A 144,179-nucleotide genomic window follows, 5' to 3' on the forward strand; every position below is an offset into this window, starting at 1 on the left:
GGCATGCAGGCTTCAGTAGCTGTGGCATGCGGACTCAGTAGTTGTGGTGCACTGGCTTAGCTGCTCTGCGGCATGTGGGATCTTCCCGGACCAGGGCTTGAATCCACGTCCCCTGCATCGGCAGGCATACTCTTAACCACTGTGCCACCAGGGAAGTCCCCAAAACTTCGGTTCTTTTAACAATATTGTTAAGAAAATGAAAAGACAAGCCACAGGCTGAGAAAAAATATTTGCAAAACACGTATCTGACAGAGGATGCAACCATTGTATCCAGAATATATTTTAAAAAAATTTTTTGTGGTACAAAACACATAACATGAAATCTACCTTCTTAACAAAATTTTAAATGTACATTATGCTACTGTTAACTCTATGCACATTGTTGTACACTAAATCTCTAGAATTTTTTCATTTTGCATGACTGAAACTCTGTACTCATTAAACGGCAATTCTCCGTTTCCTTCTCCATCCAGCCCCTGACAACCACCATTGTACTCTCTGCTTCTGTGAGTTCAACTACTTTAAATACCTTGTGTAAGTGGAATCATACAGTATTTGTCATTCCGTGACTGTCTTATTTGACTTAGCAGAATGTACTCAAGTTTCATCCATGTTATAGCCCATGACAGGATTTCCTTCTTTTAAAGCTAAATACTATTCCATTGTATATCTATTCTATGTTTTCTTTGTCCATTCATCCATTGATAGGCATCAGAAACTCAGCAATATGAAAACGAATAACCTTCCACCAAATGGGCAAAACATCTGAACAGACATCTCACCAAATAAGATAGGAAATAAGCACATAAAAAGATACTCAACATCATTAGTCATACGGAAAATGCAAATTAAAACCATAATGAACTGCTACTACGTACTTATTAGAATGGCTTCAAAAAACAAACTGTGATTGCAAGTGCTGGTGAGGATACAGAGCAAGTGGGACTCTGACTCACTGCTGAAGGGGATACTGAAGGGAATGGTGCAGTCACTTTAGAAAATAGTTTGGCAACTTCATATAAAATAAACATACGCTTGTCATACAATCCAACAATCCCACAATCTCTCGTATTTACCCAAAAGAAATGAATATTTTATGTTCGCACAAGAACATTCCCAAATGTGTGTCACTTTATTCACGATCATGAAAAACTGAAAACTGCTTATCTCCGTCAACTTGTGAATACATAAAAACTGTGGTTATCCTTACAGTGAAATGCTACTCAGCAATGAACAGGAACAAACTATTGGTACAGGCAACGACATGGATGAACCAGAAACGCATTATGCTAAGTGAAAGGAACAATTATTCTAGTTATAATTATATATGATTCTCATGATACGACATCCTGGAAATGTAAAAGCTACAGTGACAGAAAACAGCAGTGGTTGCGAAAAGCTGAGGTTCGGGGCAGGGCTTGAACACAGGAAACTCTTTGGTGGGAAGGAGCTCTTCTATACCTTCATGGTGGTCATGGTTATACAGCTGTATGTGACTGACAAATTGTACATAGGACTGTGTATAGAACTATTCCCTATAAAGGGTGAATTATGTAAATTATTTCTCAAAAAACCTGACTGAAAAATTAATTGATCTCTGTTATGAATAAAAAAGGCTGGAACATAAAGAAAATAAGTCACCCAGCATCACTGTTAGTGTCTTGGACTAATTCCTTCTACATTTCTTTTTTGTGCACCATCACCCTTTACCCTTTGCCTGCTCTATATCAGCTCTGTTCTAGGCATTGTGCAAGTGTTATTTCATTTATCCTTAAACATGGTTATTATTTACAGAAACCAAGTGTGATGGTCAGTTCTGTGTGTCAACCTCATGTTGCTGTGAAGGTATTTTATAGATGTGTTTAAAGTCCATAATCAGTTGACTTTCAGTAAGGAAGATTAACCCAGATAACCTGGATGGCTGGATTCAATCAGTTGAAAGACCATAGCAGCAGAACTGAGACTTCCCAGGAGAAGCGACTTCACCTGTGCATGGTAGCGTCTGCTCACGTCCAAGCATTCCAGCACGCCCTTCCTGGTGGTCTGCCCTGCAGGTTTTGGAGTTGCCACAATTGCCTAAACCATTTCCTTGCTATCTATGTCTCCTACTGGCTCTGCTTCTCTGGTTGATATGCCTGAAAGATACACCAAAGCTCAGAGGCGTCGTGGATAGGCATCAGCTTACTCAGCTAGTTAGTAGCTCAGTGGGTCCTGTCCTTTCCCACTGTGTTACTCCACTCAGAGGCGAGACCCTCAGGGACAGAAGAAAGAAACATTTTGACTTGCCTCTCAGTTTAAAAAGAAAGGAATGGCATCCTGACCTTTCCCTCCCTCCCTCCCTCCTCCCCTATTTCTTCTGCAGAATCCCAGTCAGTGAATTCTCTCTCTGCAGCCCCTTATTTATTTTAAGCTTCTCCCTTCCTCTCTCCTTCCTCCCTACTCAGTTTCCGGCTTCCCCTGCACTAGGTTGACAAGAGCCCCTTCCCCGGTGAAAGAGCCACAGGCTTTCCTGCAGCAGGGCCTTCCAGAGAGGAGCTGGAGTCCTCCCAGCCAGCATCCACTCTCCTCCACCTGTCTCTGGCAGGCGACAGTGGCTATGGAAGAGGCTCCTTCTCTTGGCCCGTTCGTTCGGGAGAGAACAGAGTGGATGCGCCAGCAGTGACAGGGCTGAAAGTTCTAGCATCTGCAGGGAAGGGTGCGAGTTGGCTCAGGCTCTCTCAGGTGTGAGGAGTGTGGGGAGTCTTAAGCCTGGGGTTGCAATCACTCAGGAAGGGAGGCCGAGGTGGGTGCTGAGGACTCATTTATTTCATGGCTATGTCTAAACCTGTGTTGGGCAGTGAGGTGACCATTGCAAGGACAGAGCTGTGGTGACCCCAGCTCTTTTCTAATCTCAAGGTCCTGGATGGTGGGGCACTGGGACTTGCGATCTAGTTGGTGAGACACCCACTCTCTACACCTACACACACATATACTTATCAGCAATCAAAACGCATGGACGGGCTTCCCTGGTGGCGCAGTGGTTGGGAGTCCACCTGCCGACGCAGGGGACACGGGTTCGTGCCCCGGTCTGGGAAGATCCCACATGCCGCGGAGCAGCTGGGCCCGTGAGCCATGGCCACTGAGCCTGCGTGTCCAGAGCCTGTGTTCCGCAACGGGAGAGGCCACTACAGTGAGAGGCCCGCGTACCGCAAAAAAACAAACAAACAAATAAAACACAAGGACTAGGATTCCTTGTTCAGAACATGGGCATGTCTGGAATCCAGATCACATGGGTGACGGTTAAAAGGACCAAAGGTATTTACCCTGCAGAAGAGAAGGGGAGATGGAGACAAGAGAGACACCTTCAGATAATCGAGGGGCTGGCTATCTAGTAGAAGAGGGAGAGGACCTCCTGTACTCCCATCTTATCCTCATTCTTTAGCTCTGGAAAGAACCACTGGGACTGATGGGGAGAAGTTACAGGAAAGTAGGTTATGACTCACCCAACAGGCTCTCACAATTCTCTTTCCATCCCACAGAGGAATAAGGTAGTGAGTCCCTGGTCATTGGAGGAATTTACACAGAAGCTTCATGACCACTCATCTGGCTGACGGTAGGGGGGATTCACAGAAAAGGTAGGGGATGCGGCACCGTGACCTCCAAGCTCCCTCCCAACTCTGAGATTTTATGAAGAGCCACTTGACATGCAGAAAAGTAATTTTCAACCAACAAATAAGCTTTTATTTTAACTGCCTTTTTATATTTTCCAAAAAGTTTTCATGAACATGCATTGCTATTATAGTGAAAAAGATACATTTAAAGGCTCAATTTTTTTGCATCAAATCCTGCAAAAACAGATGGTCTGCCTGTGTCCTGAAGAGGATGTAATAATGGCATGATTGACAGGAAATGAATGTGGAAAGCAATCTGGGGAGGTGAGTTTTGAATGGGACGGTCTCGACCTTCACCACTCAAACCAAACTACTGTCAGTAGAGAATCTGATCTCTCCAGCTGGGCACTCAGGGCAGGCCACCTCCACGGGGACGGCCAGACCAATTCCCAGGCTGGGACCTTGAGGCCAGTGAGCAGTTGAGGCCAGTGACCTGCAGTGACTTCTTTCCTTACACCGTGGTCCTTGGCACATGCAGTGTTCCCCACCTCTGCAAAGTGCGGCACCCTCAGATGTTTCCATGCATGCTCCCAAATGACCTGGGACCTCAGGACTCTGGGCTGCCATACGGCCACAGCAAACAGTGCCTCTTGGGTCTCACAGCAAAGAGAGAACAGAGCCTGTAGGTTAATGCTTTCGCTGAAATTGAGAGACATTTTGGAAATCCTGGTCAGTCCCAAGTGTCACCATCGCTTCAAGAGGCTTGGCTGTCCACCTTCTTCCATCTGTTTGTTCTCTTTCTGTCTAGCTTCTTTCTGGTCCAAATGAAATTCTTTGACTTGTGCTTACTTTCATGACTAGTAACCAGCATTTCAGACAGGCAGGAAGCCAACGGACACAAACTTTGCTCCTGTCCTAGGTTCCGAGATGGTCCTTTGCACAGAATATTTCCCATTCTAGGTAGAAGGTGGGAGGTGGAATCGGGGGCCAATATGCAGGTGTGCTTCATGTCAATTAGCAACTTGCTGCTTCTAACTCTTCCTTCCCCGTGCAATGAAATTTCTCCGGAACAGGGCCAGAGATGGCACAAGGGAAATAAAAAAATGATCGGAGCTGGTGCTATTTGGGGGAGAGTTTCATGTCTGAGAAACCAAGTTCCCTCTGTGAAGCGACTTGGGCCACTGGCCTTGCTTTGTGGAGAATTTAGTGGGGCTGGACGGCAGGACACTGGCTGAGGGTCCAGAATCATAGAGAATTCCCAGGGACTTTGGAACACTAACCTCTGGCTGCAGTTCTCGCAACGGCTAGAAAGGAGAAACTTAGACCGAAGTCGTGAGCCTTCAGCCTTAGTTTCTTATTCTTTAACTGGCTCCTTATTCACCAGCTAACAACTCCCAGCATGCTTTTGGTGCCTCGCCACGTGCTCAAAGGCCCTGCACCCACCTGGAGGGTCCATACTTACAATCTTTTATTGGTGGGAAAAGAAAGGGGTTTTGTATGTATGTTAACCTTTTCTGGAACTTCTTATTTGTTTATTTATTTTATTATTATTATTATTTTTTGGCCATGCCATCAGGCTTGTGGGATCTTAGTTCCCCAATCAGGGATCGATCCCAGGCAGTGAAAGCGCGGTGCCCTAACCACTGGACCACCAGGGAATTCCCAGGAACTTTTTTGTTTGTTTGTTTGTTTGAGGTACGCGGGCCTCTCACCGTTGTGGCCTCTCCCGTTGCGGAGCACAGGCTCCAGACGCGCAGGCTCAGCGGCCATGGCTCACGGGCCCAGCCGCTCCGCGGCATGCGGGATCCTCCCAGACCGGGGCACGAACCCGTGTCCCCTGCATCGGCAGGCGGACTCTCAACCACTGCGCCACCAGGGAAGCCCTCCAGGAACTTTTTAATGTAAAAAAAATTTTTTTCATTGAAATCACTGTGCATATATACACCTACGTTTTTTCTTCTAAATAGTGTTCTCCACTACTGTCAGGTGAGACAGGAGGGGTCAGGAGGAGTGGGAAGCTGGGAGGACGGGGCTGGAAGAGCTGAAAACCTGAAACACGTAGGAGCCAGACCCATCACTTGTCACAGGTGGAAAACAATCACACGTGTGCCCAGGCCTGGCGCATGCACACGTGTGTGTGAGTGTGTGTATATATGTATGTGTATGTGTACATGCCATGTACATAAGGATCGAGTCTGTGTCTGACACATTGTAGAAGCTCGGTAGATGGTGGCTATTGTTCATAGGTGGGAAGAACAGTGAAGATAGGATGAGTCAGAGGAGGCTTTGGGAGCAAATATTTACTTAGGATTTTTTCGTGTGAGTGAAAGAATCTCAACTTGAACAAGTTTATGAAAAGGAAGAAAGAAAAAAAGACAGGGAGGGGGGAGGGAGAGAGGGCAGAGGCGCACAGGTGGCTCATGCATTTAAACTGTGGGATGGGCAGGGCTGGTACTGCCTTGGGGGTGACGGGTGGCATCCTCCCTCCCTCTTTCACCTCTACCCTTCCCTGTGTGCTGATGTCTTCCTCCATCCTCATGTCTCCACGAGTGGGGGCACCTTGGCCATTGGCAGGTTTGGGCTGACGAACCACCGCCTCAGGACCAAGGAGGAAAAATTGCTTTCCCGTACTCCTGTTAGAAAGATCTCAGGAAGGAGCCGGATCTTTGCAGGTCAGCCCAGCAAGAGGGACATGCTATGGGCCTGTCTGGGGTGGGGGGAGGTCTGGGAGTGGCTTCCTCCCCCAGAATCCCATGCGCTGAGCAGGGGAGGAGCTGGCCCCTGGGAAATGCAGGTGGAGAGCAGAGCAAAGAAGATTCCAGTCTTGTCTCGCCCCGGTGGGTGCGGTTCCTGAGCTGGGCCTGGGAGCCAGCGAGGATCTGAGTGGAGAGGGGAGGCGGGCTGCCTCCGCTCAGGGAGAGGGAACAGGCGGCCGACTCTGGGGGCACCCCCATGCTGGGGGGACAGGATGCTCAAAGCCACCACTCTGACCTCTTTGTAATAAAAATCTATACATCACCACCTCGGCTTTTTCAGAAGATTCTGGATGTGTTTCAAGTTTCCCCAGAAACTTAAAAGCAGCAGCGGAGGTGAATCCTCTGTCCCCTGACTGCTGGGCTCCCCTCCTGGCCCGGAACCTCAGGAGATGGGGACGGCTTCAAAGGGTTTGGAAAGTGCTTATTTCTTTCACTGAAGACATTCCTAGTTTTAAAAGTTTCTTTGCTTTCTAGAGCTTTTTTCTTTCTTTTTTTTTTAAACATAGCTATTTTTGACAAAAATATAAATAATCACCACCCTGACTGGAGAGACAGCTGCAGGCTCCTGCTCTGAGCCCCTCCTCTGATTACCCTCCACAGAGCCAGAGCCCGTCGCGGGGCCTGGACTCAGCATCGTGGGCGGAGGGGGCACTAACCCAGGGGCCATTCAGGTCTCCAGGTTTTGCACAAGGACACTCAGGGCCAAGGCCACAAGAGTGGCTGCACAGCTGCGCCCCACAGAAACTGGCAAGTGGGTGGGCACCGGAAGTACCTGAGGCACCCTGGGCCCAGGACATGGGGCTGCCCCCGGAGCCATGAAAGGGCACCCCACTCACGTGGCCAGACATTGCTCTGTCTCCTCTTTTTCTGCAGGGGATCCCCCTTTGCCCCCTGCTACCCGCCAAGTGACCATCTCAGTAATTCCTAATTTATTTATGTCACTGTGTGAGGAGGTCTCAGTGACCTAGCTGGCGGCCATCCTCCAGCACTTTGGGCCACTGGCCAGCTGGGGGCTGAGGACAGGTCATGGGGCTGGGGGAGAGGAGCCATGCGTACAGGACTCAGCTTCCTGCTCAAGGAGCTGCCCGGGCCCGCTGCTTCCTCAGCACCTCTGCCCTCCCTCCCTCCATTCCATTCCTCCTTTCCATAAACTGATTCAAGTTGAGTCCCTCTCACTAGTGACAACAAGTCCTAGTTAAGTCCTTGCTCCCAGCATGCTCTCTGCCCCAGCTCTCTTTCTGCTCCGGAGGCCATGCATCTTCAGAATAGATCCACAGCCCAACCACGGCCCCCCCGCCTCCTGCCCCCCATGTATCCTCCCGCATCCCCTCCTGTGACTGACTACAGGCGACCACAAATCTCCCTCAGAGCCTGGGCTCTGGGAGTGCAGGGATTTCTGGACAGCAGATGGCTCTGTGTTTTTCACAGCCCCTTCCCTCTGGCTCTGAGAACTCTCTGTCTCTTTGGGGGACACTGTTCCTCACCCTCCAGGAGAGGCACTAGAAGGTTCAACCACGTCACCTTCCTCAGGATGAGCAGGTGGCGGCGGGGAGGGGAGAGGAGATGTCGGTGCCCCCCAGGGTTCTTTTCTGTCACGTAGCAGGGCTGGAGAATGCTGCTAACTTCATTTCCCACTGTGCCTTCCCACCAGCCCCCTGAAGCCGGAACCCTCTGCAGGAAGCAGTCTCTAGCCAAAAGCATTCCTGGAATAACCTGAGCACAGTTAAGTACTTGGAAGATGCACACTGTCAAGAAATGCTCCCCGGGGTGTCTGGGCAACCGTGATGAGTCTTCGGTCATTATGCTGCCTCGAGCTTTGCGTCCTGGTTTTAGCAGTGACTAAAGTGAACCCTTAGGCACAGATGGCATTTCTGGGGCCTCGAAGCAGTCCCTGAGGTTGAGCATGAAGTTTCCCTGGAAGGTGTACCTTGCAGCAGATTCATTCTTTGGGGCCACAGCAGCATCAAGGTCCCGAGATGGCAGCATCTCTCAGTAGACACCCCAAAATGCCCCCGACAAGTGGACGAGGATGGCAGGCCCCAGGGGTCCCAGGCTGACCTGAGGAAACAGCGAGCGGCAAGGCCTTTCCATTGGGGTGTGAGTATTGGGGTGACACGTGGGGATTCACCTCCCACAGCCCCCGGTGTTGAATGCAGCACTGCAGACGTGGCCTCTTTCTGGACCCCAGGTTGCTGCTCCTAAGGCATCGGAAATCAGACGTTCTGTTCTGTCACCTACACCGCACTGCTGCTGAGTGCCAAGCCGCCTGTCAGATGCTCCCCTGGCACGAGGGAGAGCCTGGAGCCTTCCTAATTCCAAGCACAACTTGTTCATTTCACGCTATTAGATTTCATCTTGTTAGATGGCCTCTGCCTCTCGAGAGCTCTTTGAATTCTGATTGGTCTAATATATTTAGTTCCCTTCAGCAGCACATTGGATAAGCTCTCTAGGTCTTCATTCAGTTATTAAAGAGAACACCGACTGGGCCACGGGCCATGCCCTGAAATTCCCTCCAAGGTAACATCCGTTCAACCAGTCCCTTGTTACAACTGAACCGCTAGTTATAAGTTCTCCTAACCACCCTTACCCAGCTTCTTATTTACACCGGAGACTTGGACAAATAAGTACTCTATACACACGTCCCTCATCAACCCGTCTGGCAATCAACAGAAGAAAATGAGTTTCATCTGTACACTTATTTTTGGAAAACCCAGTCTGGGCCCAACACTCGATTTAGCCCGCAAACTCCAGGTTGAGAAGGGATCAGATTACCAAACATGTGGGCCTTTGAGGAGTAACTTGTACAAGCCTCCCAGGAGAAGGGGGATGCGAGGAAGCAGTGTGAAGGAAGGCAAGGCCCGCCTCGGAGAAGGGCAACCTTCGTGACAGGAAGGACACCGACAGCAAATGCTGCTGAGGGAGAAGGAGGGAGGCATCGAGGACCAGTCAGAGATCTGCCCAATTCTGAAAACGAGAGGACACAGGGACTCGAGAAGCCACCAGAAAGGTCACATGGGTGTTTATTACATAGAAAAGAGGGAAAGGAAGAAAAGGTTTCCAAAGCCATAGTTCCGGGATTTAAAAAAACACAAACTTGGAATGTCAGAGATGCCATGCTTTCTACATTTATAATAGGAATATATAAATATGTACATGGAGATATGTACACAAGTTTTTATTGTCATACATGGTATTTTTCATTACATGTACAGTAAAGGTGCTCGAATTATGCATCTGAAAGCTGGCAGAAGGCTGGAGAAACTGGAACCCCGCTCAGTGCCTAGAGGGCGCTGTAGAGACCCAGCAGCAGTGGGCAGGTCCGCCAGTGGGGGCTGGGTTTTGAGGGTCTGTGGGAGCTAAGCTGCAGGCAGGCCTGGGCCCCAGGCTGCAAGGTTTGGGCCAGGGCAAGTCTGGAAGCTTCCCTAGTCTGTGGCATTAGAAGTTTCTTCCTCTCTTGGAACCGAGGAAGGCTCCAGTCATTGCCATGGCCTGGAAAAGCCCCTTGGCTGGATTGGATCCCAGGGGAAGCTTGTGGAGGTAGGGTGGGCTCCCAATGGTCAGGGTAGAAGTGAGACAAGAATGCCCTGGAGATCGGGGAGTAGATCTTGCCAGAGAACAATAGAACCGTACGGCGATTAATTTAACATAAAGAAGAGCGACCCAAACAAAGCCAATCACGGAATCAAAAACTGTAAATCACAGCACTCATCCATATATAAATTCAGCTGATAAGCAACAGAACCAGTCCACTTTCTATGTATGTTGTTTTCTTTAAAAATGGCATCACGTACAACAGCATGGAGCTTAGGCTGTGAAGGGGGCCGGCCAAGGGCTCCCTCAGGGCGCCCAGGCCACTTAGAGCCACCGTCACCCTCTCCCTGCTTGGAACATGGGCCAGAAAGTCGGGTGGACGTGACCTCTGTCCCCCTTCTCTCCTCACTGGTTCCTATACCGGGGCTGGTGGGAGGGTTGTAGGAACAGAAAAGGACCTCAGAGGACAGGGTTGTCTGCAGTCCTACAAGAGCCCAGAAGGAGACCACTGTCCCCTCTTCTCTGGGCAGACTCCTCTTGCCCCTCCCACAGAAGGCCAAGCTGGGGCGTGGGGCTGAGCACAGCCAGGTTTGGTGAGGTGTGGGTGCTAAGCCCGTGGACCCTGGGAGGAAGAGTTCCAAGACCAGGGGCCCTGGAGGGAGAGGAAACAGTGTGGGCATCTGGGCCTGGGATGGGGATGACAACGGCAAAAGTACCACCGGCCAGAGGCCCTGCTGAAGGGAGGTGGCTCCTGGATGGGGCACGGGGCTCCTCTGGAGACGGTAAGTACCAATCCTGAGTCTCCAGACAGACCCTGGCCTGACTTCTCCCAGCATCAAAGGGGCTGTGAGTGTGCACGTGCGCGCTGTGTGTGTGCACAGGCAGGGGTGTGCATGTGTCTGTGCTTCTGCTCACTCCAGGGTGAAGGTGCGGGGTCGGGGATGACCGTAGAGTCCGGACCAGCCTGGGTGGTTGGCATTTTGGCAAATCCAGACAGGGAGGAAGAGGGGTTAGGAACAGAGATTCCACAGCTAAATCAAAAGTGAGAGACAACTTGTACCAGAAATTAGGACACACAAGTGGGACCCTGTGGTCAACCTCCCCTCTCTGGGGCAGAATCAGGAAGGGAGAGCAGAATTGGGGGGGCCAGTGTTTCTGTTTACTAGGAAGAGTCCTGGCCTCTAAGTCCATGGGGCCGGCTACTCCCTGGCCCTGGCCCTGGCCCTCGCCTGACAAGGCTCGTCCTCCAAGCCCTTTGCTCTGAGAGGAGTGGGAAGGATGACGGTTGCCCAAGCCCCTCCTTGTACCCAAGCTACAGATTTTAAACTGAGGCACAAGACACTGGGAGAGACGAATAGCGCTGAGGCTGGAACTCACCCCCGGGGTTTCGGGGGACATTCGGGGTCACTCTGGTTGGGGTTTCCCCCATCCGTCAGCAGAGTGGCTCATCCTGTCTCCACGTGGGATCTGGGGTGGATCCATGAGAATCTGAGCGTAAGCCTCCACACCTCTGTTGAGCCCAAGAGCGTTCTGAAGTTCTAAGAATCCAACGGGAAGAAAAGTGATGAAAAATACAGGACCCCGGGCATCGCCACCTGCTCAGGCTGACCTCAGCCTCCCTTCCCCTGACAGCCTGGACTCCTGTCTCCTCCAATACACACAGAACTCTCTGCGGGGGAGAGGCTCCAGCCCCAGGCCCTGGAGAGCATCTCCTCTCTTGGACCTCCACTCACCTTGCTATTCCACCTGTGGAGGTGGGGATTCTAGAGATGCTGCTCACCAGGTAAGTGGTATCTTTGAGCTGCTCCTCCGAGGCCACGCCCAGGACCTGCTTGGCCCACTCAGTGCCCACGGAGCGCTTGCTGAATGCATAAAAGCAAAACAGGGAGCCTCCCCTGGTGGGCCTACTAGAGGCCAGCACAGGGAGCCCATAGAGGCAAAGGCCAGGTTCCACGGGGGAGTGTGTGTCCGCGGAGGGTCAGCAACTGCCTCAGACTGCTCGTCCCACTGCCAAGGTCATGGTCTCTGGGGAGGGTCAGTGTGGCCGAAGTGGCGGCTGGTGATTTAAAAGTGTTCCTCCACCTCCGATGCCCCTGTTGAAAGCCCTCTAAGCAAGCCGGCCAGAGGGAGTAGCAATAGCAGTGAACAGCCCCGGCAGCCAACAACTGGAGGATTTACATCTCAATCACACAATGGAGGAGGCTTTCTCTGTCAACATCACTAACAGGATAAAAACAGCCGGTGTCATTAAATCCTGAGGTGGGCCTGGAGCCCATGGCCCAGCTTCTCCCAGGGTAGGATCCGCCCTGGCTGGGGCCCAGCGGCCCAGAGGGAGGTGGATCCAGGCAGAACTGAAGTGACCCTCACAAACTCACCTGTCTGGGCAGGGATGGGGGCTCACTAAAGAAAACATGTCAGGTCTTTGTTTGTTTTAATTTTAGAGAGCCAGGACGGCCCAGAAAGACCACTGTCAGCCAGCCCCTTGCTTCCCGCCTCCGGAGCCCCAGGCCTTTGGAAGCCATCCTCCTGGTCCCGTGGATTCGGTCCCGCCTTTCGCTGGCCTCAGGGCTTGGTGTTTGGTTTTTCTTTCTGAGATCTGGGTCCCCGTTCCTCCAGGGGGAAACATTGCCGTGTGGCTTTCTTTCTTTCCGTCCTTCCCGTTTGCGTGCCCCCTACAGCTCCTCAGCCCTGGTGGTGCCCAGACGAGGCTGAAATCACTGCTGTGCCTCTGAGACACGGTGGGTCAGGGACTGGAGCCCCTGGGCGGGGTCCTGCGTGTTGGGACCAGGCAGGTTTGCCTTCCTTCATCAAGGGAGCGCACGTTTGAGGGCCGCCCAGGATGATGGCAGCAGGGTGGCACCCTATTACTTCTGAGTGGGCCGGGCACTGCCCCCCGAGAGGACCCTCTCTTGTCGCCTCAGTTCTGACATCTGAAAAACACCCCACCCCCTCCGATCCCTGCACACTGATATCCCCCTCCTCTGATTCCCCGGCAGGCTATCGGTAAGGGTCACAGGAGATGAAATGCACCCCACAGTGCCTGGCAAGGGCTCAGCATCTAGAGGCTGCCCTTGTCGTTGGGGCTGACACGTGGGTCCGAGGCAGCAGAGAGAGGGCCTCGTGTCCCTTCCTTACATTCCCTCAAGTGCAGCCCGAGGCTGGCTCCAAGGCCAGGCCTGCTGCTCGTCAGGCAGGGGCCGCGGGAGGGCTCCTGCTTGCAGCCTCAGCGCCACGGCAGGCGGGAGGGGTGCCAGACCGGAGCCGGGAGCCATCCGCCCCTTTGCTCCCCACGGGGACCCCGGCCTCCCCGGCCCGAAGTCCTGGCTTGGGCTCAGATCTTAAGATCCAGGTCAGCTGTGTCCACCGTCCGCAAGACACTCCCAGGCGGCCAGGTGGCTGATTCTTGCTCCGGGATCCTGCTCTGGCCCAAGGGAATGGCCACTGTGTTCCAAGTGTCATAATGAGGTTCTGGGAGTATCTCATTCACTGTGAAGTTCTCTGTGTGCCTGTGATCCCTGCCCTGAACACCCGTGGCCTAGGACTGTCCTACGGAATTCTGACGGATAAATGGCTGGACCTGAAATGCACCCTGGAGCTTCTGGACCATCACCCTTGTGCTGTACCACTGAGGTAAGCCCGGATCTGTCAGCAAAGGGCTGTGTGTGAACCAAGCTCTTGCTGGCCAGAGAACCATGCTTTTCAGCCGGCTGGTGTTTCAGAAATTAACTTTGGCCATCTAAAAGCCTGAGCGGCCAGCTCAGGGGACTAACAGGACACCAGCCGCTGTTCCTTATCTAATGATGATGATGCTGAGACCATGGTCTCACTCAGAGAGAAGCTATTTTGAGCCGTTCCACCCGCCTGGCAATCCTCATAGACGCATTGTTCAGAAGACGGGCTGGGGTCCTCTTGGTCTCTTCTGCACGTCAGTTACCTGGAAAGGGGCTGCCTCTTGAGGCTGGTGTCTTCTCAAGTTTGGAGAAGCAGCCGCAGGTGAGGGGAGGGTCCGGGGACCGGGGGGTAGGAGGGGAGATGTCCTTCCAAGCACACAAACCCTGGCATGAAGCCATCCCACACTGGGACACATGGTGACACTTGTCACTCAAGAAAACTCCACCCGTGTCTGAATGTGTCACTAAACACGAGACAGAAATTGCTCTCTCTTCTCTACCTCCTTAGCAGCCACCCCTGGCCACGCCAGGAAAATAAGATCCCCCCTCTCCCTGTGGGGGCCGTCCCCTCCTGATACCTGTCATCTCTCCGGGGAGTCAAGCAAACTCGGGGGAGCTGTTTGGGGTGACGGGCCGTGGGCCGGAGTTACTTCCCTCAGCTGGAGCTGTTTTTATCTGATTCTAGGGGAGGCTCCGTGCTCTGACGCCGCTTCCTCGAGAGCAGCCAGCCGCCAGCCTGCTCTCCTCTTGGCCTGGAGGATGCTGTCTTCACACAGCAGAAGGTTCTGACTTTCTGGATAAAACCAGATCTGAGCCCACACCTTGAAAACACAGAGGCTGCCAAACGTGAAAGGAGCAGCAAAGGCCCAGGTTGGTACCAGGAAGAAAGGAGGGGGAAGAGATAGACACTGCCAGGTGTCCAGAAAGTGCAACCCGGCCCCAGGCAGCTCATCAGAACTAAGGAGTGGACAGCGGGGTAGGATCAGGCCAAGGAGAGAACCCACCCCTGAGTCAGGGCCAGGGTGGGCTAGGGGAGCAAGTGGCTGGAAGGAATTCTGTCTCTCCCAGGATGCCGGTTTGCTCTCCGGGCCACAGGGACCCTGAGGCCCACTTCCCAGCAGGACTGTCATTAGAAAGCCCAGCGGATGGGGTAGGTGGGCCACTGCGCCAGGTGGAGGGTTGTAGGAACAGAGACTATGCAAGCAGCGGCTCGCAAAGGGGCTCACGGTGGAGCGAGGGACCTGTCCTGCGGCCGGCTCCCCAAGCCTTTGGGGAAAAAGGCCAGACAGGCCACTCCTCCAGCCCTGGCCAAATTCTGACTGAGCCCCTGATGGATAGGAAATGCCCCTTGGAGAGAAACACACCCAATGGCACAAAGTCCAGTCAGGCCAAAAACTTGGCTTTGGGCCAGTCCCACATTTTAGCGATTCCTACATTAGAATGAAAATGAAAAGAAAACAGACATGTAAATGTCCATCTCGTCCCTGTCATGTAGGTCTCCGTCCTCTTAATTTCTGATGGATGTTGAATCAGACAGCTTCCGCTGGCTCCCGGCTCTGTAACAGTCACTCACAGAGGTGTCTTAAAGGGCCTGACCGTCCCTTTGCAACAGGAGAAATCCCTGTGTAACACCAACAGTATCACCTGAATGCATCTGTTTGCAAGAAGGATTTTCAGAGAGAGGGCCAGCACCCCTTACAATTTTGTTTTCTCTTTCTGTTTTTTGCAATCCTAAAACCGCCAAAGCTCTCAAATGGTGACTTTTCTCCCATAGCTTATTTAGTGGCAAAATCTGACCTGCACTGAGGTAAGGCTATTTACAGTTTTATTGATCCTAATTAGTCTGACTATTCACATGTTTCTTTGCAGAAATGGTCACGTGTTTGATGGTGGTGAGCTGTTCCAGACTCTGCCGGGCTGTAAGGAAATGTATGGCAATCATCTCTTATTCTCCTCCTCAGATCCAAAATTCGTCATGTCAGAGACCCATTCGGCCCCAAGGATTTCAGAAAAAGGGGTGTGGACCCCAAATGGTGTTACGTATAACAGGAAAGGCTGCCCATGCAAACCCGGGTTGGTAAATTAGTGTATGAACATCGGGCAATTCCAGCAGTTTCGCCCCAGGAATGGAGCCACTGCCCTCCTTCCCAGGGAAACAAAGGTCAAACACACCCAGGCCTGGAGATTTCAGCGGCGAGGAGGTGAGGGCTGCGATTAGGATCAGCAGACACCTGCAGAGATCTGTCCCCCTGACAGCTGAGGGCACAGCAGGCCTTTCCACGCTGGGCTGGAGTCTGTCCATCCTCACTCCCGCTGCCCCCAGAAGACCAATCTGGCAGGGCCTGGGGACCCGGAGGAGGTGTCCACTGCAGTCCTGCCCCTTGACGAGCCCTGCTCGTCTGGACAGGGCCACTGCTGCCTGGACTGGCGGCCCCTCGCGCCCTCGCAGTGGGCGGCGGGTGACGCGAAGCGGGCCGAGTCGGGGCGCTCCTGCCTCTCTCTAGGCATTCCCATCTCCATCCCACTCCCCACCCAACCCAGATGCTCTGCATGTCTGCACTACAGGGCTTTCTGGAGCAGCGGGAGGAGCTGGTAGCCCTTAGAGCCTGCTGAGAGAAGCAGATGCGTTTTCAAAATAAATAATATTTTTAAGTCCCCTCTTTCCACTCCAAACCCGGGAAGCGGCAGAAGAGAACATGTGAAGACCCCGTGCCCGCCTCTGCCTGACGTGGCCCTCCGGGACACTGGGCTTCTCAGTGGCTCGCCCGGGCTCACAGCTGCTGTGGGATGCCCTGCTCCTTGTAGCCTGTAAGGAAGAAGCAGAGGAGAGATGGTCAGACACCCGGTTCCCTCAGCACTTCTCCAGGCGGTGCCCCCAGACTAGAATATGCTAGAACTTATTCACACAGAGGTGTAAATGACTGCCAAGGTCATTGGCTTTTAATGGGAAACAAAGGGATGAATGGAGAACAGTGGATCTTTGGGTTTAGTGGGGGATATATGAGAGGAGCGTGTCTGCTGCAGATCTGGTGGGGCTTGGAAGGTTATCACTGTGCTCCTGAATCCACACCCCTGAAGCTACTGCACAAAAGTGGCCCCAGCAGACTGGTCTGCTGTGATTTCCCAACGCGGAGCCTTGGGAGAAGGTACCAGGCAGGCTTCCCCAAGTGATGGGCATCTGGTGCATGTGGACCGAGAGGAGGAAAGAATTAAAAAGGAAGACAGCGTACACAAGGCAGGAGCCGAGTGTGCGTGCTCCATCAGCTGGACGCCTCTGACACAGGCCAAGGCGACTGATGGCTTCGAGCCCTTAAAGCCTTGGTGATGATTACAAGGACATGGGAAAAAGTTGACCACTGTTGATATTAAGGAACTGATGCTAGTTTATTTGAGCATGAAAGGGTATTGTGGGTTTTTTTTTTTTAAAGACATCTATGGGGCTTCCCTGGTGGCACAGTGGTTGAGAGTCCGCCTGCCGATGCAGGGGACACGGGTTCGTGCCCTGGTCCGGGAGGATCCCACATGCCGTGGAGCAGCTGGGCCCGTGAGCCATGGCCGCTGAGCCTGCGAGTCCGGAGCCTGTGCTCCGCAGCGGGAGAGGCCACAACGGTGAGAGGCCCGCGTACCACAAAAAAAAAAAAAAGACATCTACTGAAATATTTAAGGGTGAAATTATAAGTCTGGAATTTGCTGAGTGGTTACCTCTATTAGCTGGTAACTCAGCCCACAGAGGAGCAACAGTGGACTTACATGTAGTTTTTCACTTTATTTACCAGATATTCATCAAATTTAGTTGTTCGGGGTAGAGGAAGATGTAGGGAGTAATCGATGAAACCAGAGTGGCCATGAGTGGATGATGGTTAAAGCCAATATGTGCATTTAGGGACTCATTGTACTAGGCCTTCTACTTGTGTCTATGTTTAAACATTTTCCAAAATAAAAAAAAAAAGAAGCTTCTGAAAATAGAAGCTTGTTGACCAATTGGGAGAGGGGGTGTTTGTGTGCATTGGGGGTGCAGGGCAGGACAGTGAAGGGGAGGCCCAAGGCAGCCCAGGCATGTGGCCCGTCATCCCCCAACAGACTCACCTTGGGAAACTTTGGAGCAACACAGGGTTATTAGGCAGCATGAGGAAGAGGAGAAAAAGAGAAAGAGAAAACAGTCTGAAAACAGAGGCCAGAGGGACTGCCTGAGATATAAAAAGAGGGAGGATGCACAGTGCGGCCCAGGAGATGGAAGCGGGCTGTGGCCAGTATTCACAGTGACCAGCCCCTGCGGCCAGTGGCCAGCCCCAGCAGGCGTGTGGACTTGACTGCAGGAGCGCACAGAGAGCATCCTCCCCTCCCTGGGGGTCACACTCGGTGAGACACTGCCAAGAAGCTCTCTCCCCTTCCCTCCCTATCTCAGCCAAGGCCGCTCTTCTGCTCATCTCCTGCCCCTCACTCTTCTCCCACCCCCAACCCATGTTTGTCTTGAGATGGAATTCTGGATGGACCCCAAGAGGGATGGGTACAGGACAGGTTTAACTGTGACAACCTAAAGATGTTGAAGTGACCCATCCTGGCCCCAGCCCAGCTCTGCCTGAGCCACGGGGTTCGCCTTTTATGTGGACAGGAGCCACATATATAAAACCTATTGCTTTGGGAAAGATCCAGGTGGGGGATGGTAAACAGACTTTATCTTGCAGACATCTTGGATCCATTGATAGTGACTGCCTGAAGCCCTGTGTTAAGAACATGTAAGACTATTCAGCAGAAAGTGTCATGATTGATTAGCAATGTCTGTCATGGGTATGGCAGTAGAGAGAGGCTCTCGTACAACTACCAAATATTTATTGACCCACAACCAATACAGGCTGTTGTTGACTGTTATTTGTTATTATTCATATAAATAGAGCAGCGGCCTTGTAAGTTCCTGATTTTAACTTCTACTTTGATCTATATTTCTCTGATTCCCCTCTTAGGAGGTTTTTCTTGATGGTACATTTCTTGATGACACCCCAGGCAATGCCAGGTAAAAAAAAAATCACCCTGTATTGTTATAATTGAAAAGTTCCCTTCATTTTCACAGGACGGGGCTGGAGTGACACCGGAAAGAACAGCCCCTTATCCAACTATCTACCAGGACAAATAAGTCAATTGTGGCTATTCTCTTCGAAGGAGTCATCCTGGGATACACACACTGCATTGTTGCTCGGGGCAGTTCCAGCCCACAGCACCATCTCAACAGTGGCAATTACTCATCCTTTGAGGGTGGGCTTACTTTTTGGAGAAAGGGCAAAGGCACCCCTTGCTGAGATGGGTGAGCAAGTCTGGTGGCCAGGTGGGGTAAGTGGGTAGCGGTGAGGTGTGTTGGGTTTTCTGGTGCAGCCCTCAAGTCCATCCCCCAAACACTGTTCTAAAAAGTCTGACACAAAGACAGCATCCCTGGAACCAAGGAGGTGACCCACAGTGAAAGCTTGGATCGGGGCAGGGGGGGAGAGGGTAGGAAGGGTGGGGAGGTGGGTTCCAGCACTTGATTAGCCTGGCGCCAAATACGGCCCCGACACCAGCCACAGAAGAGGGATTTCTGTTGAGTCAACAGCTAGGGTGGTGGAAGGTGAGGAAGTGACAGACCCCCATCTGCCCTTCTCGGGTCTCTGTTTCCTCCTTCAGGAGGTGATAAGGGGAGTTCTTGAAGCTGTCTCTAAGATCCAGACCCCTGTGGGTCCTGGTATCAAGCATGACCAAAAAAAGAAAACCAGAAAGCTCTCGGGATCAGATTAGGCATCAACACATTTATTGAGACCCACCCTGTGACACAGGCTTGTGCCGCTGTAACAGGAAATTTCCTTACTAACATGCCCCAGTGCCTGGCCAGACAGTTGTGTGATGAGGAGATGATGCGGTAAGAGGGGTCGGGGCTCCTAATGGGTGGAGATGGGGCAGCCGTCACAGGCTTTCCATCTGCCGCTGAGGAAGCCTCTGAGAGCAGAGGCCCCTTCCAGTTTCCAACTGGGACCAAGGTCAGGAGCTTACAACAGGCCTCTCGGGAAGCACCCAACTCCCCCTGGGAAATTGTCAGACTTGGCTTCTCAGGACTCGCAGGATGACAGGCAGCACTTCTGTCCAATTAGCGATGTTCTGCACCCCTCCCCACAAATGCAAGTGGTCCGTGGACAGGCCCATGGGGCGGGGCTCCCATGAGGGGCCTGCCTTGATCTCTGCCTGCTCTGCCCACTCTCCGACATCCTCCCTGACAGCAGCCCCTGCCCTGAGAGCAGCTCTCCACAGCAAGGAAGGACGGCTCCTCAGCTTCTCCCTGCCCAGTGTCCCCCTCCCTCTTCTCTGGCTGCCCCTGTCTCCCAGATCTAACTTTGGGATGCCCTGGCAGTCCAGCATCCCAGGCAGGGGAGGAACTGCTTCCAAGCAGCCTGTCTGACCAATCTACGGGCTCTGCCGAGCTCGCTCATGCTCAGGGACCTGCATTTTCTCCGGCCTGGTGGCTTAACTGGTCACTGACCCGAGCCTTGCTGGGCCCTGGCATCTGTGTGTGCCCTGAATCTTGGGTCCTCACAGGATCCTGAACTCAGACTGGGTCAACTAGGAATCATTCTAGATCGTTCTAGAGCCCCTGGCCCCTGGGCTTCCCCTCCTGCTTCTGCTGTCCTTACCTGGCACAGCTCACCTCTGGCATTGACATTCCACCTGTCAATGGTTTTGTCAGGTGTAGGACACAGTAGGAGGAGCGTGGGGTGTGGGGAGAAGGGCAAAGTGCCTGAGGAGACGTGGTCCTTGTTAGGACCTGAGGCCTAGTGAGGTAGACGGAACGTGTGACAATACAGGGACATGCACAGGGGCACAGGGTGACGAGTACGGCTGCTTAAAATATGTGTCTGTTTTAAGATCTCACTAGGTTATTTTTAAAATGTTAATCAAGTCTTCTCTGGTAGTTTTGTGTCGGGATCAAGTTTGTGTTAAGTGACTGGTGAAGGTCCACTGCATACAAATTAGGAAGAGTAAGCCTTTAGCGTCAAGGAACGAAGAGCTTAGTTTAAAAGAAGTAGAAATTAGGCTGTTCTAGTTGTAGAAAAAGTTAGTGTTTCCTGAGGGCAAACATACCCAGTGGGCTTTTCCTTCTGTCTGGAAACGGCATGCGGGGGGCACAGGGGACCTGAGCTGACGCGGGCCACACCCCTGCTACCGCGGTTGTCGGCAGGACTGTTTCTGAGCTGAACGGGGGCTCCCTCCCTCCCTTATTCACGCCCTTCCCCTCCGGCTCAGGCCCCTCAGATTCCCTGCAGGCCTCGGGGCTGGGCGTGCGGGGAGGGTCCCGGAGGCAGATCGCCCTGCGAAGCCCCCCTGCCCCGAAGCATCGCAAACACCCAGACCACCCTGGCCCCTGCCCCTCCCCCAGCCCTGCTCCCCGCATGCCGGCCCGCTCCAGCGGTTACTCACTGGCGAGGATGACCATGTCCATGCCCCAGAAGATGCTCATAATCCAGCCCACCATGACGATGGCCGTGAGCATCTGGATGAGGGCCGCGGCGATGTTCAGCCAGAAGACGCAGCACACGTGCCTGTCCGGGAGGTCAGTGCGGGCGCCACACAGCACGGTGAAGGCCGAGACGAACGTCCCTGTGAGAGGCCGGAGGGGACAGCCTCCTGAGGGCGCTGCGAGACACAGCGGCACGTGCGCTCATCACTAGCCTCACCTCACAGCGGCACGTGCGCTCATCACTAGCGCTCATCACATGAACTAGCGGTTCACCCTCCGGGAGCTCCGAGAGAGCAGCCTGGGTGGCACCTTCCGGCTCAGGCCACCTCTGCTGCCCATACTAGAGATGCCAATGTCCCAGCCTGGAGGGGGCATGGCCTGGGGATGCCAAGGACCCAGCACAGTCCTGAGGCCTCTGGGGGAACACAGAGGCCACAGAACAATTGGTCCCGGCCATTAAGGAACGATGGTGCAGCCACATGCAAGGACAACAGACAGCGGGTGGAAAGGGCACCGACCTCGTGCGGCAAAGATCCTTAGGGCCTAGCAGTTCAGAGGTAGGAGCTGCTGCCGCTGAGGTGACACAGAAGCCACCCACAGGGTAAATTCAGGAAATGACCCCCGGCACACACGCTGATTGCGGATGCCAGCAGAGGGGAGAGAGCACAGGCCAGGGCATATCCTGAGGGGGCTCCCCCAAGCACCCCAGACCTGAAAGGGGAAGGACAGAGAGCCCGAGACTTACTGGGCAGCCACAAAGCACAGAGCAACGTGGTGGGTGTGTCCACGGTCTTTACCTCGTCCCAAACTTCCCAGAGCCCTGCGGGTACTATTGCTGCATTTACTGACATTTCTCTCCAGCCAGGCTTTTTTCTACACAGGCTCGGAGCCCCTCAATGACCCTGCAAGGCAGCTGGCCTTCCTTCTATTTGTATGAGTTTCCTATGGCTGTTGTAACAAGTTACCACAAACTTAGTGGCTTAAAACAACGCAATTCTGGAGATGAGAAGTCTGAAACGGGTCCTCAGGGCTGGGTCCTTTCTGGAGGCTCTGGGGGACCGGAGGTTCCCTGGCCTTTTCCGGCTTCTTGAGGCTGCCTGCATTCCTTGGCTCGTGGCTGTGTCATCAAAGCCAGGAGCTGCACTTCTCTCCTCTCTGACCTCAGCTTCCATCCTTACATCTTCTCTCTCTGACTCTGATCCTCCTGTCTCCCTCTTATAAGGACCCTTGTGATTCCATTGGGCCCACCGGATAATCCAGGGTAATTCCCACATTTTAAGACCCTTAACTTAGTTACATCTGCAAAGTCCTTTTTACCATGTAAGGTACCATATTTGCAGGTTCTGGGGACCAGGGTATGGACATCTTTGGGGGGGGGGTGGCATCCTTCTGCCCACCACACTAGCTTACATATTGTATTAACCAGGTGTTTCTGATGCTTTGATATCTGGGGCCTTGCTGACCCTGGAGAGAACCCCTCCCAGAGCTAGCCAAGTCCTAGAGATACTAAATGACTTCCTTACACAAGCCAACCAATCCACAGCCCACACCCAAACTCCTCCTTTATGGACTCTCACACTCTGGGTCACTCCCCCCTACCCTAATCACCCAGAGCCAGGTACCAGACCACTAGGGCACCCCTACACCCCAGAGACCACTGAAATGATTCAAACTAGCCAATCCTAAACCTGCTTACCCTGTCTTGCTGTTCCTTCCCGTGGAAACCACAGTAAAGGCTCCTCCCCACGTTTTCTCCTCACTCCCTCTGCCTCCTAACTGTGCTTTCTTATTTGCCACCCCCAAAGTGCGGTGTGCCCCCTCCTCTTAGGAACTGTGAGTAACAACCTATCTTTCCTGCAAACTATTATATATAGAATGGATAAACAACAAGGTCCTACTGTATAGCACAGAAAACTGTATTCAGTATCCTGTGATAAACTATAATGGAAAAGACTATGAAAAAGAATATATATATGTATAACTGAATCACTTTGCTGCACACCAGAAATTAATACAACGTGGTAAATCAACTATACTTTAATAAAACTTTTTTTAAAAGAGGAATGTTAAAGAGAAAAAAAACTATCTTTTCAGTGGCCATGATTTCCTGATCTGTTGGCCTCACCATACCTAACTAATAATAAAATCTACATTTTAAAGCACGCACACACACACAATCAAGAGTTAAGTATCTTATCCAAGGTCACACTCACAGGTGGGCATTGACCCCACCGCTGTCTGACGCGGATGGCCATGCTCTGTCATCCTGACCTCACAGGTGAAGTGACCTGGGAGAGCGGGTCCAGATGAGAACGCAAGCCACTTGGGAAATCAGCCCATGATTCTCACGTTCCTACTTCTCATACTTCCTGCTCCTTGAGGAAGCTGCTCGGCAGGCGGGGATTGGGGTGGACGGAGTGGGGGGAGCTTTGATTCCCCTCCCTCTCTGCACCCTGGCTGCTGGTCCTTCTTTGCCCAAACTTGGTGGCTCCTACTGGCTTCCTAATGTGGCCTTTCCCTCAGCCCACACACTCGTGCCTCAGCTCCAAGGCCGACCCCTGAGTCCACCAGGCTGATTTCTGATCCCAACCCTGCCCCGTCCTCCTCTTCATCCGAACAACTGCCACTGCTTGTGAGTGTTTCTGCCTCCTGAGCTACTGAGAACTCCTCTGAGGTCCCAGGTGGCATCCCATCCACCTTTCTGCCCCCAGCCCAGCACAGCGCCTGGTGAACAGCAGGTGGGATACGGGGACCCAAAGAAATGCAACCCGTGTGAAGTTCATCCTCAGACCACCTGCATCATCGCCTGCAGTATTTGTTTAAAATGCAGATGCCTGGGTGTCCGTCTGAGAGCTGGATGTCTAAGGGGTGGCCCAGGAATCTGCATTTCTAAGCAAGTTTCTCCTTCCACTCAAATAATGATAATGCTCACTAAAGTGTAATTACCAAGGGTTCAAGATCAACCAAACAGATTCAAGATCAAGATTCAAGTCTAAACAGCCCCTCTGTGTTCCCAACGCAGTGCCAGGGGTGGCCCTCTGGGAGATTTGGGGAGGCAAATGCTGTTCTCCCGCTCTCACCAAATGGACAGTCCGGGTTTTTTTTGGTTTCTAAAAATTTATTTATTTATTTATTTTTGTCTGTGTTGGGTCTTCGTTGCTGTGCACGGGTTTTCTCTAGCTGCGGCGAGGGGGGGGGTACTCTTCGTTGCGGTGCGCAGGCTTCTCATTGGGTGGCTTCTCTTGTTGCCGAGCACGGGGTCTAGGCGCGCGGGCTTCAGTAGCTGTGGCACGCGGGCTTAGTTGCTCCACGGCATGTGGCATCTTCCCGGACCAGGGATCGAACCCCTGTCCCCTGCATTGGCAGGCAGACTCCCAACCACTACACCACCAGGGAAGACGGACAGTCCGTTTTGTCAGCAGGGTGTTGAGTAGACTGAAAGTGTCTGAGATGACTAAGACAGACGAAGAAAGCAGAGCTGAAAAATGATGGGGACACGAATTCAGGGCTTGGTAGTGGGCACGGGAGGAAACAGGACATAGGGACCATGAGAAAGTGTGTGCCACCATCCTTTGCCTCTGCTCGTGTATTATGCTGTGGGATATGAGATGAACACAAGCTGACACCATTAAAAAAGAGAACACCCCTGAAGTAGAAAGATGGTAGAAGGTGAACACAAGCACGTGGGGGAAATATTCAGCAAAATTAACACAGATGTCATCTACTGCACACCCACAGTGTGCTGCAGCATGTTACCTTCTCCTAACCACACTACCTCTAATCCTTACGACAGTTGGATAGTGGTTGGATAGAAGGGGAAACCAAAGCTCAGAAAGGCTAAGTGACTTGCCCACATAGCAGAGTGCAGATTTAAACCCACATCCGTCTAGTGTGGAAGGCTGAGCTCTTTTCAGTCTAGGAGGTTGCATCCTTACATTAAAAATTAAGGAAAATTATGGAAAACAGTATGGCCCTTCACAAAAAAATTAAAAATAGAGTCACCATATAACCCAGCAATTCCACTTCCGGGTATATACCCAAAAGAACTGAAAGCAGAGTCTCAAAGAGATATTTGTACACCCATGTTCAGTGCAGCACTATTCACAATAGCTGAAATGTGGAGGCAACCCAAGTATCTACAGATGGACGAACAGACAAGCAAAATGTGATCTATACATGCACTGTAATATTATTCATCTTTAAAAAGGAAGGAAGTTCTGACACAGGCTACAACATGGATGAACTTTGAAGATATTAGGCTAAGTGAAGTAAGCGAGTCACAAAAAGACAAATGCTGTCTGATTTCACTTGTCTGAGGCACCTAGAGTAGTCAGATCCTAGGAAGAGGAAATAGAATGGTGGTTGCCAGGGGCTGGGGGAGGAAGCAATGAGGAGTTATTATTTAACGGGCACAGAGTTTCCGTTTTGCAAGATGAAAGAGTTCTGGAGACGGATGGTAGTGATGGTTGTACAACAATGTGAATTTGCTTAATGCCACTGAACTGTACACTTTTTTTTGTTTTGTTTTTTAAAATTTATGTATTTTATTTATTTATTTTTGGCTGTGCTGGGTCTTTGTTGCTGCGCACAGGCTTTCTCTAGTTGCGGAGAGCGGGGGCTACTCTTCGCTGCGGTGTGGGGGCTTCTCTTGTTGCAGAGCTCGGGCTCTAGGTGCGCAGGCTCAGTAGTTGTGGCTCGCGGGCTCTAGAGCACAGGCTCAGTAGTTGTGGCGCACGGGTTTAGTTGCTCCGCGGCATGTGGGATCTTCCCGGACCAGGGCTCGAACCCGTGTCCCCTGCATTGACAGGCAGATTCTTAACCACTGCACCCTGTGGAAGTCCCGTGAATGGATTTATGATATAAAAACATCGTTTTAATCTATTCAACCAGAAGTTTTTAAAAATGATTTTAGCACCCTTTCCTATGAAGAGGTGTTAATTACTTTAAATGAGTCTTACCCGCTAAAGAACGGACCCTCTCCAACAGCGACGGGTTAGTTCTAACTTATTGCATGAGCACCAACCACGAGCCCGTGCTGGGCCCTGGGAATACAGAGTGCAGCAGGAGATGGGGCTCGGCCGGGTCCCACTCCGGGAGCTCACATTCTGGTGGGGACACTGGGTCACAAAAGGAACAGTGACGAATCTTGTTTGGTTTATCAGAAAAGGCTTCACAGAAGAGAACATGAAGTGGGGAGAGGTCTGGAAAGCTGACGGGAAACGTTCAAGGGGAGGAAGAGGGGAAGTGCATCCCAGAGATGACCCAGTGTGTCCGTCTGGAAGCTCAGAGGGTGGCAGGGGACTTTGAGGGCACAGGGAGCTGAGCATAGGGTGCAGCGTTCGGGGCAGGGATGAAAAACGGGGCTGGAGGCAGGCAGGGGTCAGACTGCAGAGGGCCCCGAGGGACTTGCTGTGGGGCCCGACTTCCTCTTTTAGGCAACACGCGGCCCCGGGAAGGGTTTCAATGGGGAATCACAGACCAGGGTTTTGACTCCCAAGGGGAGGATGGGGCAGAAGGGGTGAGGCAGAGGCTAGGAGATGAGATGAGGTGAGGTGGGCAGGGAGGCATGGCAGTGGGGAGGGGAGGCGGAGAAGGACCCCCAGGAGGGGATGGTGTCCCGGGGATTGGGGGACCTGCTCCATGTCGGGGAAGGGAGAAGGGGGCACAGGTGGGTCTGGGTGTCTGGTTTCCCGCACTATGTGATGAGGGTTTAGCCACGAACCAGGTATGGAGCCCAGCGAGGGTTGTGCCCACGGGCTGAGCAGAGCCGAGCTGGAGACAGAGGCTGAGGGTAGCACAAGTCACCAAAGCGAATGATGTCACCCGGGGGGTCATGAAAAGACCCAGGGGGACATTAAGACCACAAAGGGGACAGAGCGGGGCCGATCCGACAGGTGAGGGAGAGTGTCCCAGAAACAGAGTCTCAGGGAAGAGAAGCTGGTGGACAGGGTCACTTACCGCAGAGATGGAGAAGGGACAGCGGGGTCCCGGGTCTGATTAGGTCACGAGCAGCCTCAGAGGCGGGGCTGAGAGGATGATGAGGAGAGAAGAGAATGTTAGAGGTTTGAGGGGAGAATGAGGTGAGGGTTTCAGAACACAGGCGAGGACCACTGTCTCAGAAGTACTTGGGAGAAACTTCAGCTTGTCTGTCTGCTGAGAAGCCGCCAGAGAGGGGAGAGGATGAGGACATAACCAGATAGAGGGTAAGTGGGTGGCGAGGTTCTCAATAAGGTGAGAAGGTGAGGGGTGAGGGGGGGGTCTACAGCAGATTTCCCAAACCGGTTTGCGCATTAGAATTCTCCAACTGAGGTTCATGCAGATGCAGGTCGCAGAGCTGCACCTCCAGACCACCAAGGGCACAGTGACGCATCCAGGGACGGGTCCAGGGATTGCTTGTTTGAAAGGACGAAAGAAACAGTCCCCCAGCTGATTCTAACTCACAATCAGGTTTGAGAATCCTTCTCCGAGGGGCGGAGAGACTGGCTTCCTGGTTACAGAACCGGAAAACCACAGAACCTTGTAGGAAATTAGTCCGTGATCCCGACCTTTCACTCTGTCCCACAGCATCCGCCACGTGACCCGACGCTGAGTCAGTGGAGGTTACCCTCTGCAGCAGAGGCAGGGGCCCGGCCATAATGTTTCTGGGGGTGTCAAGGCCCGGCCAACACTAATTGGCACAAAGGAAAAGGATGGTAATGAACTGAACTGTCAACCCCCAAAATCAGTGTGCTCTAAGACACCTGCAACTTAGGTATGGACATGTGCTTTGCATGTCCTACAGGATCCTGAGGGAGAGAGGAGGGTGGGAGAAGCCTGAGGAGGACTCCACCCTCACCGCACAGAGATTTACAGCAAAGACCCCCAAGGACTTTGCAGCCATAGCCCTCTCTGGCCACCATGGATCTGCCGAGGTCACTGGCTTCCCCGAGGAGCTCAGGGCTCAGGCCCCAGGCGCAGGCAGTGGGGAGGGGAAAGCATCCCTCCACTTCCATCCTGGATATCCCAAAGCGTCCTGGGGGAGGGCTCCTGGTTCCCCCGCTCCCCCGCCACTCTTCTGTCAGGTGCCAGAAGTGGGCTGACAGTTTCCCATCAGCAGAGGGGCTGGCTCTGCTCTATAAGATTGAGCCTGGGGGCTGAAATCGTCCTTCATGAGCCCCGTCAGGTTCAGCTTGTCACATGACTCACGTGAGAGAAGTAGAAGGTTCTGGGCTCAAGGGGGGCTCTCAAGGCCTCTTGAACTCAGGGGGAGAAGGGCAGAGCTGTCCTCTGAAGAAGCTGCTCCCCAGAAAATGCGCTCCCCTGGGACGGAGACCAGTAAGTCCAGCTGGATCCCAGCCATCACCTGCAGCTGGCTCTGCGGTCATTAAGATGTGCTACTCGTCAGTGGCCGAGACTTACACCTGGATCCCCTCCATCATTCCTCCAGGGAGGGCTGGTTGAGCACGGCTCTCTTACCAGCACAACCTTGAACGTGAGCTTCGGGGGACGGGAAGGAAATGTAAGGGAAGGCTTGGCCCGGACTTCACAGCTGGTTTGGAAGGGCAAGCCACACCGTACAAAACACGTCCCACTGCTGACTGTGTGTTCCAGTTCACAGCCAGAATAAGATAAACGGCAGACCACGTTCAGGGTCAAACTCAGCCCTGAGATTTCAATTCTCAAACCTGGAGGTGGGGGCATAAGAAGCAATGGAGATTGTGCTAAAAATACACCTTCCTGGGCTACACGAGCCTAAGATTGTAATTCAGTGTGTCTGGTCATCATCTTTTCATCATTGTGCAATCATTTCAACGGGAAATGGAAAAGGAAAGGAAAAAGAAATGACTACAAGTTCACAAATGATTCTGGACAAAAGCCCTAGGAAGATAGAATCAGGAGGGTTTAAAAGTGCCTGTGACAGCCACTATGGAGAACAGTATGGAAGTTACTTTAAAAAATAAAAATAGAACTAACCTATGACCCAGCAATCCCACTACTGGGCACATACCCAGAGAAAACCATAATTCAAAAAGACACATGCACCCCAATGTTCATTGCAGCACTATTTACAATGGCCAAGACATGGAGGCAACCTAAATGTCCATCAACAGAGGAATGGATAAAGAAGATGTGGTACATATATACAATGCAATATTACTCAGCCATAAAAAGGAACGAAATTGGGTCATTTTTAGAGACGTGGATGGACCTAGAGACTGTCATACAGAGTGAAGTAAGTCAGAAAGAGAAAAACAGATGTTGTATATTAACACACATATGTGGAATCTAGAATAAATGGTATAGATGATCTCATTTGCAAAGCAGAAATAGAGACACAGACGTAGAGAACAAATGTATGGACACCAACGGGGGAAAGGGGAGGGGGTGGGATGAATTGGGATTGACATATATACACTACTGACACTACGTATAAAATAGATAACCAATGAGAACCTACTGTATAGCTTGGGGAACTCTACTCAGTGCTCTGTGGTACCTAAATGGGAAGGAAATCCAAAAGATAGGGGATATATGTATACCTATAGCTGATGCACTTTGCTGTACAGTGGAAACTAACACACCATTGCAAAGCAATACTCCAATAAAAATTATACTCCAGGAAAAATTTTTATACTCCAGTAAAAATTAATTAAAAATAAAATAAAAGTGCCTGTGGCCTAAGTAAGCCAGGGTCGGTCTGCAGAAGATAAGGCCTTGGTCCTGGATGGGGTCCTGCATGTTCCTTCTGTCATCCCAGCTCCTGTGGTTCTGATTTCTTAACAGACGGGGCAGAAAGGGGAGAGGCTTTTGGACATTGTGTGTTCACATGTGCTTGTGGGAAGGCACGGTCTGTTTTTTCAGCCTGATAAGTCGAACAGAGTCTGAGAAGGCTGTGCTAGGCGGGCAAGGAATGCACGCCAGACCAGTACAAGCTGGACCTCGTGCGTCTCAGAGAATGAAGGGTATCGCTGTGAGCCGAAGGACAGTCAGCCCAAGGTCCAAGGCTGTGGAGGTCTGTGAGGACGACTGTGTCCTCCTCCAGAAAGTGTTTCGTAGACCCAACACCATGCTTCTCATGTCGTGGCCAGCAAGGAACTTGCAAAGAGGAGACCAATTATAAAACCAAGAGAGAACAGTGCAGGCAAAACACGGACAGTTCTAGTATTTTTGTCATCCTGACCACCCTCAACGTCTTCAAAACAAATCTGCCTTGTTTCTTCGAAACAAAGCTAACTGCATCCCTCAAGAACAAAACAAAAAGGTCACATACTTAATGGGAGAAGATATTTGCAAATGATACATCCAACAAGGGGTCAATATCCAAAATATACAAAGAACTCATACAATTCTACATCAAAACAAGAACACAAACGACCCGATTTAAAATTGCACAGAGGAGCTGAATAGACATTTTTCCAAAGAAGATACACAGATAACAATTTTCCAAAGAAGACATACAGATGACACACGCAAAGATGCTCAACATCAATAGTCATCAGGGAAACGCAAATCAAAACCACAATGAGGTATCACCTCACACCTGGCAGAATGGCCGGCAGTGAAAGGCAACAAATAACAAGTGTGGGCGAGGATGTGGAGAAAAGGAAACCCTCCTGCGCTATTGATGGGAATGTAAATGCAGCTACTGTGAAAACCAGTATGGAGGTTCCTCAAAAAATTACAAACAGAACTACCATACGATCCAGCAATCCCACTTCTGGGTATTCATCTGAAGAAAATGAAAACAGTAACTTGAAGAGGTATATGCTATGTTCATTGCAGCATTATTTGCAGAAGCCAAGGTAGAGAAGCAACCTGTGTCCATCAATAGATAAAAGGATAAAGAAGATGTGGTATGTGTGTGTGTGTATCTGTATATACACACACACGCACAGTGGAATAGTACTCAGCTATAAAAAAAGAATGAAGTATGCCATTTGCAACAACATGGATAGACCTAGAGGGAATTACGCTAAATGAAATAAGTCAGACAGAGAAAGACAAACACCGTACGATTTCAGTAATATGTAGAATCTAAAAACACCCCAAACAAATGAACAAACAAAACAGAAACAGAGGCATAAACACATAAAACAGAGTCTGGTCGTTTGCCAGAGGGGAAGGGGTGGGAGAGGAAAGAAATAGGTGAGGGAGATTAAGAGTGACAAACTTCCAGGTACAAAATACATGAGTCATGGGTATGAAATGTACAGTGTGGGTAATCCAGTCGATAATTATGTAATATCTTTGTATGGTGACAGATGGTAACTAGACTTATCAGGATGATCATTTTGAAAGGTACAGAAATATCGAATCCCTACGTGGTGTAACAGTAACTAAAATAGTGTCATAGGACTATTACACTTCAAAAACAAACACACACGGTTGCAGAAAAAGAGATCAGATTTGTGGTTACCAGGGTCAGGGGCTACGGGGAAGGGCAACTGGATGAAGGGGGTCAAAATGTACCAACTTGAGGTTAGTTGTAAGATAAATAAGTACTACTTATGTAATGTAATGTACAACATGATAAATATGTAAACACTGCTCTATGTTATATATGAAAGCTGTTGAGAGAGTAAATCCTAAGAGTTCTCATCACAATGAAAACATTTCCTTCTATTTCTTTAATTTTGTACCTACATGAGATGATGGATGTTCACCAAACCTACCAAGGCGATCATTTTATGATGTGTATAAGTCAAACCATTATGCTGTATACCTTAAACTGATACAGTACTGTATGCCAATTATATCTCAGTAAAACTGGAATAAAAATATATTTAAAAAATCTGCTAGTGTCTTTGCCCCATAGATCCTGGACCAGTGGCAAAAGGGTTTGTGAACTGTTCTCTCCATTCCAAACAGCACAAAGATCCCTAATGAGGTCGCAGCAGCCCATCTTCTGATGGCGGCTTAGAAGTGTGTGGTTGGAAGATCATCATTTCAGTGCAGTAACTGGGGTTCCCTCCTGCTGTTAGCATCTCCTAGGGGCTGTTCTATCCACCTCTGATCAATTAGAGACAAGAAAGTGAATTTATTATGACTTAAACATTTCCAAGCATCAATTTCATGGAAGAAAAATAATGAAGGGTGGACAGATGGGCCTTCTGTGCTCCCAGTAAAGAGAAGGTGTATGGTACCCAGGACCACTTCACCATTAGCCCCAGCTGCTACCCCACACCCGATGCCCCCTCTCCTCTCCACTCTCCTTAGTCAGAAAGTACCAGCTTGGAGTACCCTCTCTGTATTCCTCCCTGGCCCTCAGGCAAATGCTGAGGAGTCACATGGGGACCCGAGGCTTGAGGAGCTTGGAGGAAGGCAGCCAGGAAGAAGCCATCAGATGGATAAGGGGGCTTGCAAGGGAGACCTCGGCAGGTAACAGTCCTGGGTCGACACCACAGCCATGGAGGGGCCTTAGATTTTCCAACTGAAAAGCCTCCGTGGCTTAAAGGAAGGAGGACAGGAGCCCCTCCAGCTGCCACTAATAAATCTGTCATCCTTCCATGGAGGGCAGAGAAAATGAGACCAGCTCCCTCCTCCGTCCCTCTTATTGCCTCCACCGTGACATCAGGCTGATTGTCCCGCGGACGGGCAGGTTGACTGGAGCAGATAATTAATTTTAATGGCACTGGGCATTGCATCAGCCTCCCTGTGGCTGTTAGCACATCTCCTCTGCCCTCAGCCTCCTCTGCCACATCCTTGATGGGCTCCAAGATGTGCTCCCAGCCCTAGACGAGCTGCAGGACAGAACTGGACACCTTAGGTCTCTCGGGGGCCCCAGAGAGGCCCCAAGATCTCCCCGGGATCTTAAGCCTGAGCAGAAATGTAACCACGTGGAATTTCTCAGTTCCCCAGTTCTGAGCCTTGTCAGGACAGATTCTGGCTTAAACGGCAGAGGGTAAACTGAGGAAGTGGGGATAGGACCAGGAGGGCGGCTATGTAATGACCAGGGCTAGGAGTGTCCCGGCCCTCAAGAATCTCACAGGATGGTGAGAGAGAAGAACCATGGAACACAACCTGTGTTGTCAGTCCTGGGGGACAGCGCAGAGGCGGGGTGACCCCACTTTACAAAGCGGGGGCTCTGGCGTCAGAATTCCGGCTGATCCCCCAGAAGCCTGGACAAGTGACCTAACCTCTCTAGCCCTCAGTTTCCCCGTCTATGAAGTTAAGGTAATGATAGTAGCCTGCCTCATAGGGATGTGAGGACTGAATTCATGCATGCAAAGTACTTGGAACTCCCTCATGGGAGCAAGGGGAGGGCCCTCACCCCGACCAGGGAGACCCAGAGTCTTCCCCAGGAGGCAATGCTGGAGCAGAACCCTGAAGAAAAAGGAGTTATTCTCAGTGAACATGAGTGAAACTGAAGATCTCCATGAATCCTGCTCTCCTAGCGGCTTGTAGCCAATGGTACTACTCTTCACTCTACCTTAAAACAAAGTTTACTACAGTTGCCGAGTTCACTGTGTCAGCCTCACGGAGCCAGAGGCTCGGCACGCATCCATCTGCCACGGTACCATGCAGCCAGTAAAAGTTATAGTTATGACAACTACGCAGCAAGCCAGGCCAGTGCTTTAAGTGAAATTACCAAAATAGTATGTGTACTGTGCAGAGGACTATTTAAAAAATATTTACGCTGTGGACAAGGATTGGAGTGCATTAAAGCAAAATGAGAATTGTTTTGCCATGGCAGAATTAGAGGTAGCTTCTTCTCTTTTTTCAGAAACAAATTCTCTTTCCAGTTAAAAAAAGTTTCAGGCACCTGTCAAGATCCAACTCTGCTGTCCGCCAAACAGCATCTTACTGCTGACAGAGAAAACCATGTGGCAGTCGAGCCAACTAGGGGACAGGTGGCATGCAGACACCTGACACAGAAAATAAATGATGCCATGTGACCACGTAAGGGCTGTGACAAAATCCCCGGAACTTCCAGGAACACCTCTGGAATGCAGCCCCCAATCCTACGGCGTCTTTCCCACTTAAGCAGGGAAAGCTAGGCTATCAAGCTAAATGGGAGGCTTGGGCTCACCTGCTGGAGGTGGGATGAGAAGGAGGATGCTCCAGGTTCCTGTCTGGAAGCCAGGAAAGGACTCCAGTCCCAAGAGACCTGGAGGAGCCACGGTGGGTTCATTTAGGAGGCCACGCGACAGCAAGAGCAGGAAAGGAGGGGGCCGGGCTGAGCGGGTACCCCAGCCTCCCGGAGGACTGGGGAGGAAGGAGGGAGGGCGGCAGGAGGCCTGTGTGGGGCTCATGCTCAGATGCTCCCTGTCTGGCTGGCGACTCCCTGCTGGCCCAGCAGGCACACCTGCTCCTTCCTGGAGCTGTGCCCTGCAGGGTGGCCCGTGTGTGTGTGCTTCCGTGACAGGGACAACTTCCTGCCGGGGCTCCTGGGACTAGGCTCCTGTTGGCTCTCTCCAAGCAGGGCTGACGTTGCAGCTCATGGCACAGGAGCGTGCCACGCTGGCAGAGAGGTGTTGTCAGTTGTGGTCTTTATTTGGGAAGGAAGCAACTCAAACAGGCTCAAACGACACAGGGATTTGTTGGTTCACATAATTGGGAACGTCCAGGAAGGCGGTGTGGGGCAGTGGTTAGGCATGTAGGCTCGAGAGTCAGACTGCTGAGTGTGATTTCTGACTATCATTTACTGGCTGTGGGAACGTGGGCAAATGACTCTGCCTCTGGAGGCCTGTGCCCTCATCAAACATTTGTACACCTATTGCCTCATCTGTAAAGTAGGAGTTATAATAATACCCTTATCCAGGGCTCTCTGTAAGGCTTAAAAGAGATTACGCATTTAAAGTGCTTGGAACATACTAAGTCCTTAACCGCTGTATGCTGTCTGATTATTAATAAGAATTCAGGATTGGCTTGATTCCATGACTCGGTGATTCAGCAGGGACCCAACATCTTCCATCTCTGCTGTGTCTTCCATGGTATCAACTGTATCGCAAGACCAGCTTCCCTCATGGTGACAAAATGATTGCAGCAACTCCAGTTTTCACATCTACATACCACTTGTCCAGAGAAGACAGAACATTTCTGTCCCAGTGTTCCAAGCAGGAGTCCTGAGATCTACCTAGATCGGACTGTGTACGTCACATACCCGCCCTTGAACCAACCATTTGTCAAAGAAAGTGGAAGGTACTTACTGGCTTAAGCAATTGGGCCCACCCCTGGAGCTAGAAATAGGGTCAGATTTCCCTACAACACCCAGATTGTGTGAAGGAGGTGTCGACTTCTGAGTGAAAATCTTAGTTTGGGGGGGAAGTGAGAAGAGGGTAAAATGAGGCTGGTAAGTGGTCTTTGATGTTTGCTAACAGAAATGTGTTACAAAGTCCAGCAGAGAAATGACACATTGGACCATCATTTTTTAAATGGAGGTGTGGTGATTTTAAAAGATCGCCCCAAATTCTTTGACACTCTTCCATCAAGAGGTGGGGTCTAAATTCCTTCCTCTTAAACTGTGCTCTGTGGCTGGCCAACAGGATATAAGAGAAATAACACTGTGCTAGTTTCCCAGGTCAGGCCGTAACCAACTGGTACTTCCACTTCCTGAATCTCTACCTTCGCACTCTTAAACCCAGCGGGCATGCTGTAAGGAAGCCCAAACTAGCCTCCTCAAGAAGCCACGTGGAGAGGTGTGTAGGTGTCCAGCCAACAGCCCAGGTGAGATCTCAGCTGATGGCCAGTATCTGCCACCAGACATGTGAGTGAGGATGCTTCCAGATAAGTCCAGTCGCCAGCCATCAAGTCACCTTGGTCTTTGAGTCTTCGCAGCTGAAGCTCCAGACATCATGGAGCAAAGATGAAATATCCAGTGTGTCCTGTCCAAATTCCTGACCCACAGAATTGATGAGCCTCCCACAAGGCTTTTCTCACACCACTAAATTTTGGGAGGTTTTGCTGGACAGCAATAGATCATTGGAACAGGGGTGTCACTGAGCAACATGTCAGTGGTGGGGAAGTAAGGGTAGCAGGAAGTGGGCCAGGCTGTTTGGTTCTTATAGCGCTCATTTACCACCTGACTCCAATCCTAGAGGGCCAGTTCTGCTTGCCCCCTGGGCACTGGGTGCCTAGTCCTATCCTCCACACCGAGCTAGGACAGCCGCCGACAGTCAGGGATTCAGTTAGGACAATACCACACTGGAGCAATGTTACTAGAAGTACTCAATACTGTCAAAACATAGGGCTGCCGGCCACGTATGGTGTGACCTTTGACCCACACAACTGGAGGCGGCAGCCGGGGACAAGAGAGGCTCATTTTCCCTGTAGCTGGGCCACTGTGACTTCTGTGTCTCCTGGACAGTGAACTGATGCCCTCGCCTCCCCCTCCAACCCCCCACTCCATCGAGGAGCAGTACCGTGGACCCCGGGGCTATGGGGAAAGAGAGAGGAAGGGGCCAGTGAGGAGGGGGTCCCTGAGGACCGTGCCAGGTGGACAGGGACAGACTAATAATTCACTGAGAAGGAAGAAGAGAGAACTGCTTCTACTGTCCTTTCTGCCACATACGTGTGCTTGATGTCTACAGAAAGGTTCTTTCCCGACCTTCCAACGGCCATGTGTATAACCGTTATTATGATTCTGATTACGGATCTATAATGTATCGAGCATTCGTTAGAGGTTAACATTTTACTATATTACCTCACCCGGTTCCCACAGCAAGCCACGTCTTTATCGTCATTTAACAGACAAGACCTGGAATAAAAGGTGCATTAACCAACTGTAGTCGATTGCAGAAGTGGCCCCAATTCTCTACTCCCTGTACCCATGTCCTTCGCCACGTGACTCTGCACCTCCGCCCATGAAAAGAATGTTTCCCCACCCTTTGGCTCCAGACCGGCCTCGTGACTTTCATGGGCCGATACGTGTGCTAGAAGTGGCATCGTGGCAGTTCTGGGCCGAGGCCTCAGGGCAACGCGTTCCTTCACCTGCTCTCGTGGAGCTCCGGCCAGCCGCCATGTGAACAAGTCCAGCCCGTCCACTGGGGGATGAGGCCACGTGGAGGAGACTCCAGCCACCCGGCCATCGTGGCTGAGAACAACCACGCCTAGCCCCCCTGAGCCAAGCCCACAGTGCAACCCACGGACTAAGTAAATGGCCGCTGTTTTAAGCCACTACATCTTGGGGAGGTTTGCTATGCAGCAAAAGCTAACTGAACACCAACTGTGCCTGTTTTCAGAACCCAGTGGACGCCAGGAAAGGGGAACGAGAGGCCAGAAGACTGGAGGCCCTCAGCTCCATCAAGAAAACAGGAGGGAGAGGAGGACTCAGGCTTTGGCTGCAGAACCTATCCTGGGACCCGAGAAAGGCTTTTCAGAAAATAGCCAAACAAAATTGGTCTGGCTCCCTGTGGATTGCCCTCCAGAGGGACCACCTCTGAGGCAGCATCTACTTGCTGATTTCTTACAGGGGCCAAGAGGAGAATGGATTTGATAAACCTGCTTATTTCAGGAAAGGACCAAGAATTAAGCCAGCTGTCCTGATGGAGGCCTTCCCTCAGGTCCGGGAGGCTGGGACCTGATCTCTATAGGACAGGGGCCACACAGCTGTCCCAGCTCCAGCCTCAGTATTGGTGGAGCTGGGGCAGCACCCCTGGGACGAAAGCTTCCAAAGGAGGCTGGGAATGTCCACCGTGGCTGCAGGGTGACTCAGCTGAGGGGCCCACATGGCAGGGACGCGGAAGCTGTGATGCTCAACGGGGCAGATGCATGAGTGGGGAGGGAGGGGAGGGCAGAAGCTGGGCGGTCTGCAGTTGGAAATGGAAAAAAAAGAAGATTTCAGTGGAATCCCAGTTGCGAAGGGGACATCTACATTACTACCCAAGGTGACTGGCCACGGTCAGTCCAGAGAATGGCCCTGCCCGAGCCGTTGCAGCTTCTCCGTGACCCGAGGGCGCCAGGCCAGGCTCAGGAGGGAACTCGCTAATGGGTGGTAAGTCTCCCAGCCCGGCCTCCTACCCACCAGCCAACTCTTCTCAGCCGATTTTGCTAGTTTCCTATTCTTCTCCCCGCCCACAAGCTGGCTGTCCGTCCGTCCGCCCCCACCATCTTCTCCGCTTACACTCCCTCCCGCTGTACAACCCACCTGAACGCTCCAGCTCGGAGCCCGGGTGGTGCCGCGAGCAGCCCACGCTCCACCCGGGCACCACGGACCTCCGATCACCGCTTTGTACTATTTGCAGGTAGATCGCTCACCACGGTGCAAGGCTTTTGAGGGCCCTGGCCTTGTCTGGTCCACCTTTGAGGCCCCTACATTGCCTAGAAGCATAATTGGCACATAGAAGGTACTCAAGTGTCTCATGAATCTGAATGGAGCACAGTGAGGACAACCCCTGGCTGGAGAGTGGTCCCAAGAAGTGACACTCTGCCCCCCACACAAGCTACGAGCCCTTCGAGGGGTGCACCCAAAAGGTAAGGACGCTGACTGTGAACCCAGCCTACTTGGGTCTGAGCCCTGGCTCTGCCCCTTACCACCTGGGTGACCTTGGACAAGTCACTTAACCTCTCTGGGCCTCAGTTCCTCATCTGAGGATGAGAGCAATCATCTCTACTGCTCTGTGCTGTCATCAAAATTATAGGAGGTGTTTGGTGCTTAGAACAGTACAGGGCACCCAATAAGTGTGACGGAAGTGTGTGCTTTAACTATTAGGACACTAGAAATAGGGTGTGCATTTTACTCCCCTTTACCTTCCAGGCACTGGTGCAATGCCTGGCACGTGGCAGACCTTTAGTAAGGGTTTATTAAATGAATAGATCTCCACAGAGGCGTCAGCTAAGGCCTGAAGATCTGTGTGTCTAGAGAGCTGGGCAAGATGTGTTTGTGAGTTTCTACATCTCCACTGGGTTCCCATCCCACACCCTGACCCGCTTCTGTGGTCGGCACACAGCTCACATTAGAGCAGTGCCCTCGCGGGACCATCTTCCCTGAGAAGCTGAAGGTTACGCAAGCCAAGGAGCTGGATCCACTCTTTCTGGTCCCTACAGATGAGAGATGGCCTGAGGTCCTAGGAAGACAAACTGACTGCCTGCACATGCTCCAAACCCTTGGGCTGTTTAGGAAAGGCCGCATGGTAAAGGAGAGCAGAGTCACATCGTGGCCTCCAGCCCTACTTGGACACTCATCGCTCACTGCAGGACCTCGGCCATCACTTCCCCTCTCTAAGCATCCTCCTACTCCTGGGATGGTTATTATTACTGATGTTATTATTATTATTATTTTTTTTTTTTTTGCGGTACGCGGGCCTCTTACTGTTGTGGCCTCTCCCATTGCGGAGCACAGGCTCCAGACGCGCAGGCTCAGCAGCCATGGCTCACGGGCCCAGCCACTCCGCAGCATGTGGGATCTTCCCGGACCGGGGCACGAACCCGCGTCCCCTGCATCGGCAGGCGGACTCTCAACCACTGCGCCACCAGGGAAGCCCTACTGATGTTATTATCGGCACCCAGCAGTATTCAGTCCCCAGGATGTTCGATCTGGGCACGACTTTGCCTTCTGAAATGGAAATGACGTAGCTTCTTGGGGGCTGTGCAGTCCAGGAAGTAGCTCCCCACCCTCCCTGCAGGCCTGGCAGGGTCCGAGAAGGAGACAGGAAAGGGACAGAAGCCCTCGGGGGACAGCCTGACAACAAGAGACCAAAGCCCTGTTGAGAAGGAGCTACGTGAACAGCATAAGGACTTTATGTCCCAGAGTTTCCCACACCCTAAAAGTGGACACAAACAGACCCAAGCGCACATCAAGGAACATGTCCTTAAAGAGTTTGGGAGACCATAGCCCCCTCCCCTGCAATGAAATGACAGGAACATTTCAAGATATGTGAACCATTATTCCACACAGATAGTCGCCCCAAAGTACACGCTTCATTCCCTGAGATGCTGTGACTGTTTTGCACCCACACCGTCAGGACAGGAACACTGCAGCAGACCCTCAGAACCCACACCAGGATTCAGACTCATGGGTCTTGGTCACCGTTCACCCTGATGGAAGTCAGCATACTTGGCTCAATCGCTCACTTTATTCACCTCGCTTGGCTGCAAACTGGCTCTTTCCAGAAATTAATTTCGCCCTCCTTGGGTGTGCTTTCCGGGAATGATTTAGAATTTTCCAAAAAATGTGCTGCCGACCTTGAGAGCAGATCCCCAGGGCATGAGCTTTTTCTGAGCAGCGGCAGCCCTGCTAAGACCGGTGACACGCAGGACAAGAGGATTGCCCATAAATGTGCGTCTTGTAGGTGAGGAGTTATTTCATGTCCCAGTCACCCCCTCAAAGGCGATGGCGTCCAAAGGCAGAGCACACAAGCGTTGGGTAAACACAAAAGCCCGTTCCCTTATGTCCCTTTCCGGTGCTTCACCAGTGGGGACGGGCAACGGGAGGTTTGGATGCTGGAGGGCAGCTGCCACCTTCAGCATCACCAACCTCATCTCTAGAGGTGAGATTAGAGCAGAGTCAGGCCTACCCTGCACTCCTAGACTCAGCACGTCATCTGCTGCAGTGGTGCACGCCACCTCCACGGGGCTGGAAGAAGTAGGTGCAGATGGAGAGAGGCATCAGCACTTATGCAGACACCCTGGTGGAATGGCAGGTACACCAGCCAAGGTCCTGGGGCTGGTCAGGGTGCATGGATAGTGCAACTGGACTTGTTACATTATATCTATATTTACAGTTAACGGCAGGCTCATGTCATTCTTGAGGCTGATAAATTGCCCCGTTGTTATACTTTTTTTCCAAAGCACTTCGAGGGTCTAATCAAGGAACATAGCTGCTTGGAGATGGTATCTCTTGGTATGCTTTGGGCTGAATGTGACACAAAGCCAACTCAGACGAGCTTGAGTGATGTGAAGTGTGTATCACCTCAGATGATAGGAAGTCTAAAGGAGCTCGATTGTGTCCCCAAGGGCCCAGGCTCTTTCTGTACCTGCACGGCCACTCTGAGAGCTGGCTTCAACCTCAGGCTGTACACAGATGGCTGCGGCAGTTCCAGAGATCTCAATCCAGACATGACACTGTCTGCAAGAATAAAGATAACCTCTTCCTGTGGCCCTCTTTCACACTCGAGGAAACATTTCCCTAATTAATGATCATTGAGTCGCCTGTCAGTTCCTGAGCCGGTCACCCATAGGAGAGTTGGAATTATAAGACTGGCTTGGACTAGTCATCTTGGTGGAAAGGATGCTGGGAGTCAAACTCCCGCCCACCACACACAGCCTTTACCTGGGAGCAGTGGGCCTCTCTCCTTTCTCCTCCTGGGCACACCTCTTCCCAGGCAAACAAATCAATCCCAGAGACTACTACGGTGAGATGTCACAGCTAGACATCTAGAGAGACCCTCAGAACAATCACTGCATTTCAGAAATGCCCTACCCAAGTGTGCATCACTGATGAATAGATACACAAAATGTGGAATATATACAATGGAATATTATTCAGTCTTAACAAGGAAGGAAATTCTGACAAGTGATACGACATGGATAAAACTTGAAGACATTATGCTAAGTTGAATAAGCCAGTCACAAAAGGACAAATACGGTCTGATTCCACATAGAGACAGAAAGAATTGAGGTTACCAGCGGCTAAGGGAGGGGCAGTGAGGAGTTACCGTTTAATGGATACAGGGTTTCCATTTCAGATGATAAAGTTCTGGAGAGTGGTGATGGGTGCCCAACAATGTGAACATACTTAATGCCACGGAGTTGTACGCTTAAAAATAGTTAATATGGTCAATTCTATGTGATGTATATTTTACCACAATAACAAAAGTCACTTTTGGATCTCTACTAGTCGGCAGCCTCAGTGAGAGGTGAGCCTTTACCGGGGACGTACACACCCTGCACGGCAGCCACTCGGGAGCCTTGATCCTGTGTAATCTCGCCATGTCTCAATTTAATTTCATCATGGCTTCTGGCATATGAAAAGAATTTTTTTTTCTTCTCTGACTTGAATGCCTTTTTTTTTTTTTTTTTTTTTTTTGCGGTACGCGGGCCTCTCACTGTTGCGGCCTCTCCCGTTGCGGAGCACAGGCTCCAGACGCGCAGGCTCAGCGGCCATGGCTCACGGGCCCAGCCGATCCGCGGCACGTGGGATCTTCCCGGACCGGGGCACGAACCCGTGTCCCCTGCATCAGCAGGCGGACTCCCAACCACTGCACCACCAGGGAAGCCCCCTTGAATGCCATTTTGATTAAAGAGGTCCAACCTATAGGGAGGCAGTGTGTGAACGCCAAAATCAGGGCCACTGACCCCCCCCCAGGGGCACTCACAGCTGGGGACCCCAGAAGACACAGCCTGCCACCCCATCCCCTGCCCCCAGTACAGCTCAGTCCCTCTAACTCTGCTCCTGCAGCCACCCTGGTCAGCAGCTCCAGGAGACTGTGTGTCACTCACTTTAATGAGGAGCTTCTGAGACCTGGAGTAAGGACAGACCATCAATCCACCTGCCAGGGAGCGGCCGGGAGACGAGTCGTGTTCCTTCCTGTGATCTGACTACCCAGCCAAGGGGAGAAGCACAGAGTCAGATAGAGCCGCTTCCGCAGCTGATAGATTTCTTGGAGCAGAACTCATTAGGTGGAAGGAGACTTATCTGGGGGCTTTGCAACCTCGGTAGGATATTCTCTTTCCAGAGATCTGAACAAGCAGGAAAATAACGAAGGTGGCAGCCCGGGAGCTGGGAGGTGGGACTTGGCCCCAGTCCAGACGCCCAGGCAGGCTCTGGGGAGCAGCTCACCACCAGACATTGCAAGAAGGCTCTGCAGATGCGAAAAGCAGAATTTGTGATCAGAGTGTAGTTCCCTTCAATATTTTAGAAGTTCAGACTCGTCACTATAGGTCCCAATCGCCTAAAAGGGGGCTGGAAACTGGGCAAGTGAGTAAGGCATGCCTTTCTGTAGAAACAGTTGGTTGTTTCTTTCCTCTCGGAAATGGTACTTTGGAAAATCTTGCCCTCTGATGGACTCCCAGAAATCCCTGCCCCGATCTCCCCAGCAGGGACAGTGTAGGTGGAGACTGGCCCATTGCCCCTGCCCCAGACTTCCCTGTTGCCACTTAGCCATCCCCCGCTCTGCTGCTCCCCGTGACCCAGGGGCCAGCCAGGCCTGGTTGCCCAGTTCAGCAACCAGCCGCTTCCGTCCGGCCTCTCTCCCTGGCTACCCACCCTGGGGGCTCTGCTGGGGTGGGGGCCAGAGAGTGGCCTGCCGGAGAACTAGGCCAGGCCAACCTATCTCTCTGGGAACCTTCAGCTCCCAGCTGGGGTGCTTCCTAACTTTCTGCTCCCCGTCCTATGTGTGCAATGGGGCAGGGTGACAGCGCTCAGCCTCACCTGGGGCTCGCTCTGTGCCAGGCCTGTTCGAGTGCTCTGCCTGCAAAGGCTCTTTCCGTCCCCACAAAAGCCCTGAGGTGGGCGCTCCTGGCAAGGGAGGGGGTGGGACATTGGTCACGGGCTGCTGATGGTGCCAGGGTGCCCACGCCAACCTGGCTCTGCCCCCTTCCAACCTTGGGCAGGTCAGCTAGGCCCTCTGTGCCTCCGGCCTCCTTCTGCCCCACAGGGCTGATGTTAACTGTACCTGCTGCACAGGTGTTTCAGGCAGCTTGGACCGCCATAACGAAGTGCCACAGTCTGGGTGGCTTAACAGAAATTTATTTCTCACAGCTCTGGAGGTTGGGAAGTCTGAGATTAAGGTACCGACTGACTTCAGTTTCTGGTGAGAGCTCTCTTCCGGCTCTTCAGGTGGCTGCCGTCTCACTGTGTTCTCAGGTGGCAGAGGGAGCGAGAGAGAGTTGGCCTCTGGGGTCTCCGCTTATAAGGACACTAATCCCACCAAGAAGGCCCCACCCTTATGACCTTATTTAACCTCAGTTACCTCCTAAAAGCCCTCCCCAATACAGACACACTGAGGATTAGAGCTTCAGTGTAGGAATGGAGTGGCTGGGGGCAGACACAGTTCAGTCCACAGCAACAGGCCTGGTGTGATGAATAAGTGAGTGAGTACACACAGAGCTCCTGCAACACAGCCAGGCACACGGTCACACCTACAGGGAGAGTCTAGGTGCGTGACCCAGACTTGTACTCTTCATCCTGATGCTGTGACGCTCTCCACCCAGCTCATAACACGGGATGGGGGTGACCTGCTCTGGTTGCTTGTCCCCTGTGAGTGCTAGGCAGGCCTTTCCCTGGAGGGTTATGAGGTCTGCATCCCTGGGGTCCCCTGACACCCAGCCTGGTGTCCCCTTCCATCTCTCCAGTTCATTCACTGACAGAACCTGACTCCTATCCTCTTCTGGGCTTCAGGAGTCCTCTCACAGCCCCAGCTCAGGTGGACTCCTGGAGATGTTTAGATTTTGGACTCTAACAGATTTCTGAAGCCCACCCCATAGCTCCTTCAGAAAGGTGCTTCCTGTCCACACAGGGCAACGACTGGTAGACAGGAACCAGACTTATGGACCCAAATCTATTAACCAATATGAGTAACACCCTCAATCCTGCCTCGGGTTTATATCAGGGACAATTTCTCTAATACTTTGTCCATTTGCTTGTGCTGCAAACCAGTTGTAGCCACCATGGCCCCTTCCTCCACTCAGCTCTCTCCATTCTGAGAGTTGGCAGTGGTAACATCCCCACCGTCAGCTCCCCTAGATGCACAGGTTTCTGTGAGGTCACCACATCCCTCACCTGTCTGCTCACCTGTAATTTTTATCTACTTCATATCAGTTCCCCTTCTTCTGGAAACAGTGCCCATAGCTTCCTTTAGGGCCTCCCTCTCTCCCATGCTCAGGCCATGAAGTTTGGGTGGGAATGACCTTGGCCCCCAACTCCCAAGGCAGATGAATGACACAGACCTGGACGATCCAGACATTCCACTCCCCAGGCCACAGTGACTGGCTCAGAGATGGGCACATGACTCAAGGCAGGCCCTTGAGATTCAGTTCCAGGAGTTTGCTGGACCAATTGGGAGAAAAAGCCCTCTTTACACTGGAATTGCTCGTTTAAAAGACATTGTCAACATGAAGCACCTGGGAGCTATTGTGTAGAAAGAGCCCATCTAAAAATCAAACATAGAGGAAAGGAATTAGGGCCAAGAGCTGGGAAGAGAAACTGAGTCCTGAGACATCTTTGAGCACCTGGATCCAGCAAAACCTGAAATCCACCGTGCCACTAGATTCCACAGTTCTGTAAGGCAATACTTCTCTCTTTTGTTTAAGCCAGTTGAATTGGTTTCCTGACACTTCTAACTTAAAGGCAGTAACCCATCACCATGTGTTCCAGGAGCTCTATGTGTATGAACTCACATGACAACAAGCCTGTGAAGTAGGTACTGGTAACATCAGGTTGTTTGAACACAGGCACAAAGAGCTTCATTGACCTGCCCAAGGTTAGACAAAGCAGAGCCAGGGATGGCAGGGCTGAGGTACCACTTTGGAAAACCTTAGTATGCGGTAACTAACCAAGGTGGGGATCCACATCGCCTCATCAGAATTGCCCAGGTAACACGCTGTGCGTGCTGAACTGACTCTCGGATAGTTGTATTAAAACAACGAGCCAAACTCCGTAAACTGCAACAGGCCCAGGACTCAGGAGCGACCTCCGTCCTGCCTGGGGCGAGAGGAGGAAGGTGTGGTCACAGCACACTGCTCAGGACTCGTGGTCAGGGGACCAGGGCTCTCTCCCTGCCTCTTGCCACTGCCCCACGACCTGGAAGAGTCCCTCTCACTCTGGCCCCCTGGTGTCCAAGTCTGTAAATTGAGACGCTTGGATGGCATGTTCCCCAAGGACCCTTCCAGGTCTCACTTTTTGTGGCCCTGGTCCTGGGAAACAGAAGAAAGACATTCTGGCAGAACCAGCACCATGGGGCCCACAACCTTCCTGCTCGGTGATGGAGCAGAATCAGTGGTGGGCGGGGGAGGGAGGATTTGAGCCTTTGCTCAGAGGCTGGGGGGGCCCCCTACACGTAGGCTTGCCCTGTGGCAGGCAGAGAGCGCCTGGGCCCCAGGAACCCTGCCCAGTGGCTGACTCCGGGACTCCGGGAACACGTGGAGGTTTCCCTGACCACCTAACCCGCCTGCAGGCCTGCCCGGTGGGTGCAGCTCGTGCAGGGCATCCCCTCCTCTGACCCAGAGGTCTCGGGTGCTCTGCAGTGAGGCAGGGGCCGCTCCCGGTGCCACCTGATCAGCTTCGCTTTCTGTCTCCCGTGGGCACCTGGCCGCGCAGGGCTGTCAACCTCCCCACCTGGGTTTTCCTGGTTTCCACTGAAGCCCGGCTTCATGAGAACAGCACTGCAGACCCAGGATCTAGTCGAGTGACTAAATTTTAGGCTGTTGAGAGCTGTTACATGGATGTAGTAAATATGAGAGAAACAGACTGAAAACAAGCCCCATAGCTGTCCCTCATAGTCAGAAGCTCTCATGTTTCCGAGGTTTCCGAGGTCACATCACATCTCAGTGACCTTGGCCCGGGACGCCTGTGTTGAGAATGCCCCCCTCTGTGGAGGAAGGTGAGGGCAGAGGCCTCCTTGACGACACAGGTCACAGGTTCTCATGGCAGCCCCAGCGCCGCCACGCCCGTCAACACGTATTCGCTATGTTTGTTCAACAGTGTCTTGCTGCCTCTCTGTCTGTCTGTCTGTCCATGCCCGTGGAGCAGCTCTGACAACGTAGGTTTTTAAGCAACTTTGGTTAACAGGGCTGGGTACACAGAAGTGCGAAGTAGGAGGATTAGGAAGGGAAGAGGTTCTAAGGGGTCAACAGGGGGCCACAACCCCCCTGGGGATCCACGAACTAGGACTGGAAAAAACTTACTTCTTTATTTTCACTAACCTTTAACTCAATTTCAGCATTTCCTTTCATTATAGATATAGGCAACAGCCACCATAATATTAGCAGAACCTGGTCTTCATCACCAATAAGATATTTCCACACCACAACGAAGCTGAGAAGTAGATTTCTCAAAATATCACTGACACTTTTCAGTGTCATACTATTTCAAAGTTATGGTAATTAGACTCACGGCTGGATCTTCTTATTTAGTATATTAATACAGGAGCCTGGTGTTTCTATATACAAATTTGTTTTTAATATTTTGATAACTGTTTTTTTTGTTTGTTTTGGGGGTGTTTTTTTTGCGGTACACGGGCCTCTCACTGTTGTGGCCTCTCCTGTTGCAGAGCACAGGCTCCGGACGCGCAGGCTCAGCGGCCATGGCTCACCGGCCCAGCCGCTCCGCGGTTTGTGGGATCTTCCCGGACCGGGGCACAAACCCGCGTCCCCTGCATCGGCAGGCGGACTCTCAACCACTGCACCACCAGGGAAGCCCCCTTGATAACTGTTTTTTAAAATCATTCATTTTCTTTATAAGTCTATGTAGTAAATACATTAAAAATGCATTAAAATTATTTTGAAAGGGGATCCAAGGCTTTACTAGACTGTTAAAGAGTCCAATGGCACCAAACAAGTTTCAGAACCCCTGGATTTGGGTCTAATATCTCCTCGAGGGCTCAAACCTGCCACTCTTCAATTACAGACCATGGAAGGCCATTTGATTGGACGCTGGGTCTCCAGGTGCCGGGGAAGGAGGGAGCCATGAGGAGAGGAAAGCCCTCCAAGTGATGCTTTTTCCACTGGCCAGAAGGAAGCCTCGTGGAGGGAAGTGGCTTGGCGTCCCTGGGTAGGAATTTTTCTCCCGCGGAGCTCTCTAATCTAAACCAACAGCTGCTGCATCTGTTCGGGGTTCTGAGTTTTTCTGCCTGTTGGAGGCACTATGCTCAGACTTTTCTCTCGTACTCTACAGATCTTTATTGTATTTGCGAGGGTGCCTGCGGGCATCATTGGATGTTCCGACACTGCCAGCGTGCTCTGGATGAGCCCTGTTGCTAAGAAACAAATCCCAGAGGTATCTTTAAACACACAGCTCCATAAAAGCACATTCCTCCTCACTCGACTCCAGCGTGTCTTTTCTCTGGCTGCTTAGGTTAAACTAATAGCTGTTTTGCAAAGGCCTCAGTCTGAGCCTGGAGGAAAATCCAATGAACTGCTCCAATGATGCAAACAGGGGAGCTACTTTCAGAGCTTGGGGTGGTGGCCTTGGACAGAAAGAAGGGCACCACCCTGGCCAAAGTTGCCTGCAGGCTCTGAGCAGGTGGCTGGTGAAGGAGGGCCTCCTAGGAGGGACCAGCGCAGGCTGAGGGGACGAGCAGGGCCCTGATGTGCAGAGATGCCTCGAGGGACCCCCCCACCCCATCCTGGGGGCTCCTTTGAGGGTTTCTAGGAACCACTGACCTCACCATTCCCTGTAGAGCGGTTCCAAGTTAATCATGCTTTAGACCAAATTCAACCACAACTTCTCTCCCTGGAAGGCTCCAGCCTTCCTTGGTGTGTCCACCAGACAGCACAGAGCAAGGGCTCCTGTGAGGGCCACCACCTTCCCCTCGCAGCCCTACCCCACGCTTACTCCTATTAGTAGGAGTGAGGTGGGGCTGAGGAACTTGCATTTTTAAAAAAGAACCCCATTTGAGAAACTCCTGGGGCAGGCCCTGCTAGTAGCAGTCGCCCCTGGCTCCCTTCTCCTCCAGGCCTGGCTCTGGGGACACCACCGAGTGCCACAGGCTGAGGTTGTGCCCCACCCCACTCCTACTAATCCTAAACCAAACTCTCAGAGGATGAAAGCTGGGATTTGACATTTAACAAGCTTCCCAGGGGATTCTAATACACCCTGAGGTCGAAGAACCACGGTGTAGGACCACACGTCAGCCATGTCCCCAACTGGCTATTGTGATCCCAAATTACTGAGCATCTGCTATGAGCCAGGCATTGTACCAGCCTCGGAGGGGCAGAGCTGAGTGTGAGGACCGGTCCTGTGCTCAACAGGCCCATAGTCTAGAGGCCCTGCTGGTTTATACAGCATCCGTGCTCTCAGCGCTGGAATGGGAGGGCTAGCTTCACCCCAATACAAATTCCAAGGATGATAAGAATAATATTTAATTTTTCAAAAAAGCAGTTTAAAGATAGGCAAAAAACCTGAATAGACATTTTTCCAAAGAAGACAAATGGCCAACAGGTACAGGAAAAAATGCTCAACATCCTTAATCATCAGGAAAATGCAAATCAATGAGCTATCACCTCACACCTGTCAGAAGGTCTATTACCAAAACGACAAGAGCTAACTAGTGTTGGAGAGGGTGTGGAGAAAAGGCAACCTTCGAGAACTCTTGGTGGGAATGTACATTGGTGCAGCCACTGTGGAAGACGGTATGGAGGGTCCTCAAAACATTAAAAATAGAACTACCATATGACCCAGCAATTCCACTTCTGGGTATTTATCTGAAGGAAATAAAATCATTATCTTGATATTTGCACTTTCATATTCATCACAGCATTATCCTCAAGATATGGAAGCAGCCTAAATGTCTGTCAATGGATGAATAGACGAAAAAACTGCCGTGTGTGTGTGTATATATATATATATATATATATATATATATACACACACACACACACACACACACACACACACACACATAAATGTTATTCAGCCTTTAAAAAAGAAGGAAATCCTGCCATTTGTGACAACATGGATGGGACTTAAAGGCATTATACTAAATGAAATAAGCCAGACACAGAATGGTAAATATTGCATGATCTCACTTACGAGTGGAATCTTTAAAAAAAAAAAAAAGCCAAATTCCTAGTAACAGAGAGTAGAATGGTGGTTAGCAAAGGCTGGGATGTAAGGGAAAAGAAGAGGTAAAAAAATAAATTCCTTTAGAGCTTGGTAAAAATGTAGTCTTCACTGTGTTCCAAGCACAATTTAACACTTTATGTGTAATAGCTCATTTCGTCTTCAAAAGAGTCCTATGAAGTGGGTACTATTATTATCCCCATTTTGCAGATGAAGAAACTGAGGCACAAGAGGTTAAGTAACTTGCCCAAGTCACACAGCTATCACATGGTAGAGTAGAATCCAGGCCCTCAGCAAAATAAGGAAGTTATACCCAGAAAAGGATCACCAGGATTCATTGAAGCACACACAGAAAATTGGGGATCCCCGACTCCCCACATCAAATGCCCTTTTGCTCCCGAGCCCACAGGGGACCTCTCCCTCCCACGCCCCCATCTCTGGGCAGTGTAGCAGGTGGTTCTGCTTCTACTTATTTTTCCCACCCTGAGAATGAAAGCTTCCCATTCCTGGCAGGGGGAGCAAGGGCCAGCCTGGCCTTCCTGCACCCTGAGCATTGAGGAGCATCTCAGAAGGCGACGCCCCAGGGCAAAGCTCTCCACTGCAGTGCACACCTGGGCCTCCACCCTGCAGCAGGACAGCGGCCGCCAGAGTGGGCAACAGGAAAAAACGCTCCAAGCTCCTTCCCTCTCCCAGCTGCCCAACGGCTGCAGCCGCGCTGCCTGCTACTGGTGCATTATTTTAAAAAAACCTCTAAATTAAATATGTATTCAGGGAAGAGGCTGGAGCAGTGCTCCAGGCACTGTTCTGGTTCTGATTCCCACTCTGGACGGGGCAGTGAGCCACTTTCTGGCAGCCCTCTATGCCAAATTCCTCTGGGCTATTTCAGGGCAAATAAAAATGCCTGGGAAGCCCTCTGAGCAGCCCTGGAAGGCACCACTACAAACTAGTCACCAGGTCATAATCAAGTCACTCCACCCAGGGTTGACAGCCAGGAACATCGCATGCCCCAGGCAGGGAAGCCCCAGCAGCAAAGGTGCCAGCTCTCCACCGGGCATCCACAGTGGGACCCAGCCCAGGGCACCCCCACCATGAGCCTTGCCCCAAGCTCCACCTACTCTAGAAGGGAGCCTCACGCCTCTCTTTCACACTCTTTTTCTTTTTCAATAAACTCACTTAACAAATAACAAGTCAGCAGCAGCTGCTGTCTCCAGAGTCTGTAGACTGGATAGCCCACTGTGTGAGGGTGAGACTGTGGGTAGTAGGGCTGGGGCTCTGCACCTTTCTAACTTGTGCAAACTCTGAACATGCCCTTGTCCTGTGCACACCGGGGGCACCAGTGTGCAGGCTCACACGTGCACACACCGGGTGTGCACATACAGCCTCTCCCGGGCATCGCAGTTTGGCTTTCAAGGAACAGAGATCAGCACTCCACCAGACGGGGAGTCTCGCACATCCTCTGGGTGGTCCTGTTCAAATTTCCAGCACTACATAAATAATAACAGTCAACACAATGGCTTTCTAGTAATTCATAATGCCTTATGATTCATAATTCTGTATGATTCAAACCCCTCGGCTGGGCCCAGGTGCTCAATTAGCAACTCCTGGCACTGAATGCCTGCCCTGCTCACTGGAGAGCCCTCGGTGGAATTTGTCTCATGCTGACACACTTCCTCTTTTAACTCCTTTTACTGGTCATTTCTTTTCCAAAACATTTTTAGTTACTAGAAAATCCTCTCTCTTATGCGTTCTGCTTCTCCCTCGATGGCTTTGTATATTCCATTTTCTGGGAAATGAAGTTTCACTGTGAAGCCCCTCTGTTTATGAGCCAAAGAAATATCTAGCATCATTGATAAAAAGTCTGGTGCCACTGGGACCATCTACCTCTTCTTCTAATTAAATCTGCTTTTCCTTAACTGCTGGCATTCAAGATGACTACAAAACTCTTTCTGATTCAATGTCTTCTTGTTTTGTTTAGCAGTTAATATTGTTACATTTTGATTTCCTGTTATTTTCCATTATAGATTTCAGCATTTTAGCAGTATTGTGCATTAAATGGGATTTTTTTATTTTGGACAAATCTGGTTAAAAGGAATAAAAGAGCCCTCAGGCTCTTCACCACACCTTGGGTAGCTCCAGGGTGTCTGGTCCTCAAAGGCTTTCTGAAAGCCAGGTTTAAAGAGACAGCAGGTCACTGAAACCTGGAGAGGATCATTGATTAGCTGAGACCACGCCCACAGTCCACCACCCCATTGGTTTCATCCGGGGAGCAGGCTGGACTCCTTCTCCCCTGACCAAGTCCACTTCCCAGAAGCCTCTCGTGTGGACTGCATTCTTTAGAGATCCAGGTCTCTGTCATAACATGGATTCTTGGAATCAGATTTCTAGCACTTGAGGGAGCAGCAATTGGTGGCTGACAAATTTACCACCTACTTTCCCCCAACCATATCAACCTCAGCCTTCAATGTGCAAAAAATCTCGACAAAAATCATGTTTATGGAAATTATATCACCATGGCAACTGTAAAGGTCTCGCAAGTATTTTTAAAATAGCAAATTAACAAAACCCACTTATAAAAATCTAAAATCTGTTCCTTTATGGACATTAGTGAACACACAGATTCGAACAAATACAAAATACGTTTCATGACATGATGCCCAAAAGTCAGTAAAAAGGGCTCCTGACCCTAGATTAACTGGGGACAGAGGGCTGAATCTGTGAAAACAAAGTTTCCTTTTTCTAATAAAAGGTTGCACCTTGGATTTATTCTGGAAAATGACACCAAGATCTCCTAGTGCAGAAAAATGTGGATAAGAGACCTGAATTGCTGAACTACTAATTCCTTACTTTCTATTTTCACATCACTGATATTATTACCTTCCCCACTCTGTAAGACTATTCCATTTTTAACTCATAGGTTTTTAACAGTTGCATAAGCTTCTGCCGCTGTGATTTAGCCTGGCTGAATCTCTATTATAAAATCTGCTTCTCAGAAGTCTGCACACAAATCACACAGGAGGAGGAAAAAAACAGATCAGAGGTACCCAACCGGAATCTTTCTGCTTTTTAAAAATGTTAATTGTATGGCTATCAAAGGGGATCCTTTTGAGTAGCTGATGCACTCATTTTTGGTGTCTTTTGTAAAGACTTTAAACGTAATGGGCGTATTTTGATGACTCTTCTCATAACAAGGAACCTTTGAGGGTTTTAACAACTCAAACGGTGGGGGTTCTTTTTGAGAGTGGAGGGAGAAAAGTCAAGCCATGCACCTGACGACTTCGTTCTCCAACTGGCCTCAGTCTCCACACCGGGGAGGGCTGGTGGTGGGTACAACCAAAGGAAATGGGGGGCAAAATGCAAAATGATGGGTCCTGCAGAGAGGAACACACGCTGGATGGAGGTGGTGATTTGCTTTCAGTGTCTTCCATTTATAGCAGGAAGCGTGAAGAGGAATAGCTGTTACAAGTACAACAGCCTGGGCTGATGCTGCATTTTGCAAAATGATCATAGAGATCACAAGCGAAAAGTTGCTTGTGAATGGTGAGTTAGTTCTGAGAAGGTGGACGGTGTTCGGATTCACGTCAGGGGAAGAGGGGGAGAGGGGGCCGAGCGGCCAACGGGCAAGTAAAGACGAGGGCTCCAGGATGAGAGAGCAGCGCCTCCTGGGGCAGCCATGCTTCCGGCGACCCAAATCTGCAGAGCGGACGGGGTGGGAGGGCAGAACCTGGCTTCGGCCGCTGGGGAAAGAGGGGCGGCGCACAGATCTCTGAGCCAGGCGCCAGGGGCCAGAACTGCCCAGGGAGGAGCTGGGGCTGGCGCCTGCCGTTAAACAAGAACGTGAAAAACCATAAAGGAAAACACAGGAAGAAGATCCCTGGGGCCCGGGGGCGCCGCTCAGCACCGTGTCAGGCCCCCCCTCCCTGCGCCGCCCCCTCCCCCGGGCACTCTTGGGAATGTGGCATCTCACGAGCACGAGAGCCATTTGGAAGCTGGACGCCCACGCTTTTCTGGCTCTGTGTACTGGCTGTTCCAGAGCTTCCAGGAGGAAGACTGTTGGAAACCAACTTCTTTAGGAAAACCGGGCTGGGTCGGGGAGGGGCGTGACTGCCGGGTTGGCGGCCAGGCGGCGGTAATGGTGCCAAGCTGGTGGTTCAGGATCCCACAGCCCAGCTGGGGGCGCTAGAAACACAGGTCTCTCTGCCAGTGGGGGGTCAGGGTCTTAAGGCAGTGACTGTTGACGGAGGTCTGGGCAGGACCAGGAGAACCAACCAGTGAAATGCTGATGTTTAGCAGCAGAAGGGGCGGGAACGGGGTGCTGTCTGAGTCTCCAGAGGGCTGGGTGGAGGAAGGGGGGTGCAGGATAGAAACCATGGTCAATACACAAGCCGAAGGGAGCCCGAGGGGCAACATCCCACCTCTCTGTTCCTTTGCTCCATCCCCTGCCGGTGCCTCCCATTGGCCAACGCGCCTGGAGCAGGTGAGGTCACGGAGAGGTCAGCCTCAAGGCCAGGGATGAATTGAGAATGGTTGGGGGACAGGAGGAAGGCTGTGGAAGCCTCCGCTCCTGCCCACCTCGGCAAGGGCAAGCCTCGTGCCCTCAGAGCATGAAAGCAGATCAGCCGGACTGCGTGGGTGGGACGACCCAGACAAGCTGCTGGAGCAGAGCCCCCATTCACTTCCTGACTTAAAGGGACAGGGTGCATGTGACCTTGATCTTATGTCGTTAACTATCTCAGCGCAAACAAGGAGGCAAGAATAATAATCTTCGGAGAAGTACAGAGCAGGGCCCATCAGGGAGGTGAGCGCCAACGGGCCGAGGGTACGGTTAGCGACAGATCTGGAATGAGAAGCTGGGATCCCAGATCTCAGCCCAGCGGGGGCCACGCTCCTTCCCAGCTTATTATCAGTCAGCAAGTGTGGCTGGGATCCTGCTCTGTGCTCTGCGCTGGACCACACTCTAGGGGATGACACAAAAGAGGTGTAGTTGAAGAGACAAGTCGAACCCATGTGATAGATTAGAAAACCCAAAGTTAGAGCAGCAGGTAGGCCAGATAATCCAAAAGAGTAAATAAATGCTCAGTTTTAAGGCATATTCTACCCATCACCCTATCCCCTACCACCAGTCAGTTTTCATTGTCTTCAGACTTATGCTAAGAACCACGTGCATTTCTCCCGTGGCCGATCCCCTGATGCCTGGGGGTGGTGGGTGAGGAACCCCATGCAGAATATGAAATGATGGGACGCACACAGCACAGGGGAGACATAACTGCTCACTCCTTCCTTCCTAGGTCTACCTTTAAGGAGTGCATGGGTCCATCTCCAAGTACCTACATCCTGACATGGGGTAGACCAGCTCTTGTCCTCAGGGGAACCCGCACAGGATCATTGACGGCACCCTGTGGCAGGTTTACATTGGGCTCAGAGACGCCAGCGGGGAAAATAAAACACACAGCCATGGGAGTTCCCTGGTGGTCCAGTGGTTAAGCCTTCATGCTTCCAATGCAGGGGGCGCGGGTACCAGCCCTGGTCGGCAAACTAAGTTCCCACAAGCTGCGTGGCCAAAAAAAGAAAGTATACAAGAAAACCAAAAACCAAAAACAAGACACACAGCCATCCTACCCAACTGTGGGCCCAAGCAATTGGGGATCTTGCCCAGGCCATTGCTTTCTCTGCTTTCCTTTAGCCCAAATCAATTCCCAAGCCCCAGAGTGAGGCCCCTCTCCTCAGGATGGACTCAGAGTCCAGCCACAGACACTGAGGTCCTAGACTTCGGAAACCTGGCCACGCCCAGCTTGTGAGCTTTGGTGCCTCAGCCACTACCCACCCCCTTTCTGCCTTAAGCCTCAGAACCCCAGCTTTAGGGCCTAAGATGGTTATGTTTATTTTTCTCCTTCCTGAGTCAGGCCACAGGATGATCCCTGAAAAGATTCCACTTGTGTATTCTATCCACATGACCCCTCAGAGTGGCCGAGGCCAAGGGTAGGCTCTCCCGTGCCCTCCCGTCATGGTGTGGTCATTGGTTGTCGGCTTGAGGCTGGTTTCTTTGAGGTCCACAAATGATTCTTGGACTCCACACTAAGATGTCAAAAAGAGGAATTACCAAGACGAGAAAGACTTCTCCAAAATAGCTCTGCAGCATCGGGACCTGCTCCAGCTCTGGCTGAAGCATTCAGATGCCTGACCGGGCCCAAAGGAAGGCTGGGAATGTAGCCGGGTCAGTCCCAACCAGCCACTGCAAGGCGGGCTAGCTGTGTGCACTGCCCACGGGCCCCAGCCTCCCCGGAAACTCACTTTAGTTATGATCAAGCCTGTTGTACTTGATTGATGTGCCGATGGAACAGAGGAACGGTTCACGCTCCCAAATGTCTGCAAGAAGCTTCTGTGCCTCCTTGGGATTTTAATGGTTGGCATCCCTGAGAGACTCTCTTTTGGGCGTCTGGACCCTGCAAGCCAATGCCACCTTGTACCATAACTTTGTTCCCATGGCCCCAGGCAGCCCGAGTGAATTAGAGCTGGTAGACTTGAAGTGATAGGAAAGCACTTACATAGGGTACAGTAGTTTAAATTTAGGTGCAATTGCTATATCTGAACTATGTGAGTTCAGGACGTTCGGCTTTTAACCATATAATTTTTAACCTATTAGAAAATACTTTCAAACTTACAGAAAAGTTTCAAGAATAATATAGAAAAATCGTGTCTACCCTTTGCCCAGATTACCAGATTTTAACACTTGACTATATTTGTTTTGTTTTTCGCTCCCTTTCTCTTTACATAGTGTTATCTTTTTTTCTGAACTATTTGTAAACAAGGCTGCATACATCTCGGCTTTTTATCCCTTAATACTTCAGCGTGTTTCCAAAGACAAAGGTATTCTCTTACGTATCCCCAGCACAGTTACTGATTTTAGGAAACATAACATGGATACAATACTCTTTCTAATCTACAGTCCATATGTCGATTTTATCAACTGTCTCAATAATGTCCTTATTGGTGTTCTTTTTCCCTCCAGTACAGAATCCAATACCCCGAAGATTATGCTTTCTATTTAGTGGTCATGGTTTTCTGTCTCCTTTAATCTTTCACAACGATGATGTTTTTGAAGAATATAGCCCAGGTATTTTGAATGCCCCTTGATTTGGGGCTTTTCTGATATTTCCTCATGAACAGATTCAGATTATGCACCCCTGGCTAGAATACCACAGAAGTAGTGATGTGTCCCTCTCAGGATGTCACATCAGGAGGCATGCGATCCTCCTTGGTGATGCTAATTGTTTTAACAGCTTTATTGCGATATGATTCATATACCATAGCATTCACCCATTGAATCATTCAGTGGCTTTTAGTATATTCAGGTTGTGCCACTATCACCACAATCAATTTCAGAACATTTTTTATCACCTGAAAGAGAAACCCCGTACGCATTAGCAATCATTCCCCACGTCCTCCCAGCCGTGCCACTCCTCCCCCGACAGCTATTTTCTGTCTCTGCAGATTGGCCCATTCTGGACATTTCACATAAATGGAATCGTACAACATAGGGTCCTTTGTGACTGGCTTCTTTCATCTAGCATGACGTTCTCAAGGCCCAGGTAATGTCATTTTGTTCACCCGGTCAAGATGCAGTCTGCTTTCTCTGCTCTATGATTTTTTTCCCCTCGCAAGCAATGAGCATTCTGTGGAGAGACACTTGAAGATCATGCAGATATCCTGCTTCTCATCAAAATGTCCCCTTAGGTTTAATTTGATGGCTATTGCCCAAAGCAATCTTTATTAAAATGGTTTACGAAGCTTGATCGCCTCCGCTGCTCCGCCCTCCCCCTCCCCCTCCCCGCCCACGCTTCTCAGTTGTTGGCTGAGCAACTTGAAAGGATGGGTTCTGACCCAGCTCTTCCCAGTCACATGGTGACCGTCCTCAGTGAATTCCCCACAGAGCAAGCCCTCTGGCCCAGCGACGGGGGCGGCCAACATCCCTCGCCTGCGCCACGTCCCTCCCCTGAGTGGCTGGAACACCAAGGACCCACCAGAGACACACATGTTGTGGTACAGCGTGTACCACACTCCTCCAGTCCTGCCTCAGCCCTGAGAACTGGATCCCATCCTTCCCTCTGAGCCGGGAAGGCTGAGAAGTGACACGAGAGCCTATGTCCCTTGGGTAAGAGACACACTCACTAGGTTAACGGGGCCAGGACACGCTCTTGACTCCACCTTCACAACCAGAAGTCAGTCTGCACACACATCTTTCCTTCAACAAATGCCTACTGGGCCGTGCTAGGTGCTGTGGGAGGTTGAAGTGATAAAGCACGGCCCCTCCCCTCAAGGAGATAATTCATAGGAGAAGATTAAGACACTAACAGCAGAACAGAATTTAAGGGGAGCAAGAGAAATGTCCTAAATGGCCTGACAGCCCCAGGAAGGAGGAGCTCCCCACACGGAAACGGTCAAGAAAAGCTTGGAGCGGCAGGGCGCTGGAGGTGGGCCTGGAAGCTAGGCAGGATTTGGACACGATGGTGGAGAAGGGTGTTCCAGGCGGGGATACAGAGGAGCAAAAAGGCGTGGGCAGAACCATAAAAGCAAGTCGTCCGGTTTGATTCAGTAAAAGGGAGGGAAAGAATAGGTGAAGTTCATTGAATCCTGGTGGGTCTAACGTGGAATGTGAACTTAGTCTGTGGACAAGAGGGAGCTATTGAAGGTTTCAGAGCAGAAGAATGAAATGGGCAGAGCTGAGCCATGGGCAGACACGGGCTTAATCTACTAGCATAGAAATTCTACTAAAACCATAGGTGCACTGAGCTGTTGCCCAGGAAGACCCATGTCCACCTGAGGTGCTGTGGGCACTCCCTTCTGCCGCCTGGACTAAGGGGGACTCTTCTCGGGCCAATGCAACACCCACAACCAGGGCCAGAGCCCATCTGTCTCCAGAGGGAGGGGCTCACTCCACCTCGGAAATGGCCCACGTTTCAACTTATGCCACTGGTGCCATGCTTTTACGTTTTTCATTGAGAAAGTTTTCCCTCTTGGTGAGACGCTTCTTTTTAAAACAAAACAGAAAATAAAACATGACAACCTCCCAAAAAATGTTTCTTCCGAAAGCCTCCGAGCGGCTCGCGTCTCGCCCATCTGGGCCTCGCCTTCTGAGATGCGGATTGCTGACTAGCAGAACTCTGAGAAAAAGGTACCCAGACAATCACTCTTCCTCAAAACCACCTGCCTGAAGGTGTTCTTGTCACATGAAGCTTCCGAGGTTCTCAAAGGAGACGGGCCAAATGGTGGAATTGGAAAGCAGGGCAGGGGAAGGAACAAAAGGCTCTGAATAGACTACAAACCACTGAGTTGTACACATTGAAAGAGTGACATTTATTTTATGTAGCTATATCTCAGTAAAGCTGTTATGAAGGGAAAAAGGCTGGGGCAGTGAGAAAAAGAAGGTTCAGGTGGTGGGATCGGATGTGATCACTGACAAGTCATGTATTGTCTCCTGCAGCTCTCATCAGGTCTTTATAATAGCCACACACTCATTTAATTCAACAAATAGTAATTAACCCTCCAGTACAAGCCAGGCACTGGAGTGGGCAGGAAGACCTTGGGCTGGGGTAAGTGATGTGAGATTGTGGGTAAGAGCCTTTGGTCTGGGAGGAGACCTCTTCTCTGTAAAGTGAAGGGGTTGGACAGCCCTAAAGCTGCCTGGCCCTGGGAAACGGGGACCATTTTCTTTGTTGAGATTTTAGGACAGCTGACAGGCTCTTGTCCACAAACACCAAATTATTCTTGGCTTTGGGGTCAAACTTCTCAGTCAGTGAAGACCAAAGCCTACAGAAGACCTGGCCGTGGCCCCTACACAGTCCAGGTTCCAGGACAGCCCTGGTCTCATGTCATTTTTTTCTTTTCAAGAAAAATGACTTCTTCAATGAATTTAAGACCTTTCATAAAATAAACTCTTATAAGTATCCATCAGTAGACAAATGGATGATGTGGTATATATACACAATGGAATATTACTCAGCCATAAGAAAGAATGAAATAATGCCATTTGCAACAACATGGGTGGACCTAGAGATTATCATGCTAAGTGAAGTAAGTCAGAAAGAGAAAGGCTAATACCACGTGATATCACTTATATGAATCTAAAATACAACACAAATGAACCTATCTACAGAACAAAAATAGGCTCACAGAAATAGAGAACAGCATTGTGGTTGCCAAGGAGGGGGAAGGGGGGAGAGGGAAGGATTGCGAGTTTGGGATTAGCAGAGGCAAACTACTATATATAGGATGGATAAACAACAAGGTCTTAACTGTATAGCACAGGGAGCTACATTCAATATCCTGTGATAAACCATAATGGAAAAGAATATATATTTATGCATAACTGAATCACTTCACTGTACAGCAGAAATGAACACAACACTGTAAATCAACTATACTTCCATAAACTAAATTTTAAAAAATGAAATTCTGCTATTTGCAACAACGTGGGTGGACCTGGAGGGTATTATGCTTAGTGAAATACGTCAGACAGAGACAAATACTGTATGATATCACTTATATGTGGGATCTAAAAAAATAAAACAAATGAATGAATATAACAAAGCAGAAACACAGAGAGAACAAACTAGTGGTTACCACTGGAGAGAGGCAAGGGCGGAGGAGCAAGTTAGGGGCAAGTCTGTTAGAGATACAAACTACTATGTATAGAATCAATAAGCAACAAGGATATATTATACAACACAAAACTTTGTAATAACTTTAAATCTATAAAAACACTGAATCACTATGTTGTACACCTGAAACTAATGTAATGTTGTAACTCTACTAAACTTCAATAAAAATACATCCTCCCAAGGCCGACCTCTGCCCGTTGCCCAGGTGATAGGGCTTCAGGGCTACAAACCACCTACATGTCCTCCAGGATGAATAAACGGTTTCCCTGGAATCATGAGCTGGGAAGTTCAAACACAAACCTAGGACCTGTCTAACTTTTACAGTAAGATAACTATAGGTAAAGCTTGCGGGGCATTTGTGCATGTGCCTGCGTGTCCAAATACACACGCACACATTCATTCTCCAGTTTGATGCTCCCACAGCCTTTTACCAAACGGCAGAGTCGGCCTCAGAGACACGTCCCTCTCAGAGGCCCAGGGTTTGGGGGTTATAATGGCAGAACCTTCTGGTAAATGGTAAACCAAGCCCTAGAGAATGTGCGCTGTTGCCCCCTTGCCCCCAGCGTGTTGGGTATGGGAGGTCCCAGCAGTGCCCAGCAGGAGGTCCCAGGTCTCGGCTCTGAGCCACGTGGGACCAGATGCTGAAAAAGCTGCCCTGCTTACAGCTCTCCCGCTCGCCCTCGTGCCACTGTGAGGAAAAGCCCAGGATGAGCTTGGGAACAAAGGACATTTTGTTAATGTTAACTGGTAGTGATAACCTCCTTTCTGACCATGGAGTGCTTCGTGGTTAAACAGAACATAAACGACCCTGCGAGGTGGCAGAGCGGGGACTACTTCCGTTTCACGGATGGGGAAATGGGCTCAGAGAGGTGAAGGGGCTCAGGGCTGCACGGATCTGAAAAATCAGAACTAGCTCTGGGGCCTCCTAACTTCTAGTTCACCCCCTTTCCACAACACCTCGTGGCTTCATGAATCTGATGCGCAACTGGAGATGTGATTTAGTCCAGTGCCCTCCAGGTCGCCCCACTGTATTTACCCGACCTGCCTGCCTATATATTGCAGCATCACTTAAAAGCCAATGTATAAATGTCACTGTGCCAAGCGACACTCGCTCAGTGAGTCTCCCATGGGATGTATCCCGTAGTGAGTTGGGTCATAGCCTGGGCAGCGATACTTTAAGGGGTGACCAGGTCCGGTTCAAGAATGTAAATAGCATCCACATTTCTTCCCAGATGTTGCAAGAAACGGAGCTGCTGTGGGGAGTGGACGTGGTCATTCAGCAGGTGATACTAAGGAAGTCTGTGCTGCAATCAGGTGTAGACCCAGGGGCGTGCTAATCAGAGGACAGTTGACTCAGTGCCTACTACAGAGCACATCACTCCCCAGGTGTGCACTGTGCTCCTGCTGAGATGCAAGGTCAAAGGGGACAGGGTCCCTGCAGTAGACCGTATGTTTGATAGTGAGAGCGCTCTTAAGGAAAAATGAACTAGGGAAAGATAGGGAGTCTGGGGAGGAGGAGGAGAGCCACAATTTTAAGTAAGATCGTCTGGAAGGTGTTATGGGCTGAACTGTGTCCCCTCAAAACTCCTATGTTGAAGTCCTAACTCCCAGTGCCTCAGAATGAGACTGTGTTTGGAGATAAGGTCTTTAAAGAGGTAAATAACTTAAAATGAGGTCTTGAGGATGGGCCCTAAGCCCATATGACTGGTGTCCTTATAAGAAGAGGAGATCTGGACACAGAGACACACAGACAGAAGACCATGTAAAGACACATGGGGGAAAGTGGTTGTCCACAAGCCAAGGAGACAGAACTCAGGAGAAACCAACCCTGCTAATACCTTGACCTTGGGCTTCCAGCTTCCAGAACTGTGAGAAAATAAATTTCTCATATTGAAATGCATTGAGGGCTTTCCTGGTGGCGCAGTGGTTAAGAATCCACCTGCCAATGCAGGAGACATGGGTTCGAGCCCTGGTCCGGGAAGATCCTACATGCCGCGGAGCAACTAAGCCCGCAAGCCACAACTACTGAGCCCACATACCACAACTACTGAAGCCCGTGCGCCTAGAACCTATGCTCTATAACAAGAGAAGCCACTGCAACGAGAAGCCCACGCACCGCAACCAAGAGTAGCCTCCGCTCGCTGCAACTAGAGAAAGCCCGTGTGCAGCAACAAGGACACAATGCAGAAAAAAAAAAAAATGCATTGAATGGTGAAATTTTGGATATACTGGGTTACGTACAATATACTAATAAAGTTAATTTCACCTGTTCCTTTTTACTTTTTTTATAATATAGGTACCAGAAATTTTAAGATTACACCTGTGGCTCATGTTATATTTCTTTTTAACAGTTCTGGCCTAGGGCCACGTGGGTCATCATGAGGACTTGAGATTTTACTTGAGTGACGTGAGAACCATTGGAGGGTTTCCAGCCCAAAAGTAACATTATCTGATTCACTTGTGTTTTGAAATGATCCCTCTTATTGCCACGTTGAGGACAGACCATAAGGGAGGTCAGTATGGGCAAGCAGCCCGTTAAGAGGCCACTGCACTCTGGAGAAGATGGAGGCTTGGACCAGTGAAGTAGACACAAGATGGTGAGAAGTGGTCAGATACTGACTACATTACGAAAGCAGAGCCAAGTGTTTCCTGACAGACTGGGCGTGGGGTGTGAGAAAAAGAGGAGTCAAGGATGAATCCCAGCTTTTGGCCTGAGCTACTGGAAGGATGCCATTTGCTGCGATGGGGAAAGACGAGGGAGAAGTAAGTTTGGGGAAGAAAATCAGAAGTTTGGTTTTGGATAAGTTAAGTCTATGATGCCTTTTGCTTTCCAAGGGGAGATATTGAGAAGTCAGTTGGGTATAAAACTCCGGAGGTCAAGGGAGAGGTCTGAGCTGGTGATCTGGATCTGGGAGTCATCATCACAAGGATGCAATGTAAAGCCAGGAGACTCAGCATGAACATCGGGGGAGGGCGGTGGTGTAGGCAGAAAAGAGATCAAGGTCAAAGAGAAGATCGAGAGCAAGAAGATCAAGTGCCCTGGGGAACTCCCAAGTTTAGACGCTGATGAGATGAGCAAAGGGAACAGAGAAGGAGTCACAAGGTATAAAGAAAACTAGGAGAGGGTGATGTTCCAGAAGCCGAGTGAAGACAGTGTTTGGAGGAGGGAGTGAGCAATTGTGTCCAATGCGACTGAGAGGTCTGGGAAGTTGACGGCCGAATTGACCACTGGATTCAGAAAATCTGGAGGAGATTGGTGATGCTGATAAGTGCAATTTAGGTGACTGATGGAGGTAAAAACATGCTTAGAGTGGGTTCCAGAGAAAATGAGGGAAGAGGGATTGATGACAACAAATCTAGACAACTCTTTCAGGGGACTGAGCCACAAAGGGGAACAGAGAGATGGGCAATGGGCAGAGGTGGGTGTGGGATCAAGAGATCCTATTTCAAAATGATGGGAGACAATTTCAGTATGTATATGTGCTAATAATGAGTCACTAGACAAAGGAAAATTGATGATGTCTGAAAGAGTGGGAATTCTTCTGGTGTTTTCCTAATCTCCAGAGTAGGCTTATGTTGCTTTTTCTGTCTTATCAACTTCAGACATCATTTATTGACTTTCTGCTATGATACATAAGAGTTAGCTTACTTAACCATTCCTCATCTCCCTTCTACTCTTGTTCCCACATTATCCCATTGTCCCAAGACATCGCTACTGTATTTCAGTGCATCTGTTGATTTCCTTGGTAGTCTATTTCTTGGTCTAGCAACTACAGACAGTATGTCTTGATCACTCACTCCACATGAGGAGGGTATTCACATCTCTACTCCACCCTCCACACATTAGTCAGCTTTGGTAGGCTGTGCTGGGACAATAACAACACTAACACAACAACAGAAAAATCTCAGTAACTCAGGCTTATTACTCACTCATGTGACATGTCATGCTCTGCTTCTGATACCCTCTTTATTCTGGGAGCCAGGTTAAAGAGCAGCCCCCATCTGAGACCTGCCATTCTCGTGAGAGAGGGAAAAGAACAGTGGCAGAACCTCAATACCTCTGAAGATGTCTGCTCAGGCATGGCCTATGTCACTTCCACTCACTCAACTGGCCAAAGCAAGTCACATGGCCAAGCCTGATATCGACGCGCAGGAAACGAAGTAGTCCCCTCCCACAGGAATCGTGGCGAGCCACAGGGCATTAAGTGGAGATGTGCCGTCATCTTTCAGTGGCTAAGTGGGAACAATAATTTAATCTATCACAATCTACCTGCCAACTTCTACAAGCTGTTTTTTTTTTTAAATTTTGTATTGCCAAGGTAAAAAAAATCTTTCACACTCCTTTATAGCTATTATTAAGTACTCTTCAGTGCTTTGCCTGTGGTTGGTTTTAAAAGTTTAAAACCACTGAGGAGGGCGGAGTCAAGATGGCGGACTAGGAGAACGTGGAATTCGCGTCTCTGCACAACTAGGGCACATACCAGGCACCTGTGGGGGACCACTTACACCTAAGGGGACGGGAGGAACCTCCAGTGACCGGGTAGGCCGTGGGGCATGGCGGGAGTGAAGGGGGAGGAGTAGTGGAGGCCAGACGGAACTGGCGCCCCTGAGGGATGGCTGGGGGAGAAGGGATCCCACATCCGAAGGGAACATTGGGGGACGATTGGGAGGGTGAAGGATCAAAAGGGAGGGTGGCCAGGTTTCCCCTGCCCACTTGGACCCCCAGGAACCTGCTGAGATCCCGGGCCTGATCCTCTGCCCACCTAGGCCCCCTCCAGCTATGTGGGTCCTGAGGGAGTGGGAAGGAGGGAAGGGGGAGCAAAAGTACAGGCCGGAACTACAGGACTGGCACCCCTGAGGGGTGGCTGGGGGAGGGGAGGAGTTCCTACACCCAGCAGGACCCACCCACCATTAGAGGTCCAGCAGGGACAGAGGAGACCCTGGGGGAGACCATGGGTGGGGTGGCATGGAGGAACAGAAGGGAAAGCGGCCAGTGCTTTCCCTGTCCACTTGGGCACCAGGGAGCCTGTTGGGTTCCCAGGCCAATCCTCTGCTCTCGGAGCCTCCCTCCTCCCGTGCAGGGCCCAAGCCCCGCCCTTGCACCCCTACCCAGGGCCCCACCTCTACACTCGGAGACCCCCTCCATCACGCTGGGCCTAAACCCCACCCAGGGCCTTACCTCCAAACTCCGAAACTCCACACTCCAGAGGCCCTCCTTTCCACGGGCTGCCTCTGCCCTTCTGGGCAGGTCCTAAGCAGATGCCCCACCCCACACTCAAACATCACCCGCCCCTCTGCCTAGGTCCCGCCCCACCATAAACCCTGCCCCTGCCTAAGTTCCACCCCCACCTAAACTCCGCCTCCACAGCCAAGGATTTTTTTTTTTCTGTTGTGGTTTTATTTTACCTTGTTGCAGTTGTTTCAATTATATTTTTATTTTTCCTAATATATTTTTTATCTTTCTAATTTTATTTTGTTTATTATTCTTTATTATTGTATTGCTCCTTTTTTTTTTTTTTTTTGCAACGCCACACAACTTGCAGGATCTTGGTTCCCAGGCCGGAGGTCAGGCCTGAACTCCTGTGGTGGGAGCTCTGAGTCCAAACCACTGGACTAACAGAGAACCTCGGACCACAGGGAATATTAATCAGAGTGAGGCCTCCTGGAGGTCCTCATCTCAGCACCAAGACCCAGCGCTATCCAACTGCCTGCAAACTCCAGTGCTGGACACCTCAGGTCAAACAACCAGTAAAACAGGAATACAGCCACACCCATCAAAAAAAAAAAATAGAAACGACAAGAAAATGTTACAGATGAAGAAGTAAGGTAAAAACCTACAAGACCAAGTAAATGAAGATGAAATAGACAACCTACCTGAAAAAGAATTCAGAGTAATGATGGTAAAGATGATCCAAAATCTCAGAAACAGAATGGAGAAAATACAACAGAAACATTCAACACCGATCTAGAAGAACTAAAGAGCAAACAAACAGTGATGAACAACACAATTACTGAAATTAAAAATACTCTAGAAGGAATCAATAACAGAATAACTGAGGCAGAAGAAAGGATAACTGACCTGGAAGATAAAATGGTGGAAATAACTGCCAGTAAGCAGAATAAAGAAAAAAGAATGAAAAGAATTGAGGACAGTCTCAGAGACCTCTGGGACAACATTAAACGCACCAACATTCGAATTATAGGGGTCCCAGAAGAAGAAGAGAAAAAGAAAGGGACTGAGAAAATATTTGAAGAGATTATAGTCAAAAACTTCCCTAACATGGGAAAGGAAATAGTCAATCAAATCCAGGAAGCTCAAAGAGTCCCATACAGGATAAACCCAACGAGAAACATGCTGAGACACATATTAATCAAACTATCAAAAATTAAATACAAAGAAAAAATATTAAAAGTAGCAAGGGAAAAGTAACAAACAACACACGAGGGAATCCCCATAAGGTTAACAGCTGATCTTTCAGCAGAAACTCTGCAAGCCAGAAGGGAGTGGCAGGACATATTTAAAGTGATGAAAGGCAAAAACCTACAACCAAGATCACTCTACCCAGCAAGGATCTCATTCAGATTCATTGGAGAAATCAAAAGCTTTACAGACAAGCAAAATCTATGAGAATTCAGCACCACCAAACCAGCTTTACAGCAAATGCTAAAGGAACTTCTCTAAGCGAGAAACACCAGAGAAGAAAAGAACCCACAAAAACAAACCCAAATCAATTAAGAAAATGGTAATAGGAACATACATCTTGATAATCACCTTGAATGTCAATGGATTAAATGCTCCAACCAAAAGACATAGACTGGCTGAATGGATACAAAAACAAGACCCTTATATATGCTATCTACAAGAGATGCACTTCAGACCTAGGGATGCATACAGACTGAAAGTGAGGGGATGGAAAAAGATATCCATGCAAATCAAAATCACAAGAAAGCTGGAGTAGCAATACTCATATCAGATAAAATAGACTTTAAAATAAAGACTGTTACAAGAGTCTTTTTACTACATTTGATCAAGGGATCTATCCAAGAAGAAAACGTAACAATTATAAATTTTTATGCGCCCAACATAGGACCACCTCAATACATAAGGCAAATGCTAACAGCCATAAAAGGAGAAATCGACAGTAAGACAATAATAGTGGGGGACTTTAACACCCCACTTACACCAACAGACAGGTCATCTAGACAAAAAATAAATAAGGAAACACAAGCTTTAAATGACACAATAGACCAGATAGACTTAATTGATATTTTTAGGACATTCCACCCGAAAGTGGAAAAATACACTTTCTTCTCAAATGCACACAGAAAGTTCTCCAGAATAGATCACATTTTGGGTCACAATCAAACCTTGGAAAATTTAAGAAAATTGAAATTGTATCAGGCATCTTTTCCAACCATAACACTATGAGATTAGAAATCAGTTACAGGAAAAAAAACAGGAAAAAACACAAATACATGGAGGCTAATCAGTGCACTGCTAAATAACCAAGAGATCACTGAGGAAATCAAAGAGGAAATCAAAAAATACCTAGAAACAAATGATAACAAAAACACGATGATCCAAAACCTATGGGACGCAGCAAAAGCAGTTCTAAGAGGGAAGTTCATAGCAATTCAAGCTCACCTCAAGAAACCAGAAAAATCTCAAATAAACAATCTAACCTTACACCTAAAGCAACTAGAAAAAGGAGAACAAACAAAATCCAAAATTAGTGGAAGGAAAGAAAACATAAAGATCAGAGTAGAAATAAATGAAATAGAAACAAAGAAAATAGCAAAGATCAATAAAACTAAAAGCTGGTTCTTTGAGAAGATAAACAGAATTGATAAACCTTTATCCAGAATAATCAAAAACAAAGAGGGAGAGGACACAAATCAATAAAATTAGAAATGAAAAAGGAGAGATTACAACTGACACCACAGAATACAAAAGATCATAAGAGACTACTACAAGCAACTATACGCCAATAAAATGGACAACCTGAAAGAAATGGACAAATTCGTGGAAAAGTACAACCTTCCAAAATTGAACCAGGAAGAATTAGAAAATATAAACAGACCAATCCAGGTAATTAAATTGAAACTGTAATTAAAAATCTTCCAACAAACAAAAGTCCAGGACCAGATGGCTTCACAGGTGAATCCTATCAAACTTTTAGAGAAGAGTGACACTTATCCTTCTCAAACTCTTCCAAAACATTGTGGAGGGAAGAACACTCCCAAAGTCGTTCTACGAGGCTACCATCACCCTGATACCAAAACCAGACAAAGATATCACACACACAAAAAAAAATTATAGACCAATATCACTGATGAACACAGACGCAAAAATCCTCAACAAAATACTAGCAAACAGAATCCAACAACACATTAAAAGAATGATACACCATGACCAAGTGGGATTTATCCCAGGGATGCAAGGATTCTTCAATATACGCAAAACAATGTGATACACCATATTAACAAATTAAAGAATAAAAACTATATGTCATCTCTTCATCTCTGCAACAGATGCAGAAAAAGCTTTTGACAAAATTCAACACCAATTTATGATAAAAACTCTCCAGAAAGTGGGCATAGAGGGAACCTACCTCAACATAATAAAAGCCACATACGACAAACCCACACCAAACATCATTCTCAATGGTGAAAAACTGAAAGCATTTCCTCTAAGATCAGGAACAAGACAAGGATGTCCACTCTTGCCACTGTTATTCAACATAGTATTGGAAGTCCTAGCCATGGCAATCAGAGAAGAAAAAGAAATAAAAGGAATACAAATGGGAAAAGAAGAAGTAAAATTGTCACTGTTTGCCAATGACATGATACTATACACAGAAAATCCTAAAGATTCCACCAGAAAACTACTAGAACTAATCAATGAATTTGGTAAGGTTGCAGGATACAAAATTAATGAACAGAAATCTCTTGCATTCCTATACACTAACAATGAAAGGTCAGAAAGAGAAATTAAGGAAACAATCCCATTTACCATCACAACAAAAAGAATAAAATACCTAGGAGTAAACGTACTCAAGGAGGCAAAAGACCTGTACATAGAAAACTATAAAACACTGATGAAAGAACTCAAAGGTAATATAAACAGAGGGAGAGACAGACCATGCTCCTGGATTGGAAGAATCAATATTGTGAAAATGACTATACTACCCAAAGCAATCTACAGGTTCAATGCAATCCCCATCAAATTACCGAAGCCATTTTTCACAGAACTAGAACAAGAAATTTTACAATTTGTGGGCTTCCCATGTGGCACAGTAATTAAGAATCCGCCTCAATACAGGGGACATGTGTTCGAGCCCTGGTCCGGGAAGATCCCACATGTCGTGGAGCAACTAAGCCCATGCACCACAACTACTGAGCCTGTGCTCTAGAGCCTGCGAGCCACAACTACTGAGCCCACGTGCTACAACTACTGAAGCCTGCATGCCTAGAGCCTATGCTCCACAACAAGAGAAGCCACCATGATGAGAAGCCCACGCACCACAATGAAGAGTAGTCCCCACTCGCTGCATGTAGAGAAAGCCCGCGCACGGCGATGAAGACCCAACACAGCCAAAAATAAATAAAAATAAAAATTAATTAATTAAAAAGAAAAGAAATTTTACAATTTGTATGAAAGCATAAAAGACCCCGAATAGCCAAGGCAATCTTGAGAAAGAAAAACAAAGCTGGAGGAATCAGGCTCCCTGACTTCAGACTATACTGCAAAACTACAGTAATCAAGACAGTATGGTACTGGCACAAAAACAGAAATGTAGATCAATGGAACAAGATAGAAAGCCTAGAGACAAACCCACACACATATGGTCACCTTATCTTTGATAAAGGAGGCAAGAATATACAGTGGAGAAAAGACAGCCTCTTCAATAAGGTGGTGCTGGGAAAAATGGACAGCTACATATAAAAGAATGAAATTAGAACACACCCTAACACCATACATAAAAATAAACTCAAAATGGATTAAAGACCTAAGTGTAAGGCTAGACACTATAAAACTCTTAAAGGAAACCATAGGCAGAACACTCTATGACATAAGTCACAGTAAGATCCTTTTTGACCCACCTCCTAGAATAAGGGAAATAAAAACAAAAATAAACAAATGGGACCTAATGAAACTTAAAAGCTTTTGCACAGCAAGGGAAATCATAAACAAGATGAAAAGACAACACTCAGAATGGGAGAAAATATTTGCAAATGAAGCAGCTGACAAATGATTAATCTCTAAAATATACAAGCAGCACATGCAGCTCAATATCACAAAAACAAACAGCCCAGTCCAAAAATGGGCAAAAGACCTAAATAGACATTTCTCCAAAGAAGACCTACAGATGGCCAACAAATGCATGAAAAGATGCTCAGCATCACTAATTATTAGAGAAATGCAAATCAACACCACAATTAGGTATCACCTCACACCAGTCAGAATGGCCATCATCAAAACATCTATGAACAGGGGCTTCCCTGGTGGCACAGTGCTTGAGAGTCTGCCCGCTGATGCAGGGGGCATGGGTTCATGCCCCGGTTCGGGAAGATCCCACATGCCGTGGAGCAGCTAGGCCCGTGAGCCATGGCCGCTGAGCCTGCGCATCCAGAGCCTGTGCTCCGCAGCAGGAGAGGCCACAGCAGTGAGGGGCCCGCATACCGCAAAAAAAATAAATAAAAAAAATAAAGAGACATGCACCCCAATGTTCACTGCAGCACTATTTACAATAGCCAAGACATGGAAGCAACCTAAATGTCCATCAACAGATGATTGGATAAAGAAGTGTGGCACATATATACAATGGAATATTACTCAGCCATAAAAAGGAATGAAATTGAGTTATTTGTAGTGATGGACCTAGCATCTGTCATACAGAGTGAAGTAAGTCAGAAAGAGAAAAACAAATACCGTATGCTAACGCATTTATATGAAATTTTAAAAAGCAGTACTGATGAACCTAGTGGCAGGGCAGGAATAAAGACGCAGATGTAGAGAGCAGACTTGAAGGCACAAGGGGGAAGGGGAAACTGAGATAAAGTGAAAGAGTACCATTGACGTATAAACATTACCAAATGTGAAATGGATGGCTAGTGGGAAGCTGCTGCATGGCACAGGGAGATCAGCTCAGTGCTTTGTGACCACCTAGAGGGATGGGGTAGGGAAGGTGGGAGGGAGGCTCAAGAGGGAGGGGTTATGGGGATATATGTATACATATAGCTGATTCACTTTGTTGTACAGCAGAAACTAACACAACATTGTAAAGCATTTATACTCCAATAAAGATGTGGGGGAAAACCCACAAAACTGAGGAGCATTTATATCATTATGACTAAGCAAATATTCTTCACTACAGAATCAAAGGGAAGCTAAGAGCCCATACAGTGCACCACTGTTCCAATGACAGATTCTATGCACTTAAAAGAGCTTTCCTTACGTTCCACCACTTGCTTAAAATCAGGCCACATTTTGATTTGCTTCCTATTTGAGCTATATCTTTAATAATTTTTTGTTGTTGCTTTTCCTGAAGTTGTTATTACCTCTCTTTTTTATTGTTGGTAGAAGAAACATGTGCTTTCTACATCATATCCCTAGTATCCTCAAATTCTTTCTCATTGATTGTTTGGAATCTTCTATTCTTTTTGAAGCCTACTGGCCTCCTGATATAATTGGGTAGGTTGCTTCATTTGAGCCTATTAATGCTTTTGCATAGCTTTTTGTCTTTACTGCAGTTACTAATTGCCTTCTGTTTTTCTTGCTTGCTTTCTGTTTTGTATCACAACTTTAATCTCTTGCAGTATACCAATAATATTCTCTACTCTGTGGAATGTCCCCTCCTCACATCATCCTCAGAAACCTGCTTCCTGGAGCCTTCTACCCTCCCATTCTAATGAAGACTGACTGCTTTGCAGGCTTGCTGAACAATTTTATCCTGCATGGCTTTTCATGTCTACCCTGAATTGGATACATTATTCCCTGGATCTCATATCTTCTTTCTTGGTTTACTCTCTTGTTTTGCTGAAATACACCCTCAAATGATTTCCTTAAAAAGGTTGAGTAGGATGTAAACTTCCTTGGTCTTTTGATCCTCCGGCCTGACTCACTTCTATATAAAATAAAGGCATTGGGTGAGATGATCTCTAATGCCTATTCAAGGAGTAAAATTCTGGTCAGTGTGCATTCCATAAATAGCATGTTGATAGTATATCAAGGAGAAATTTTAAATGGTTCCTGCTCTCAAGGAACTTACAATCTATCTAGATAGACAAATAATAAACTCTTGAAGCAATAATAAAAAGGCAACAATACAAAAGATGCCACAGGGTAGGGCATGGTTCATCATCAACTAGAGGCTCAGGCTTAAAGGAAAGAGAGAGAGAAGCTGAGCCAACCTGTGGTGCTCTGACCAGGGAAGCAAGACCTTAGCTGAGTGTCAAAAAGTAGGCAATATATTAGGGACAGATTAAATATTTATGAATATTCAACAGTAGATTAATATCCAACATTAATCTGATGGAATGGTTAACAGTCACTGGAAGTTCTTCTCTGTCCAACTTTCCCTGCCACTATCTGAGTTATCAACATTTTCATTTCACCAAGTCAATAAAGATAAATAACAGTTTTCAAATATGAAAGTATCATTTGGATCCTAACCAATAGATAAACCCTCTGGCGATTTGGGGGCATAACGGTGAACTTCCATTACATGTGTGAGTAATTGTGTGTACTTATAAATGCCCTACCAGTTGGACTATGAAGGTCCATGGTCTTTATTAGTAGACTTTCACTGAATAGGAAATTACCATCATCCATTTTTCAAATTTATTTTGCATTGTTCCAATGAGGTGTCAGAGCGATCATAAATGACTTCTCCTTCCCATCCACTCCCCAGGAAAGGAAACATCCCTCTTATGTATGTTATCCCAACAGCACTGTTGCTTGGGTGGAGAAGGCACCAGGGAACTGAAAGGACTGGGCTTCTCCATGGCAGGTCCTGCAGACTGGGTGGACCTGAGACACTCTACCAGAGAAAAACAGTGCCTGCATTCAGCCTAACACTGGCACTCTCATCCAATTTGCAAATGAGGAGAGGACTTGCAGGTAAGGAAGCTTCCAGAAAAAAGAAGAGCTCTTTGGGCCAATGCTGTGACCAGTTTCCAGAGAGTGGGAGTGAAGTGAGGCTGGCAAGTGCTTGGGGCCTCGTGATGGATACGCTCAGCAAAGTCTAACCCAATACTACTCCCTCTGGGAGGCTTTCTCTGAACACCCACCCCAACCCTGGAAGAATCAATTACTGCTCAAATACTCTTCCTGCTGCCATCATGGCACTTTCAAATGTAAACAAAGTTTGCACCAATTTCCCTCAACTATCTATGACATCTTGACTGATTTATTCATCATCACATCCCCAGTGCCGGGCATGTGGTGGGTGCTCTGTGTTTGTCGAATGAATGAGTGAATGTATTAAAAGAAGCTTCGCTTCTTCAAAGGGCAGAGCCAGACACGAATACTCAGTTTTTGCAGGAGCATCAGATGAGCCAGGAGGACCTGGAGAGGTAGATCTGGGTTGAGGGAAAAATTTCTGAGAGCTGGGACCATTCAAACCACTGGGGAGGGGGCAGTGCAAAAAAAAAAAAAAAAAGCCTGCAAGTTTTGCCTGGGCTGCTTTGCCGTCCAGGACTCTACTGCAGGTCGAGGGGAACAGAGAGATCAATAAGTACTCAGAAGAAAGGTCCCAGGGGCGGCCCCACATACCAGAGATGGGAGTAGCGCTCAGCTCTGTAAAAGGGCAAAGAGCCACAGGGACCCACGGTCTCCGGAACACTCTCTAACGGCCAGACCCTGAGCTTTACGTAATCTCATTTCATCCTCCCAGCAACCTGGAGAGACACGCATCCCTGACTCACAGATATGAAACACCAACAAAGATCTGGAACCCCTTCAGGGTGGAGAGGGGCAGGGGCCTGTGCACTCAGTCCACTGTACAATGATAGTCAAAACAAAATGATAAAAGGCCTGGATTTCGTCATTGAAAATTCCTAAGTCTGTACACCCATGGCTCATCTCAGCCTGTTTTATTACTTTTGTAGTTTGCTTTATTTCCTCTTTATTTTCTTCTGGCTTCTTAGAAAGGTTTCTTACAAAAATCCCATAGGATTCTGATCTAACAAAGGGAAGTGTAAAGAGAGAAGAGCTGGATGCCCAGGGCAGGGGGGCAGAAGGGCAGGGGGCGTGGCAGCAGGGCTAAGGGTGGGAAAGGGACCTAGTGAGGCAGACCCAGGAGGACGGGCGCAGGTGTACAGGCGCTGTGGCCTCAGCCAGCAGAGACTTGACGTAGCTCCTCCCACCAGGCCCCAATGTGCTTCTTTCCTCAAAGACCATAAGATGGCATTTGCTTCACCACTTTAAGAAAAGTGGAATCGAGACACATCCCTGCTCGTGATCTTCACATCCCCGGAGAGATGGACAGGCAGTGTGTTTTTACTCCAGCAGGTGGGGATTTCTGACAACTTAAATTAACATCGCTTGCGTCCCCACCGTGTCTAAATGTACTAAGAGAGCCGCCCTGATGACACCAACCAGGCTGATGAAGGCACCAACAAGGCGGACGCCCAACTAAAGACCACCTAACTTCCTGCTCAGACAGATACGCTGCTCTGGCCACAGCCCCCCACCTCCCCCCAGGGGGCAGAAAGGTGAGCACGAAGGGGAAAGTGAACGCGACCTGCGTGGGTGGGTGTGATCTTCGCTATCAGCGCTGCAGAGGACCCTGCAGAGCTGGCTGAGAGCGGGGCCGTGAGAAAGGCCAAAGCAAAACAGAAAACCACTCCTAGCTGACCTCTGTTCTTGGGAACTTGGAGCCTTACAAGCGGCAAGCTTTCTCCTGGGCACAGAGGTGCCTGCCTCTCCAGTCCCGCATGGAATTGGGGGGGGGGGTGCTCTTAGCACGGAAGAACAGACGGTGCCAAGCTGGCAAGCTGGGAGTGCCCCGGAGGGCGCGCAGACAGATTTGGGCGTGGGGTTAGGAGAGGGAGGGTCAAGGAAACCTAGCATTTCCTCCCTTTATGCCCTCTTCGGCACTCCCATCTCTGTGATGGGTCTCTGTGTTAAAATTTGGGACACTGGTGCTATCAAGAACCCTGCAGGCAGCCAAAGTCCGACACCGAATTACAACCGCGCTCTCTCCACTTTCTCAGGAACGGAAGTGATGGGATGGAGTTATGGGGTCACCTCTGGCCAAGTGCGGTTCAAACCCACAGGCATCTAAACTAACAAAATCATCCCCCTTCCCCTCGGCGTCCTGCGGGGCTGCCGGCGGAATCGCGGGCACTCGGGAAGGAGGTGGGGGAGACTCTGGCTAAAGAGCTCTCGCCCACACACGCCCAGCACCGTGCGAACGCAGGCGGGGCTGAGAGGAGCCTTCTATCCGGGCTCGCCCCGCTTTTCCATAGCTCGGCCGACTTCTCGAATGCCCGAGACCTTGGTCACCCCCACCCACGGCCCCAACGCTCTTCCGGCTGGGGGCCCGCGCCCCTCCGAGACAGGAGCTCGTAGGGGGGCGAGCGCGGCGGAGGGAAAAGACAGGATTTGGGGGCGCTTGGAGGGGAACCTAGCCAGGGCCGAGAGAGCCGCCCGGGCCGCCGCCCGCGTGATCCAACATTCCCGGCAAAGTTTCTGGCTCTTTGGGCCCGGATCACCTGGCTCCCAGGTCGGAGAAGGTGAAAGGTGTGTCAGGAGCCCTTCGCCGCGCCTCCCTCCGGGCGCCCACTCCAGGCGCTTCTGCCACCTGCCAGAGGGCGCTGGGAGCGCCGGCACAGCACATGCCGCCCGTGGTTGCCGTCCGAGGGTCCCTCCCCGGCGCCTCCCCTGCCGCCCTCCCGCGCCGGTGCCCGGGGCGCAGGGGTCGCGGCCGCCGCGTCTTACCCAGTCCGGGCACGAAAGTGTTGAGGAAGAGACAGATGACGGCCACGGGGAAGGGCATGTAGGGGATGGCGGCGCGCAGGGGGCCCTTCTTCTCGCGGACCTGCACCACCACCCCGCTGGACGAGGACGTCCCCCGGTCCGCCGCCGCCACCGCAGCCACCGCCGCCGCCGCTGCCGCCGTCTCGGCGTCTTTGTGCGAAGGCTCCATGGCGGGGCGCGCTCCCCGGGAGCCGGGCTGCCGCGGCCGGGACTGCCGCCCAGTGCACAGGAGGCGGGTGGCGGCCGGCTCCGGGCTCCGGACTCCGGGCTCCGCGCCGAGCTCAGGCGTCCAGCGTGCTCGGTGTGCCGCGCGGCTCGCCCAGAACCCCGCACTCCCGCGTCCCCAAGCGCCCGGCCCTCTGCCGCGCGCTCCGCTGCGCTCCCACAGCCCCGGCGGAGGGGCGGGGAGGGCGGCGTGACACTCGGTGACAGCGCTCCGACGCCCCTCCCCGCGGGGCCCCTTCCCCGCCCTCCCCTCCGCTGCCCCCACGCCCCAAAATACCACTTACAAATCAGGGAGGAGGGAAGAAAGTAGAAGAGGAACGCAGAGGGAGCTGGTGTCCAGGTATTGGGAGGAATGGACACACGTCTCGCTCCCCAGACAGGTGAACCAGGAGGGAACCGCAGCCAAGGACACCGCGAATTGGGCGTGTGCGCTCGGCTGGCACGGCGGGGAAAGGCTTCGAGGTTGAGTCCTTTACTCCGGAGGATGCATTTAACGCTAGGGAGATGGAGGCAAGGAACGCGCCGCGCCTGGTATCTAGTACGCTTTAAATTCGTTCTGATTTAAATGGACTTGAGTCAGAGCAAAAGCGATTTTAGGATCGATAATCGAGCTGAAAGCAGGAGACGCAGCTTTTCAAACAGGTCCATGAGACTAGTTTAAATGGGACCCTTCCTTACATACACACACACACACACACACACACACACAGATGCGAAAAGCTAAAAGAAATGAGCCTGTTGCTCGGAACTGGGGTTGTTGGGGGGGGGGGTGGGGACCATCCCCTGAACAGTTCTGGGAGAAACCTGGGGCTTTTGTGAGCTGGACCTGGTGTTTAAAAAGCCAGCGAAGGCACAGCGCCGTCTGGTGTTGATAATGAAGCAATTGGTAGAAGCAGAAGGATGTGGCCGGGCCGTGTCTAAGCCGGCACCAGATGGCCCCATGTTTGATCAGATTTCCTGAATAACGCCACCTTCACCTCCACACCTGGAAAAAGTGAACGAAAGCAACCGCCTCTTATGTTAGGGAGGGATTCAAGGCATCAGAATTATCCAGATGTTCAGCAAATTTTCTGCATAAATCCCCTTCCTTTTCAGTAACCCTCTTTCTCCAGGAAAAATGGTGATTGAATAATCCAACCCAGGGACTCCGAGGAAGGATGCTAAAAAGAACCATCGGTATTACTTTATGGGTATCTGAATAAAATAATTTTAAAAGCAGATGGTCAGCAGAGGGTAGTGGTGATACTGGTGCACACACACACACACACAGTAACTAGTTAGGCCTGGCAGTCAGAAGTGAACAGGACCGAAATATTCGTCTCTATTCGGCCGCTAATTACCTGTATGACTTAAAAGAACTCATCTAACCTCTTATGGGCTTGAGTTACTGTGACTGTAAAATCAAAGCAATATTCAGTTTAATACTTACTTATTGAAGACCTAATATGACTTGGATTCTGCAGAGAGGGAAAGGAGTAAAACCCAGCCCCTGACTTCAGGAGTCTAATAGAGGAACTGATAGATACTAACAACTACAAGGGACAGAATTGCTGTAGCTGGGTAAGCTGAAGGTGCTGGGAAAACATGGAACCATCTGTGAAAACAGCTACAGAGGGGAGGCGTCAGGAGGTTTCCCAAAGAAGGTGATAGTAGATGAGATTTGAGCAAAGACTACAGTTAACTACTTGCAGGAGATTTATTTTATTTTCAACAAACATTTATTTATCCAAGCAGTCTGCCGGGCACTAAGCACTTTACATATTTTAACTCAGTTAAGCCTTACCACACTCTGTGAAGTAAGTATTATTTATTACCCCATTTTACCAATGGGAAAATTGGAGCACAGAGAGGTTAAGTCAACATTCTTTGAACATTCTTTTGCAAAGCACCTGAATGGTTTTAGGGCCACTAAAACGGTTTCAGGGAAGGAAATGGATTTAATTCCTCCAGTTTTCTAGATGATTTGCTTAATATCTAGAATGGACGTCAGAAAGACATCTAGGCAGACCAACAGCATGTATGAAGGCATGGAAACCTAGAAAAGTAGGAACATTTCAGGAATTCGAGTGTGGCAGAACTAAGGCTGGTATGGGCAGGGGCTAAAGATGGCTCTGGTGGAGTGGCAAGAACCAAGTAATGACTGGCAAAGGAATTTGGATTATATGGAATCACTGCAACATTTTTTTTAATAATTTTATTTATTTTTGGCTGCGTTGGGTCTTCGTTGCTGCACGGGCTTTCTCTAGTTGTGGCGAGCGGGGGCTACTCTTTATTGTGGTGCATGGGCTTCTCATTGCAGCGGCTTCTCTTGTTGCGGAGCATGGGCTCTAGGCAGGCGGGTTTCAGTAGTTGTGGCTCACGGGCTCAGTAATTGTGGCACGCAGGCTCAGTAGTTGTGGCACACAGGCTTAGTTGCTCCGTGGCATGTGGGATCTTCCCAGACCAAGGCTCGAACCCGTATCCCCTGCATTGGCAGGCGGATTCTTAACCACTGCACCACCAGGGAAGCCTTCACTGCAACATTTTAAGCAGGCATGTGGCATGAATTGAATATTCTAGTTACTATGTAACAAACTACCCACAGACACAGCTATTTTGTTATGATCACAAATTCTGTGGATCAGGAAATTGGACAGAGTGCAGCTCAGACAGGTCTTCTTTGCTTTATTATGTCTGGAGCTGAGAGGACTCCAACGGTGGCAGCTGGAACAGCTGTGGCTAGAGGGTGCACTTCCAAAAGGATTCTCAACTCTGATACCTTGCCTGGGATAACCTAACAGCTGGCTCAGCTGGGACTGTTCCGTAGAGCATCTACACATGGCCGTTCCACGTGACGTGGACTTTTCACAATGTGGTGGCTGGGTTCTGGGAGAAACTTCCCCAGAGTGGGCATCGCAGGACCAGTGGAAGCTGTGTGGACTTTCTGCCCTAACCTCAGAAGTCACACAGTGTCAGTTCTGTGGGCTCTGTTGGTCGAAGCAGTCACAAACCTGCTTAGATTCAAATGGAGGACACCATACCTCTCAATGGAGTAATGTCAAAGAATTTGAGCCCTGGTTCTAAAACTACCCTAATGAGATACGGTTTGGGGGAAGGACCACTCAGTCAACAGTGTGGAGGATGGATTCGAGGGGGTTGTAGACCAAAAAAAGAAAAATGTTTACGTTATATCAGTAAACAACGAATGTTGCCCTCCATCAAGCCATCCGTTACTGTAGCCTCTCTGACGGTGCGCCCTGAGGGGAATTCAGGATGGAGGGAAACGGGATACTGGCCCTAGGTAGTTAAGATGCGTATCAAAGGTATAATTTCAATGAGCCCAGACTCTTGCATCTTTCTAGACATAGAAAAGCACTAAAATTATTAACTTGAGATGTCTGTTTTTTGTGAGTAGCAGTAATCTTTTGATGCTGGACTCCATGTTTGTTTGTTTTTCAACGAAAATTCCTATACATCCCAGCTCCTCCCTTACCTCTTTAAAAGAGTCCTTCAGAGCTATCTGAGAGGCTATTTCCCAGGCTATAGTCATCAGTAAGTTCCCCTAATACAACATAACCAACAACTTTTAGGTTGTGCATTATTTATGGGTTTTTTTTGTTTGTTTTTGTTCCTCAGTTGACAGTGTAAAATTAGGGCTCATGAGAGGAAGGACTCTTCCTGACCTCCATGGATGGGGAATAGGGAAGGGATAGTTCCCAAATAATAGTGATTTTATTAGCAGACAAAGCGGAAAGTTGAGTTTGAGGGGCTGAGGACAGCCAAGGGGTGGTGGGCACTTGTTGATTATATAACCAGCTGTCTTGACTGTCAGTCAGTGTGAGTCTCAGTAAAGCTATTTGGGCTGCAGACTTTGGAACTCTCAGCATACAAATAATACTTAAAGCCCTGTGGAGTAACGCAAATGTGGAATAAGAAGACTAGAGTTTCCAGGAAACTCACCAGAGGCTACTGAAACCAAGCAGAAAGAGACGAGGGAGAAGGAGGTTTCAAAGGAGAAACACTAAGAGTGTTTCATGGGAGCCAAAGAGGAAGATTTTTAAGGAGGAGCGGTCAGCCGTGTCAAATGCCATAGAACGATCGAGTAAGACCCCGAAAGTGCCTATTAGATTTGGCTGTTAGGAGGTTCAGCTCACTGGAATCCCAGCTCAAAAATCTCACCTACTGTGTCCATTTTCAAGGAATTTGTCCCATTTCACCTAAATTGTTGAATGTATTAGCATAAAATTATTCATAATATCCTTTTATTATCTTTTTAATGTCTGTGAAATCTGTAATGATGTCTCCTCTTTCAGTCCTGATATTGGTCATTTGTGCTTTCTCTTTTTTCTTAAGCCCTCTTGCAAGGGGTTTATATCTATTTGACATGGTGACCATGACACGTTTGAAGGTGAGTTTAAGATCTAAGCTACTTCAGGTAGTAAGAGGTCTCCAAAAAAGTTGAAACCTTAAAAAATAATCTCCCCGCCCCCAAATCAGACACAAATACAGCAGAGGAAACAGAGCAAACAATTGATTACATCAGCCAAATACATCTAGGCCATGCATTGGGTCATGAAGATAAAATCTGTTGTTTGGCTTTGTTCTGTCCTCAGCTGAATAAAGTACCTCAGCTTTGAACCTCTTTTTAGCTGAAAATTTTTTTTTTGCTTAAGTCAGCTTCCAAATTGTACACGGAATTCATATATCAACCAGGATGGCTCCTTTTGGAAAAGACTACATTGTAGCCTTGGCAGTAGAAAGACAGATTTTATTTGGAGTTCCCTGTATTTAAACAATTTCTTAACTTCTCTGAGCCTCAGTTTCCAAAACTGTAAATAATACTTATCTCATTTGTGTATGTGTCGGGATTAAGGGAGAAAAATATGTGCAAGATACTCAATAAATGGCAACTGAGTTAGGAGCCTTTTCACCCCAAGTGATAGAAAAACCTGACTCCAATTTAGCTTAGAGGAGAAAAAAGGAATTTATGGATGTGATGGCTTTTTGATGTATGAGCATGGCAAAGCTGAATTACAGTTCCCAGAATTCCCTTTCTAATCTGTTTCCATTTAGCGTGGGCTACAGATGATGACGGCTCTCAAGAGCTGAAGGACAGATGGAGGCGTGGCCACTTTATACATACGAGTACCTTCTCTGAGGCATTTAATCACATACAATCTAGGTGCTGTGGAGAAGCAATTCTGCATATGTGATTAGAGTCCCTTATCAGTCAACCTTAAGTTAATCTATGAGTGTCCTGGCTGGGCCTGACTTAATCAGTTATAAGTGCTTTTAAAAGCAGACTTAGACCTCCTCTGAGGGAGCAACTCCAAGAGACTGTCAGCTGCTGCTTTCCCTTCCTTCTAGATCTTCCTTTGTGACCCAAACCTGTGAACGTCAAGTTTCAACTCTTACCAGGGGCTTCCCACTTGCTTGTGATCTTCTCTCCCTCTCTGCCTGGACCTCAGATTTGCTTAGCCAACCCCCACAGCATACAAGCCAATCCCTTGTAATAAATCCATATCTGTATCCTTATCTATCTGTCAGTCATCTGTGATTCTGCTGGCTCTACTTCTCTGATTGAATCCCAACTGATACAATGGGCTCACATGGCTGGGAAGTCCAGAGAAGGGCTCAAACTATAGCAATGAGTCATCTAATCAATTCCTCTCTCTCTCTCTCTCTTTTTTCTTCTCTCTCTCTCTCTCTCTCCATCTCTCAGCCCTGCTTCCCTCTCTGTGTAGTGGCTTCGTTCTGTACACTGGTTCTCCCCATGTGGTGAGGGAGATGGTCTCTGAACACTAGGTTCACATCTTCCCAATCAAACCAAGCAGAAAGAGACTTCTTTCTTTCCCACAGAGAAGGGGTTCTGACTGGTCCACATTTTGGATCAATCACTTTTGCCAGAATACTATGTTAAGTTTGACCAGGCTTGTCATGAGTGGGATTCTGTGATTGACAGCCCCCATCAAACCTCAAGGAGTGGGTGGAAACACCCCCCAAAAAAGAGGTGCTACTGTAACCAGAACAGGTGTCTGGGGGTGTATGCTAGACAAACATAGCGTAGTGACCACAGTCTACCGCAAAGACTGTTAGTGGGCTTCTTGGTGATGAGCCGTTCTAAGTCACTGATCTTGATCTACATGAGTCATGTGTTCGGACTTCCATCCACATGCTGACTTCCACTGACACATCTTCTGGTTGCCTTTCCCAGACGCAACACACTCATGTGAAGTGTGGTCTTAAAGACAGAGCCCAACCTGGCTTCTCTTCACATCTGCACTTCTACCCAACTGTGTGATCTCAGTCAGAGCAAGTCATCTCTCTGTGTCTCCATTTATCCATTTGTTGAATAGGAATTTTCATGCCCAGCCTTCTCACACTAAAAGACCAGGGATGTGGATTTAGATCATAAATTAGAACAGTAGTATTATTTCAGGTCTTGGGATCAGGTGGATCACTTCCCTGCTTCCTCTGTGGATGGAACTTCTCATCTTCCTTCCTAAAGTGACATTTGCCCTCCCTACGCCTCCCCCAAAGCCATAATGGTATGAGGTTTGCAGAGGAACAAAATGAGAGAAAAGGAATGTTTATAAGGCCAAGATCAAACAGAGAAGTGGAGGCCTGGGCCCCCCACTCTCCCATCTTCCCATGCCGGAGCCAGAGTGTTCTACTGGACTCAGTGTGGGTCCCTGTTCTAGTGGAGGGGCGCTCCCCTTTGTGGGTATTCTTTTTTATATTTAATAGGTAAGCATGGTAGAAACCTTGGCCATAATCAGACCAGGCTGTCTAGATTTGGACACTAACTGTTTACAGAATTTGGAAACCTACTGCTCATAGGAAGTCACCCCTCACAGGGAAGGGTGAAGCTTAGCAGAAGTTACCTATCCCCCAAGTGGGAAGGTGAGCTTGGACATAGCATCTCCACCCGAGGGGAAGAAGGACCTGGGACCCAGCGTTACTGTTAAACAATATTGCTCCTTGCCCTGCACAGTATTTAAGGATCAAGGGAAGAATTATTATCACACTGAATTTAGAGTCTTGATGACCTGAGAAAAACACGTTAATGTGACGAGCAAGGCCTTGGGGGGAGACTGCCATCTCTTTAAGAGTTCTCAGCAGACACTCAGCCAGAGCTTTATCTGACCAAGTCCTACTTCTTGTGCAAACAGTTTGACAGTTTTCTAAAGTTGGTCAGGCTGCAATTACTAAGAAAAATATGGAATGCTGTTAAGAGGGAGACCAGGAGAGCTAGCACAGCCCTTTCTGATCTAAAAGCAGGCAGGGGCTTCCCTGGTGGCGGCGCAGTGGTTGAGAGTCCGCCTGCCAATGCAGGGGACATGGGTTCGTGCCCCGTTCCGGGAGGATCCCACATGCCATGGAGCGGCTGCGCCCGTGAGCCATGGCCACTGAGCCTGCACGTCCGGAGCCTGTGCTCCGTAACAGGAGAGGCCACAACAGTGAGAGGCCCGCGTACCGCAGAAAAAAAAACAAAAACAAAAAAACAAAAAAATTCAGCAGAACTTAAACTTCAGTTCACCTGCACCAGCCACATTTCAAGTGCTCAATGTCCACCTGTGGCTCGTGGCTACCATATTGGATGGTGCAATTAGAGAACATTTTCCTCATCACAGAAAATTTGGTTGGACAGCACTGAATTAGAATAGGATTGAGCTGCATGTTAAAAAGATGCAACACCGAGTGGCTTAACCAAGGTATTAGTTTATTTCCCTCTTTTATAAAATTCCACGTCAGTAAAGTTGCTCAATTCCCCAAAGTCATCAAGACCAGTTATGCTCATGTGGTGTCCACAGAGTCAGGGACCCAGGTTCCTTCCATCTTGACGCTCTGCCACTGCGAGGGTGTTTCCTGGTCCACATGGTTGAGAACGGTGCCCCAGCCAAGGGAAGAGGGAAAGAGGAAGCATCGCAGCTCCTTTTAAAGGCACCACCTAGGCCTGCATCAATCCCTTCCACTTCATCCCTTGGCCCCATTTTGTCTCATGGTCTCACCTAACTACAAGGGAAGCTGGGAAACTTTATTCTGGTGAAAAATTAAAACTTTATTCCTGGATTTCCCTGGCGGTGCAGTGGTTAAGAAGCTGCGTGCCAATGCAGGGGACATGGGTTCGATCCCTGGTCCGGGAAGATCCCACATGCAGTGGAGCAACTAAGCCCGTGCGCCACAGCTACTGAGCCTGCACTCTAGAGCCCACGAGCCACAACTACTGAGCCCATGTGCTGCAACTACTGAAGCCTGCATGCCTAGAGCCTGTGCTCCACAACAAGAGAATTCACCCAATGAGAAGTCCGTGCACCACAACGAAAAGTAGCCCCCGCTCGCCGCAACTAGAGAAAGCGCACGTGCAGCAACGAAGACCCAATGCAGCCAAAAATAAATAATTAATTAATTTTTTAAAAAAAGTTTATTCCTATGGGAGAAAGGGAGCATGGATGTTGGGGGCACGTAGCAATCTCTTCCATGGCAGTTATGTGGGTAGCCCTGGAATCCATTTCTGCCAAGTTTTCTTTCTTGTAACCTTTCTCTCTGTTCTCTATCTTCCTAATTTCTTATTTCCTCCCTCTTCCTTCTACCCCACTCCCTGCTGCACCCCCTTCTATGCAGCAGGCCCCATGCTCCCCAATTTCACATACACAGTCTCATTTTACCATCACAGCCACCTAGTGAGGGCGGTAGTAATTGTGCCTATTTGACAGATGAAGACAGTGTGACTCAGAAAAGTTCAGTGATGAGCTGGACTAGATAGGTCCCGAAAGCTTTCTCCCCCGTTCACTAAATTCCACCTGTTTCTTCCTCTCTCCCCGGCCCAGGCCTGTCTCTCCTTCTCCTTGGATTCTCTCCACTGCCTGTCTCTCTCCTCACATCCTAACCCTCTCCCTTCCTCCCCCGGTTTTTTGGCTTTTATTCTTCTTTCCTGTCTCCCAATGTAACAGCGTGGCCTCACTCAGCCGATTACTCACTGCTTCCCCTCAGCTTCTAATAAATTTATTAAGTTGTAATCAACCTATAAATCAACTCTCCTGAGAAAACCTGGTAGGGATTAGGTTTGCGTTTCCCTGTAATTACAGCTGAGGAGCCGAGCAATGAATCAAATTAACTGACAGAAAAAATGGGGTGACCTCAAACACCTTATGTCTTCTCTCCTGTGGCCTGTCTGGCCAGGGCCTGACCACAGATGACCTGGCTCGCTGCTGTGCCCCTCCCCACCTGTCCCCAAAGCTGAGGATATGGGCGCCAGACCAGACCTCTGACCTCAGACTGGAGGTCAAGATCCTGAAGGTCACGGAAAAAGGGGGTCTCCAAGATAGGCAAGAATCTTCCAGAGCTCTCATCCTCCCGTTCACAGATACCCCTCCTCCTCTGGGTCTTGGGTAATTTCTTTCTCCTTTGGTTTCCTGGGGTTTCTCTCCCTCCACTGGGGTACAGAAGTGGGAGGGAGTGGGACTTTCTGAGACGTGTCAGTCCCCTACGTAGTCTGGAAACTCTACACTTGATTTTGGCTGTTTCTGACAGAAACAGAAGGGGACGGCCGGCAGCCGTGAGCCTTTGGTGGGGACCAAAGATGGAGAGGGGTGCTAAGGCCAGAGGGTGAAGATGCCCTGAAAACTGTGGGGACCAAAGATGGGGGCAGGGGTGCTAAGAAGGACAGCTGGGGAAGATGCCTTGGAAACTGAAAATCAACCTGCCTCTCCTTTCTCTCCAGGAACCCAAGTGGGGTTGAAGCAAGTGTGCTTCGTCCAGGCCGGGAAGCTGACCTTTCTTCCCGCCCTCCTATGGAGATTCCCTACCGTCCGGCTTGGGATTCTGTAGCCTTCACGCCCACACCGGCAACTCCTCTTCCCTGCAATACCCTCCCACGCCGGCCTGAGCACAGCGGCTGCCACATCCCGCGTGTTCGATCAATGTGGATTGAGTTCGCCTACTCATTCAGGTGCCAATCAATTCATATATCTCCACATGCAATTTTTATTAACCGGCTGTCCCAGACATCCCCCCATTCGCTGATGTCTTTTCGGAAACAGTGGGAGTCCTAGAACTGATGACTCGCTAGAGGATGAGAGAAACCAGGAGGAATCAAAAGAGAAATAGCGAAGATGAGAGAGAAGGAGAGAGAGAGGAGGGTATGGGAGAGGAAAGGCGAGACAGAGACAGAGGGAGCCTGCCTTTCACCTTAAAGGTGATCTGAACCAGGGCACAAGGGTGGATCGTGTGCCATTACACTCACAACCCTGGCATTTAACTAAGAGAGTAACAGACTAGAAAACAAAACAGAGAAAGGCAACCACAAAGCCCATCCAACCTAGCAGGCAGGCGCTGTCAGCCCTGGACACCCTCAAATCACTGAAGGGGGGTCAGAGCTGAGACCCAGTGTCTTCTTACTGACCTGGTTCCTAACCCGTCAGCTGAACTCCCTCTGGCCCTAAACTGGGAGGCTTAGCCCTGCAGCCACTCACCAGCAGCCTGGCTGGCTGGCTCCTGCTTCCTGGCCCCTCCTTCCGCCTTCCGGGGCCCCCCCTCTGGGTCCCAGGCTGCTTTTGCACTGGTGCCTTGTCTCCTGCTTCCTGTGATGACGCATGAGGACACGAAGCTCTGTCGTTCTGGCAGACACCGCAGACTGGGTTCTGTCAGCCCTTAGTCCCTGGGCGTAGGTTGGTTTGTCTCTCTGGTAACCACCCAGTACTGATGTCAGAGGGGCTTCAGAGGGGCTGAAGGAGGCCTCTCAGGCCTGCACCCTGTCCCCACCCCCACTCGCCCAGGGTCCCGGGGGAGCCTCAGAGAGCCCAGGGGGGCCGCGCCCTGGGAGGTGTGCACATGCGTGCTCAGTACCCAGGACACAAGGATATACACTCGGGCTCTCGAGAGGCCGTTGCATGGGCTCTGGAGTCAGACATTCCAGGGGGTACCATCCTACTTCTGTCACTCACCAACTGCGCAAGCTGGGGCAAGGGACAGACTCTCAGAGACTCTGTTCCCACACTTGTAAACGGGGGGGCCAATAATAGTGCCCACCTCATAACGTTGCCCTGAGGGCTGCATAGAGAGTGCTGAGCACGACGCCTGGCACGTGGCAAGTACTCCATTACCATTATCATTACTGACACTTCCTAGAGGAGACCAAGACAATTCCCTTGGTACCAGGTAGCTCTAGTCATCCCATTTGCCAGACACAAGCACACAAAGTCCAGGTGATTTACTGGGCCAGTTGTCCTCTGGGGTGGCAGGAGGAGGGAGGCTTGACCCTAGAACCCTACAAGAGATGACCCTAAAAAGTAGCAAACTACGTGGTTATCTAAGCAGAGTAATTAAGAGTGACCTTCCCAGCATCTCAATAAACCATCTTTACCACAAATGAGTCCCGAATCCCTAACACGTCCACCTCTGGTCACTTATTTGGGATAAGGCAGAGGCCCCAGACAAAGAAAAGGCATTGAGGCCTCCTTGGGAGACTTACTTCTTTGATCTGATCATTTCGGCCTTGTTGGACAGCAGGGAGAAAAGTTGCGTTGGGGTAAGATGCAAGGCTGAGTCTCTGATTACCAGCAGAGAAGAGCCGGTCTGGAGTTGGGCATGAGGTTGGGGGGGGGAGTGAGGGTGGGGAGAGTATGGGTCTCAGCAAGCAAGGTCATGGATTAGGGCACTGGAGCCTGGGGTTTCTAAAAGGGGGTGTGTGGGACAGACTCCAGGGTGGCCTCCATGATTCCTACCCCCTGCTGTTCACACCCTTTGAGCCTGGCTGGGAACTGTGACTTATTCTAGCCAATGGCATATCGTAAAGGTGAAGGGATTTTGCAGATGGAACTAAGGTCCCAAATCAGTTGATTCTGAGTTAATTTAAAAGGAAATTGTTCTGGGTGGGCCTGACTTAATCAGGTGAAACCACCTAAAATGGGACTGGCTCCCCCTTGCAGTAAGCAGCTCTCCTTGCAGCCTGGGTGAAGTCAGCAGCCATACTGAGGAAGCCCACAAGGCGGGAGCTGACAGCCTAATACCTGAAGGCAGCTTCCGGCCCAAAGACAGCAAAAAGCCAGAAGCGTCAGTCATATCAGTGCAAGGAAATAAACCTTGCCAATAACTCGAATGAACTTGGAAGTGGGTTCTTCCCCAGTCGAGCTTCCTCAGGAGAAGGAGGCCAGCCGACCCCTGGGTTGCAGCCCAGTGAGCCCCAGAGCAGAGGACCGGTTAGGCCACCCCTAGACTCCTGAGCCACAAACACTGTGATAGAATGAAGTGTGTTGCTTCATGTTGCTAAACATGTGTGATCTGTGACAGTGACAGAAAACTAATATTATGGAGGGAAACGTCCTGGAGCTGAAGACAGCCTCCAACTGTAACGCGTTAGCCTGCTTCTGTCTCCGGGAAGCACCTGCTCGGGCCAAAATATTCAACCCTGATCACCTTGCTGGTCCCACTCTATCTTTGTCCTGAGGTGGAGAGGGGCCATGTCTGTGGGTCCTGCTCCCCGAAGAACCCTTGCCTGAAGCTGCTATGAGGAGAGTGGCACCCTTGAGTCACACCGCCAAGACCCCTCACCCTGAGAGAAAGCCAAGTGCTCTGTTGCAAAAGGTCCCTGGCTCCCAGGCTCACCCAGGGAGGGGGCTGCTGGGAGTTCAGGGGGAGCTCCAGGTTCTCCAGTCAGATCTGGTCCAAGACCAGTGCCCTCCCTCTCTTTCTGTGCTCCCAGGGAGTGGTCATCTGAGCATCCCTGGCCCTGGCTCTGTCACCTGAGACCTCACACCACCTTTAGTCAGACGTGGGGCCACCCCTGGGTAAGTAGGCAAGCGTGCCGAGACTGTAGCCTCAGCGTTGGTCCTGGAGCCGATGCTGGACCCTGCGCACCTCAGCTGCTTCCCTCCCTCCCTCCATGGCAAAGGCCTGTGGGCCTGCTTCCCATCTCTGACCCTGTGTGTGACATCCCCCATCCCGTGTCTCCACCTGCAGCACAGCCCTTGAGCTGACTTCATGTTTCTTATGGATAAAATCTGAGTGACTTCTTAACTTTTATTTTCTTAGAACCCTTTATTCGCACAAAAATCATACAAGAAAACTCAGTCTGCAAGGGCACAAAAGTGGAGCAGCTCTGACTGAGTGGAGGGAGGTGAGTGGCCTCTACCCAGCAGACCCCTGCCTGCCCCCTCCCCGACTTCAGCGGAAGTGCTTCTTGGAAGTTTGTTTATACCTTCCTGCCCACGGCCCAGTCAGGACTTCCTGTTTGTCTCCCTCAGGGCTGGCCAGAACAGGAAGTCCCACCCTCTCATCCCCAGCACAGCTGTCAATCAATGAGAGCAAAAAGAATGTTCCCCATCCATACTGAGTCCCTAAATATACAGCCACTAAGATATTTTCCACCTGGAAGACTACGATCCCTGTCCCCCAACCCACCTCTCAAATGCCCTGACGTGAACTTGCCACCTGTGAGACAAATGTTCTTCCTGGCCTGCCTAGGAGAGCTTTAAATAGACTCAGAGTTGAAAGGAAGCTTATGGTTACTGAATCCATCTCCTAAGGCAGGGAAGCATTCCCTATACATCCCCACCAGGCTCTCTTTGGACGCCTTCCATGACAGGGAACTCACTATCTCACAAAGCAGGTGTCTCCCTATTAAAACTCTAATCTGTCTCCCTGTAACATTCCCCCACTGGCCCTGCTTCCGGAACTCAAACAATAAGTTATGTAACCTATACTAAGAGGAACCCGGCTCACTCCAGGCCAGTCTGCTCCTTCCCTATGCCACTCTCCTCAGAGGCCTCTTATGTAGACTGGTACATTGGTGGCCCAAGGAACCACGCCTCCCAGTATCCGTGGAGATATACCTGTCTATCCTCCTGTCTCATTGACTCTGGGATTGGCCATGTGACTTGCTTTGACCAATTGAGATATTAGCCACATGAAGCTGGATTAACACTTGCAAATTGGGGCTTGCCCTCTTACAGAGTTCCCTCTTAGGAGACAGCTACCACGCTGTTAGGCTATTGAATGCTACAAGGCCGTATGAAGAGAAGCTCTGGAAGACGGCAGGCCGTTTTAGATGTTCCAGCCACAGGTGGGCGCCCAGCCGCGTGCCACCACATGAGTGACCTAAAAGATTCACATGGAACGGCACTGCCCGGGGGAGCTCAGCCAACCCACAGAATCATGAGAAATAATAAATGGTTATTTTAAGCCACTACATCTTGCAGTGGTTGTTATGCGGTGACAGATAACCGAAAACCACTGATAGGATTTTCCTGGGAGCAAGTTTCTGGGATTAGTATAGCCAAGACTTTTCATCCCAGGTCAGACATTTACAAAGAGCATAGACCAGCTGGCTCAGCTGTGAGATAACAAACACCTTCACTGGGGATACTGGGAGCCCTGCCACTTGGAATTAAATTAGAAGGAGCCAGTAGGAGATGGGGGGGTAGGTAGGAGCCTTTGGCTGGAGCGAGTCGGAGAGCCCTGGCTGGATGACAAATCATGCAGAACAGCTTGGCTTTCTGCACAAAATGGAATTATGCTTTGGTTCAAATTTTTTGCCACTTATAAATTACTTTTTATTTTATTACCCTCCAAACTGCCATCCAGACAGACTTGGAGGCTGGTTTGGATGTGCCAGTTGCTTTCCAAAGCTGTGAAGGCGCAAATCATGTGTCATCCCCAGTGGTTTGGGAAGAGATGCCTTTTCTTTCCAAAAAAAAAAAAGCAATTTGGGTACACGTGTGGTAATGACTTACAAGTGGAAAAACAGCAAGATCCGTTGGGGATTATAACAACATCCTGAATAGGGAGAATTAATGTGAAATGTTCTAGAATGAACGCTGCCCCAGACTCCACGCATTCGCTCCATACGCGTTATTTGAGCGCCTACAATCCCTGCCTTCCCAGAGCTCACCGTTCAAAGGGAAAGACTGACAGGTGAACCAGCAGGTGCAATGTGGTGTGATAATGGGTAAGTTTGGGGTTAGAGAAGCACCTAGAAGAAGGCTGACTCCTAAAGAAGCTGTATCTAAGCTGAGAACAAAGGGTCAATAGAACAGCTGAACAAAGGGAACGGACATTGAAAGGCAGAGATTACTAGTTCCTACCCAATATCTATCCATCACTTCCTTATGATTAGAATATCTTCTTAGCCCGGTGTGCAACGCACCCAGCTAAAACACTCCCTTGTTTCTAATAATGAATAATGAGATATAAATGGAAGTTTATATAGATTCTTTGGAAGGAATTCTGTCTCACCTAGGACCTGTCTAGACTCTGTACCTGATGGCTGGAATTCCAGCAGCCATTTTGTACCATGAAGCAAATTTGAGGATAAAAACCAACTGCTAAGAATGGTAGAGCAGAAAGTCAAAAGGACCCTGGGTCCCTGACAACTATGAAGCAGCTGGGCCAGCCCTGGAGAGACTCGCACCTAGCTACTTTCACACACAAAAGAAATAAACACCATATTCAAACTACTTATCAGTTGTGTTGTTGTTGCAGCATGCCTGGTCCTAACAGATACAACTGCACGTACCAAGGTCCAGAGGTAAGAGAGCACATGGCATGTTTCACACGCTGCAAGTGGCTCCAAGTGGCTGGAAGTCAATCATGGTGTGTGATGGGGGAAGGCGTGGTGGGAGGGCCTGGAAAGGGAGGCAGGGTGAGGCTGGAGTTCTTGGGATGATGCGGCGCAGAGGGAAATCGTAACTGCCGGCCCTGAGGAAGGGTTTTTAAGAAGTGGTTCTCCTCTTCCTCTTCTCCACATCTGGAGGAAGGATGACTTCCTGTTCCCCCAGAGACTTAGGACTAGGAAACAAAGTGTCTAAGTCAAAGAGTGTGTCTCAAAACTGGAGACCTGGTCACAGATGACTGCCCTCATGACTTCTCCTAAACTAAATTAAACGAGTCTCTGAGCCCCTTTCCCGGGTGGTGCCGCTCAGCCTCCCCCTCCCGAGAGCGGCGCAACATTAGAGAGCAGAACTTGCAGAAACCAGGAAAGGGTTCTAGCCTTCCATCACGGGATCGTATCTGAGATGCCCATTGCCAGGCTGGCATGGTCCACGGGCAGCTTTGTTTCTGTCCAGCTAAGGCTGGGAACAGGGATCCCCGTGGAGGAGCCTAAGTCCACAGCCCACTGTAAACGGCCTCCTGCATCCATGGGCCACCCCTGCAGAGGTCTGACAGCTCCCAGGCTCCAAGAGAAGCAGGGCTTGCTCCCTGCCACCCTCAGAAACCCCCAAACACAGCCCCTCACCTTCCTTGGGGAAACTTCTTCCCCTGCTTCTGGATCAGCCCCTCCCAGCACCAGCCCTGGCCCCTCCTCCAACCCAAAGGAATTCAGCTTGAGTCTCCTGAGACCTCAAACACAAAAGAGATTTACCTCCCACCTTTCTATCCTTTCTCCCTGCCATGGAGAAAAGGATGCTGTAAGGAACTCTTTTGAAAACTTAATTAGACGTCTCCCACCAACACTGACAGAAAAGGCCCCTGAAATGATGCGGGCCGAGAGCAACTTGTCACACCAGACAGCGAGGAAGCAATCAAAGACAGCTAGGGGGCTTCCCTGGTGGCGCAGTGGTTGGGAGTCCGCCTGCCGATGCAGGGGACGCGGGTTCGTGCCCCGGTCCGGGAGAATCCCGCATGCCGCGGAGCGGCTGGGCCCGTGAGCCAGGGCCGCTGGGCCTGCGCGTCCGGAGCCTGTGCTCCGCGGCGGGAGAGGCCACGGCAGTGAGAAGCAAAAAAAAAAAAAAAAGACAGCTAGGGCCAGGGCCGAAGGACTCAGGAGCCAGGCTGAAGAGGTTCTCCCTGGCAAGAGAGACAACAGTATGTATCAGTGAGGACAGTAACTTCAAGAGATTGAAACAGGTCAAATATATTTGAGTCTGTGAGTCTGTAATGATAGTTTTAAGAAAAACAGAAACTAATTGATAATCAGTTGAGGACGCTAATAAACTATTTCATTACTTCCAAACTGACAAATAAAAGGAAAAACTCAAGCAAGAGACAAGGATAGAAAGAAACCACTCTGTTCTGAGTAAATATATCCCAAGATGCTAAAGAAGAAGAAGGAGGAGGAGGAAGAAGAGGAAGGAGTTTAGCCTGTAATGACTCTGATGTCATGGAAACAGGAAAAGCAGCAGCTTTCCACAGGGGAACTGGGGACCGCAATTTCTCTGTACCTCGCTGGTCAGCGGGAGGTCTCTGTGGGCTGGAGCAGGCAGGGCCTCCTAGAATATGGTCCCCCAGAGAAAACGTCCTGCCAAAGACAGCGGGGTGCTCTTGGGATGGGAGAGCAGCAAGAATATTCCAGAAAGCATGTGAGCATTTTCCCAGAGTCCAAAACAAGCTATTTTACACAATGCTGAGTGATGTAAAGAAGATGGCCCCTCTGTGGGAAGGATGAGAACCGAGCAAAGCCATCGAGTTTGGCAGTTTGCAGACTCTGAATATCCTTCAAGGGAGTCGACTCAGGAAAGTCACGAGTTGTCCCCAGACTACAGTGGGAAGGGTCAGCCAGCCCAGCAGGAAAGTCAGAGATGGAAGGTTGACTTGAGGATGAAGCAGGGACATGGGAACTTCTTTTTAGCCATTTTTTTTTTTTTAAAGCAGAGGCAAAATACCGTAGTGGTTAAGATCATCAATTCTAGAATCAGACAGCCTCGGCTGAATCCCAGCTCTGCCAATTACTAGCCGCGACCTTGGGCAAGTTACTTCATTTCCCTGTGCCTCAGTTTCCTCAGCTGTAAAATGGGATATAATAGTGGGAGATGCTGGAGCAGCCAAGCATTACAGAGTGGACAAGACACGAAAAAGAGGACGGCGGAGCAGTCATGACATGAGAGGGAGGCCGTGAATTTTCAGGTTGGTGACTGTCCTGGTCTTCCCCAGGCTCAATCACTTAGGCCTGAGCTGGCAGCGATAAGCATCATCTCATTTAAACTTCTCAGCCCGCATGAGGTGGGAACTGAAAACAACCAGACTCACAGGACAAACATCTCTGAGACAGCAGTGCTGAGCTGACTCCTGTGGAGTTAGTGACCAGCGTGAAAGCCTGAATGCAGGGCAGGTAGTGACAGGAAATGACAGGGAAAGGCGAGAGAAAGAGACATGGTTGAGTTGGGGCTGGGAGGCAGACACCTTGAGAGATCTCTTTCTAGTTTCGGTGAGCAACCTTGCCGTGTACCAGCCTGGTCTGTTCACTTTCCTCCCTTAACCTCTTCTTCATTCGAGGATGGACAGGGGTCCAAACACCCAAGGGAAATACGAAGAGATTCCAAGGCCCTCGTTCCCGAGAGACCGGGAGGTCAGTGGACAGTGCTGGAAGGTCTAGGCCACCTGGAGCCAATGGGACAGGGAAGGTGGGGGCGGGAAGGGATGTTGGTGAGTGTGGGGAGAGTGAAGAGGAGGGTGGGCTGGGAAGGGAGGTAGAGAGGGAGCTGGCAGACACGGAAATGCAGTATAATTGGAAGTGGCTACCATTGCATCTGACACTTTCATTGTTCAGGTGAGACAATTGAGACCCCAAAGGGCCAGTTGTTGACCACAAAGCTCATCTGTACCCCAAAGGGGAAGGACAGAGGTGAGAAACACGCGAAAACTAGGTCGACACCTCTCCCGGAGACCCCATCACGGAAAAAAAGGCCAAAAGATCCCTGGCTCCACCCCAGTCGGGTGACTCTGGAGGGTGGTGCTTGAGGGAGGGCCCAGGAGTCTAGGGTGCATGGGTGCAGGCCCGTCCTTCAGGGTTAGTGCCGCCCTTTCCCGAAGCTCTCAACTCTGCAGGGAAGTTCGTGGGCTTAACTGCTATTCAGTGTGTGAAGTAGGAGACAAGAGACTTGGAAACATATGAACACCTGCCCGGTGGAGAGAGGACAAGGTGGCCCTTGTTATACACACACAGGTGGGACTCAGGCCTGCTCCAGCGAGGCAGGCTGTCCCCACCAGGCATGGACTACAGTCACCGTGGAAACCTCCCCGTAAAGGACTGAATGACCTGCATTTTGAGTTTCATCTCCCGACATAGGAGTTTATCAGTAGAACGCAGAAGGCAGAGACAGGGATGGGTTTTCTCTTGTTTCAATGCCAGCTGAGCAGCATTACGGAGCCCAGGAGGCAGCCGATGAGCTGCTCTGGTGTATGTATGGAGCAAGGGCATCTCCTTGAGCCATCCTCTGCCATTGGCCACTCTGCTTTACTCATACAGGTTCCAGGTGCTGCGTCAGGTACCGAGGACAGGAAGATGAGTAAGGGACAAATCCTGACCCAAGGAAGGGCACAGTTGAGTTGGGGAAACAAATACATAAATAAGCCATTACAACCCCATGGGGCACGTGCACGCAGCCCAGAGCGATTTGCTCAATAAAGTAGGTGAAAGAGGGGCAATGGGAGGACGGAGGACTGGAAGGAAGTGGTGAAGATTTGCACAGTCATTAAGGGAGATCAGGGGACCAGGTCAAGTGGCGACGGACGGTTGGATCACAGGCCAATGTACAGGCCATGTGATTTTTCTCCAGCAGGGCTTAGCTAAGAAGGTGTGTTGTAGAGGCTGCAGCCGGAGAGTGAAACATTGGTTGGAAGCAAAGATTTAGGCAGAGGAGCAGCTGTGGACATAAAGGCCAGGTCCAGGGTGGGCCCTGCCAGCGGATGGCACCCAGGAGTGGAGAAGAGCCACGGGAGTTGCAGAGGTACAGGCATTCCATCCTGTTGGAGGACAGGCTGTGTCCACAGACACTGCCGTCTCCTGGGATGGAAGGGATGCTGGCAGGAGTGGGATGGAGAAGATGGACGCCGCAGCCCAGCCGCTCAGGGAATTGGATCCCTCTCTCTGTTCCCTCGTGTGCAGCAGGGGTGATAACACTGCTCTCTGGATCCCTGTTGGGGCGTCCAAGGCTGGGCACGTAGTGTGCCCTTCCTTCTTCCCACACTGCCCCGTTTACTTCCCCAGATCACTCGGGAGAGTGGAGCGCCCTGTGCCACGTGGGTACACCTGGCTCGGAACCCTCGCCAGCTCCGGGCTAAGTATGGACATTGAGCCACGACTGAACATTGGTTCTAGACTGCATTCAATGCGTGTTATCACATTAAATAAAGGAATGAGAATTCTTCAAGCAAATAAGAGAGAAAAGGACAGCCTGAAGGAGGTAAGTTGAAGGCTTTTCCCAGGTTAAAATAGCCTGGCGCTCTCTCCTTGGCCATGGGGGGCTGGCAGCCTTTTCAGTTGCTGAGCAGGCCCCTGTCAAGCCATTTCCTGCTGGGGTGAATAACAAGCACCCCAAAAGGAGTGTTTAAAGGAGATTCGAGTCCCCTCTTTATCGAGAACCAGGTTGATGAGAGTATACTCATCCCCTCCCCAGCCCCATGACTGCATCCGGAAGCAGCCGCCCCCCCCCCCCACCCCGCAGTGCCACGAACCAGAGTCCTACAAGGAAAAAAGCAGGACTAGCTGAGTCCTCATGCCCTCCTTTGCACTGGAAAGGGGAGACTAGTGGGATCAGCCTCAGCCTCGGCACCAGAAGACCTTCGTTTGAATCCCAGCCCTACCACTTTCTGCTGTGTGACCTTGGGTAGCTCAATCAGCCTCTCTGAGCTTTGGTTTCCTGTCTAGTAAGACAAACAACACGGGGTTGTCGTTGAGGGCCAAGGGTCAGAATCATACTTCTAGAGTCCAAATCCTGGTTTTGCCATTTACTAGCTGGTGACCTCATCCTCCCCAGTTTTGAAGCCCAGCCTCGCAGGCACTCCGCACAGTCAAATGACCGTGTGACCCTCCCATGGCCACTCTGGGCATGTCTGGTCCAGCTGGGTCCCTAGGGGCCTAGGAAGAGGGACTATCTTACCCACACGTGTCCCCCAGTCCTGCGTTTCCTGATTCTCCGTGGCCTGCACTGTGTGTGGCCTGCACTGTCTTCCTTTTTCTGCCCTTCACAGAGTCTTCCTGGGATTCTCATCTGGCTTGGATCCCATCAGAACCTCCTAAAGGCTCTCCTCCTGATTCTGTTTTCTGCCTCTTTGGTACCATTTAACCACGTGCTTTCATGGGCCAGAGCAATTTGTATGTATGCGCCTTTCCTCCCCAGGATAACTTACGGGCTCTGTCAAATACCCGGGCACAGCCTGCTCACACTGCCTGCCACAGAGTGACCTATCTGTAAGGCAACTGGGGTTATTTGGTGTCGATTTTCCCAGAATTCAGTGATCATTTTTAACTGCCTTATTGAAGTATCATTTGCATAGTGTTCAGTGGTTTTGAGTGAATTTACAGTTGTGCAACCATCACCACAGTTGAATTTTAGAACATTTTCATCACCCCAGAAAAATCCCTATGTGCGGTTGCAGTCGCTCTCTGATCCTATTCCCAGCCCCAGGCATTTTATAATATTTTTACTAAAAATTATGAGTCAAATTTTTTTCCAAATGCTTTGCTTTTGAAAATAGAGCTTCGAAAACATTTTTATAGGAGAAGGATGTTCATTTCCTGTAAGAACATTCTCATAGGAATGTTCTTATGCTCATTTCTCACAGACTCACTGATGATGCAGGGAAGTGCCGAGTATCTGACCTGGACCCCACGTCCCACAGGTGACATGGGAGTGATGGGCACCCTCCTAAGACCACAGAGTCCCCGCAAAGCAGGGACTGGAACCCTCCAGCTCTCCTTGCCCAGCAATGGCCACTTCAGCAACTCTGTCCCTCTAATGACAGCTATCCTAGTTAACTGGTCTTAATTAAGTTAACTATTGTTTTCTTCCACCCTTTTCTTACCCTCCCTCCACTCAACAGAAAGGCTAACTAGATTTGACTGACTCAGAAACAAACAGCAAAGAGGGAGGTGGAAAAGAAAGGGCTATGAAATCGTAAGTCATTCTCCAAACTTCTCATGCAAGGCAGGAGCCTTCTCCTTGGCTTTCCCACCTCCACATGGGTCTCCCAGTGTCCAGGAGCTCACAATTGACAGTCTCTGTCTGTCTTTTTTTTTTATTATAGGTTATTACAAGATACTGAGTATAGTTCCATGTGCTATACGGTAGGTCCTTGTTGTTTCTCTGCTTTATATATAACAGTGTACGTCCGCTAAACCCATATTCCCAATTTATCCCTCCCCCCTACCATTCCCCTTTGGTTACCATGAATTTGTTTTCTATGTCTGTGAGTCTATTTCTGTTTTGTAAATAAGTTCATCTGTATCATTTTTTTAGATTCCACATATAAGTGATATCATATGACATTTGTCTTTCTCTGTCTGACTTCACTTAGTATGATAATCTCTAGGTCCATCCATGTTGCTGCAAATAGTATTATTTCATTCTTTTTATGGATGAGTAATATTCCATTGTGTGTGTGTGTGTGTGTGTGTGTGTGTGTGTGTGTATCTTCTTAAGCCAATCGTCGTTGTTGGGCACTTGGGTTGTTTCCACATCTTGGCTATTGTAAATAGTGCTGCTATGAACATTGAGGTGCATGTACCTTTTCAAATTAGAGTTTTCTCCTGATATATGCCCAGGAGTGGGATTGCACAATCATATGGTAACTCGATTTTCATTTTTTTAAAGAACCTCCATACTGTTCTCTATAGTGTCATGTCTTTGTTTTCCAGGTCCAGAAGACCCATTTCCTCCGATGTGTCCTTATGTGCCATGAACATGTTCTTCTGGATACACTTATTTGTGAGTAGGAGGCTTTGGATCAATGGTGGGGTGGGAGTAGGGAATCCTAACTCCACTGTTCACTAGCTGTGTGACTTCAAGCACCTCCCTAACCTCTCTGAGCCTTGGTGTGCTCATCTGTACAATGGAACCAGAATCGCCTGCCTCAAAGAATTATTGGGAGAATGCAATAAAATCGTATAGGCCAAACACCAGGTACAAAGTACGTGATCAATAAATGGTAGGTTTTTTAAAAAAATTAATGTATGTACCGCTTAAACTGTGATCCCAGTAACAGCTACCTGATTATACTTCTATATATTACAGTCATATGTATTATACACTTATGTGTATGGGGCCTCTCCCATACACTGAGGACTCTTTCCTTCTGCTGTGAACTGAAGTGTTCTCCCAGCATGTTTTCCTGTCCCCTTTGAGGACAATGCATCCTCACTCTGTAGACGCAGCTGGTCCTTAACCAGATGCACGTTTTTACAAAGTTCAGATGGTGGGACTTCCCTGGTTGTCCAGCAGTTAAGACTCCGCACTCCCAATGCAAGGGGCCTGCGTTCGATCCCTGGTCAGGGAACTAGATCCCGCATGCTGCAGCTAAAGGTCCCGCATGCCTCAACTAAGACCCGGCACAGCCAAATAAATAAATAAACATAAAAAAATAAAAAGTTCAGATGGCAACGCAGGGAATAGATTGTAAAGGTAAAAACTAGAAACCAGGAAGCCTGGTGAGGGATCATGCAACAATCCAGGGAAAAGATGATAAGGCCCTGAAAAGGAGGAGGCAATGAGGAGAAGCTGGGGAGGACAGCCCTGAGAGATATTTACGAAGTAGACTCAGTGGCTTGGCTGTACAGCGGAAATTAACACAACGCTGTAAATCAACTACATTTCAATAAAATATATATTTTATATATAAAAGAATTGGACTCAGAAGAACATGACAGATGATTGCAGAAGGCGGCATGGTGTAATGAAGAGAACTCAAGCTCAGCCAGCCAGGGAGACCAGAGCTCACTCGCTCTCTGCTATGTGAGGACACAGCAAGAAGGAAGCTCTCTGCATGTCAGGAACTGAATCTGCACCTTGACCTAGGACTTCCCAGCCTTCAGGATTGTGAGAAATAAATGTTGTCTAAGCCATGCAACCAACGGTAGTTTGTTGGCAGCCTGAGCTGACTACATCATCCGCGTAAGGTCTTTTAGGAGGCTCTCTGGCTCTGCTGCATTGGTCCATTTGCCGTCCCTACACTAATCCCCCATTGCCTTAATTATTGTAGGTTCATAAGTCCTGGTGTGTGGGGGGCGTTCCCCACCTTCCTGCTATCCCTCTTCAGAAGTGCTCTGCTATTCTTAGCCTTTTATTTCTTCCATATGAATTTTTAAATGATTTAATCAAGTTCTATGAAAAACATTGTTCAGATTTTGATAGAAATTGCATTGAATCTATAGATCAAATTGGGCAGAACTGGCATCTTCACGATCTTGAAACTTCCTGTCCAGGAGTTTGGTGTATCCACTTATCTGGGTCGTTAGCATCGCGAACAAAATTTTATAATATTCTCCATAGAGGTCCTGCGCATATTTTGGTAGAGTCTTGATATTCTCTGATGCTTTTATTAGACACTTGATATTCTCCACTGTCTTCAATAGTAATTACATTCCTAATCATTTGCTGCTGGTATACAAAAATATACCGGAATCTTATATCCAGCAATTTTGCTAAACTCTGGTATGATGCATGTCAATAATAGCATATGAATTCTTTTGGCTTTCCTATGTAGCAATCATGTCACCAGCAAATACTGAGTTTTATTACCCCCTTTCCAGTTTCATGTCTCTAATCTCTTTTTCTTTTTCTTATCTTACTGAACTGCCCAGGTCTTCCAATACAGTAGAACTTATGGTAGCAGGGATTCTTGTCTCATCCTTGATTTTAAAGGAAATGCTTCTTATATTTCCCCTATTAGGATTTTATTTCTTTGGTTTTTTATGGATACTTGTTTTCAAAATAATCTTTAATTTAGAAACAGTTTTTAGCATGAAAGTGTTCAAATTTATCAAAGTTAAATCTACTGCCCCCCTTGAAATGGTTAGATGGTTTTTCTCTTTTAATCTGTTAATATGATGTTATATTTGCAGTTTTCTATTACCAGGGCATCCCAGACAGCTGGGATATACCCAATTAAATGTGGTATATATATTTTTAATGCCATGTTGGTATTTTATTTGCCAATATTTTGTTTAGTGCTTTTGCATCTATATTCATGAGTGAAATGGGACCATGATTTTCCTTTCTGATAAAATCTGTGGTTTTGGTGTCAGTACAGGGAGAGGAAGATGCTGTAATCTGGCTTTAATATCTTTACACAGAAATCTTTGAAAGCTCATTTTTAGTAAACAATCAGGGACTTCCCTGGTGGCACAGTGGTTTAGAGTCCACCTACCAATGCAGGGGACATGGGTTTGATCCCCGGTCCAGGAAGATCCCACATGCTGTGGAGCAACTAAGCCCGTGCACCATATCTGCTGAGCCTGTGCTCTAGAGCCTGCGAGCCACAACTACTGAGCCCGTGTGCCACAACTACTGAAGCCCGCACGTCTAGAGCCCGTACTCTGCAACAAGAGAAGCCACCGCAACGAGAGGCCCACGCACCGCAGCGAAGAGTGGCCCCTGCTCGCTGCAACTAGAGAAAACCCACGTGCAGCAACAAAGACCCAACACGGCCAAAAATAATTTTTTTTAATTTATTAAAAAAAAACAACTAGCAATCAATGGCACCTAGTGAGGACTAGTTTTTTCCCCTAAGTACTCAAAAAATCAACGAACTTAACAATTTTCTGTAGCAATTTCTTGTGGATTGACATCATATTCACCAACACGTAGATGTTAAAATCTGTCTTGTTCCCTCTAAAAAGATCTGGGTGGGTTTTCCCGGCTCCAACCCCCAGCACCTCTCCCCGTTGCTGTCATTCCTCGGAGTCGACCGGCCACTGTGCCTCCAGCACACCTGTGCGACCCCGAGAGCGCCTCACCACCTGGACGTGGCTCTCGAGAAACCCAAGAGCCAGCTGGTACGTGACGTGTGCTTTGGGACACAGCACGGGAGGTCCCCCAGGTTTCTTAGAAAAGAAGTAACTTTACATCAAAGACATCATTAGGTTGTGGACTCTTGGCGAGTACACTAATGTTATCCTTCAAACAGAACTTTCTAGATCTGCTTCTGGGCAGGCAGCCCAATGTGAGAGCGCTCCGTGGCCAGGCAGTGCCACTCAGGAGCAAGGCATCACTGTCATCGCCGGCAGGAGAATCTCGGGGCCAGCTTTCGGCTCCGGCAGGGCCTCGCCTGCATCAGCATGCTTTGCTCATCCTCTCCACCCCCCACAGCGAGCAGCTGGCCTCCAGGAACCCCTCAGGGCGGAGCGAGGTCCAGCTGTGAAGTTCCAAAGGAAGGAAACACCTGCATCTGGCGTCTCCCAGCACAGCATCCCTGCCTTTGCTCCTTTCGTGTTCTGGCTGCAGACAGGCCACGTCATCACCACGTGGGGCCCCTCCTGGCTCCTGCATGGAAAATCACGGAGGCCCCTTCTGCTGGACAGGCCAAGCCAGGCTCTGCTCTGGGTTAAAGACAGGACATCGCTCTCCACAAGACCTAAGGGGTTTCTGAGCACTGAGATCATAAGATAAGGTGGCCAGTTCCCTAAAGAGAAAGGGTTTGTACTTTGTCCCCTTGCCCATTCTCTTATCCCCTTTCCCTCCTTCCCCTCTAGAAGGAAAGAAGAAAGGGAGAAAGGAAAGTAGGAGCAGGGAGGAAGGAAGGAAAGGAGGAGCGAGGGAGGGATAGAGGAAGGAAGAGAAGAAGGAAAGAAGGAGGAAAGGGAGGGAAAGTGGGAGAAAACTTCAGGCAAATGAAACCCCATGTCTTGAATTTCTATGAACACAGGAAGTGGATTCATTAGTCAGGGTAGCGGGAGGTAACCGAGGCAGCTCTGAGGGTGGGAGGGCAAGCTGGCCGTGAGGGTTGATGCCAGTAACCTTTGGCAGCTCAGTGGACACGCCATGCCCTGGCAGGGGGCTGCATTGAGCTGCCGCGAAGAGATGAGCCCTGTACACCCTCCCTGGGATGGCTAAACCTGCAGCCCCGAGGCTGCTCTGTGCTCCATGAGCTGGACTAGCTCCTTCCATGGAAGTATCTGTCATGGCCCTGGTTTCCTGCCCAGCCCCTGACGGATACTTTCCCCATCACCCCAGCCAACCCTTACCTTCACCACTAACCAGCTTTCATCAGGACAAAAGAATGAGAAAGAGAATGGCCCTGTCTGTCTCAAAACACTTCTGTGATGTTTATTTTTTCCATTATAAAAGAAGTAGCCAGAGGAAGTATGGAAAAGTACAGGAAAGTTTTAAAAAGAAAGAATTTACCCATAATTCCACTACTCAGAGACAACTGACATTAATATTTTGGGGAACACTTATGCCCCACGTAACACCTTTTAATTTTTTTCCAATTTAAGGAGATAGAGGTAAATAGGTATTAAACAAAATAACAATTATCACAACAGAGATATTCTTAGTAAAAGAACTGTCCTCCTTAACTTCCTAGCTAAGTTTTCCTTAAAAATCATTCTCCTGAACTATTATAATGTGGTGGTGGGGAGAGTCTCTTACTCTCTCTTCTCATGCTTTCCAAATCAGTTCTTTATTTATTATTTGAATTCTTATCCATCACATTCATGTTACTTTGAGAGATTACAAATTTATTCTCCAATATCTCCAACAGCCTCAGAAAGAGAAGATCTTATGCATATGTACAAGTCTAAACCCAATGTGGCAGATTGAAGATGGCCACAAATTCTTGGACAAATTTTTGTGTCCCCCCCACCCCGCCAAATTCACATGTTGAAGTCCTAACCCCCAGTTCCCTAGAAGGTAACTGTTTTGAAGACAGAGCTTTAAAGAGGTGATTAAGGTAAAATGAGGTCATTAGGGTGAGCCCTAATCCAATATGACTGGCGTCCTTATAAGGAGAGGAAATTTGGACACACACAGAGACACCAGGGATGTGCCCAAACAGAGGAAAGACCATGGGTGAAAGTGGCCATCTGCAAGGCAAGGGGAGAGTCCTCAGGAGAAAGCAAATTTTCTGACACCTCGGTCTTGGTCTTCCATCCTCTGGAACTGTAAGAAAATAAATTGTTTAGCTGTTGTTTAGCTTACCCAGTCTGTGGTATTTTGTTTTGGCAGCCCTAGCAAACTAGTAAAATAGCTGTGCAGCCTTGGACAAGTTACTCAACCTTTCTGAACCTCAGATCTCCATATATAACCTGGGTCATCACAAAGGTAAGAATCAACATATGTGATACATAGTGCTCTCCAGCATTCATTAAGTGGTTAAATCAAGGTGCAGACTGGCATAGCTAGAATGCTTCCTTCTGTATATATATATATATATATATATATATATATATATATATATATATATATAGGTTATCTACCACTGCATAAAAAACCATCCCAAAACTTAATGGCTTAACACATCAACAAACATTAACTTATCTCTCATGAATCTGTAAGTTCACTGAACGATTCTTCTATAGGTTTTTTTGGGGGGTGGTTCTCATGCTGCTGCAGTCAGATGGCTGCTGGGCTGGATGGTCCAGGATGACTCACTCACGTGTCTGGTGTGTTGGCAGGATGGATGAGAGGCTAGGACGTCTCTATCTCCCCATGGCTAGCTTGGGCTTTTATAGTTGGCAGCTGAATCCTAAATCCCAAGGGTGAATGTACCAAGGAGGAAATGAAATCTGCCCATCCTCATAGGCCTAGAATTAGCAGAGGGTCACTTCCTCTGCATTCTATTGGTTAAGGCAGTCCCAGGACCAACCCAGGTTCAAGGGAAGCGGGGAGAAACTTCATCCCTCAGCGGGGAGAGTAACAAAGAATTGGTTACCTCACTAATCCACCACAAAATGGGAGGGGATAATGTGAATACATACGTATTTGTTTATATTTTTTTAAATTGATGACTGGATAAACCAAATGCTAATACAGATTACTTATGTTAATAAAAGTTACTCATGCAGAGAGAGAACAGGATGGAGGAGATAGGGGTGAAAGCTAGATTTCTCTGAATATATTTTGTTACGTAGTTTTGACTTGAATCCATATTTTTTTTTAAAAAATCCAAAAAGCAAGTCTTAAAAATTGAAAACAAAAGGAAAGAAATGCACCTAACTGCATATCAAGATGGTGGCATAACAACACACACACAAAATAATTGCTTCAAATAATTTTAAAATATAGAATTGATTATACAGTCCTAGTGGGAAATATTCTAAGGACAAAAACAAAGATATCTTATACTGCATTCAGTCAACTCATTGTCAGCAGCGATATGCATATAGCTATTTTGAAATTATTATACTTGTATTGTGGAACAGGCAAACAAGCAATTGTGTTATTAAAGTCGTTAAAAACCAAGTTTTTCAGCAAAGAGAAAGTGTAAATTCAACCAAGTTAAGTGAAAACTCTGTAATCTTACATTTGAATTGGAAATATTAGTATGAACTCAGGATTGTTTCCTCTTTAAAAAATATGAGAGTACAAACAGCACAATTATGCAAATTTCAAAACCAAGCAAAACTTAGTATGTTAGAAATCAGGAGAGTGCTTTTCTTTGTGAAGTGGTAGTGCCTGGGAGGCGCCATAAAGCGGCCTTCCAGGTGCTAATAATCCTTTTTTTTTAATTAATTTATTTATTTTTGGCTGCGTTGAGTCTTCAGCGCTGTGAACGGGCTTTCTCTAGTTGTGGCGAGCAGGGCCTACTCTTCATTGCGGTGCACGGTCTCCTCCTTGCAGTGGCTTCTCTTGTTGCAGAGCACGGGCTCTAGGCACACAAGCTTCAGTAGTTGTGGCACATGGGCTAAGCTGTGGATATCCCCCAACCCAGGGCAAGATGGACCAACCCCAGAGGACAGGGCATGGCAGGAGCCTGTGAAGGAGACTAACTGACCCTTAGGGTGAGGGTTCAAGTACTGAACTAGTCACGTTAAGTTTTCTATTATACATACACACACACACACATTGCTTATATGATTGAATACATATTAGAATAATTTTGTTGTATTGCTTTTGTCCCCTTTAATAATGCAATCGCCAGTTATTTTACCAGGAAAAGTGAGTTTATTCAGGAATAGCCAGACGAAACGCAACTCCGACACACACACTACGGCGATCCATAAACAAATCCACAGAACAAGAAAGGGGAACTTGCTTTTATAGGGAAAGCGCGGGGGGGTGGGGGGTTAGAAGAGCTTGTAATAACCAAAGAATCCATTGGAAGAGCCAGGAGTCCAAAGTATAGGGCTTCTCATTGGTTGGGCTGCTTTGATTGGCTGGGCTGTCCTCCAGTGAAGGGAAGCTTTCTTCTTTCTGCTAGAAAGTAAAGTAGGCCACACCTTCCTGTCTGAGATGTGAGTTTAGAGTATCTGAGGATGCGTGGTGGGGCGTGAGAGCCTCCCCTACAGGCCTGTCTCGACTCTAGTTTTAGCTGAGATTTCTTTAATTAATTCCACAGTTTTTATTACATTTGCAGTCTGCTGTCTCTTACGATTTGTTCGCATAGCTTCTCGCACGTGTAGCATCACTATATACTGTCAGGTTTTTTAACAGTAGAAATGCCCTCCAGCCAGCCAGGAAAAGAGGCTCAGCACCGCTCATCTGAGCAATCAGGCTCGTCGCCTAAGTGTTGGGGGACCTGGATCTGTAAGATGAGAAGCTATTTTGGACTTGCCTCCCGTGCTGACAGTATTCTGAGAGATAAAATAATTGGGGGAATTAGATCGCCTGGCTGCAAGTGTAGGTAATTTTAAATGAGGTGGCTCCCCTTCCCTGTTCAAATCCCGAGGCCGCCAATGACCTGAACCCTAAAGGTGGTGAGAGGGAATGCCCAGCCCAGCCCCCTCAGGTCCTTGCCTTGGGGCACCTGTAGAGTCATGCTAATGAGGGAAATGACCCAGGCCCTCCCAGCCCAAGAAAACTACCTAAACCTAAACCTAAACCTTTCTTCAGAATTCCGTTGGAAAATAAACTTCTATTTCAAAAATAAATGCCAAAATATTAAAATACAAATAGACAAGCTACTCCCCAATGCAAGTCATGTTCTTAGTTGTATAACTCCTCACTTGTTCAGCGTTCACCATGGGCTGGCTTGTATATAGTTCTCCATGGAAAGAGACTGCAAATAGCCTCCGGGCAGCTCTCTCTTGCCCAGCACTTAGCAGAACAGCCAGCCTAGATGACTCTTGATGTTTGCCAACTACAGTCATATTTCAAAGGCACTGATAAAGGGGCCACAATTTGCTTTGTTATTAGAGCCTGAGTGATGGTTAAGGAATGAGGGTTTATCACATCATATAGCCTTCCATCCTCCTCCTGTCTCTCTCTCTTTTCTCACACTCCTCCCTTCCCCCCTCTTTGCATCCGAGTGTGTGTGTGCACACGTGTGTATGCACAGGTGTGTGCATGCACGTGGTGGAATGCTGGTGAGAGTCGGGAGAGAAAGGATGTTGGTCTCACGCACACCCTGTCTTTTCAACGTCCTGACCTTTTCTTTTTTCCCATCCCCACTTCCATGCCTTTCAATATATTAAGAGGCCCTGCCCCTGTCCCCGCCCCAAAGCCTCTTCCAGGTCTGGGTTGCTTGGGCAGGAGTGGGTGGGAAAGAGATTGTCAGTTGCACTTCCGCCCACGATGAAGACGGCCTCTCAGCCTCCCGCTCCCTCTTCCCTGCGCTCTGGGAGACTGGTGTCGTGAGAGACAGTCCTGGGAGATAAAGAAGGACTGAGTGAGCTGGCCGACTTCAAACTGTCTTCCCAGAGCAGATGTGGCCTGAGCCTCTGCCATCGGGCTCCGCCTTCCCTTATGTCGTTTTTTTTTGTGTGTGAGCAGGGCTGACTGCCCTCTTCAGCTGCGACTTTATTCATTGCTTTTTCCCCTAAGCGCTCAGGCAGTAGTGTGGGTGCCCGAGAGCTGCCTGGAGTGTGAACAAAAGCCCACTTAGGAACCACATCCTGGTTTCTCTCCCCCGACTCACACCCCAGCTGCCTGCACTGGACAGCAAAGTCCTCTTCTTGGGGACAGAGGGGTCACCGTGACAGCGCCACTCACCTCAGAAACCCCTATGCAACCCGCTAAGGATAATTCTTAGAGAAACCCTGGCATTTTCATTCCATGGAGATACTAATTCGTTCCAGAGTTGCTAATTAAAGGCCCAAGCTGCTGCGTACAAGGGTTCTCTGTGCGCTGGGCTGAGGCCACAGTGAGAAGCGGGAGATAAAGCTAGAGGCATGGGGCTTCCCTGGTGGCGCAGTGGTTGAGAGTCCGCCTGCCGATGGAGGGGACACGGGTTCGTGCCCCAGTCCAGGAAGATCCCGTGAGCCATGGCCGCTGAGCCTGTGCGTCCAGAGCCTGTGCTCCGCAACGGGAGAGGCCACAACAGTGAGAGGCCCGCGTACTGCAAAAAAAAAAAGCTGGAGGCATGGCTGGGCCCGCACTGGGGGACTCTTCAATGACAGGCCCCAGAAATAAATGAACCTCCAAAGGCCCTTTAATTTTCTCACTTAGCTGTCTTGATAAGAAAGGACTAAATCATCATGATTTGCTGGGCCATTTGCGGACAAATGAGGGACAGACTCTGGAGCTGAAGTGAATCCAGCTCTCTCTCCAGGGTGAGCTTCTGTCTTACATTAACTGGGGGCTAATGAATGTCTCGAAGGAGAGGCTTTGAGACCTTCATGCGGATTGAAGGATCACTCCAGTGGCAGCTAAAATGCCAGTGACGGCCTGCCTTTGGCCCGTGACAGCATTAATAGGCCCTTCAAGACACGGGCAATTTCTACCAGAGCTGGTCCTTTGCTCAGTGGTCCCCATGGGAGTTAATAAACAGAAAAGGTCAGATCCCACACCCGCCTGGAATATACACAGCCCTGGAACTCTGCACCACGCACACAGGGTCTGCAGACTGGCCAGGCACAGGCTCCTCCTTGGCCCAGGGTGAGGCTGGCGTTTGCAGGCAGATTCTCCCTCGGAAGTCACAGCATCTGGGGGTTTCTGCACAGAGGTGCTAAAGGAATCCAGTCGGGTCTTGGACACACCACACCACAGCCCCTGGGTGGGAAATGCAGGAAGGAGCTTTAGGGAGAAGAGGGAAGGGCAAGAATTGAGGAAGGCAAAGGGCAGGGGGTAGGGAACCAAGGAAGGTCCTCTGGTCAAATGGGGGAAGCTCACCGCAGCAATGCCTAGCCATACTTCCCCAAAACTGGCCTGAGGCCCCAGGATAGCTGTTCCCCTCACTCTCCACCTTCCTCAGAAGATGAGCCGGGCCAACACAGCCTTTCCGAGGCAGCTGTGTGGGCCAGTGGCCTTGGGTGAGTCACTTCCCTTCTCTGGGCTCAGTTCCCTCCTCCATTAATGGTGGTGGGCTCATTGGATACTCTCACGTACGGACACCTCTGGGCTGGCTTGGAGGGCTCGGGTGGAATAAGGTGACACTTCCTTCACAGAGTAGAGGGCTCAGCCCAAACACCTGGCAGTCCCCCTCCCTGGCCCTGTGGGTAACGTCACTAAGGACCCCACACTGCCCGTCAGGCCCAACAAAACTCTCCAGGCTACATCACATGCCAGTGGCGTGCCACCCACCCTAGCCACGCCCCTCCCCAGTCCTCCAAACACCTTGCTGGTCTGGCAGCACCCTTCATACCTTCTGCTCCTTCTGCCCCCTCCCAACCAGCCCCCTACTCCTTCTCTCTCCCTTTACCTTGTTTCATTTTTCTTCAAAGCCCACTTCACCACCAGATACCATCAAATCTATGAGTTTGCTCGTCACCTTTCTCCCCTCCTCGATGGCAGGAACAGGGTCCGCCATGATCGCTGCAACACACGGTGAGTCCTCAACAAATAACTCCGTGCCTTTGCGCCCACAGCTCCGCTGTTCCCCGCCACCTCCTTCCAAGATCCAAGATCGTCACCACCTCATGTCTCCCCTCACCTGCCTCTGGAAGTCTCTCCAGTCTGAGGCCCCCTTCGCTCTAATGCCTACAGTACCAGGCTTCCCTGAGCGTCACGGCAGTAAGCAGTGCTGGGGACTAAGCCATGCTCAGAATGTCAGCCCCAGGGCCAGAGGTTCCGACGTGATGGCTTAGACAAAGAAAACCAAATACCATGCACGTAATTGGCACAGAGGGAAAAAAATCTTCTCAAAGTCTCCAACCCACAGAACTCCACTCGTCCCTTCTGGGTACCACAGATGCTTAGTGACAGCTGAGATCTGTCTTCCAGAAGCAGGAACCGGGGAGTATTTCTGGCCCAATTAAGCTTTAGTGCTTGACAAGTAGGAAATGCAGCCTCACCTCTACGTTCCTCGTGTGAGAAGCACATGGGCTCTGTGTACATCTGGGCCATCTTTCTTGCCTTCCTGTAGGTACGTCATGCCAAGGACACAGGTGGATGTGCAGGCCGTGATGAGGGTATCTTTAAAAGGATGCAGTCGACTGGTGGCATCTGCCTCAGGCAATGGGTACAAATATTGTTTTCAAATTATCCATATTAGAAAATCAAGCAATTATCTCCATTTCAAAGGTACGAGAACTCTTCTCATAGCTATTATTACCAGCAGCATCGAGTTTATAAGTGCAATAAATATTGCCAATAGATCTGCAATCTGCCAGGAATATGGTTTCTATTCTTCCAGGCATGGCAGATCTTACCCTTTCAGTTTTAGCAGGGAGATCAGATCTGAGTTGTGATCCCTAATTGAACCCTAGATAGGTAGGAAGGTGAGAAGACAGATTAGATAGCCTATTTAAGTACCCACATTTGAAAAACTCTTAAAAGAAACACATCAACTCTAATGTTAAGTGCCCATTTGAAACAGACCTCGTTCCAGGCAGTGAATGTCTGGCTGTCCCCTGGAAAGAACCACAAGCATCTTTTCCTCAGGGTGGAGAGAACCTGTCCCGCCCCCCTCCCCAGGCTGGTCCCCACCCTGCCCTGAACACTAGAGGCCTGTCCTTGGCCTGTGCTCAGGACCCTGCTGTACCACCCGCTGCATCAGCCATGAAGAGCTCTCTTCCCCGAGGACTGATCAGTTTCAAGGAGGGTCAAAGGCCCCTCTGTGTCAACAGCCCCTTGCCTTTGTGTAGGCACTGGCCCTGTGTGACATGGATCCTCCTCCCTCTTGGCCTCTCTGTGGGAACTCAGGACCACAGACCATTATAGGTAGGGGTGTCTCCACGCAAGATAGCGGAGGGGTTGGTGTAAGGGGAGGGAGGTGGTGAACGGCCAGTACCTCGTTCATTTACTTAAGCTCTACATAGCACTTAGTATGTAGTTTGTGGTGTTCTTCTCTGAAGCCCAAGGTCTAGCAGAGTGTGTGGCACGTGGCAAGCTCCCAGGAGTTGCTGGGGCCGAGTATAGGCATAGTCAGGTTGGCAGAGGGAAGATGGTCAGCTTGATCCATCAGAGTCAAATCAATTACAACAATATTAGTTACCATTTATTAAGCTTACTCTATGCCAGGTACTTTACTGACTTTTCACATAATGAACATTTATGGCCTCCCAGGGAGCAAGATGTTATAAGCCTCATGTTTCAGATGAGAAAACTGAGGCTCAGAGAGGTTAAGCAACTTTCCCAAGGTCACACAGCTTATGACATAGCTGTCAAACCCGGGATAGTCTGACCCCAGAGCCTGTGTTTTTGACCACTATGTACCTCTCCCCTTCCCTCCCCTCCCCTCCTCTCAGAAAAAGCAAATGAGGGCAGGACCAGGAATCTGAGGTCAGTAACCTGACCACCCCCTGGGGAAGCCTTGAGGGAATGTGGCTTCAATGGAGCATTCAGACAAAGCAGCTGCCTCCACAGAGGAACCCTATAATTGAGGCTTGTTTTTCTACCTGACTGTCATTCAGCAGCGCCACCAGGACTGCTAACCAGTTGGTTGTGCACCGGTACAGTTGTACCTGTTGGTAAAACTTTGAAATACATTCATGCACATTGACAAACAGCTGCTGTCCTAATGTCTTCCTCCTGGACCCCATCACCCTGATGGCTCAGGAGCCCGCATAGGAACCCTGGAGCTTCCCCTGATCCCATACCTCAAGGGTTAATGCCTGGCCCTGCATGGAACCTCCAGGCCCCTGCTCCAGGGGAGGGCTGGGGCTTAGTCAACGCTGGGTCCGTTCCTGTGCAGATCACTTTTTCATAATTTTGAAATTCTCCTTCGGGTCCCACCCTGTCATGGGAACTGCTGGTCTGAAAGGGCATCTCCAGCGGCTCCTGGGCCCCAGGGATGAAATAGTCCTCCTTACCCGACCCCCTAGGGAAGCTGCATCTGGGGGGTCAGGCTCCGCCAGCACAGAGGGGTGGTCCCCAAGGCAGAGAATTGGCCAGGGCAGCCATCTCTCCTTCAGAGCCCCCCATAACCAGAATGGGCAACTCCCAAGCACGCCTGAACCAATTGCGGGACCCTGGTGAGCCAGGAGGGCTGGAAGAATGGTCCAGGGAGGGGGTCTGCGGTGGCCCAGAAGGGACTAAATGTTCAGGAAGTCAAAGCCGGATAATCAACTGTTAGTGTGGATCTGTGGGGTGGGGCAAAGCCAGAGAAAGAAATAAGCCTCAAAGACAGAAGCTGGAAGAGCAAGGACAATTTGGTTAGAGGCTTTGGAGGTGGGTCAGAGCATGTGATTTCAGCCTAAAGATGCAAATACCATAAGGCGGCTTGAGGCCTGTTTCACGTGGTGCTGGTACGTGGCCTGCAGTCTCTTAAGACTGGCTGGGTGGAGGCCCAGGACCTGAACGCATGAAAAGCTGTAAGAAGGGGAGCTGTGACTGAGGAAAAGGACAACATTTTGCTATCAGCAAGGACAGCACAGGTCCCTCCTCCTGCCCCCGCCCCAAGCCCCCAGCTTGTACTTAGTGCGTCTCCCATTCCCACGTTCTGAGTCCAAATGTGATCAGACTTTATGTACCAGAGCACATAAAAACAACAAAGCCCTGTGGATTCCTCTCTGCTCAATTCCCCCCTCCCAGGCCTGCTGTTTGCTTCACAGCCTCATATTGTGTTTGTGTGCAGTTCAATAGATTTTTTTTATTACAGCTGGAGTTAAATAATTGAAAGATGGATCCAGTGGGCTTAGGGAAAACAGAAGTTTAATCAAAGGAAATAACAGAGTCGGCCTGGTTCTAGGAATGCAGGATGTCCTGAAGCACCCAGCAGGGCCTGGTGACGATGTCCCTCTCTCAGACTTTCCCTTTGAGGCTTCCTCCCCCAACTTGTGCCCATGAGGGGGCTTCAGAGGTCACCCACCCCCTACAGGTAGGAGACTCAGTGGGTGGGACCAGGGCCAGGCTCTCAGGGCCACCACGAGCTCTGGAAAGATCAAACGCAAGGCCTCCATCACAGCATCAAAGTATTGCTGAAGGGGATTATCCTTTCACTTTTCTCTTGCTCTGAGGTTCTACGGGCAGCAAACCCTGTGAAAGGGATCATAAATTCTGGCTTGGGGTCCTGTAGTCTTGGCTGTTTCCAGGACTCATGCGGCAACAGGAAAGGCTATATGAGGAGGGGAAGACAAAGTGTGAGATCTTGGAACCCAGCTGGGCATGGCCCTGTAACTGGGGCAGCTGGCGGGTGGCAGGACCTGGATGGGACCTCCCTGGAAGGTGCAATGGGAAGGGGCAGGGCTCAGGCCCACCCCAGGGGAGGCCTGATCAAGCCTGTTCAGGGGACTGACAGGCAACCGCCGGTTTAGAAAGCCCCTACCCGCATTGCCAGCCTCTCTGTGCCCCTTCTCCCTCTCATCCACTGTGCTCAACACTCAGAGGTTCCCCCAGGCATCTTCCTGCCTCAGAACCTTCACACGTCACTTCCTCAGGGAAGCCCTCCCTGACCCCTTCAGACCGGCTCAGCCTCCCCTATGAAACACTCCACAGCCCTTAGGGTCTCCATGGCGCTGACCACCATTACCATGTTATGTTCAGTATCTTTCTGCCTTGCCACCTATGAGCTCCCCCTGGGCCTGGGCCATCTCGTTTTATTCTCCACTTTCTCCCCAGTGCCCGTTGAAGTGTCTGGCCTGTAGAAATGGCTCAACAACATTAAAAAATAAAGGACTTGAGTCAGACCTTACCTGTAGGTGTTAGGAAGGTTCCAAGACAAGGCAGAGCAGGTAAGGGGATGGAGGCCAGGGCAGGGAGGGCTTCCAGGGGCCAGCAGGACTCCAGTCCCAGGGGTGTGGAGTCTGCCAGGAGCAAGGAAGGACCAAATCCAGGGACCCCCAGCCTGGGCCGCTCACCGTGATGGGACTCAGGCCCCAGGAACAAGACGTGGTCCGGTTCTCCATCACTGAGACCCAGGCAGTCACTCAAACTCCAGGAGCCCTTGTTTCTCATTCATAAAATGGGGATAAAAATTCCTGCGTCACAGGTTGCTATGAGGATTAAATGAACTCAGGAAGTGGTAACTTTTTTCTTCCAAATGTGTGCCTTTGCCTGGACTGTCTTTGGTGATATCTATGTATCTATATGTATCCATCCATCTATCTTACCTACAGCTATATAACTACATCCATTTCTATTTCTACCTCTAGATCCCAATGTCTCTACCTCCATATTGTTTCCCTCTCTCTACATCTCCCTCAGAGCCTGAGCTCTGAGCTCTGAGCTCTGACACTCCAGCAGCAGCTGGAGGAGGTTTGGGTTTGTGAACATTTGGACAAATACTAATGAGACCGGCAGGACCAGCCCTTCCTAGATTACATAGATGCTTCATCACAGCCCACCGATGCCCCCAACCTAATTAACTTGGCCAACTTAGGAGAGATCAGAACAGGCTTGCAAATTAAATCCTGTTATTGGCTCCAAAGGGAGCTGCTCCCTTCACATACACACCCCTCTGTGTGCCGGGGAGAGGCAGACTCAGGGCTTCTGCTTAGCTGCTCGGGCACACCAGGGTTTCAGGGTTGCTGCATCACCAGAGAAGTAACCCCATCAGCTGATTCCAGGCCTCAATCAATTTCAACAGCAGCTTTGGGGCTTTCCACAGGAGGTCCTAAAATCAAAGCTTGCCACTCCACACATGCCTTGAAGGAATAGGAATCACCTCTCTGGTGGCAGCAAAGGGAGTCGGGGGACGTTGTGTTTGGCTTCATGCAGACCCGAGTTGAGTCCTGGGTCTGCCACTCACTAGCTGTGTGATCCTAGTCAGCCAGCTCGACCTCTCTGACCCTTGGTTCCTCGTCTGCATAATGGGGTGACAAGACCATGTCCAAGGGCTGATAAGAAGATTAAATAGGCCTGTAAAGTGCCTATTCAACAGAAGCTCATTCTCTCCCCTTATTCCAGATCAAGACTGGGAGAGTTGCCAGCAAATATATCAGATCCCAGCAGAGGACGGTGCATCTCCCTCCTGTTCACTCTGCTGCGGAGCTAGTGAGAGGTCGAAGTCAGATCCCACCTGGGGAAAGGTCCTCTGCAAGGAGCAAATTCGCTTGCGCCCAGGTCCTGCTGGTGTATGAGACTCCTGTGTAATCACCGGCTTCCACGCCTTGTACCCACCTGACGTCATCCCCCCACCCCCACCCCCGCCCCGGGTCATGGCTGACCCGTGCTTGGGAATGATCTGTCCCAAGGCTGTCACGGGAGGCCGGACTTACTTGCTGTTATTTCGGCTCAGATTCCAGGACACTTGCCTTGTCCCCTTGTCCCTCCCCCTCCTATACTTCAGCCTCAAGAACTGTCCCCTGTATTATCACTATCTGCCTCAATATCCATGCCTTGAGCCATCCCCTGGGAGCAGGCATCCCACCTTCCCCCAAATCTAACCTCAGTACTCCAGCTAAACCCAGCTCCCAGAGGCTGGACCTCCCCGGGGACAACGGGCTGTCAACCCAGCCTACTGGCTCCGCCTGCCACCATGCGTACCTGACTCTGAGTGCCAAATGCCTGCTATCTGGGACCTCCGCCTCCCTGTGACAGCTGCTCAGAGCCATCAGGAAATGGGGAAGAGACCCTGGTACCCAGACCCTGGTACCCAGGCTGAAGGACAAGAAATGCGCTTCCCCTCCCAAACATTACTACAGGTTTTTACCCTGTCTTTCTCCAAAAACCCCACTGAAATGAAAGCAAAGGCATTTTTGAAAGTATAAGCCCAAAGACTAGGAGAATTTCTCCTCTAGGAGAGGAGACAATTATAGATAAGAGATTTTGACAAAGTTTAGAAGATGAAAAGCAGATGGAGGAGGAAAATTAGCAGAGGAAGATATAAGCTGAAATGCCTGCAAAGGAGGTTCCAGATGAGAAGCGAACCCATTTGCCCGGCAGAAAACCTGGGATGCTCAGGACGTAGAAGCAACAGGTACAGAAAGTTGTGGGCAGGAGTGGGGCTGGGAAAAGGAGGTTTGTGTGGGCATCTACACTGAGTGACACCCCACCCCCCAGATTCCCCCTTTGCCCTGCACAACTGGGCCGCTCACATGCTTCCTCCACCCCCACCTGGGCAAGATGCCCAAGGCTTGTTCTCTGGTGAAGCAGAGAGAAAGCTCCAAATTTGGGGATACCAGGCAAAGTGAGGGGTAAGGCTCAGGACTGCATTCTAAAAACTGCACAGTGGGGCTTCCCTGGTGGCGCAGTGGTTGAGAGTCCGCCTGCCGATGCAGGGACGCGGGTTCGTGCCCCGGTCCGGGAGGATCCCACATGACGCGGAGCGGGTGGGCCCGTGAGCCATGGCCGCTGAGCCTGCGCATCTGGAGCCTGTGCTCCGCAACAGGAGAGGCCACAACAGTAAGAGGCCCGCTTACCGCAAAAAAATAAATTAATTAATTAAAAATAAATAAATAAATAAAACAAAAAACTGCACAGTGGATTTCTGAGTCCCATTTTCTGGTCCTGCTACAGGCATCCTGCCCCCAAGCAAGAGATTAGAGGATTCTCCTCTTGAGTAGCTGAACTACCCCAGAGAAAAAGATCTCTGAATACTGGCATTTGACAATTTCCAATGTAAAAAGCCCCACCTGTCTTCACGCTCCACCCAAGCATTCAGAACTTTCAATCCGCTTTATAGAGCCTCTTGGAAATGTGATCAGATAGTCAAGGATTAACAGATATTTGAGGAAAGACTCCAACGTGAAAAAGAGACAGCTTTTTACGTAAAAAAAGGCAGCTCTGGAGTAGGTGTCAGAGCACCTAGCATCTCAGAGACAGGGCAAGGAGCAGAGGACAGTTTCAAAACGAATTCTAGTGAAAATTCTGAGAATCAAGAGCAGACATTGCCCTTTATGGGAAAGGAAATAATCAGAAAACAAGAAAGGACTCTTGGAGATAAAAAATATACATAACAGTTGAAATTAAAATTCAATAAAGGGAAACCTGCCAGAAAAGAAAATTAAAACACAAAGAGGGAAAACAGGACAGATGAAATTTTTTAAAAATTTCAAGAATCAAAGAGAAAACAGGTGGGAGGAAATAATTTTTAAATATTTAGATAAATATTCCTGGCATAGAAGGGTGTGAATTTCCATATTGAAAGGGTCAATTGAGAGTCTATCATTACAGATGAAAAAAAGATACCTACACCAATTTTAAAATGTCAGAACACCAAAGATAAAGAGAAGATCCAAAAAGCTTGGGTCTGAAAGCTGAAACAGGGCACAATAAGAGAAGCAGGAATCAAACTGGTACCAATTTCTCAGCAGCAACACTGGAATCCAGGAGATGAGGAAACAATGCCTTCAGCATCCTCCGGGGAAAATGTTATTTTCAAACTGGATTCTATATTCAGCCACTCTCAGTGAGCGTGAGGGTAGAAAAAAGACAGTTTTTCAATGTAAACAGACTCAACCAAATTGACCAACCATGTACACTGTCTTAAAAAACTGCTGAAGGATGTGCTCCACCAAAACTAGGCTGTAAATCAAGAAAGAAGATATGGGCCTGAGGAAACAGCAGAGCTGGGATTGGACAGAGCAGTGAATGCAAGTCCCTGGATGACAGATGTGCAGCAGGCCTAGAGAGCAAGCTTATGGTTTGGAGAAGGAGGGAGAGCTGCTCCAGGAGGGAGACCACTGGGGGAAAATGGGATAGATACATTAAATGATAAGTCTCACCATTCAGAAATTATACTGTTAGGCCTTTGCCAGAACCGAAGGAGCAAGTTACGTAGAAAACTAGGTGAATTCTTTTTTTTTTCTTTTTGGCAATAAAGCAGGTATATTTTAATAGGGGCAGGCAGCTAATTTGCACTCAATTTATACATTTTCCATCCAATTTCATTCCACTGGTTCAAGTTTCTTCATAGCCATGGCAAATGCTTCTTCACCAAAATGAACATTTTTACCCAATAATATTGTCCTAACCATTTACATTTCCAGAATGGGAGGAAGAAGTAATGTAAATGGACATTTTTTTTAAGTAAAAGATAAACGTACAAACATGAACCCCGTTTGTAATCTAAGATCGTTTAGACTAGTGCTTATCAAAGTCTAATATGCCTATGAAACACAGCATAAGATGTAGCCTCTGATTCAGTAGTTCTGGAGTGGGACCTGAGATACTGCATTACAAACAAGTCCCCAGGTGGATGCTGCTGGTCTGTGCGTCATACTTTGAGTAGCAAGTATTTATACAGAGATAAATGGCAATGAAAACATCTGTTGAGCTATGATAATAATATTTGCCATTTATCTAGTGCCTGCTGTATGCCAAGCACTACACTGTTTTGCATGCATTATCTCAATTTATTCCTCAAAATCCTTATTATCATTATCCTCATTTTACAAATAGAGAATTGAGGCTAAGAGGAGAAGTAATTGCCCAAGCTCTGACAAATGCTAGTTGGTGGAGTGGGGATTGAAGTAAGACTTATGTCACCTCAACGTCCAGATTTTTTTTCCTTAGAATTATAGCTTCAACCTCCCCTGCAATGTAAAGAGACAGAAATAAATGGAAAGACATTCTGTGTTCATGAATTGAAAAACTCCATGTTGTTAAAATGTCCGTACTCCTCAAAGTGATTCAATGCTATCTCCATCAAAATCCCACTGGCATTTTTTACAGAAATTTAAAAATGAATGCTAAAATTCATTTGAGACCACAAAAGACCCAGAATAGACAATGTGATATTCAGAAAGAAGAAGATAGCAGGAGGCATCACACTCCTTGATTTCAAAATATATTATAAAAATAAAATAATTTTAAAAGTATGGTACTTTATGATTATAAATGGGATTGTTTTCTTAATTTCTCTTTCTGATAGTTCATTGTTAGTGTATAAAACTATGACACATTTCTGTATATTAATTTTGTATCCTGCAACTTTACCAAATTCATTGAGGAGTCCTAGTAGTTTTTTGGTGGTATCTTTAGGATTTTCTTTATATAGTATCATGCCACCTACAAACAGTGACAGTTCTACTTCTTCCCTTCCACTTTGGATTCCTTTTATTTCTTTTTCTTGTCTGATTGCTATGGCTAGGACTTCCACTACTATGTTAAATAAAAGTGGTGAGCCCAGGCATCTGTGCCTTTCTTGTTCCTGATCTTAGAGAAAATGCTTTCAGCTGTTCACCATTGAGTATGATGGTTGATGTGGGCTTGTCTTATATGGGCTTTATTATGTTGAAGTATGTTCCATCTAATGCATTTTGTTGAGAATTTTTATCATAAATAGATGTTGATTTTATCAAAAGCTAATGATACATCTCTTGATATGTTCATAAGATTTTTATTCTTCAATTTGTTAACATGGTGTGTCACATTGGTTAATTTATGTATGTTAAATGCTCCTAGCATCCCAGGGATAAATCTCAATTGATCCCAATGGCAGCAGTTGGGCTGGCAGGATGCAGCTATATTCGGGGGCTAACTATAGCCAAGTGCAGCAGGGCAGGCCAGTGACAGGAGACAGGGTTTTCCTGAGTTAGGGTTACACATTTTTGCTGTTCTTCTGTTTAAAAACATACTTTTAAATTTCTTTAACAACCTTGCTTTGTCAAATCACATTTGGGAAAAAAAGAGAGCTGCAGTACCTCCTGAAACTGTTGTCTTATTCTCTTGACTCTAAAGGTTCACTGCCATTTTCCAATAAGAATGGCCTGAAAACATCCCATCTTTCTAAGCCATGATGAATGACCATTGATTAAAAGTAGTTTCTTGCCTCCAAGCAGCCCACAGAGCAGTCAGGGCCACAGCCCTGGGCCCCTAAGGCAGCCGAGCCTAGACACTTCTGGCTGTAGTGCTCAGAGCAGACACACCATCAAAAAAGCACTAGGTGTGGTCTTCCCTGGTGGTGCAGTGGTTGAGAGTCCGCCTGCCGATGCAGGGGACACGGGTTCGTGCCCCGGTCCGGGAGGATCCCACGTGCCACGGAGCGGCTGGGCCCGTGAGCCATGGCCGCTGAGCCTGCGCGTCCAGAGACTGTGCTCCGCAACGGGAGAGGCCACAACCGTGAGAAGCCCACGTACCGCAAAAAAACAAAAAACAAAAAAAAGCACTAGGTGAATTTTTAAATGAGATAATTATTAATCCCAGGATAAACAAAGGAAGGTAGGAAATATAATCACTGCATATTACTTGCTCTACCGTAAGTAATATTCACAGAATTATAATAATTATACACCAACTGCTTATATTAACTAAAAGTATCGGAGCCATTATCCTGGGAGGGTAAGAGAAGGGAAGGGAATGGGAAGAGGACAAATCCTTGTCTGCCATATCAGGACCTCAACATTATGAATTCTAAATTTGGTAAATCAAGGAAAGAAATATAAGCACATTACTTAGAAATATAGAGATAAATGCTAGAAGAAACAGCTCAAAGAATGTGCTTGTTTTCTATTGCTGCATCACCATAAACTTAACAGTTTAAAACAACACATTTATTTTCTCGTGGTTTCCCTGGGTCGGGAGTCTGGGCATGGATCTTCTACAGAGGGTTGATATCAAGGCATCAGCTGGGACTGTGTTCTCATCTGAAAGCTTAACTGAGAAAAATCATCTTCCAAACTCATTCAGGTCACTGGCAGGATTAATTTCCTTGTGGTTGTATGACTGAAAGCCCCAGCTTTTTACTGGCTGTTAGCTGGCGGCCACCCTCAGGACTATAGGCCTCCTGAAGTCCCTAGAAGCCACTCACGGTTCCTTGCCATGGAAGCTTCTCCAAGATGGCCACTGACTTTATCAAGCCCACAGGGAGAGCCTCTGGCTCCAGTTTGCTATGAAGAAAGTCTTATATAACACAGCATAATCATAGCAGTAATATTCCATCACCTTGCCATGGGAGGGGAGATGGGAGATGTGAACGCCAAGAGGCTGGGACCACTGAGATCACCCTAAATTCTATCCACCACAAAGAGGTTCTTAAATGTTTTTTCATAAAGAAGTCATGCAAAATACATAAAAGAGTATTAATGGATCCCTCCCACCCATTTCCTAGCCAACACGTTCTCTTCCCTGGGAGGCAACAAATATAACCAGTTTCTCTCGTAACTTAACAAATGATTCTGTCTATATAATACATGTGGACATACACATGTTACTCCTCACTCCCTTAGCTCTCTGCTCAAATGTGCCAGGCCTTAACTGAGCCCTCTATAAACATGATGATACATACATATTTTTCCCCTTTTTTGCATAACTGGTACCATGTTATGTAAACACATGTGCATCTCACTATTTGCACTTCATATATCCTGAGATGATTTAAAATTGGTACATAAAGAGATTCTTCACTGTTTTTCTGCCATGGTCTAGCATTCACTGACCATTTGATGGACAGTTAGGTCATTTCCAACCCTTTTCTATTGTGACGTTAGATACTTCTAACGCTTCAATAAGCATCTCTGAGGGGAGATCATTTTACTAATAGTGTTGCCTCTGGGGAGTGGGACAGGAAAGGGCAGGGATCTACTGCTTTCGTTATAAGCCTTGTGCACCACTTGATTGTTGTTTTTAACCATGCACACATATTACTTTGATAATTGTAAGAGGGCTGTGTGATCTGTTCAGGGGGTGAGGCTGGCTACATGGGGAACCTCTCTCATCCTCGCCACCATCAGAACAGACTTCCAAGCTCCTCTGAGCTGCTAGCCGCCCACTCCCACTCAGGCTTTATTCTTTTCCTTTCTCAGCATTTATTGGGCATCTGCTGTGTGTCAGGAACTTGGAGACTGGAGCTTCAGAGAAAAATTATACTTCTCACTTCAGGCCGAAGATTCTACTTTGTAATATCCCTTGTAATATATGAGAGCAAACATGCACACAGCTCTCCTGGGCTCTCGGGAGAGAAATGGGCTTCCAGCGGCCTCAGCTGGAGCCAGAGCCCCCTCCAGGGTGCAGGAAGTGCACAAGCAGTGGCTACCTCCAAGGTGGGGAGTTTGGGAATTGTTTGGTGTTAACGTTCTGCTCTCCAGTGGATCTGAGGGGCAGCTTCCCTTATTGCAGTCATCCACTCCTTCCTCTGCAGCCCCAGCAGTAGCTTCTGGAACACTGCCAGCCCCCTCGAGGTCCCCATTTGTCACATTGTAAGACTCTCCCCCATAAAAGGGCAGGACTAGAGAGACCCTCTGTGTCTCCCTCCTTCCCTCCCCCTCATCTTTCTCTGCCCCCTTCCTCCTGTAACTCCAATTTGTTCTCCTTCCTTACAATTGCTTCTCCTTTTCTTCTCCTCCTCTACTGATTATCCTTGGCTTCAGCTGTGTCCCTCAGTGTCCAAGGGGGGCCGAGACCCTGTGACCCTACCCCTGCCATCTCCCTTTGACCCAGTGGACAACGGAGTCTAGCATTTGCCCAGTGAGGTGGGTACACACTGTTTTAACAGGGGAGAAAATTAGGCCTTCGTGCCTCATTTCCCATAGCAATGCACTGTGATGAACTTGATCTCCATCAGAGTGACAGTTACTGAGCAGTCTCCTGGGCATCAGACCATTTCATCCTCACAGCAACTGCACAAGACGGTATTGCTATGATCCCTGCTTTATAAATGAGGGAACAAAATTAGTTACATCTCTGGGAGATGTAACTAATCTGCCTGCGGTCACACAGCTAAAAGTGGCAGAGCTGGTATCTAAACCTGCATCTGCTTGTTTCCAGAACCAAGGCTCTTAATCTCAGTGTTGTGGGCTTCATCCTCTACACGTGTGGCAAACATATTTTCTGTTTCCTTTCTAGTGAGCATTGGCTTCATCAATGACCCACACTGACATCAACCCAATAATCATGACTGTGTGGGTGCAGTTTTCCATCAGTTAAAAATCCACTTAATCCAGAAAACAAACTTATGGTTACCAGGGGGAAAGAGATAAATTGGGAGATTGGGACTGACATATACACACCACTATATATAAAATAGATAACTAATAAGGACCTACCATATAGCACAGGGAACTCAATACTCTGTAATGACCTGTATGGGAAAAGAATCTAAAAAGAGTGGATATATGTATATGCATAACTGATTCACTTTGCTGTACACCTGAAACTAACACAATGTGTAAATCAACTATACTCCAATAAAATTTTTTTAAAAATCCACTTAATCCACCATCAACGGGCCCACATTTCTTCAGCTTGGCTGCAAGGACTTGAGGCATTTCATCAAACGTTTTGCTGAAGTCAAGTCTACATTCCAACATGAAATTTCGTCAAGACTTTACCTCCCAAGTCTCCCTGAAGTAATAAACCAACACCCAACAAGCTCCCCCAACCCTCCCCAAGTCTTTCTGTGCTGTTATATCTGGCCTGGCCCTGATCAAGGCGCTCCTCTGACCTCCTGAAAGCAAGATCAAAAAGACTGGTGGTGTTTGGAAGTGATAGCGGGCAGTGGGAGGAGGTAGAGGGTGAAGTATGACAGCGGCTGCCAGGTGGCAGAAGTGAGATTAAAATGGATTCGAAAAGTGGCTGGCTCAGCGGTGAGGAGATGTGGCCTTCCATCAGTGTGGGGCAGCAGCCTGAAAGATGCGCTGGGGCCCAAGGTCCTCCCTACAGGCTCTTCCTTCTTTTCTGGAGCAGGGCTTGCAAACTGAAGCCTGCAACCACCAGGCCAAGACCCTAAATAGGGGAAGTTGGTCCTGGGGGAAGTGATAAATGAATTGCATGTAAAGTATGCCTGGCACATGTCAGAACTCCCTAAGTGTTCATTGTTATTATCAGTTGTTATTATCATCATCATCATCATTATTATCACTATTATTAGAGAAGCAGCTGTGGCTCAACCCCAGACACAACTATCGTCCTTCAGCAAGGTGGATGTAGTGATGCCAGATTTCCCAATATGTCAAAGAAGCTGGGAATCTGGATTTTTGTTTAAAATCTCTCCATTTTTCCATTTGGCAACAATTGCAATTAGAACAAAAACCAGTGCCTGTGTGGACCAGACGAAATCAGCCTGTGGGCCACCCTCAGGCCTGTATGCTCAGTCCTGGAGCCTGCGGCAGAAGCTCTGTGCCCAGGATCCCACAATCTCTGGGGATTAGGGACGTGGCTGTGACAGTCTTCCAAGCCTCCTTGTGTCCCACCCCGCACACACACACACACCCCAGAAGCACTCCAGGGACGTTGCATCCCCAGCTGAGCCCTTGAGCCTGACAAGGAGCCAGCTGCGCTTCCAGCCTGGCAAGGAGAGCGGCGAAGGGAGAACGGTGGCCAGCCGGGAAGAGAAGGGCTCACGCAGTCCTCTTCAAGGAAGAAGCCCAGGGTCCCCGCATGGCCCACAGCACTGGGCAGCTCAGCCTCTGCTTGGCTGAGGGAGCAGAAGGAACCAGCCACGGACCATGAGAGGTTCTCCGCTTCCTGGGCGCTGAGAACATCTCCCCTGAGCAAAAATGGGCTTGAGTTGGATTAGGTCCCTTGGGCTGCCCACCTTCTCTGATGCCCTCCTGCCTTAGAGTTGTGACTGCAGTGGCTGCCACTATGAATGTGGGGTGGCCGCTGTCACAACAGATATGTCAGAACATAAACAAAGAAAGCGAAGCACGGCTGTAAAGAAGACCAGAGAACTCCCAAAGCTGTGGTCTGCCCGTAACCGCCAAACCAAAAGGGTGGAGTGACGCCCCGTGGTGCCGGGTAGCCTGTCCCTGAACTGTGGGCGGGCTGGGGGGGACCATCGCCCAGGAGCTGTGGTTGTCCTTTCCCTCAGCTCCCTTTGTCCATAGTTCTCAGCGAGAGGGGGTGCATCGCAGCAGCCTCTAGAACCTTCTCTGGGGTCCTTTCCCTCCAAAGCTCTTCTCTGCAAGACCCTGGAGGAGTTCTATTGATGCTTTCATGTAAGGGGATATCGCATCAGCCCCTCTTTGCAGAATTTCTCCTGTTTTTGAGAAAGGCGATCATCTAGGAATGGGAAGGGTGGGGATGGGAAACAACTCAATACCATCATCATCATAGTTACATTTTTGTTGCTTTTAACAGCTTTATTGAGGTACTACTGACATACAATACGTAGTTAAAGTATTCAATTTGGTAAGTTTTGACACATGTACACACCCATGAAACGTTCAACACAATCAAGAGAGTGAACATACCCCGAAGTTTCCTTGGTGTCCTTTGTCATCCCTCCCCTCCCCTCCCTTCATCCACAGGCAACCACTGATCTTTCTGTCACCAGAGATTAGTTTGCGTTTTCTGGAGTTTTATATAAATGGAATCTTACAGTATGTATTCTTTTTCTGTTTGGCTTCTTTCACTCAGCATAACTGTTCTGAGATCCAGCCACGTTGCTGCGTTGCTGCTCGTATCAGTAGTTCATTCCTTTTTGTTACTGAGTGGCATTCCATTATATGAACATAATTACTTTATATATATATATATATATAATTACTTTGTATTAAGTACTTCCTGTATGCCAGGAACTCTCCTAGTGAGTTCACATACATTATCTTTTTCAGTCCTCAAACCGATCCGCAAATAAGAACAGTAATCTTCACTTTACAGTTGAGACAAGCAAGGCTCAGAAACGTTAAGAAAACTTCCCACAGGTCACACAGCAGGGAAGTGTAACATTCAGGAGATGAACTTGTCTCCCTGCACTGAGCTATACTGCGTGTGCAGTGTTCCCTCTGAGCACCTGGCCATCCCAGGTGTCCCGGGCTGCTCAGCGGCGGGATGCCTTTGCCCTTCCCTCCTAGCTCCACCCCACGGGCCCGGGAGCACAGCGGACCGGCCTGGCCGCCTTGGTCCCACCTCCTCCCGCGACCGTGACACTCTGGGCACATTGCCCGTGGAGGGGAGGAGGTCGAAAGAAAGGGGCCCGAGCACCTGGAGGCTTGAACCCCTTCTGCCCACAGCACCCCCCCACCTGTTTGCAGAAGAAGATTTTTACTGGAGTCAACTTGTTTTGAGCTGAGGTGGAACACGCTCCCCGAGCCTATCAATAGAACGAGGCAGAAGGGTGACCACGCGGCAGATGGCACGGGTGGGTGGAGCGGCTCCTCTGTCGTGTTCGGCGGTGGTGAGAGATTCCCGACTGCGGGCACCGGCACTTCCCTTCTCCTCCATCCCTTCAGCCCACTGCAGCTGAGCTTCTTCCGTCACAATCCGCCTTTTCCGGGTTCCCGGAGATCCTGCAAAGGCCTCTGGGAGCGAGGCCGCCGGGCGGATGAGCACCAGGGCCTCAGGGCCGCACCTGCGAATGCCGAGAGCAAGCTCCTCCCTCGTGTTTCCGGACACCACGTCTCCAAGTGCCCTGCAGAAGGGCGGGAATCACTGTCGCTGGGGCCTGTGTTCAATGATTCACATCCCGCCCCACCTGCCTCTTCTGGGACTTCGCATGGCCCGGGCCTGGCATCTACAATCTGCCCCTCTCGCCTTGCACCTTCTTTGGGGCAGACTTCCTTTACCCAAATCAAAATCCTTCTCTTGATGCTGCTTCCCCTTCACGTTACCAAACTTCCTAAATTATCTCCTCCGAAGACCTCCCCACCCCCTGGAACTGTACGTATATACATACAGTAGAATATTATTCAGCCTTCCAAAGGAACTAGGGTGACCTCCCTAACAATCCTCTCCAATGAGTGCCTTTGGGGACGCGCATCCCACCTGTGATTCCCTGTTGGAAAAGCATCATGCCCATTAGGCTGCCAGCACCACGTGGCAGGAGCTCCCCAGTCCATCACTGTGGTTTCTGCAGCACCCAGCACAGTGCCTGCACCCAACAAATGCTCAGTGAATACGTGATTTCTTGAAATAAGGTTTTAATACTTGCAAGAGTGAACAATGTATTATTTAGAGGTATATATATTTAGTAAAACTATAAAGAAAAGCAAAAGAATTACACGCTCAAGATAAGGATGAAGTCATACCCATTAGGATAGCTATTTAAACACACACACACACACACACACACACACACACACAGAAAAACAAATGCTGGCTGTGGAGAAATTGAGACCCTTGTACATTGCTGGTGAAAATGTAAAATGGTGCAGCCACTGTGGAAAACAATCTGGCAATTCCTCAAAATATTCAACATAGAATTACATTTGACCCAGCAATTCCCACTTCTGGGTATATACACAAAAGAAAGCTGGGACTCAGCTATTTGTGCACCAGTGTTCGTAGTAGCACTATTCACAATAGCTGAAAGGTGGAAACAACCCAAATGTCCATCAACAGATGAATGGATAAGTAAGATGTGGTATATACATACATACAGTAGAATATTATTCAGCCTTTAAAAGGAAGAAAATTCGGACACAGGCTACAACATGAATGGACCTGGAAAACATTATGGTGAGTAAAATAAGCCAATCACCAAAGGATGAATATTGCCCTTATCTACTTACATGAAGTACCTAGAGTAGCCAAATTCATAGAGGAAGAAGGTAAAAACAGTGGTTACGAGGTCTGGGGAAGGGAGGAATGAGGAGGTATTGTTTAACTCAGTTTGTTTAACTTTAGTTTGGGATGATGAAAAAGTTCTGGAGGTGGATACTGGTAATAGTTGTACAACAATGTGAATGTTCTTAATGCCACTGAACTGTACACTTAAAAATTATTAGAATGGCAAGTTTTATGTTATATATATTGTACCACATTAAAAAAAACAAAACCAAAAAACCAAGATGGTGGTCACTGCAGCGGGAGGGAGGGGGAAAAAGAAAGGGCTACAACTGTACCGAGGGTGAGTCCTCAGGTACTCAGACTCTTATACTTGTTTAGTACATTGCCTATATCCAGCCACACCTGCCCCCTCTGCAACCACACATGTATGCTATGCACCTTATTTCATGGATTCTAAAGCTCACATGTTAAAAATGTAATCTCTCTGAAATTGGGATGCATCTCACAACCAATGTGGTAAGAATGGCCTTGTGCCATAGTTTAGGTGGTAGGCTATTATCTTTCTCTCTGGTACATAAAACAGTGCTGCTTCTGAGACTTCCCTGTAGTTAAGGGAAGTGTCCAGTGGTTAAGACTCCGTGCTTCCACTGCAGGGGGCGCGGGTTCGATCCCTGGTCAGGGAACTAAGATCCTGCATGCCAAGCAGCATGGCCAAAAAAAAAAAAAAAAGATGCTTCTGACAATTGATGGTGTCTAAGAGCAGATGAAATACAGGGTATGTATTTGTAAGTAAAAATATTTCATAATCAATTTTTATTTATTTTTATTGAAGTATAGTTGATTTACAATGTTGTGTTAGTTTCAGGTGTACAACAAAGTGATTCAGTGATTCTTTTTCATATTCTTTTCCATTATAGTTTATTACAAGATACTGAATATAGTTCCGTATACTATACAGTAGGACCTTGTTGTTTATTTTATATATAGTAGTTTTTATCTGCTAATCCCAAACTCCTAATTTATCACTCCCTGCCCCTTTCCCATTTGGTAACCATAAGTCAATCTCTGAGAGTATGTTTCTGTTTTGTAAATAGATTCATCATTTATATCATATTTTAAATTCTACATGTAAGTGATATCAGATGATATTTGTGTTTTTCTGTCTGACTTCACTTAGTATCATAATCTCTAGGTCCATCCATGTTGCTGCATTTGGCATTGTTTCTTTTTTTTTTTTTTTGGCTGCACTGGGTCTTCATTGCTGTGTGTGGGCTTTCTCTAGTTGTGGCGAGCAGAGGCTACTCTTTAGTGCGGCGCGCGGGCTTCTCATTGCGGTGGCTTCTCTTGTTGCAGAGCACAGGCTCTAGGCACGTGGGCTTCAGTAGCTGCAGCACGCGAGCTCAGTAGTTGCGGCTTATGGGCTCTAGAGCACGGACTCAGTAGTTGTGGCACACAGACTCAGTAGTTGTGGCACATTGGCTTAGTTGCCCCACGGCATGTGGGGTCTTCCCGTACCAGGGATTGAACCCATGTCCTCTGCATTGGCAAGCAGATTCTTAACCACTGGACCACCAGGGAAGTCCATTTCATTCTTTTTTATGGCTGATTTAGATAGATAGGTAGATAGATAGATAGATGTGTATAGATATATCACATCTTCTTTATCCGTTCATCTATTGATGGACACTTGGGTTGCTTCCACGTCTTGGCTATTGTAAATAGTGCTGCTATGAACATTGGGATGCATGGATCTTTTTGAATTAGAGTTTTCTCCAGGTGTATGCCCAGAAGTGAAAATGCTGGATCATATGGTAACTCTATTTTAAGTTTTTTAAGGAACCTCCATACTGTTTTCCATACTGGCTGCACCAATTTACATTCCCACCAAGAGTGTAGGAGGGTTCCCTTTTCTCCACACCCTCTCCAGCATTTATTATTTGTAGGCATTTTGATGATGGCCATTCTGACCAGTGTGAAGTGATACATCATTGTAGTTTTGATTTACATTTCTCTAATAGTGATGTTGAGCATCTTTTCATATGCCTACTGACCAACTGTATGTCTTCTTTGGAGAAATGTCTATTTAGGTCTTCTGCCCATTTTTTGATTGGGTTGTTTGGTTTTTGATATTGAGTTGTATAAGCATAACAAATTTTTAAATAACAGTTCTATTGACATATAATTCACATACAATACATTCACCCATTTAAAGTATACAATTCAATGGTTTTTAGTATATTCACAGAGTTGTGCAATCACACAATACATGGTCTTTTGTGACTGGCTTTTCTTACTTAGCGTGTTTTCAAGTTTCATCTGTGTTGTAGCATTATACTTAATTTTTAAAGTGATCCATTCACTTCTCAACTCAGAGGAATCTGGCTTCTGAATCCACCTCTTTATTAAAATGACTCATGTAGGTCACAAGTAATTTCCTCATTATACAGTCTAGTGGACATATCTCAGGCTTCATTTCAAACTCATTCAGCACAAATATGGGTTGAGTGTTCACTAAATGCCAATTTTTACTGGCATCACTCACTTCCTTCTCTCTGACATGCTCCTTCCTTAAATTCCACACCTCATGCTCATTTGCCTGTTTCTCTGTCTGGACCTTCTCTGTCTGCTTCCTTGGTTCTCCCTTCCCCTCTCCTTTGACTTCTCTTTGGCCTTTGTCCCCTCCTTTGACGTTCTTCCAGTGATATCCAGCAGACTGGTATCCTCCATGATCAGGCCCTCAATCTGACACAACCCTCAATCAGGTTGTATCTTCAACCCTAACCTCTGTTTCTCCACCTGCCTGCTAGACCTTTCTCCCTGGGTGTTGCACGGGTGCCTCACACTCCATGCTAGATGGAATCTCTCCTCTGCATAACCCAGCACTCCTCTTAAGCCACTTAAATTCTGCCTTATACTCTTTCATTCAACAAAATTATTTACTCAAGGCCTGTGTCACAACCGTGCTCCACCAGATCATTGGTCAGGCCAAGAATCATCCTAGCTTGATCCCCCTCTTCATATTTATTGGAGCAGGAGGTACTGGAGGAGCACTGTATGTCTGGAGCCTGGCATTGTTCAACCCAGATGTCAGTTGGGACAGAAAGAATAACCCAGAACCCTGGAACAAAGTGGGCCCCAATGATTAATACAAGTTCTACCCAGTGAATGTAGATTACAGCAAAGTGAAGAAAGAAGGTCCAGACTTCTAAATGAAACGTTTCACTATAAAGCTGCTTAGAATGAAGGTCTTCCAGAAGCCATCTGCACAATTTTGCACTTGACCAGGAAATAGTTCCCCTCTCAATGCGTGATCATGTTGGTGTATTGTGTTGGGGTTTACACTGATTAATAAATAATCTGAAACTTAAAAAAAACAAAAAAGTTACTGAGAATCTGTTGCTGTTGGAAGTACTAAAAACATGTTAGAAAAGAAAACAAAGTCCCTTTTCTCCAAGAGCTTCCCCTCTAGGGAGAGAGCCAGGTGGTCAACCATGAACCTGCAATATGGCTGGTGGTGATGAGTTCCTTAAAACAATTAGAACAGGGTAAAGGGATCAAAAGTGACAGTGGGCTGTGCTGGTTATTCTCTGCTTACTGCCCCTCCCTCCCATACAATTCACCCATCGTCCTCCCTCTCAGCCCTGTTCCATGCCCCAGGGACTGGCCTACAAGGCTTCTTTCACCCAAGCTCCCTCGCCCTCTGCCTTCCTATTGGCTTAGGCAGAAAGAGGAGATGAGAGAATGGGGGGCAGTGGTGTGGCAGTAAGTGTTTATCAACCAGCTCTCCAAGGAAAAGCAACCTGATTTGTAGCATTTGCCCATTTCTGTGGTGTAAATACTCCACCTTGAGAGATTTAAAACAGCCATCTTGATGTCGGAGTTGGAAAGAGATGCTTACCGTGGGCGCTGATGAACCAGTATAAGCCAGTTTCAACACACCATTGGTGGGAGGAGAGGGAATGTCTTCTCAGCTTCCTCTTGTCCTCGGTCCTGGCAGGGGCTGCATCCCTTCAGGACTGCAGCTCTAGACAACAGTGCCTCTTAGGCCACTCCAGCTCTAACGAGATGCTGAGACTCCCATTCCCTCCTCCTACCTCTTCAGGTCTGGGATTGGGAACAGCCTCTCAGTGAAGCTGGTCCCTGGGTGCCTCACTATCCCTAGTTTCCTTTCCCTACTCCCAGCTCTTCATTAATGCTCTTCAAAATCCTTGTGGAATGTACCTTCTGTTTCCCGTGGGACCCGGACTCATACCGGAGGGTTGTCTTTTTCCGTAGAGTGCACAGGAAGGCCTTTCTGATACTGTAACACTGAAGCACAGAATGAGGGTGTGGGAAGTGATTTGTGTGTTGATCCTGCCACCTCCTCTCCAGTTTCCCCATCCCCATGCCTGGTAACCATTTCTCTTGTATTTGATTTCTAGCAGTGCCAATCTCAGTTCTTTGCATGTATCCAAAAAAACATTTGTTGAATTGTACCAAAACAGGGCCATCTATTGCTTTTCTTCTGCTCTCTAAAAAGTGTTCCTTGTTCCTATGAATTTCACTAATGCTCTTTCATTCTTCATTTGAATCTTCTATTGGGTCCATGCCCAGTGAGCCAGTGCTAACAGAAGCTGGTATGAAATCCTCCTACAAAAATTACAGTCCTCAAAAGAAAAAAAAACAACAAAAAACACCACAGTCCTCTTATAAAAATTGCTGGATTTGAGACCACAGTAGATAATTTACATAGGTTGAGAAGATGAATTCAAAAGCCATTAAATCTAAGCCTGTGAAATAAAAATCAGCAGAGTTTGCTACAATTGTACTTAAACTCAACATGAAGGCCAAATGGTAACATAGCATTCTGAAGTTACACCACTTTATACAGCAATACCACCAGTGTTCATGCTGCCTGGTGGGCCTGGGTCTGAGAACATAACGTTCCTGCTGTGGTTCTGCACTCCCCTCCCCGCCGGCTGTTAACCCCCTGTGCCAAGGTAGGCTGGCTTCATGAGACCCATTGTGTCCACACCCACTTCACCCACCAAGTGGACCTCTTTGATCATGTCAACCAGCCAATCTGCAGAGGTATCAGCTTGGTAGGGAGAATGAACTCTTTGTGGAGAAGATTAGGATTAGGGCTGGGATTTGGGTTGAGGTTTGTGAAGGTTAATTTTATGTGTCAACTTGGCTGGGCCATGGTGGGCCAGATATGTGATTAAACATTACTCTGAATGTGTCTGTGCCTGTAAGGGTGTTTTTGTTTATTTATATAATTTTTTATTTGTTTTATTTATTTATTTTTGACTGCATTGGGTCTTCGTTGCTGCGTGCAGGCTTTCTCTAGTTGCGTCGAGCAGGGGCTACTCTTCATTGTGGTGCATGGGCTTCTCATTGTGGTCGTTTCTCTTGTTGTGGAGCACAGGCTCTAGGAGTGCAGGCTTCAATAGTTGCAGCACATGGGCCTTAGAGCATGTGGGCTTCAGTAGTTGCAGCATGTAGGCTCAGTTGTTGTGGCTCGTGGGCTCTAGAGCACAGACTCAGTAGTTGTGGTGCACAGGCTTAGTTGCTCCGTGGCATGTGGGATCTTCCTGGACCAGGAATGCAACCCGTGCCCCCTGCATTGGCAGGCAGATTCTTAACCACTGTGCCACGAGGGAAGTCCCAGTGAGGGTGTTTTTGCATGAGATTAATGTTTAAAGCAGTGACTTTGAGTGAAACAGATTGCCCTCCATACTGTGGGTGGGCCTCATCCAATCAGTTGACAGTCTAAATAGAATAAGACTGACCTTTCCTGAGCAAGAGGGAATTCTGCCAGCAGACAACCTTTGGACTTGACCTGCAACACCAGCTCTTCCTGCAGATGTTGGACTTGCCATCCTCCATAATCATGTAAGCCAATTCCTGAAAATACATCTTTCTTTATATATACACATCTAATTGGTTCTGTTTCTCTGGAGAACCTGACTAATACAAGGTTGGAGTTGTGACTGGATTTAGGGTTAAAGTTAAGGTTAACATTAGGGCAGTGTTACAGTTAGGGTTAAGATTCGAGGGAGATCGGGGCTAGAGTTGGCATTCAGGTTGAGTTTGAGGTAGGGGTAGGGTTAGCATGAAGGGTAAGGTTAGGAATCAGGTTAGAGTAGGGTTAGGATTAGGGTTGGGTTGAAGTTAGGGTTAGAGTTAGGGTTAAGTTTAGGATAGGGATCAAGTCAGTTAAAATTAAGTTTAGTTTTTAGGATGAATTGGGAGATTGGAATGGACATATATACACCAATATGTATAAAATTGGTAACTAGTAAGAACCTGCTGTACAAAATAAATAAATAAATAAAATTCAAAAAAAAAAGAATATAGTTACCAATTAAAAAAATGTTTAGTTTTTAAACAATGCCTGGGGTTAAGGAACGTTAAGGTGTGGACTAGGGCTTAACAGCTAATGGTGCATCCTATCACCCTGGGCTGCCTAACTCAAGACTGCTTTTGCAGTAAGAGAGAAATAAATTTTCTTAGCCTCTGTTATTTTGTATATTATTGTTTTATGCAGCTGAACCAGACCCTGATTAATCCAGCACCCCAGAATGGGGTTACCTACTGCCCTAGATGCATGCCAGGCACCTGTGCCTCTGCCATCAGCATATTTAGATCACGGTCCTGCGAGCACTTGTCCATGTTTTTTTGTCTGTATTCCTATTTGGCTCTGAGGTACCAGACAGCAGGAATTTAAGTTCCCAGCACACATATAGTGCCTGGGTCAGTACCCCACAAGGAACGTTAGTGTCCCTATCTTTACTATTAAACATGGAATCCTGGCCCCCTTGGCCATATGTCTGGCCTCAAGCATCCTCAGAGCCACCTCTATATGAGAAGCCTGGAGGACAGGACTGCCCTCTGCCCATGCACTACCTCTGCAGAGGTCTGACCAGGCCAGTATGAAAACAGTAGTATGGGCAAATTCTGCCCATGACACGGACTCCTTCTAAATGCAGTGATCAATTAATTGCTATGACCAGGCCCCCAAGAAGCTGCTGGGACAGGAGGCAACCTGCACAGACTTACTGCAGAGCTGGGATTGAGGGTAAAGTTAGGAAGGGCTGCCTCATTCTTGGGCAAGACCAACCCAAACTGTGCTCACATTCTGATTCCCAACTGCTTGTTCAGAGATAGCAAATAACGGTAGCAATTATTATTATTATTATTGACGTTTACAGTATGACAGACTCCATTCTAAATGCTGTATCTGGATCATCTCATCGAATCCTTACAGTAGCCCTATGAAGTAGATATTCTTTTCCCTTTTTACAGATGAGAAACAGAGGCATAGAGATGTTAAATAATGTGCCCGAGGTCACAGAGCTGGTAAGTGGTACAGCTGGGATCAGAACCCGGACAGTCTGAGACCAGAGCCCATGCTCTTAAGCACCACGCTCCACTTCCCTCCTAAAAGACCCACTCATTCAGCAAATAATAATACTTACTGTCTGTTGAGCACGTTCTATGAGTCAGGCTCCACACCAGTGGCTCTCAACTAGGGCAATTTTGCCCCCCAGGGAATATGTTATTATTCGATGTCTGGGAACAGTTTTGAGTATCACCACTGTGGTGAGGTGTACCGTGGCACTGAGTGTGTAAAGGACAGGGATGCTGCTAAACTTCCTACAATGCCCAGCACAACACAGAATTATCCAGCCCAAAATAGTGCCAAGGCTGGGAAATTCTGCTCTATCCTAAACACTGTACATTTTTTGCTTTAATCATCATAATAATCCTGTGAAACAGTTGCTGTTATTCCCATTTTACAGGTGAAAAAACTAAGGTTTAGACGGAGATTAAATAATTTCTCCAAAGTTACATAGCAAGTGGATGAGGAGATAATTCAAACCAAGGTCTGTTGGATTCCTAAACACTTTCTGCATCCAGGCACTGTGCTATTTGATTTATATATTGTATAAAGTTTCCTATGGCTACTATCAAAAACTACACAAACTTGGTGGCTTAAATCAACAGAAATGTATTCTCTCAGCGTTCTGGAGACCAGACATCTGAAATCAGTGTCCCTGGGCCAAAATCAAGGTGTCAGCAGGGCCACACTCCTTCCAGAGGCTCTAGGAGAGAATCCACAAGTCAGCATTCCTAGGCTTGTGGCCACATCATTCCAATCTTCAAGGCCAGCATCTTCGAATCTCTTTCCTCCATCTTCACATCACCTTCTCCTTTGTGTGTGGTCAAATCTCCCTCTGTCTCCCTCTAATAAGGACACATGTGATCATAGTTAGAGCTCGCTCAGGTAATTCAAAATAGTCTCCCCAGCCCAAGATCTTTCACTTAATCATAACTGCAAAGATCCTTTTTCCAAATAATTTAAAATTTACAGGTTCCAGGGATTATGGTCTAATATCTTTGGAGGCCATTATTCAGCCCACTTCACATATATCTTCCCAACGCTGCTCACAGTTTTATTAGGCCTATTTTACAGATATACCCGGCTCTGAGGGACATGATCTGAGCTCTGGATGTGTATGGCCAAGTCTATGACCCCTATCAGAGGAACCAAAAGCCTGTTCAGGAACAACCCCACACTCACCACACACATACAAGCACACACAAACGTAGATTGATCCGACAGATTTGGCCTTACAATAATTACTTCTAAATTCAGAAAATATTTTTCTAACTGTAAATTACACTGCGTTTTTAAAGTTGCTAGAGAAGACTGCTTTTTAATCCACCTCTGTAGGCTTTATTTGCAAAGTGAAGATGTTCTTATAATGCAAATAACTGCTCCCTAGTCTAGCTGTACCTTAACGCTGACTTTTTAATGAGGTTTTTTTAAAGTCAGGGACTCCACTGGTACTATAATATACTAATATCTAATATCTGTTCTACCTTTTTGTTTAACACTTCGTATTGACCAAGGGACTTTGGTCTATATTAGCTCCTATGCTCTACATGCTGGTCTATATTAGCTCCTATGCTCTGCATGCTAAGTCGGGGGCAGTGTGGGTGCCCGATGTGACAAGTGAAACAGGACACGTAAAGTAAACATCAGTGACGATGCCACTTCATCAGGCAGTTTCCAGGTAGCTCCAAGGGAGAGTTCTCAGAACATTCCTTCTTGTTCTACCTTCAGAAGATTAAGATTTGGACTCATTAAAACACAGGTAACCACACCTCACCCAAGAAGATATACAGATGGCAAACGGGCATGTGAAAAGATGCTCTACATCACATGCCATCGGGGAAGTGTAAATTAAAGCAATAATGAGACAGTACTACATACCTATTAGAATGGCCAATACCTGGAACACGGACAACATCAAATGCTGGCGAGAATGTAAAAATAACAGGAACTCTCTCATTCACTGCTGGTGGGAACGCAAAGTGGTACAGCCACTTTGGAAGACAGCTTGGTAGTTTCTTACAAAACTAAACATACTCTTACCATATGATCCAGCAATCACGCTCCTTGGTATTTACACAAATGAGTTGAAAACTTACGTCCACACAAAAACCTGTACACTGTTTATAGCACTGTAAAGATGTTTATTTATAATTGTCAAAACTTGGAAGCCACAAAACTTCAGTAGGTGAATGGATAACTAAACTGTAGTACATCTAGACAATGGAATATTATTCAATGCTTAAAAAAAACAAAGGAGCTATCAAGCTATGAAAGGACATGGAGGAATCTTAACTGTATATGACTAAGTTAAAGATAATCTGAAGAGGCTGCATACTGTGTGATTCGAACTCTATGACATTCTGGGAAAGGCAAAACTATGGAGACAGTAAAAAGATCACTGGTGCTCAGGAGTTGGGGGAAGGAGGGATAAATAGGCAGAGCACAGAGAATGTTTAAGGCAGTGAAAACACTCTGTATGATACTATACAGGTGGATACATGTCATCATACATTTGTCCAAACCCATAGAATATACAACATCAGGAGTGAACCCTGATGCAAACTATGGACTTTGGGTGATGATGATGTGTCGATAGCGGTTCATCAGTTGTGACACATGTATCACTCTGCTGGGGATGTAGGTAATGGGGAAGCTAAGCCTGTGTGGTGGCAGGTGTATGTGGGAACTCTCCGTATCTTCCTCTCAATTTCGCTGTGAACCTGACTGCTGTAAAAAAAAATTAAGTCCCTCTTAAAACACACACAGGTGACCTAGGAACCTCTCTGGTGTTGATGAGACCCTTTCATTTATTCACTCATGGGCCGATGTTAGCTGAGAGCCTGTGTGCCGGGCACTGAACCTCTCTGGTGTTCATGAGACCCTTTCATTGATTCATTCATGGGTCGATGTTAGCTGAGAGCCTGTGTGCCAGGCGCTATGGAGACACAATGGGGGGCAAAACCACACCTAGTCCCTGCTTTGATGTTGTTCATGCCTGAATGGGAGGAGTAGACCCTGCACAATGAGGACCAGTAAGAAAAGGAACGTGGCTCTATGAAAATGGTGGCCCCCAGAGTTGCCTTCCTTTAAGACTTAGTCCAAGTACCACTGATTCCACAGGCTCCCACGGGCCTCATTCTCTGAATTCCAGCGGTCTGGCAAGGCAGCACCCCGCCATCCTCCCATAATGCAGTGTGTCAGAGCCCTCTTATCCAACACTTTCAAACCTGGAAGCCGTTGTGTTAATCAAAACAAAGAGTGAAATCACTTAAAATGAAGTGTCCCTTAAACATTTTATTTTTATGTAAATCACATAAATATTCCTCCATTCCTTTACTGTGGAGTCAAGGCTGTGCTTGTAGATCTGCCATTGGGAGTTATGAGTCCTCTTCTCACAGGAAGCATGTCCATAATTTATCCCTGAGGATTTCCAGTCTCCATTTCTTTAAAGTGAGGGGAAGTGGTAAAGACGCTTGTGAGGCAATCTGAGTTCAGAATCCTGGCTCTTCAGTATCTTTCCCCCTATCTTTTCCTCTCATCTACATCTAAAAATTTTTTTGTATGATTTGCCTTTATTAAATCTTTCCAAAGCATTTAGGTTAATTTTCCAAAACAACCTTTTGCACTCAGATTTTACCAGTTTACATGATATTAATTAAATTACGTTAAGTGCAATAACAAATCACAATCAGGTTTGGGAACAACTGATTCTGGGTAAAAAATACAGGTCGGGACTTCCCTGGTGGTCCAGTGGTTAAGAATCCTCCTTCCAATGCAGGGGACAAGGGTTTGATCCCTGATCGGGGAACTAAGATCCCACATGCCGTGGGGCAGCTAAGCCCGCGCGCTCTAGAGCCCACGTGTCACAACTACTGAGCCCACATGCCACAGCTGGAGAGAAGCCCGCGCACCACAACGAAAGATCCCGCATGCCGCAACGAAGGTCCTGCGTGCGCAACTATGCAGACAAATAAATAAATAAATATTTTTTAAAAACACATAAAACGGGCTTCCCTGGTGGCGCAGTGGTTGAGAGTCCGCCTGCCGATGCAGGGGACGCGGGTTCGTGCCCCAGTCTGGGGGGGTCCCGCATGCCGCGGGGCGGCTGGGCCCGTGGGCCATGGCCGCTGGGCCTGCGCGTCCGGAGCCTGTGCTCCGCAGCGGGAGAGGCCACAACAGTGAGAGTCCCGTGTACCGCAAAAAAAAAAAAAAAAAAAAAAAATGTTAAAAACACATAAAAACATGTCAAGTATGGAGGGAGGCAAAAGTGTGCAGGGTTCTGGTGGGTTCTGGGTGGTTACACTTTACAGAGGGCATGAGAGTTCCCTGGTGGGCCAGTGGTTAAGACCACTGCAGGGGGTGCAGGTTCGATCCCTGGTCGAAAATGTTTTATGGAGGGCATGGGGAGTGAAGGTGAGTTAGGTGAGTGGGCTAAGCAGAGGATGGTAAGAGGGCCTCTACAGATCCTTGGCTTGAGAGCATACCCGAAGAAGTCCTGGGTCCAAGCCGGTGTAGCTGGGGCATCAGGACCTGCAGGCCCCACAGAAGGCTCTCCCAAGGTGTTTCGGAGGCTGGGGGTTAACTAAAATGGATAAAATCAGGAGACCAGAGCTGGTGGGAGGGAAGTGGGGCAGGGTGCCCTTCTGCAGCTGTCACTCAGGCCTCCAGAAGTCCACTGGCAACTCCCAAGATGATCAAAACTAAATTACTGAGGGTTTGTTCTTTGTCTTTGCAACGTGCTCTAACCATGGAAGAAAAAGCCACTTACTGCCCATGTCTCGGCAAAAAAAACCTCCCTGCTGTACTCCCAAGGCTGGGCGGAAAGAGGAAGAGTGTTCCTGTTTTGTACCCCTGGCTCCCTGCTGGTCAGGCCGGTTGCACAAGCTTTGGATCAGGAGAGTCCAAAGAGCTGGAATGAAGCGGCAGCCCTACCACTCCGGAGCCAGGGAACTAGGCTGGTCCCTCCTCACTGTTCACAGGAGAGGGATCGTACTCCACCCAGGGAGCCCCTAGGGATCACTTGTACTATGTCCCTGACATCTCAACAGTAGTAAGCATCCGCCCCGGGCTGGGCTGAGGTTAGTTGGAGGCGTCCCTGCCTCTCTGACTGCAGCATCAACAGGTGCCTCTGTTTTACTCCGAGAACAATCATTTAGCATGTTGTTTTTACATTTGTGTCAACACAGACTTAGTATGCAGTAGAATGAGAAATCCTCATGATGATTTAAGAGGACACCAGACTTCAGATTTTAACGCTGCACACAAGCCACACGGGGCTACACCACAGACCCCTGAGAACAAACCCCCACCCTCTGCCATCCTGCGCTTGGGCGTTAGGGGCACGTCCTGGGGAATGGCTGAGACGAGCTGAATCATGTGAATACACTCAGCAAACCACTAAGCGCTAGCAAACAGAGGAGGTTATTCTTATTCATATTCTTTTACTGTGTGTTAGTCTAGGGTCCCCAGCTGGATGGAAAGTTCTCAAGATCAGAAACGATCTTTTTTTCCCTCAAGCACCCTCTCCCTTTCTTCCCTCTCAGCCTGGCCCTGAGCATACTGCAGGCCTCCATAAGTACAGGGACAGTGAGGGCAATGAGGAGACCTTCAGTTTTAGGTCAGAGTCACCTGGGTGTGAGTAAATTTCCACTGAAATTGATGGGAGTCTTCACAGAGACCCTCCCCAAGCCCCAGAGAGAGCCTTGGGGTTGCTAATTGAAATCATCATCCTCTCTGAAGGGTCTGACTCAAGACTGACTCCTAGGCTTTCTGTGCTGTAGAAGAAATCTGAAAAGGGGCCAGAAAGACAGCCCAGAGAGGCCCTGGGAGATGGGGCAGATGGGAAGAGAGAGGTCAAGTCAACCTGCAGAAAGAGAAGGAAAAATACCCATTTGCCCTCCAAGGGTTGGCCTGTTCCCGGCAGTGGAGGCCTTGTGGGGGGGATCCGTGCCCTGCCCTGGACAGCAGCTGTTGGGGGCTGAGGGATAAGGGATGTGTATCACAGCAGGTCTCTGAGAGCCACAGAGGATGAACGTGGTCATGTAGTGGGCGTGACCAGTATGTCCAGGAAGACGCAGCGACCACAGTGTCAGAGGGCGATTATCAAGGACACCTGTGTTTGAGGGCCACTCTAAGTTGACATGACATGTGGATAACCGTGTCTGGATGGCGACCACAGGCCACTCCTCACAGCCACAGGCTTGGAAGGAAAGAAGGGAAAGAAGCGGGAAGGACAGAACCCCCAGGAGGAGGCGCACCTGCCATCCCCAGGACAGGGCAGGTGATGTGAAAGGGAGAAGGGGAGTTCAGCACAGGGAACTATATTCGGTATCCTGTAATAAACCATAATAGAAAAGAATGCAAAAAAGGAAAAAATATATATATATATATATATGTAACTGAGTCACTTTTCTGTACACCTGAAACTAACACAACATTGTAAATCAACTATACTTCAATATAAATAAATATATAGATAAAAGAGGGAGTAGGAGAGGGACAAGTCAACCCCCAAATCATCTTCCCTCCAGCCCTTAGCCAGTGGGGTGGACCCACTCAAGGTCACAAAAAGAAAAAAGGCTGGAGCAGCCCAGGAGACAGAGAACACAGCCACCCCCTCCAAAAAGCAGCCACCGTGGTCCCTCCACAGAGGCATCTGGGACGTTACACAATCACAAGGAGACTGTCTACAGTTCGCTCAAGTTCTGCAAGAAGGAGATCCATCAGGTTGCTTCCATGTCCTGGCTATTGTAAATAGTGCTGCAATGAACATTGGGGAGCATGTACCCTTTCGAATTATGGTTTTCTCAGGATATATGCCCAGTAGTGGGATTGCTGGACCATATGGTAGTTCTATTTTTAGTTTTTTAAGGAATTTCCTTACTGTTCTCCATAGTGGCTGCACCAATTTACACTCCCACCAACAGGGAAGTCTACTCAATACTCTGTAATGACCTGTATGGGAAAAGAATCTAAAGAAGAGTGGATATATGTATATGTATAATTGATTCACTTTGCTATACAGAAGAAACTAACACAACATTGTAAATCAACTATGCTCCAATAAAAATTTTTTTAAAAAGAGAGATCCATCAGGGTTGGCTCTTTCTTAGGAACTTCAAAGCCAAACAGTATCCCCAGGACGTGATACAGAGGTGACATCATGTCTAAGGTGGTGGAAAGAGCAACCCAGATACAGTCAGGGAGACACAGTGACGAGGGCTGGAGATCTCGGTACTGTGACATCTGAGACCAAGGACACAGTGACCTCTGATGCCAGAACAGGAAGCTGCAAAGGGGATCAGGTCTCAAGCATTTGTCCCTAAAGAACACTTTCCAGCTCTGTCATCCCAGTTTAACTAAATAACAAGAGAAGCCTGCAGTCTCAGAGTGGGATGCTGTCTTCTGTTTGAAATCCCGTGCTCCACAGCCTTGTATGACCTTGGAGTGGATTCTGTGACATCAGCCGTGTCTGAGACCCCAATGTCCAGTGAAGTGGAGCCCACCTCACACCCCCGCTCGGCAGAACCACGTGAGTGTCCCCGGCCTCAACTGCTTTCTGGCTTTGGCTCCCCAGGGCTAGGGCTGAAGTCGCAGTCTGAAGGTTAGGGACTGCCACCACGACCCCTCCTCTCCCTCCTCCTCCTTTCCTTCCCCTTGAATGTCCCTGAACCTAGATATTCAGTCCAGTCCACAGATTAGCAAGAACAAAACTCATGTTCATTCCCTCAGTATATTCAGGGTAGGAAGGAAAGACCAGCAGCCTTTGCTGGCAATAGAATAAGAAAGTCTATCTAGACAGCTGCTCCTCCAATACAGCAGTCACGAGCCATAAATGGCTACTTAAATGAGTTTAAAAAGTTTAAAATTCAACCCCTCAGCTACATGAGCCACATTTCAAGTGTTCAAGGAGCCACATGTGGCTACTAGTCACTGAGCTGGACAGTGCAGAACACAGAATTGAACATTTCCATCATCACAGAAGGTTCTATCAGCCAGCAATTCCACTCCTAGGGTTATACCCTAGAGAAACCTTCACATATGTGTTCCAGGAGAAACCACAGGCATCTTTATAGCAAAATAATCTATAACAGCAAAACACTAGAAACAGCTTCAGTGTTCATCTTATGCACAGACTATATGGACTACAATGGAAATTAATAACATCTTTACACATCTGTGTGGATAAATCTCACATAATGCTCAATTTAAAAAAGCAAGTCAGGGATTTCCCTGGTGGCGCAGTGGTTAAGAGTCCACCTGCCAACTCAGGGGACGCGGGTTCGATTCCTGGTCCGGGAAGATTCCACATGCCATGGAACGACTAAGCCCGTGTGCCACAACTACTGAGCCTGCGCTCTAGAGCCCGTGAGCCACAACTCCTGAAGCCTGAGTGCCTAGAGCCTGTGCTCCGCAAAAAAGAAAAGCCACCGCGATGAGAAGCCCGCGCACCGCAACAAAGAGTAGCCCCCGCTCACCACAACTAGAGAAAGCCCGTGCGCGGGAACAAAGACCCAACGACGCAGCCAAAAATAAATAAACTTATAAAATAAATAAATAATAAAATAAAAGAGCAAGTCAGCCTTCCCTGGTGGCGCAGTGGTTAAGAATCCACCTGCCAATGCAGGGGACACGGGTTCGAGTCTTGGACCAGGATGACCACATGCCATGGAGCAACTAAGCCCGTGCGCCACCACTACTAAGCCCACGCACCTAGAGCCCGTGCTCCGTAACAAGAGAAGCCACCACAATGAGAAGCCCGCGCACTGCAATGAAGAGAAGCCTCCGCTCACCGCAACTAGAGAAAGCCTGTGTGCAGGAATGAAGACCCAACAC

At 48.7% G+C, this 144,179-nt stretch overlaps 1 protein-coding gene and 1 pseudogene across 1 annotated transcript; one reads left to right on the forward strand and one right to left on the reverse strand.

The window, feature by feature from the left end:
• Positions 1-9,349: 9,349 nt before the first annotated feature.
• STUM (stum, mechanosensory transduction mediator homolog) lies at positions 9,350-76,729 on the reverse strand. Its single transcript, XM_033430370.2, has 3 exons — positions 76,260-76,729; positions 20,983-21,162; positions 9,350-16,354 (listed from the first exon to the last, which is right to left on the reverse strand). The coding sequence occupies exons 1-3, from the start codon at positions 76,465-76,467 to the stop codon at positions 16,320-16,322; spliced, it is 423 nt and encodes a 140-aa protein (XP_033286261.1). The 5' UTR covers positions 76,468-76,729; the 3' UTR covers positions 9,350-16,319.
• A 51,159-nt stretch (positions 76,730-127,888) lies between these two features.
• LOC117201822 (cytochrome c oxidase subunit NDUFA4-like) lies at positions 127,889-131,213 on the forward strand (annotated as a pseudogene).
• The last annotated feature ends 12,966 nt before the right edge of the window (positions 131,214-144,179 follow it).

Source organism: Orcinus orca, chromosome 1 (assembly GCF_937001465.1).
Source record: "Orcinus orca chromosome 1, mOrcOrc1.1, whole genome shotgun sequence".
In the NCBI taxonomy this organism is placed as follows: Eukaryota; Metazoa; Chordata; class Mammalia; order Artiodactyla; family Delphinidae; genus Orcinus; species Orcinus orca.

Bases quoted from the DNA above. Each gene is read 5' to 3' on its own strand.
- STUM (XM_033430370.2), bottom strand. From the start codon at position 76,467: ATGGAGCCTTCGCACAAAGACGCCGAGACGGCGGCAGCGGCGGCGGCG. The intron at 21,163-76,259 runs GTAAGACGCGGC...GGCCTCTCACAG, and splicing joins CACTTTCGTGCCCGGACTGG to GGACGTTCGTCTCGGCCTTC. The intron at 16,355-20,982 runs GTGAGTAACCGC...TCTTCCTTACAG, and splicing joins GGACATGGTCATCCTCGCCA to GCTACAAGGAGCAGGGCATC.